At 34.3% G+C, this 138116-nt stretch overlaps 10 protein-coding genes, 2 long non-coding RNA genes and 4 pseudogenes across 16 annotated transcripts; 9 read left to right on the forward strand and 7 right to left on the reverse strand.

Moving 5' to 3' along the window:
• Positions 1 to 6089: 6089 nt before the first annotated feature.
• Positions 6090 to 13564, forward strand: LOC145567710 (uncharacterized). 2 transcript variants are annotated; one of them, XM_081627071.1, is made up of 14 exons: positions 6091 to 6440; positions 6688 to 7576; positions 7673 to 7802; positions 7880 to 8003; positions 8081 to 8179; positions 8266 to 8571; positions 8664 to 8771; positions 10645 to 10716; positions 10799 to 10885; positions 11201 to 11272; positions 11354 to 11440; positions 11948 to 12055; positions 12676 to 12744; positions 13171 to 13564. In XM_081627071.1, the coding sequence occupies exons 1-14, from the start codon at positions 6207 to 6209 to the stop codon at positions 13246 to 13248; spliced, it is 2463 nt and encodes an 820-aa protein (XP_081483197.1). In that variant the 5' UTR covers positions 6091 to 6206; the 3' UTR covers positions 13249 to 13564. The 2 variants fall into 2 exon arrangements, 1 of the variants encoding a protein (XP_081483197.1); XR_014095732.1 differs by lacking the exons at positions 12676 to 12744; positions 13171 to 13564 and having other exon boundaries at positions 6090 to 6440; positions 11350 to 11440.
• Positions 13565 to 17737: 4173 nt separating this feature from the next.
• LOC145567713 (tetraspanin-10-like) lies at positions 17738 to 24169 on the forward strand. The gene is made up of 11 exons (XM_081627074.1): positions 17738 to 17962; positions 18292 to 18404; positions 18505 to 18559; positions 18659 to 18714; positions 19879 to 19926; positions 20120 to 20168; positions 20256 to 20339; positions 22877 to 22944; positions 23301 to 23426; positions 23522 to 23597; positions 23787 to 24169. Exons 1-11 carry the CDS (start codon positions 17900 to 17902, stop codon positions 23850 to 23852), a joined length of 804 nt encoding a protein of 267 aa, XP_081483200.1. The 5' UTR covers positions 17738 to 17899; the 3' UTR covers positions 23853 to 24169.
• Positions 24170 to 25391: 1222 nt separating this feature from the next.
• Positions 25392 to 28529, reverse strand: LOC145566808 (uncharacterized). The gene is made up of 6 exons (XM_081626110.1): positions 28284 to 28529; positions 27693 to 28149; positions 27521 to 27651; positions 26928 to 27476; positions 25703 to 26329; positions 25392 to 25640 (listed from the first exon to the last, which is right to left on the reverse strand). Exons 1-6 carry the CDS (start codon positions 28527 to 28529, stop codon positions 25392 to 25394), a joined length of 2259 nt encoding a protein of 752 aa, XP_081482236.1.
• A 1447-nt stretch (positions 28530 to 29976) lies between these two features.
• On the forward strand, positions 29977 to 32257 carry LOC145567712 (putative S-adenosylmethionine carrier 2, chloroplastic). The gene is made up of 2 exons (XM_081627073.1): positions 29977 to 30202; positions 30630 to 32257. The coding sequence occupies exon 2, from the start codon at positions 30825 to 30827 to the stop codon at positions 31962 to 31964; it is 1140 nt and encodes a 379-aa protein (XP_081483199.1). The 5' UTR covers positions 29977 to 30202; positions 30630 to 30824; the 3' UTR covers positions 31965 to 32257.
• Positions 32258 to 40257: 8000 nt separating this feature from the next.
• LOC145567711 (DEAD-box ATP-dependent RNA helicase 31-like) lies at positions 40258 to 48124 on the forward strand. Its single transcript, XM_081627072.1, has 10 exons — positions 40258 to 41411; positions 41869 to 41975; positions 42261 to 42316; positions 42406 to 42630; positions 42798 to 43004; positions 43124 to 43210; positions 44063 to 44158; positions 44247 to 44462; positions 44997 to 45179; positions 47378 to 48124. The coding sequence occupies exons 1-10, from the start codon at positions 40258 to 40260 to the stop codon at positions 47606 to 47608; spliced, it is 2562 nt and encodes an 853-aa protein (XP_081483198.1). The 3' UTR covers positions 47609 to 48124.
• Positions 48125 to 51349: 3225 nt separating this feature from the next.
• LOC145569115 (stress-response A/B barrel domain-containing protein UP3-like) lies at positions 51350 to 57994 on the reverse strand. 2 transcript variants are annotated; one of them, XM_081628483.1, is made up of 11 exons: positions 57839 to 57994; positions 57640 to 57733; positions 55971 to 56098; positions 55154 to 55293; positions 54950 to 55018; positions 54173 to 54311; positions 53925 to 53987; positions 53809 to 53852; positions 53199 to 53333; positions 52990 to 53045; positions 51350 to 52882 (listed from the first exon to the last, which is right to left on the reverse strand). In XM_081628483.1, the coding sequence occupies exons 1-9, from the start codon at positions 57951 to 57953 to the stop codon at positions 53247 to 53249; spliced, it is 879 nt and encodes a 292-aa protein (XP_081484609.1). In that variant the 5' UTR covers positions 57954 to 57994; the 3' UTR covers positions 51350 to 52882; positions 52990 to 53045; positions 53199 to 53246. The 2 variants fall into 2 exon arrangements, with proteins under 2 accessions (XP_081484609.1, XP_081484610.1); XM_081628484.1 differs by having other exon boundaries at positions 53199 to 53336.
• A 1110-nt stretch (positions 57995 to 59104) lies between these two features.
• On the forward strand, positions 59105 to 67352 carry LOC145569116 (uncharacterized). The gene is made up of 8 exons (XM_081628485.1): positions 59105 to 59350; positions 61232 to 61375; positions 61457 to 61552; positions 62292 to 62426; positions 62995 to 63099; positions 63203 to 63301; positions 63468 to 63614; positions 65524 to 67352. Exons 1-8 carry the CDS (start codon positions 59270 to 59272, stop codon positions 66988 to 66990), a joined length of 2274 nt encoding a protein of 757 aa, XP_081484611.1. The 5' UTR covers positions 59105 to 59269; the 3' UTR covers positions 66991 to 67352.
• A 254-nt stretch (positions 67353 to 67606) lies between these two features.
• Positions 67607 to 68619, reverse strand: LOC145566809 (elicitor-responsive protein 3-like; annotated as a pseudogene).
• Positions 68620 to 72628: 4009 nt separating this feature from the next.
• On the reverse strand, positions 72629 to 73526 carry LOC145569117 (uncharacterized). Its single transcript, XR_014096051.1, has 2 exons — positions 73321 to 73526; positions 72629 to 73213 (listed from the first exon to the last, which is right to left on the reverse strand). It is a non-coding gene; the product is annotated as an uncharacterized LOC145569117 (long non-coding RNA).
• A 4068-nt stretch (positions 73527 to 77594) lies between these two features.
• Positions 77595 to 78257, forward strand: LOC145566811 (secreted RxLR effector protein 161 pseudogene; annotated as a pseudogene).
• Positions 78258 to 89873: 11616 nt separating this feature from the next.
• LOC145567714 (tubulin beta-1 chain-like) lies at positions 89874 to 93447 on the forward strand. The gene is made up of 3 exons (XM_081627075.1): positions 89874 to 90382; positions 91006 to 91275; positions 92461 to 93447. Exons 1-3 carry the CDS (start codon positions 89989 to 89991, stop codon positions 93129 to 93131), a joined length of 1335 nt encoding a protein of 444 aa, XP_081483201.1. The 5' UTR covers positions 89874 to 89988; the 3' UTR covers positions 93132 to 93447.
• A 593-nt stretch (positions 93448 to 94040) lies between these two features.
• LOC145569118 (serine racemase-like) lies at positions 94041 to 97275 on the reverse strand. The gene is made up of 7 exons (XM_081628486.1): positions 97124 to 97275; positions 96104 to 96291; positions 95857 to 95943; positions 95544 to 95774; positions 95339 to 95412; positions 95022 to 95208; positions 94041 to 94506 (listed from the first exon to the last, which is right to left on the reverse strand). The coding sequence occupies exons 2-7, from the start codon at positions 96277 to 96279 to the stop codon at positions 94260 to 94262; spliced, it is 1002 nt and encodes a 333-aa protein (XP_081484612.1). The 5' UTR covers positions 96280 to 96291; positions 97124 to 97275; the 3' UTR covers positions 94041 to 94259.
• Positions 97276 to 101292: 4017 nt separating this feature from the next.
• On the reverse strand, positions 101293 to 102444 carry LOC145566812 (F-box protein At2g26160-like). The gene has a single exon (XM_081626111.1). It carries the CDS (start codon positions 102442 to 102444, stop codon positions 101293 to 101295), a length of 1152 nt encoding a protein of 383 aa, XP_081482237.1.
• Positions 102445 to 110706: 8262 nt separating this feature from the next.
• LOC145569119 (putative copper-transporting ATPase HMA5) lies at positions 110707 to 114645 on the forward strand (annotated as a pseudogene). The gene is made up of 6 exons (XR_014096052.1): positions 110707 to 111022; positions 111434 to 112815; positions 112936 to 113190; positions 113306 to 113428; positions 113590 to 114069; positions 114162 to 114645. The product of XR_014096052.1 is annotated as a putative copper-transporting ATPase HMA5 (transcript).
• Positions 114646 to 120462: 5817 nt separating this feature from the next.
• Positions 120463 to 130748, forward strand: LOC145569120 (putative copper-transporting ATPase HMA5; annotated as a pseudogene). Its single transcript, XR_014096053.1, has 7 exons — positions 120463 to 121039; positions 126551 to 127580; positions 128278 to 128642; positions 128737 to 128991; positions 129107 to 129230; positions 129488 to 129968; positions 130143 to 130748. The product of XR_014096053.1 is annotated as a putative copper-transporting ATPase HMA5 (transcript).
• Positions 126633 to 127857, reverse strand: LOC145569121 (uncharacterized). Its single transcript, XR_014096054.1, has 3 exons — positions 127715 to 127857; positions 127480 to 127584; positions 126633 to 127076 (listed from the first exon to the last, which is right to left on the reverse strand). It is a non-coding gene; the product is annotated as an uncharacterized LOC145569121 (long non-coding RNA).
• Positions 130749 to 138116: the final 7368 nt, after the last annotated feature.

Raw genomic sequence — 138116 nt, forward strand, 5'->3', positions numbered from 1 at the left:
ACGTTAGTTTTGCAACAATAATATTATAATATAATAAAAGCAATAACACATCATAACTTATGGAAACTAGCATGATTCGCTCTTCACTCATGCCCATTATGAATATGCTTCATCACCTGAAAGGCTTCTCTTTACTTGTTTCCACTACTCTCTATTAAAAATGGGTCATCATAGGGCCAAAGTAAAGACAAGGCCAACAAACACACAATCAGCAAAGCTGAGTACATAAGCGTAATTAAACACACTAACATGCTTGTACCTATCAACACACCACTTACCTTGTTGCACCTGTTCTCAAGCACACAACATACAACAAAACTTCTCAATTAAGTAACTAAATAAATTATTTAGTTTTGATTACGCATCCCCCTAACCTGCCCCAATAAAGGGGTACTAACACGGGAGCTAATCGTGCCAGTATAAAAGAACCATTTGTAAGTGGCGGAATTCCTGCGCATAATAAAAAGGAAAATACAGCGTCCTGTACTCCCAGTAGAAGTTATGGTCAAATATAAAGTCGCATAACTCCCCCCATATGTTCATACTCAAGGTATATACGTTCCAAGAGTTTTGGTGCGTAATCTCTTTCACTTTACGTTCTTTACAATTTATTAAACTTGGTGATGACTCTCAAATCATAATAACATCAAACATCATAATTATTTAAACAATTAAACACTCCAATTTAATTCTTGAATAATTAGTGACCACATAATATTTAATGTTGAACCCTTTTTAAATATACCTCGGTGTCAAAGACACCTTAAACGCTTAATGCGCCAAAAATCCTATCACTCGGTGTTAAAAACACCTTAAGTGCACCAAGGCACCAACATACAATTTATTCCTCGTGTACATAGACACTTACATAGCTCCTTTCCAGCATCAATAAAAATTATATGAACCATAATAAAATTCCTTTTTAATATTCCAATTCAAATTAAACATTTAGTTTAATTAAACATGTTTTCTATCATGCCATAAATAAAAGTGTGGTTCATACACAACATGCCAAACTATTATTTTCCAATCATTAATACCAACCAAATCACAATTTCCATTCATAATCTAGCATGATACTACTTGTAATCAATTAATCACATCTAGCATGCTACTACATCATCAAAAATATGCTAAGTACGCGATCCTACCTTGAATACGATCTTAATATCGCCACGACTAATAGAAATCACTCACTTCGAAGTCTCCTACAAAATTAAAATAATAATAGAGCATTAAAATCCACTCTACACAAATTTCTAGCAATATATACTCTTATTAAACCACTCATAATTTAATTTAAACAGGCTGAAATTTTATTTAAAACCTCATACTTTAATCCCAATTAATGGGTAATTAAAATTCCTTAAAGAAACTTGATTTTTAATATACTACCAAAAATTCCAGCAATAAATTTATATAAAAACTTGCTGTAATTAGGCTTTAAAACACTTAAATCAAAGGTTTAAACCACCCTAAATCATAATCCTTCAATAAATAATAATTTATGAATCTAGGGTTTCAAAATTGGGGCTTTTTAATTAGAATTAAAATCTGAAAATTAAATTACATACTACTTATAATCAAACATCATAATATTAATCACAAAACCCATATTTAATAATTAGATCTAAGGTTTAAACAAAAATTAAAAAGAAAGATTAATTTTTTTTTTCCAAATGGAAGGAGGCCGGACAGCAGGCTGGCCACCACTGCCGGCTGCTGTCAGCTGCTTGTAACACCCTAGAAATTCCTTACTTTTTAAAATACCTGTTTTGCCCTGTTTAAAACTTTAATAGGAATATCTAAGACATTACCGCCACCGTGATAACGGCTAAGTCAACTATCAAAGACACACAGCGAAAGACAAATTTCAAAATCATTCAAAACGAGTCAACTTGAAAAGTCAATCAACGTAAGTAAAGTCAAACCAAAGTCAAACGAAGTAAAATAAAATCAACCTACAACTTGGAACCATTATAGGCCCTTATTAAAACCAAACCAAATTCAAAACCTTTTCGTTAGTCACGCATAATAATAATATCATAAATAATTAAAGCAACAAACACATCATATACTTATAGAAACTAACATGATTCGCTCTTCACTCATGCCCATTCATGAAAATGCTTCATCACCTGAAAAGCTTATCTATACCTATTTCCACTACTCTCCATTAAAAATGGGTCATCATAGGGCCAAGATAAAGACAAGGCCAACAAACACACAAAACACACAATCAGCAAAGCTGAGTACATAAGCGTAAATAACACACTAGCATGCAATTCCCTATCAACACACGACTTACCTTGTTGCACCTGTTTTTCAAGCATACAACATTGAATAAAAGTTCTCTCTAGACACTAAATAATTTATTTAGCGTTGATTACGCATCGAACGGGTTTCCCACTAACCTCCCCCAAATAAATTGAGGTTACTGACACGGGAGCTAACCGTGCCAGCATCAAAAACCACACATAGGTGGCGGAATTCCTGCGCATAATAATAATAAAAGGAATGTACAGCGTCCTGTACTCCAGTAGAAGTTATGATCAAATATAAAGTCATATAACTCCCCCCATATGTTCGTACTCAAGGTATATACGTTCCAAGAGTTTTGGTGCGTAATCTCTTACACTTTACGTTATTTACAGATTATTAAACTCGGTGATGACTCTCAAACCATAATCATTCAATCAACAATAATTAATCAAACAATTCAATATACCAATTTAATTCTTGAATAATTAGTGATCATATAAAATTAAATGTTGAACCTTTTTTAATTCTACCTCGGTGTCAAAGACACCTTAAACGCATAAAGCGCCACAAATCCTATCCCTCGGTGTTAAAAATACCTTAAGTGCACTAGGGCATCAACATACAATTTATTCCTTGTGTACATAGTCACTTATATAGCTCTTTCCTCATGCTTAAAGCATCAATAAAATTTATATGAACCATAATAAAATTCCTTTTCAATATTCTAAACTAAATTAAACATTTAGTTTAATTAAACATGCTCTCTAACATGCCATAAATAAATATGTGGTTCATAAATAATATTCCAAACTATTTTCCATCCAGTAATCCATCACAAACAAATCATGCTTCATAATCCAATCACCAATAACATCCAAATCATAATTTCCAATCCAAACCTAGCATGATACTACTTGTAATCAATCAAACACATTTAGCATGCTACTACACCATTATAATTATGCTAAATACGCGAACGTACCTTGAATACGATCTTAATATCGCCACAATTAATAGAAATCACTCACTTCAAAGTCTCCTACAATTTAAAATCATAGAAGAATATTAAAATCCACTCTACACAAATTCCCAGCAATATATACTATTATAAAACCCCTCATAATTTATTTAAAATAAGCTGAAATTATATTTAAAACATCATATTTCAATCCCAATTAATGGGTAATTAAAATTCCTTAAAGAAACTTGATTTTTAATGCTTTACCAAAAATTTTCAGCACTATATTTTAATTAAAACTTGCTGTAATTTAGTCTTAAAACACTTTAATCAAAGCTTTACACCATTATATATCATAATCCTTCAATAATTTGTAAATCAAGAACCTAGGGTTTCAAAAATTGGGGCTTTTTAGTTAAAAACATAATCTGAAAATTAATTAACATAATACTTATAATCAAACATCAAAATCAAATCCCAAAAATCATAATTAACAATTAGATTTAAGCATAGATTAGTTTTTAACAATAAAGATTAATTTTTTTTTTTTACATTCGAAAAGGGGAGGAAGAAGGCAGCGACAACCACCACGCCGGCTGCCAGCGCCGGTGGCTGCTTGCTGCCGGCGGCTAATGCTGCTAGCGGCGGCAGCCACCTGCTGTCGGTGGTCGATAGTGGTGGTGGTGGGAGGAGCAGCCGAAAAAAAGAAAAGGGGAAGGGGAAAAAGGAGAAAGAAAATAAGGAGAAAGGAGAGAGAAATTTACCTTGGGTTTTCTCCACTCTGGGCAAAGTTTGATTTGCCTCATATGTGGGATATTTATACCCCTTCTCTAAGACCCTTCTCCCTAAAATTTCCCTTTTTAATTTTCCTAAACCCATCCCTAATAAAACTTTACTAAAATAAACTTTCCTAAATTAAACCCCAACTCAATTAAAATAATTAATTAAATAAAATTTCCTTTTATAAAATATTTCCAAACTTATTAAAATAAATAACTAAAATACTTTAAATAAGACATTTCAATTCAATTAAATACTTCTCAAAATACTTATTTTAAATAAAATACGTATAAAAATACGAGGTATTACACTGTTGGTGGTAGCCGCCGCTGTCGGCTAGTGCTGCTGGTGGTCGGCGACCCACCAGTGGTGGTGTTGGCCGGCGGGGGTGAATTGAAAACAAGGAGAAGGGGAAAAAGAAAGAAAGAAAGAAAAAGGAGAAAAATAAAGGAGAAGAGTGATAAAGTTTATCTTGGGTTTTCTCCACTATGGGCAAAGTTTAATTTGCCCAAGTGTGGAATATTTATACCCTTTTCTCTAGAAACCCTTCTTACCTAAACTTCCCTTTTTAATCTTTCCTAATCCCTTTCCTAATAAAACTTTACTAAAATAAAACTTTTCTAAATTAAACCCCAACTTTAATAAAATAATTAATTAAATAAACTTTTCTTTTAAAAAATATTTTCAAACTTATTTAAAATAAATAATTAAAATGCCATAAATAAAACATTTCAAATTATTTAAATACTCCACAGAATACTTATTTAAATAAACTATGTATAAAAATACGGGGTATTACATTTGAAGATTTGAATGCTCTGAAATTTGAGGAAATGAAAGCGTTCGAAATTTGAGGAAATGAAGGCGTTTGAAATTTGAGGAAATGACGGCGTTCGAAATTTGAGGAAAATGATGAAAATAAAAAAATTCAGGCATTTTATAAAATGGAGCGCGGGCTTTGGTCGGGTTTATCAGGCCCGCGCCTTTTTGATTATGAGCCCGGTCTTACGTGAGTCCAGTCTTACACAAAACGTTTTGTTTGCATTAAGATAACAATAACCAAACAACTTATCATTTAAAACTACGTGTCATGATAAGTGTCAAATCTAAGATGAGATAATGGAGAAAGTAATTGATAATTCAAGAGAAATCATCCCATAATGATAGGTCTGACTTCCATATATCATCTTACCACAAGGTGTGTGAGCGAATGATTATCATATCAACCATTAGTAAGGAGCAATCACTTGTTGATTATTATGGAATCACCAACACAAACAGAGACATCAGGTCAAGACCATATCATTGCATGAGCCCACAGCTTGTAGGGAATCTTACATCCCGAAATTACTTTAGAGTCATGGTTAGTTGATGGAGCATCAATGAAAGATGAGCAATGTAAATATGAAGATGGGAAGGTAGTAATAGGAATTGTAACTACAAAGGAGCGGACGTACGTCAGAGTTGAAGGATTAGTTGTATTTGCAAAGTCACTGCAAAATCATCCAACTGCGAAAAATGAAATCATCATTCAGATGACTCTCTATTAAAAAGTATGGGCTCTACACCTAGACGAAACAATCACACTCGAATGTTGGAAGATAATTAAGGACATTAGACTTGAATCAAAATGCCGCCTAAAGTATTCTAGCATCAAACAAAAAAGAAGGAAAAAAAAAAGTGCATAAAGTATTCTAAGGTAAGAAAAGTTGATTGTTTCTTTAATGCCCTTAAATCTAAAGCCTAACGCTAGGAAAGGCCTAATTGATGTATTGACCTTATTTATACTTCTTGTCCAAACTCGTAAATTATATTCGAACTTTTTTCGAGTCAGAAAAGCCTGTCCATGGACCATTTAAAAAATCATGACCGGTCAGGCCTAACTCATGTTCGGGCTTTTTTTTTTTTTTTTTTTTTTAATTTCAATAGCCCGTCCGAAATTGGGATGGGTCAACGGGTCGGGCCTGTTTTGATCAAGACCATGCCATGAAACTTTAAGATTGCAGAAAAAGATCTTGTTCTAAGAAGTGCAAATCATAAGGCGCCACGTCTCCAAATTGGCGGATAAACATACTCCCTCCCTTCTCTAGCCGTTCCTTTTATTTCCCTACAACAATTTTCTGGGCTTAATTAACAATTTTTCAAATGTTCTTCTTCTGCAACACCTTCTTCTTCTTCATCAACGTTATCTAAGTTTATCTCAACTATGGAAAAAATTTCTCTCTCTTCAACGCCAACTCCATCGTTTTCTCGCCCCTTTCTCTCTCCTCTTCTACCTTCTACTAAAAGGATATCCTTCACTCTTACTAACCCTAAGAAATTCTCAGTTTCTGCCTCTAAAAATGACCCTATTGATGATAATAAGCTCAATCAGTGGGACTTAATGGAGCTTAAATTTGGAAAAATGTTGGGAGAAGACCCTAAACTTACCTTAGCTAAGGTCAATTCTCAACCTTATCAACACTCCCTTTTCTGCAATTTTTGTATGAACTTCATAATATTGTGTTTTACTTCATATTTTGCTGTAATTTATGTGTTTTATTGCTTATTGAATTTGTTGCATGGACATGATTATGGGTTTTCTGATATGTTTTGATTGAAATATTTAGTTAGAGTAAATTTGTATTTATATGGGTTTTCTGCTGGTTAATTTGCTTGTATTTTTGTTTATGTGGTTGGTGATTTAGATAAAGGGAAGGAAATTAAACCCGGATGCATCTTATGTCGAAATTGAGAAGGATTTTTATAGAAACAAGGGGAAAATAGTGGAAGTGAAAGAGGTTCCATTTGATGTGCCAGAGAAGCTTGGGTCGAAAAAAGTTTCCAATGGGTTGAATTTGGTCAAACCAGTACCAAAGAAAGGGATTGTTGTAGGAGGTGGTGAGGATAATTCTAATTTGCCTGAGATAAAGAGGCCAAGTGAGTTGATTAGAAATAAAACGAGTAGTGAGGATGATTTTAATTTGCCTGAGATAAAGAGGCCAAGTGAGTCGATTAGAAATAAAACGAATAGTGAGGACGATTCTAATTTGCCTGAGATAAAGAGGCCAAGTGAGTCGATTAGAACTAAGATGGGTAGTGTTAGTAAGTCTAATGTTCCAAATGTTATATTACGAAAACCGAGCATGTATAATGAGGAAGATGATGAAATGTATAATTCATCGAGGTTGAAGATTAAGCCGAATTTGACATTGTCGATGAGGACAGAACCAGTGAGGGAGAGTTTTAGTGGGATGACATTGTTAAAGAAGCCTAACATGAGTGAGGCGAATGAGGATGGCGGTATAAATGAAAATGGTTCAAGAGATGGATCAGTGTATGGTGGACTTCTGAACAAATCAGCAAACAAATTTGAGTCTAATGTGGATGATGAAGGTCAAAGCTTGACTAGGTTTGGTGAAGAAATGCTATTGGAGAAACCCCAAGCCATGGTGCCCCAGGAAACTGAAGGGATTGGAAGCAATTCTATGCCTAATGGAATGGATGATATGCTAGAGGATTATAATGAAACGTTTCTAGAATTTGGAGGCGAATTGATTTCAAAGCAAGATGGACCGGGAGAGATCTCCTCGATAGGTACATAATGCATTTCCTTTGATTTTGCATTCTATTCTAGGCTGAAGGTATTTGCCGAAGACTAGCTATTAATGCTTGTAAGTATTTATTTTCAAGGAATTCAGAACCTTGAGCAGACTGATGCTGGAAATTCAGGGAATGGAGACGGGGTGAGTAAATCCTCAGGTGTAACAGAGACTGCCTCTCAGTTCTTTGTTGATTCTGCTCTCCAGGGAAAACCAAAAAGGTATATAATTTTGTTTACTCTCCACATGTTTCTTAACCTTAGCAAGTTTAATATGCTAATAGGGTTTTAAATAATAGATTAGACCAATCTGTAAAAGAAACATCATCCTACCCAATTCAAGAGAGCACGGTTCATGCATATCCTGAAAGGTTCGATGGTAAAGGTGTCCAGGAAGAATTGTCTCAGCCGCAGCCTCTGAAGGTTAGATCTCTTATGTTCCACTGGTTATAATTAACCACTATTAATGGGGGTAGATCTGATCCTCTGTGCTCTTGTAGGCAACGGAAGAGACTGCTTGGACACAATTGGAGCATCATTTTAATCTTGGAGATAAGGTGGATGTGGAATTAATTAATTGCAGTCCAAGAGGATTTGTGGTATGGATTTGACTGAAGCTTACAAATTCGTTCTTCCTTGTTTTCTGTATTTTTTTTTATCTTACATGTATTGGCTCCTCTTTCAGGTATCCTATGGGTCGTTAATAGGATTTTTGCCATATCGAAACCTGGCAGCAAAGTGGAAGTTCTTAGCTTTTGAGTCATGGTTGAGAAGAAATGGTTTAGATCCATCCAAGTACAGGCAACATTTAGGCATTATAGGAAATGATGATGTTTTTAAAAAGAGCAGTTCTCTTGAGTCCTCACCAGTTCTAGAAGCCAGTCATAAAGAAAAAGAAAAACTTGAAATTACTGCTGATATGGAACTGGAAGATCTTTTGAAAATATATGACCAAGAGAAGATCCACTATTTGTCATCATATATTGGTCAGGTTTGATCAAATTACCATGAACTCAGCATTTTTCTGTGCATATGCTTAGATTCATGAAAATCTAGTATTTACTATGTATTGCATCTTTGCAGCATATCAGAGTCAATGTCATGTTGGCTGATAGGAAGTCCAGGAAGCTTATATTTTCTATGAGGCCAAAGGAAAAGGAAGAAACAGTTGAGAAAAAAAGAAGCCTCATGGTAGTGAGCTTTTCCATCTTCCTTGTATATGCATTTGGCTCTTTCATTTTGTTAATGCAACCTTATTTTCTTTACAGCAAATCAAATGTTCATGTGTTTAGAAACTACGTTTTGAAATCAGTGACCTAGATATTAATTCAAATTGTGATTAGGGAAGTTCCATTAGGCTACCACATATATGGGCTTTCCTATGGTAGGTGTGATATACATGCAAGCTAATTTTATATAATAAGAAGATCCATGATTGCATCTATCTTATGTTACTATCTTAGCCTTTTGACTTAGTGCATAACACCCGCCTCCCCCAGCAGTTAAATTGATTTATAGTTTTATCATCTTCACCTGTTGTGGTGTTGCAGATTAGTGCATATTGTGGATCTTAAATAGTTAAATGGGATGAATCTATCAGCTAGAGATACTGTGTGCTGTTATCTTCTGAATAAGGTCATAGAATATCATATTACAGACTGTATTTTGGTACTTGTAGGGCGGGGGTGGGGGAAAGGGTTTTCTGATAAGGTAAGAGGATCATTATGCAAATTAGCTGGGAGCCTAGGATAACCCAGCCATTGTGGAGATGACATATTAACAAGAGTGACTCTAGCCATGAAGTAGTTGACTAGTTATACTTGTAAAGTGAAGTGCAAACTATTCATAATATTCTTTGACAGCTTATGTGTCTTCATGTAGCCCAGAAGACATCATACTTTCAACTTTTCGAGCTATAGGCTGTCTGTATAATGTTAGTAAAGCGACCAGCTCAATTAATGAAGATGGGCTGCATTGAATAATTAGCAACCTTATAAACTCTATTAGGTCTTTCATCTGTGATAGAGGATCCTATGCTTCCCTTAGGGCATGCTTAGATTGAAAATAATGTGTTGATGGTGTAGTAAAACTCAAAGAAAAAAATAAAGGTGAGAAGAGGTTATTTGTAAGGAAGATGAAGTAACAAAAGTGCAACAAGAAAGGAGACAGGGGGAGGTGGGTAAGTGCTATACCCAATATCAGGGTAATAATTTCTATCTTTCTTCCTTTCCCTTCATACTAACATATTCCCTTTAACTTCCACCTCATCCAAAAGAATCACTAATCGCTAATCACCTTCATTATCTTAGTTTGACTTAATGACTTTTATCATCCCCATAATGTATTGCCCTTAATCCAAGTATACCCTTAGTCGGCAGAAAAGATGAACTATGTTTCCAACAGCTAGTATGAAATTTTGTCAGACTGCAGGACAAGAAAGCAACCGTGATTGCTTTCCTGCAAACTCTGAAATTTGATATGCTTGGCTTGTATTACTTGATCAGGTGACCTCCCAGGAGCCTTTGTTGGCCTTGGGAGCAAGTAATGTTTTGACGGCACAGTATAGCAGTCTGTTTAATAATTACACACTATGTAATGTTGGACTGTGTTGAATCTGTTGATTACTCTCTGCTAAGACTTCATGTGGTACATTGCTTTTATTTTTTGGCTGATAATACCTGCTGTTACCCCTTTGTTACTACCTTTATCCTTTTTACAACAATTTCTTCGTATTTTTCTGTGTGCGTCTTTTGGGAAACAATCTCTTCTTGCTTGAAATAAGGTTGCATACATGTTCAGATGTTCTCACCTCCATGGCAAGAAGTACTCTTTTTTTTTTTTTGTAATAAGACAGGGTATTAAATTCACTTAATAGAGGGTAGCAGTCATAAATTTCTATGTACGGGAATTTTTATTGCAAAGTAGAGATGATTTAAGCATATGGTCCTAGAAAAGGATATAAGCTTTGTACATAGATTTTGTAATAAAATGATTCATGATTGATTGTCAACCTTTTTCTTTTAAAACTAAATTTTAATGTATTTACTGTACATTTTGAATGTAGGCAAAGCTTAGTGTGGGAGATGTTGTGAAATGCTGCATAAAGAAGATAACTTATTTTGGTATCTTTGTTGAGGTATGGAATAACTTATTTTGTGTAGATAAATATTCTGAGGAATCATTTAATCAATGTTCTGGTAATGAGATGAGCTTTTTAGGTTGAAGGAGTACCTGCTTTAATACATCAGACAGAAGTAACATGGGATGGCACACTAGACCCTGCATCATACCTTAAGATTGGCCAGGTAAGGAGGCTTGCCTTTTATAATTAAAAATGCATGTTAATGTATATAAGGCACGCCATGTAATCTGGATTTTGAAAACTCATGCTTCAGCCTGTAGAGATTCTAGTATTCTACAAACTCCAGAAACAGCTATTTTAGCAATTTGCATAGCTAGTAGCCAACTTGGGGCTTCCTGTCCAAATGGGCAAATTCCAACTGAGAATAAAATGTTTAATGTAGACAAAATCCCAATTTAAATCAAATTCTCTGCTTGGAATTTTTTTTTTTTTTTTTTTTTTGTGTGTTGAGGTCTGAAGAGGCTGCTTTTGCTTGCAGATTGTGGAGGCTAAAGTATTTCAGTTAGATTTTCAACTCGAGCGCATTTTCTTGTCCCTAAAGGAGATAACAGTAAGCATGCTCTCTTATTGCTATTCTGTTTTAGGCTAATTGCTTGTTGCTCAGATCTTATCTTGTATTTTCTTGAGGCAGCCAGATCCACTAAATGAGGCATTAGAATGCATTGTTGGCAATAATGGCTGCAGTGGGGGATCAAATGCTGCAGAAATTGACTCAGAGGTTTGTGTCTTCATGTTTTACCTTAATTATGCCAATTTGTGCTGCCATATTGCAAATGTCTCCATATCCTTAGCTTCTCGGGAATCCTTAGTCTTACCCACATGTCAAAAAATGCTTTTCATAATTGAGTACTTGTCTTAAAAAGCTGGTTATTGGACTAGTCCTGTAGTATATACTGAAAAGTGTTAATATTGTTTTGTTTGAGCTTGTCTAGTTAAAATTCTATGTAGAGAAGGAAGCCATAAGTCACTAACAGAATTTGTGACTTACTAGTCTTGGCTAAGTTAATTTCATAAATTGCAGGTGCTTAGGGAAATTATTTTGTCATCAACATAAATCCTAAAACCCTTGTAGAATCAAGATGGATATAATATGCATATTTTGTGGCATGATGCTGAAGCTAATTATTGCCTTTTATTGAATTATTGATTCACAGCTTAAGTGTTTATGGGCATTTAGTTTGGTCATGGTCGAATTTAACATTATTTTCTCAAATTTATTAACCAGTGGGCTGAGGTGGATTTACTTTTTAAAGAACTGCAAGCAATTGATGGTGTTCAGAAAGTCTCCAAGGGCCGGTATTTCTTGAGTCCTGGTTTGGCACCCACATTTCAGGTGAGCTCAATGAGGTGTCAATATTTATCTCAATTGTAATAGGTGTCTTTCACATAAATCACATTTCTATGAATTAAATATGTGATCATTTGCCAGTCACTTAAAATGAGATCTTAGGGTGAAGGTCCTTGAGCCATATGTGCAGCTATTTACCATGATAGTGTTAGGGCCTTGAGGACTTAAGTAGTTTACATTAAACAGAGTGCTGCTACATATTTATTTTCTTTGTTTCTTACTGAGTACTTCATTGCATCTTTTTTGTTTGGGGAATTAAATGTCATCAATATATAAATTGCTGTTTGTGGATTCATCATTTGTAGTAAAAAATAGTTTTGTGCACTCTCACAAGAGGTAAACATATCAAATGTCCGTCGAATAGTATGTAATGTCAATATGTCATTTAGAGGAAGATTAGTTTTGTGCACTGTCAGAAAAGGCAAATGCTCCAATTTTTGTGCTCTTAAAATCTTCGAAATCCCTGGGACAATTTATTTATTTATTTATCAAGCCCTTCAAAAAAGGGGACGTTTTATCTAAGTCCACAATTTTGTCTTCTTGAGTAAGCTTTTGCTGTCAATCACTATCGTGGTCTTATATCTCCATCTAACTCTTCTTTTCAGGTTTATATGGCATCTATGTTCGAAAACGAGTACAAGCTACTAGCTCGATCTGGAAACAAAGTGCAGGAGGTAATGTTCAAACTTGTTGCTATGTAGTGTTTCTCTTAACATCAGACTCTCGTAATCTTGTTGCTCCCTGGGTGTGGCAGTTCCATACTTTTAGCTGGGAACAGATAGTTGTTAGTTTCATGTTTGGTCCACTGAAATATGCCTCATGCCTCCTACAGGTGATTTTGGCTCATTGCTAGGCACGTAAACACTTTTTAAGTGTTGCCTGCCTCATTTATCGTTAGTTTCTGAAAATTATGTCAATTTTCGGAAGTTGCTCCAATTTTTTTGTGGCATCTTATATCTTATCTTAGCTTCTTATAATAAAATGATTGTCATTCTAAGATTTTCCATGACTAGTATCAATAATCTGTTTTTTTGATAAATTTGTGTTCTGTTGATTCATTGATTTCAACTATGTTAATTCTCTCTTCCTGAAATTTGTAGTTAATGGTTCAAGCGTCACTGGATAAAGAAGAGATGAAATCGGCGATTCTCAATTGCGCAAATAGAGTTGAGATATGATTTGATCAGCCTCTACCTCCAATTTGTACATTCTCTCCTTCCACAATCGGCAATTCTAATTTCTAAATGCTTTCATCTCTTCTCTTGATTTGGGGCTCCCTAACCTTTTTGTTTATTTGTTAATTGTAATTTTTTAGTTGGGATTGGGATAATTTGGTTCTTAATACTATCTACGAGTACATGCTAATCTGCTTTAGATCTTATATTACCTGTAAGGCTGTACCAACTATACGAACAATACCAATCAACAGAAACTATCATCCATTGAAATTATATTCGGTAATCACGAATGTAAATAAAGAATGTTTTTTATATAGGTTTTTTTGTCACTGCTCCTTTTCTTTTCATTGTTCTCAAGTCTCAACCTTCACTTCTATCTGTTGTTGGATCCAAATAGTCGAAATGTCCCATATAATGATGGTCTCTCGTGCTGCAGTGTTGCCTGCCGATCAGTTAGTGACTTCAGCTAGGAAGCGCCAGCTACTTTGTTTCCTTTTTTAGGTTTTTTTTTTTTTTTTTTTTTCTTTTTCTTTTGTGTGTAACTTCGTCCCCAAAAAAAAAACCACCTTCACTTCTATGGCAAAATAGCTACTCTACATAGACAAGCAAAACCCATGAAGCTTTTGCACGTATGTAATTCTAGTATTCTACAGTTCTACTACGTAGAATATTGTTTGGAAACAAACTTTTTTGGACCATAGTTTTTAGTTACACTTTTAATGTGATTAACTCTATACATTGTCTTATTTCATTAAATGGCGAATCATTTATGATTTTGATCTTATTTTAACCCTAATATCCTAAATTACTAACCTACCCCCCAAATATTTTACGTAGAAATAACCCACATGCCCAAAACCAACCCCTTTGCCCTCCATTATTCCCGCCTTCCCGGCCACCCCTTTTCCATTATTCTCACCCCACACCCGGCCAGCCCCTTAATTTTTCTTTTTTGATTTTTTTTTTCCTAATTATTGAGGAAAAATCTTATCCTCAATTTTTGTATTGCTTGCATCTCAAGTCTCCTAAATTTTGTACTCCATATTATTTTTTATTAAACATATTAATTTTGTTTCCTTAAAAAAAAAAAAAAAAAAAAAATTAATTTTGTGACATATCTCAAGACTCCTCAATTAGACACAAGTTAAAGGAACATCCCTGATCTAAAAATTAAAAGAAACAAATAAAGAAACCCTAATAATTGGTTACTAAAGATTTATCAAAATAAACCTCTTTATTAAATCAAGATTCAAGAAGCATACGCATTAGAGTATTACATACATACATTATGCTCAATATCTATCTGACTTTGTTACTACGCTTATAATAACTACTACTAAAACAAATTACAAAAATCAAATCTTATTACATTGGATTTGCAACTTTGCAACATCAATAATTCAACAATCGATATAAATCAGTACACCAAATTAAACTTCAACTAATAATTCTATGACAAAATAATAAACCTACACAAGGGACAAGTCTCATGATCATACAACCACCTCCACAAGCAACTCCCATGAAACTTATGCATGCACGTAGTTCCCGAAACCGTTTCTCCAACTTCAAATTCCTCTTGACAAACCCCACAAACTTCTCCTCTATCTTCTTCCAAAACCACCGTGTCTTTCATCACGTGGATCCACCGGCAACTCTTTCACCATTATCTTGGCCTCGATGTGCATAAACTCGAGGTATGTCTCATCAAACACCGTGGTGAAATCCCAGCCACTAGCTTCCGCCCTTCTCCTAGCCACCTCGGCTAGGCGGCCTTTGGTCTTGGCTAGGGTGTCCATGAGTTTGTCCCCTTCCTTGGAATCCAAGCCATGGTACTTGGAGTATTCGCCCCAATTGGTTAACTTTCTTAAGATGTCTACCGTTATTCTTACTAGCTCTACGACTTCCGAAGTACATTCATGATTAACTTCCATGTTAGAGAATTGTTGAGAAGATTGAGAGAGGGTAGGATGAACTTCCATATTATGGTGAGAAATTATGGTTGCAATGCAACAATGTGGATAATTGTTACAAATAAAAAAGATCTTATGATATGAATTGAAGTTATGTGAAACTAAAATGTATGTTCATGTATTATATAGCTTTTGGGTCGGTAATACAATCTAAGGCGGTGGCAACTTCTTAAAATTATTGTAGTTTAATCTTATTAAGTAAAGTTATATGATATGAACTAATTCTATCATATAGTTACTAACCAAAAAACAAAAAAATCTATCATATAGTTAGTTATGTTAGCACCAAATAAAAATTATAGTTCTTTGTTATCCAATACTTTCCTAATATACGAAGCGTAAGGTTCTACGTGCGTGTAACTCGAGTACCCTAACACGTACAATCTATCATCTTTGAAATTAATTCCTAAAATAATTCTATGTAACATGATTTTGTATGTTTTCTTTATATGAAAAATCTATCAACTCTATTAGAAATTCCTAAAATAATTCTTTCCAAAAAAAAAAAAAAAAAAAAAAGAAATTCCTAAAATAATCTTTGTCTTTATTTGAGGTTTGTTAGTTGTGAGACATGTGTGATAAGGTAAAACATCTTAATAAGTGACACAAACATCCATTGCGGTTTTATAAGTATAGAGCCGCTATCACCGCTGAACCTTTTTTTTCTTAAAAAAAAAAACAAAAACAAAGCTTATACGAATTTTACGTGGACAATATTGTGGGAATAAATTTTAAATCTACGCAAATAGAGAATTAATTTACAATTAAGCAGTTTTTAGGGAAATCATTCAATTATTTGTATCCCAATGGCTATAAATTGTTGTATTTATGTTAAATCTTCTCTGATATAATTTGCTACGTACTCCCTCCTTCCTTTAATTAGATGTCTAATTCTCTTTATTATGTGAGTAATAAATGTTAGAATTAAGCATTTAATAAAAGGACGGAGGGAATACTATTCTTCATCCTTTGAATATGCTAATAGCGAGAAACTTTTAAAATGAACAACAACAAGTTCCTCCAACTATAACTACTGAAAATGTTTTAAAAATTCAAAATTTTATCATGTAAGGATCCTCTTACATTTTCCATTTTCATATTTACCTTAAAAAAAATAAAATAATGTGCCCCTATGCTAAAAGAATCCATGTTTGTTCATAATTTGTCACTTGTTTTCTCTGAATTTAATAGTATAACAAGTTCTTGCTTCATTTTTTTTTCCTTGTTTGGATTATTTATTTAAATACTTGACTTTTGCCTGGTGTTTGTTTCTTCCTTCTAATCTTTGAAATATATTGTAGAATATCAAAGGGGTCACCGTTCCTATTCGTTCTTGTATCGAGAAACTTTATGGTCTTGTTGACTACACTACTTTTTTTTCAGCTCTAGACTAGATTGGTTAAATTAGTTGATTTTTTATTGCTTGTAAAAAAAAAAAAAAAAAAAAAAAACTGTAATAAAAAAAAAAATTTGATTTTTTATTGTTTTGTCAATTATCGAAATTTGCACCGAAATTTAAGCAAATCTCCTTGCTTTTTTGACCCTGAGTTTTTTTTTTCTTTCCTTTTTTTTACCGCTTTTGTTTGGAACTTAGTTAATAACACTAACCTAAAGTTTTTTTTCCCAGCTCTAGATTGGTTAAATTAGTTGCTTTGATTCTTTATATTGAACTGTACGGTATTTTTTGTTAAAATAATTTTGTTCCACTACTGATGCGTTTTTTGATAGACTTCCCTTTATTGTTTTCACATGAGACTCACTTTCTTTTAGTTGCATAATTTGATTTTTAAGCTCATTTATAATTTGATGTTTTTTAAGATCATTTATTGATTATTATCTTTTATTATCAATTAGTAAAAATCATATAATAAAAATAATAATTCCTCCGTCTTCAAAATTTCGACCCTTTTGGTCTAATTTTAGTCCCAAAATGATCGACCCATTTGCATTAAAATACCCGTTAATTTACAACGATATTTGTGCAAAATTAGATCCCATATAAATTTTGTTTTTTCATTTATTTTTAATACTTTATCTCTCTACTTTTTTACAAATGTCATGTAAGTTTATCTTTCTAATATATTTTTTTTTTTCATTTAAGTTTCTTAATAACCGCACCCAAAAGGGTCGAACTTTGAAGGACGGAGGGAGAAATATTATAAAAATACACATTGAAACAAACAAATAAAAGGCAACGTGGTTACATTTCATCTCACATGAAAGTTATAAAAAATAGATCAAATAAAATACGGAGTACTCCGTACATAAAAAAAAAAATCAATTAAGATTAAGTCAAGACATTAAAAAATTGGACTTACCCCGATTGTCAGTATCTTGTTTCATACTCGTAACAAAAACACATCTAGATTCTACTAGATGTACCTCTATTCCCGCTATCACTATAATGACTAAAATATCCCTAACAATACTTCCAAATTCCTTAACATACCTCCTTTGTTGTTCCTTCTAAGTTCCAACTCTAAGTTACAACTTACAAACTTGAAACTTCTACTTGCAGTACAATGCAAGCGCCATCAAACAACAAGAAAACAAGTTGAAAAAAATTGTTTCTTTTTGGACCCATCTCATATTCTATATTCTAATCTTTTCTATTCAACTTAATTTAATTAACTCAACGGCTTCTTTCCATTTTCTCTCTCTCTTCTGTTTCAGAGAAGATGGGTTCTGAAGGTGCAGGAACTAGCACCTTTGTCATTAAATGGATCAACTTTCTCACCACGGTAACACACTCTACTCTTTATTTTATTTACTCGCCACGGCCTGAATTAGTCGTCACGTTGATAGTGTAATTTAAACTAGTAATGCATCAATTAAGCCCGGACTGAGTTGGGACTAAGGAGTATTTCTATATGAGTTTCCATATGTTGAAATTTTTTGTTTTGGGGTGTTTTTGTTTTAAGGTTGATTATTTCATATGGGTTTCTATTTTTGGGAAATGGGTTTGTTTTGAATCTGGTTGATTTGAAATATCTGCTACTTTTGGGTGTTAATTTAATGCTAATTTGTGAAATGGGGTTTGTTTAAATTGTGATTATTTGATGTGATGCAGCTTATAGCTTTGGGAGTAATTGGATTTGGAATATGGATGAGCAGTCATACTGATGGTTGCAGAAAATCTCTCACTTTTCCTGTTCTAGGCCTTGGTGCTATCATACTTGTAGTGTAAACCCTTGTTAATTTCTTAATTTTCATTTTTTTTAATTAAAAAATGCATATTTGGACATATTTGATGATGAATTTTATATCCCTTTTTGGCTTACAGATCATTAATTGGGTTAGTGGGAGCCTGGAAGAACAACTCAATCTTGTTATGGATTGTATCCTTTGTCTTGAATTCTTAATTATTAAATAGGGTTGATTCCATTGTTTTTTTTTGCTGTTATAAGGTTTCCTTGACCTTTGTTTTTTTTTTTCAGTACTTGATACTGTTATGCTTGATACTCATCGCCATTTTGATCTTCACCGTATTGGCGTAAGTTTTTTTCTTCCAAGTGTAATTCTTTGTTTCTTGTATTAGCTTTGTTAGGCATTACAAGGGTTGATGGTAGCTTTGTGCTAGACTGTTAGCACTATAGTTAAAATGGTGAGAATTTGTTTGTTTTGAGTATATGTAGTCATGTAGCCGACCCCACTTATGGGATTAAGGCTTTGATTGATTGATTGAGTCTTTGTAGTCATTGTAGATGTATTTTTGTTATAATGTCATTCTTGGTGCATCGTAGTTGAAAACTTTTAAATTGATCAGCTCAATTTAGCTGGTTAATGATACTTGGAAGTTTTGAACTCATGCCAGATGTTCATCTTTCTTTGTATATCCTCTTGATGTCAGAAAATTGTAACTTGTTGCAAATTGTAACAAATTGGTGTGCTATGATTGTGTAGATTGTGCTTTCTCAGTCCTTAGTGTTTGGATACTTCCTTTGGACGGGGATAATTAAACTTTGATTTTATCAAAAGAAAATGAGGACGCTTGTTTTATTGGATGTACAGACATGGAAGTGGTGAACCCTTCACTAATTCATCATGATTTATCACTTTAGCTCCTTCCTATAATCCTATGTGTGATAGCAGTCTTTGTACTGACAAAACTACTATCGTTGTTACCTCTTTTTTTTTTTTTTTTTTTTTTTTCTTGTTATAAGACGTCCTTACCAAGCTCTTTAGGTCTTCTTAGAATCTTCACTTGACCCATGGGTAGTTGGTGGCTTGGTAGGTTGGTGAAAAGGTTAATGTGGATGACCCTGGCTGAAGTAAACAACTTGATTCTTCTCTTTTTAGATCTTTATAAATTTTAAAAAAAATTCTAGTGTGATGGGAAGATCCGGAAGGAAAAGGAAAATCTACTGTGATAGTAAAAAATTAAAAATAGGCAATGAGATTATGGATTAGACTTTTGACCTATTAGATAGTTAGGCCAAAACAATATAATAAAAGAGTATTTTAGTGTGGAATTTATGCAGCTGACAGCTTTTACCGAGAAGGTCTTCATTTGGTTTCCAAACTCCTAATGTTGCTAATTGTGTCTTCCCTTTTGATAATGATATCTTTGGTTTCTGGATGATAATGTATATTTTTAGTTTCCTTCTCACGTGCACATTAAATTCCTGAGGTATTTGATTGATCTGTATGTTTTCAGATTTATTGTGACAAATAATGGATCAGGACACAAGGTGGCTGGATTAAGGTAATATCTAGACTCTGGTTCTGCTTTTAAACTTTTAGTTCTGTTGTGGCAACAGTCAAATGTGAAATTTGTGTGGAATTTTGTGGCTACTACATACCTACATGTGCTTAAAACTGTTAATTTGCTTTGATATTTTACTTTTGTTTCAATGATGCTTGTCAATTTAAAATTTTACCTATTCTTATCTCATCAGATATAAGGAGTATCAACTGCACGATTACAGTTCGTGGTTTCTGAAGGAAGTAAGATTCTGCGCTTTTTAAATTGGGCAGAGATACTGATTATAGATGACAACTTTTGTGATACATAGCTAATTAAATTTCTTTCAGCTAAATAATACCCATAACTGGAATAATTTGAAGGCCTGTCTCGTGAAATCTCAGGACTGTGCTAATCTGTCCAAGAAGTACAAGGTATGTTTTCCATATTCCTCTTTTATTTGTATAAGTTTTACTCTTTCCATCACAGAATAAAAATGCACAAGTTTTATGGATATGTGTGAATAACTCATATATACTAGTTTTCGGTTTTTGGATGTCAGATTTTGAATTGGTATGATATAAGTTAAACAATGAACTGAAAATTAGTAGACATGCCACATGATTTAGTGATTTTGTCACACAATTTTTGAAACTTGTGACCGAAATTTGGTAAACTACTATCTACTTGTCTAGTTTCCAAAAACGTGCTTTAAGTATTCAAAAAATTGAATACTCGTTACCATAACAAAGTAACAAACAAACCCTAAGAGGAAGGTGATTTAAGAGAGTACGATGAAAATAGTATTCCCAACCTACCAAATGCTTGAAATGATGTAATAAAAATAAGGAAAAATTGTTAAAAATAATCCCAACTTTTGTTGGTTCGCTCAAAATAATCCCAACTTTGGATTAAAATAATCTGAACTTTGGGGGTCTTTTGTTTTTATCGGTCCTAAGTGACTGGTAACCTGCTAAAGAGGTTTTTTTTTTTTTTTTCCCACAAGGTTTTCAAGTTACACATGGCAGCATGTTATAGATTGAAAAAAAAATTGATTTTTTTTTTAAAAAAAATTCACACCCAACACCCACACGCAAGTACGCAACCCCACCGGCCAGGCGGCCACCATCGTCTTCCAGGAGCCCACTCCCCCACCCCCTAAAGCCCAGCCTAGGTCTCCCCTCCCTTACCCCCGTCGGCGTCCAGCTACCCCTTTCCCTATCCGGCGTCAGCAACAGTAGCAAAATTGCATTTTTATGTTGGTTCGTCAGTATCGTCACTACAGGTCTCGAGAGCACACACCATTTGGGTATTCAAATTGGAGCACAATTCAAAGATTGAAGATGTTGTAGTCCCGAATTGATGTAATTGGTGGTGAATTGATGATTGTTGGAGTCGAATTGCTGATGTTGATGGCGAAGTGGCGGCGAATTGGTGGTGAATTGGTAGCTGAAGTAGGGGGGTTGTGGTTGGTGGTGTGTGGGCTGCCATTGCTTGGGAAAGGTGAAGGAATTGCGTGGTGTTTGTTGTTGCGGGGCTGCTGCAAGGTGGTTTCGTGGTGGTTGTGGTTAATGTGTGTTTGTGGGTTGGTGCTGGTCGCGGCGGAGCTGACGGTGTATAGTGGTGATTGGATTGTGGTGTAGTGCGGCTCGGTGTTTGGTGTGCAGGTATGGAGTTTCAGGGGGTAGGGGACAGCGTCGCCGGCGCCGGCGGGGGTGGGGGGTTTCGGGAGGGGGCCGTTGCTGGTGGTAAAGAGGGTGGTCGTTGGGTGGGGCTAGGTTTGTTTTTTTTAATTTTTTTTTTAAGTTTTTCTTTTTTAAAAAAAATTATTAAGATATTTTTAATTTAATTTTTAAGTTTTTTTCCTCAACCAATTAAATGGTGACATGTGTCACCTTAACCTGTTATAATAGGTTAGGTGACCGATTGGGACCATTTTGAGCGAATGACCCCTAAAGTTTGGATTATTTAAAAATAATCCAAAGTTGGGATTACTTTGAGCAAACGAGTGAAAGTTGGGATTATTTTTATCAATTTTTCCTAAAAATAATAGGGTTGACATACTGAATAATCGAAAATTCTTTGTTAATGCAAAATCTAAAGTCAACAGTAGTTGCTCAATTTATCTCCTCTTTCTCTAAAATCTGTACAATGACTATGAATAGGGCGTGCCATTCCATGTCTAATCATAGGTTATAGACTTGTAAATTTTTCTAGAAGAGTGGAGAACCTAATCCTAATTTCTTATCGGAATAGGGAGCCCCAAAGTGATTTTGATCCCAGGGCTTTGTTACACCTCTAAGACTTCAATTGTCTGAGCTAGTTGACATCTACTAATCCCAAGTACAAAATAATATATACTTGGGTTCTCCTAGGAAGCTTCCTGATCATTTTGGATTTCTGATTTTGAATTTATAATTTTCACTATATAGTAGATCATTGCGGATTGACACATGACTTAGGTTTGTGATAAACCATACAACTTTAGTGAGCTTTATTGCTCTTAATTGAATATGTGTTACATATATATATATATATATATATATAAAGAGACAAACAATGATTGTCCAAAATCCATATACAAGCACGTCTCAGTTTGGCAGGATTATTAGTAGTTTTTATACTGAAGGGAACATATATTATAATGGGGGCATTTATGCCAACCAATTAGTTAAAATTCTGACCACAATATTGATCACTACATCAAGTAAAGCATATACATATTTTCTGTGAACGTATTGTTGAGATGATTATGTTAATCAGTACATCATTTGAAAACTTAACACCCAAAATTATCAAGCTTTAACCCAAATGGGGCCTAATGTAAAATGTAACTTTGTATCAGAGGGAGTTTGGAAAGAAGGGGTTTTTTTCTTGGCACTGACAAATATAAAAATAAATGTGATCTTTTGGAATGGGGTATGCACAATTAACTATTGTGTTTACAATAATCTTTTTGTATCCAGTACAGACTTTGAAGAAGTATAAAGCAGCAAAACTGACCCCAATTGAGGCTGGTTGTTGCAGGCCACCATCTGAGTAAGTTTCTAATAGTCTCGTTTAATTGGTAGTCAAAATTTTAGAAGCAAATATTCAAATAATTTAATTTTTCCCTCTCCATTTTTAGTGGCAACAATTATTGAACATTGTTTCAAATTGAAATTACATGCTTTGTTCTTTATATCTTTGACCTGTATTACTTGGGACTCGCTGGAAGCTGAACTCAGTCGTTGGAACTTTTAATTGGTCATCGTGTGTTTGTTGGGCTATTTCTTGTTGCTTTTGTATATTGTAAAGCATCATTGACCAAGTACTCAATTGCAATAGATGTGAGGGATGTCTGTGACACTGCTGTAGCCTAGCGTTTTAAAAGCCTGTTTTCTATCACCTGTTAGGTGTGACTATCCTGCTGTCAATGCTTCATACTATGATCTGAGCTATCATCCGGCTAGTTCTAACAAAGATTGCAAGTTGTACAAGAACAAGAAGACCATCAAATGCTACAATTGTGATTCCTGCAAGTAAGTGTAACTCACCTTAAGATACTTTTGTATCTTTATCCATAATAACTCGATTTGTTTGTTAATTATAACGCGTTTGCTTCTGCTTTTTTCAGAGCAGGAGTTGCTCAGTACATGAAAACTGAGTGGAGGGTGGTTGCAATATTCAATGTGATCCTTTTCGTTGTTTTGGTAAGATATAGAAGTCAAATACTATCCACTTAATGAATATACTCGTATATGTTTTCTATAGCTCAATATTAGCCTGTGTGCATAAGTTTTTGTTCTCCAAGCATAAACATGCATGCTTCATCATATAGGACTAGAAACCAAATGTCTGCTCTTTTTCTCATTTCTTGCTTCCACATTTTCTTGTATCAGTCAATAGTGTACTTTGTGGGATGCTGTGCAAGGCGAAATGCTGGCTCTAGTTGCTCGAAAACTTGACGAAAAGACAGTGATCAGTTACGGGGATTGAACAAGAACACAATCAAGCTTTATATTTTGAAGATTGGTGAAGAACTTGGATAAGAGAAATCTTTTCATTTGACGTATTATTGTTCTCGCGCAGTATATTACTAATATTGACTCATTCAAAACACTCTAACCATTAAAATTTAGGGGAAAAAATTGGGAGAAATGACTAATTTACTAAGATTAAAGATCAAGATTGATATTAGTATTTCAATGGCTATTAAACTCATGGTCGTAAAATTTTCCAGCCATCACTGTATTATTCTTTCGCCTTTGTTCTTTTGGGCATCCATTATGTGTTTAGTAATTCATTGTTAAATTCATTGTTCAATGTGGTGTTCTCTTTTCCATATGCTACACTATTATTTAGGGAAAGGGTGCAAAAATTTTAGTCAAGATGAATACGTTAGCTATGAAACATTATGATCTCACTATCTTGAATTAAGCCATTATCTATACTGCATTTGGAAAGAAGTTGTACACTTGTACTGTCAAACTATGATTATGATAAGGATAAATTTGTAAAGTTAGTTTATGTTTTTATTTACATGTTGATACTGTAGGCTGTTTCTTGGTCTTCCAAGAAATAGGAGAATGACCAAGAAAAACAAGCCATCCTATCAGAGAACGACGAGTGAGAGGACACGTCGTCCAATCCGAATCACACCAACCCTGCAGGGTTAGATCACTAGTGGCACTCAACAAAATACCCTAACCCGGGGTTCCCTTCAAATATCGAACCACACGCAAGGCCGCTTCCCAGTGCTCGGACCGCGGCAGTTGCATAAACTGTGAAAGAATGTGCACTGAGTATGCCAAATCAGGTCGTGTAACCGAAAGATAAATCAAACGTCCCACTAATCTGCGATAGGACTCAGGGTCCGCAAGCAGCTCTTCATCTGCGAGGCCAAGCTTATGGTTTTGCTGAATAGGAAAACCACTTGGCTTTGCCCCTAACAAATCTGCTTCAGAAATAATATCCAACGTATATTTCCGTTGGCACAAAAACAAACCAAATGAACTACGAGCAACTTCTATGCCCAAAAAATATTTCAAAGAACCAAGGTCCTTCATTTTGAAACAGTCACTGAGATAAGCCTTAAACACAGTCAATGCAGCGAAATCATTCCCATAAATAATAAGATCGTCGACATACACTAAGACATTGATTTGAACCTTGCCTCTAGTATATGTAAAAAGGGAATAATCAGAGTAAGATTGAAGAAATCCATACCCTTTCAAAGCTGTAGTTAGCTTTGCAAACCAACACCGCGGGGCTTGTCTCAACCTGTACAACGACTTTCTCAAGCGACACACCAAGGACGGATCAGAGCTCTCAAACCTGGGAGGCAATTTCATGTATACCTCCTCATCAAGATCACCATGTAAGAAGGCATTGTGAACGTCCATATGATGGAGTTCCCAATTTTTTGCAGCTGCTATTGCAAGAACGGCCCGAACTGTAGTCATCTTAGCAACTGGAGCAAATATTTCACCATAGTTTATGCCTTCCTATTGATGATTACCATAAACCACTAAACGAGACTTGAGGCGCTCAACATCACCATTAGACAAGAATTTTGTCTTGTAGACCCATTGACTACCTAGAGCTTTCTTGCCTGGAGGAAGATGCTCTAAAGTCCATGTCCCGTTGTCTTCTAAAGCTTTTATCACTTCTCTCATGGATTGTTTCCAACCCTCATACTTCATAGCCTCTTTGAATGATTTCGGTTCTTTTTCATGAACAATGGCTGCAAGAAACTTGCGATAATTCACATAAAATTTGTCACAATTTATATAATGTGCTAAAGGATAGGGAGAACCTGAAAGAGTATTGGATGACGGAGTGACTGAGACGGACTATTAGCAAAAACAGAATGAGTGACATAATCTCGAAGCTTCACCGATGGTAGTTTTTCACGAAAACCTTTACCCAAAGGCTCCGGTTGTGGCTGCTCGGCACTGTTGGTCGGCTGGTGTGGCGCAGGAGACCCAGCAACAGGCTGCTCGGCAGTGGTGGCCTGCTGCTGAGTATTTATCGAACCTGCGCTCGCAGGTTTTCCCTCGGGTGAAGCAGAAACTGGGCTAGCTTCATGCCCAGCCGCGGTACCTACTGTGCCTGCAAGTAGCTCCGAGTGTGGGGCTGGTTGCTCCATGCTCGTGGCTGCCTGCACATCTTCATTTTCAACTCCCAAATTCCCAAATTCATCATCATACAACCCATACTCTAAAAACTCCTCATCCACCTCACCATTTATGTCACCATGGGTCCCAATATTTACATCCTCCGGGGTACCAAAAGGAAACACATCCTCAACAAACCTCACGTCTCGTGAGACAAAAATAACTTTCGACTCTAGATCATATAACTGCCATCCCTTTTTGCCGAAAGGGTAACCCACAAAGACACATTTCCTACTTTGACTCGCAAATTTGTCTCCATTAGTTTTCTGGTTATGGGCAAAACAAAGACAACCAAAAGTACGAATTGCATCAAATGAGGGTGGTTTATCAAACAATATTTCGGAGGGTGTTTTGTTTTGTAGCAAAGGAGTGGGAGTACGGTTAATTAAGTGAGCTGCATCAAGGACACACTCCCCCCAAAAATAGATGGGTAATTTGGCTTGAAACCTCAACGCTCTCCCAACTTCAAGAATGTGTTTGTGTTTACGCTCAACCCTCCCATTTTGTTGAGGAGTCCCCACACACGAGGTTTGAAAAACAATGCCAGTGGTTCTAAAATAATCTAACAAACAATTAAATTTAGTACCATTGTCACTCTGCACAATTTTAATGGTTTGGGAAAATTGTCGTTCAACCATTATAACAAATGTCAAAAACATTCTTAAAACCTCAGTTTTGTCAACCAAAAAATAAATCCAAACTGCTCTAGAATAATCATCCACAATAGTAAAAAAATAACGAGCTCCACACGACGAAACATGTCGATATGGACCCCACAAATCACAATGTATTTTCTCAAAACTCCTAGAAGCTCTACTATCGCTTAGAGGAAATTTATTTCTAGGATGTTACACGCATACATACTTTACACCCCTTAACTAAACAATCTTTATTACTGTTAACATGAGGAAGCAACTTAACTACTTTCTCGGAAGGATGACCCATTCGACGATGCCACAAATCCAAGTTTGAGGATGCGTCAACAGCGCCAACATGATGCACCGAATCCGAATTGCTAAAATAATATAGTCCGTCTCTCCTAACTCCCATTCCAATCAGCTCCTTCGCTTGGTCCTGTATAGCACACATATAAGGATTAAATTGGATAAAACAATTAAGTTCATCAGTAAGTTGAGACACTGAAAGCAAATTACAACTCAAATGCGGAACATAAAGAACACCGGTGAGGGTGATTTTATCCGATAAACGAACCGAACCAACTAAGGAAGCCACCACTGTGTCCCCGTTAGGTAAATCAACGGGACACTCAAAATATCGAGTATCAAACAACCAAGAGTCATCTCCGCTAACATGGTGAGTGGCTCCGGTGTCAATAATCCATGAAGTAACATCAAACTTACCATTCAAGCGATTCTCAGGAACATTGGCATTACCAAACAAACCCGTGATTGCCTTCCATTGCTCGGTTGTAAACGCTTAACCATGTGAAGGAGCACCTGAACCCGTGACTGCGTTGGCACGCGCCGAGGCTTGACCACGGCCAGTTGAGAGTGACCCCCCTCGGCCGCCATCACTGGTGGTTGGTGGGTACCCATGAAGTTCAAAAGACTTGCTTTCAATATGTCCCCTTTTTTTTTTTGCAATGATTACAAATTTTGTCAGACCAACATCGAGAAGTCTCATGACCACCCTTCTTGCACTTAGCACACACCAAACCTCTAGTGCTAGATTTGGACCCCTCACGGCCTCGAGTGCTCGTATGAACTGCAAAATCGACGGCTTGCACCGGTTCCTCACGGACTCTATCAAGTCCTCTCACAAGCTCATCTTGTGAAACTTGCTGATAAGCCTTATTTAACGTGGGTAGAGGGTCTTGTGCCAATATATTGGACCTAGTTTGAGCATAATACTCGGAACAAAGGCCTAATAAAAATTGTTGGAGTCTATCATCTTCACGCCTCTTCTCATGTTGCCTACCCACATTACATTCACACTTCCCACACTTGCAATTAATTAATGGTTCAAGTTTAGCAAGTTCATCCCATAAAACCTTTAATTTGCCAAAGTAAATAGCCACTGTCATGTTTTTTGATTGTTCACACCTATTTATTTGGGCCTTTAAATTCTGAATACGAGGACCATTAACAACACAAAATCTTTCATGCAAATCATCCCACAAACTTTTGGCATTATCATAATTAGAAAGCATTGATTTTACCTCCGGATCGATCGTGTTCATGAGCCATGAAACTAGCATACAGTGTACCACAACCCAATCCTCCTTGGTTGCGGTGGTACATAATCTGTGATAGTACCGTCTAAGAAGCCGAATTTCCTCCGAGATGAGAGGGCAACATAAATCGCATGAGACCACGCATCGAAATTGTCAAGCTTTAAACGAATCGGAGTGATAAAATCGCCAGGCCTATCATGCGCCCCTAGATAGAATGGTGAATTTGTTTCGATTTTTGGTGGTGGCGGTGGTGGTGTATCATCACCCGCCATGACAGAAAATTATGAAGAAAAAAAAATCTGGCTCTTATACCATGTAAAATTAATGAAGAAGAAAGCTTGAGTATTATTAATCACCGTTCAACCATATATAATACAAGCTAAAACAAACCTAATCAAGATAGAATTAGGAAAGTATAAAATGATATTATAAACTACCAAAAATATGCTATCAAATATATCCTAATATTTTCTGAAAATATATCCTATTTTCCTCAATACATTATGGCACCTAATTTGAGATGGGGTGTATTACATAGAGGTGATGGCTCTAACTAGGGGGCTGGAATTGGCACAAAACCTTCAAATTGAGCAACTGCAGTGCAGCTAGACAATCTTGCATGTGTAGTGGCTCTTAAGAAGCAAGTGGTACCACGAGGAGAAAACATACATGACATTATTTACTACCGGAAATTGCTTGAAGATCCAAGATGGAGGTTTAAGGTTGCTCATGTATTTCGAGGAGGAAACCGAGCGGCGGATTGGTTGGCCAATCGCAGAGTTTTTCATGACTCTCAATTAGAGTTTATTAATAATGTTCTAGTAGTACTTAGTCGTATTTTAGAGGAGGATACTAGGGGCATGACTTTACCACGTTTAATCCTTCCGTTGGTTTTTTTTTTTCCGCTTGTTCTTTTATATTCGCTTTCTGTTGGTGTGTTTCCTTTCTTTGGTTTTATGCCTCATATGAATTAAAAAAAATATACATATTGTCTTTAATGATTAAATTTTGTCACTAAATTGCTTAGTGATGTTATTGACCTTATTGTTATGATTTTCATCAATAGTTGACCACGTGTAAGACTTTAACTCTTTCAAAATTCAAAAGAGACTCGAACTCAAAACACTACTAGGACATTGGACATATGTACATTTTTTAAGGACCACTATCTAATGTTTCACTTAGGGCCCATACAAAGGATTGTCAGTTTGTCATTACAAGATTTGCAACACTTACTTGAATAATTTTGGCCCGACTCGAATTTACCCGAATAGAATCCCTAACTTGAATTGAATTGATTTTGGCCAAATTAGTAAAACCGAATTGAAACAATCTAATAGATAGAAGAACAATGTTGTAGATGAGATTCGATCCCAGATTTTGGACACAACCCCCTATCACTTTAACCTAATAAGCTAATTGGCATCCACACGATAACTCAATCATGTGTCTTGTAACACTTGTTTGAGTTGTCTCTCTTTTGCTCATTACTTGAGAGTCGAACTAAGTAAACTTGACTTATTAAACTCTAAAATCAATTCAAGCTCGCATGAAGTAGCCTTAATTGAGCTCGTTAACATATTAACAAGTATTATAAATTACTAAAACTGTCTAGACAACATAAGGTACAACTATATAAATTGGGATTATTTGGATTCAAAACCACCTAAACGCGCACTAAACTCGAATTGACCCGACTTGATCCAAATGACCCTATTGCCAAAGTCTGCCACAGGCTGTGGTCCTCTACAGCATACTTACAGATTCAGATCCCGATTTTGAACCTGAGCAAAAACAAGCCAACACTTCTCCTTTCTTCCTAAATTTCTGCATTTATGCTAAAACCCCTAAAACCCCAGTAGCACGCATTTACTCCAATATCCCCGATTCAAAAGTTCTTCCCAAGCATCACCTTTCAGAGATTTGCGGGCATACATTTTGCCAGGTTTAATGATCTTCCACCTTGTTTTTTTACTCATTAATTAAATATCTCTATGCTTGATGTTCTTTGCTATATTGCTAATTTTGTTCTTGTTTCACCCATTTCTGTGATTCATTGTTTTTTCATTTATTTGTTGGTCTTTGATTTTTAAATTTTGCTCCTTTACTAATTTTATATGGGTTTAATGATGTTGCCAATTTCATGCATATTTACTGTTCGATGAAATGCCCAAGAGAATAGACGTTTGGTTGAGTATTTGATGTGATTGTTTGCTTTTGTTGTAGGAAGCTATATGTTTGCATTAAACTCATTGGTGGTTAAATATGAAATTTCTGAGTAGATGATCAAATTTGTATTTACCAATTTTCTATGGGTTTTTAATGCTTCTGTTTTACGATGTCTGAAGCATCTGCTCCTATGTTAATTGCAGGAATGTGGGGTTTGATGATCTGATTCAATATTCTTCTTCAGTAAATCGAGTAATTTTGAGTTGTCTTGAATTTTTTAAGGAAAAGTAAGCTCTGGGGAAGTAAGCTTTAGCAAAATTTTGGCAGTCATATGCTTGCTCTTCATTGTGTTTTTTTGCTCTCTCCGCCCTAGTTGTAGTAATTAATAGGATTATGCGATGGAGGAATTACTAAAGAACCCGGTATTTGCAAGCCATCTTCTTGCCGCTTCAGGTTCTGTGGCAATAGGCACTGCTCTATCTTACCCTCTGGACACTGTCAAAACTCTCATCCAAGTTGGTGCTAGTTCCAGCAAGAAGTTAACTGCCACTCAGGTTTTGGAAAGGGTTAAATCTGTATCGGGATATCCAGGTTTGTACAGTGGTATTGGTTGGCTAACTGTGGGAAGAATTGCAGGTCTGGGTGCTCGATTTGGGGTCCATGAATTTTTGACAGCCTTTTATAAAGATGGTCGGATTGATAACTATGTTTATGTTTCTGAAGCCCTCTTATCGGGAATGATATCTGGGGCCTTAGAGTCTTGCCTGAACTCTCCATTTGAAATGATAAAGCTTCGGAAACAGGTTGCTGCAGCTATTCCTATACCTAGCACAAGTAATGCAGCTACAAAATCTGCTGCAGCTCCCATGATGTCAAGGTTACTACCTGGATATATTCCCAATAGTTTGGCATTGGATCGTACTGTCAACTTGTTATCTGTTTTATCTTCAAAAAATCATAACATGGCCGAGGCCTTGAAAAATTATCCATGGATGATGACTGGCTCTGGTAAGCCACCTGATGTCACTGATGTTAGACGGCTGCAAGACATTGTCAGATTAGAAGGATGGCGTTCCCTCTGGAGAGGCCTTCGAACAGGCATAGCACGTGATTCTATTTTTGGTGGCGTTTTTTTTGGCAGCTGGCAATTTCTACATCTAGCAATGCTTGATTGGAAGGCTGTTGGGATGGATCCTCCTCCGGAAACAAATGATGAAATTGGCCCTTTGTCTCCTTTAGTTGTTAGCCTGTCAGCTGGGTTTTCTGGGTCAATGGCTGCTGCTGCTTCTCATGGTTTTGATACCTCAAGAACCCGTTCTCAGTGCATTGTGCTACCCAGGTATCTGGCTAAGGAGAGGAAATTTCTAAAATGGAGCCGGCCTGGGAATTGGTTTGAGAGATTTTCTGGGATGCATCCGTCAGATCGCAATCTTCTATTCCGGGGTATTTCTGCGAGGATGGCTCGGAGTGGATTGGCATCATTTTTCCTAGTAGGGACTTACTATATGGCTGTTGACTACCTTATTGCTAAGTCATAATACCTTGATTATGGAGCTATGCTTCTAAAAGATAATCTAGAGATCGTTTCTCTGTCACAATATGTGACCTTAAGACATACCAGGAAGAAAAAATTCAGTACATCTTGCAATTTTTTTTACAGCTGGAGAAAAAAAGAAGCTGTTTCTTAGTCACGATTCGCCAGATATTTTGCTAATTTATTTTGGTTGACAAGTTCCTTTAGCTACCTGTATTGCCTAGCTATTGGTGACATAAATTATCCATTTGCTTTGTGCTTTCAAGTAAGCTTAATTCATTTACATTGGTATTTTGATAAACAGATGTTCCAGATAGTTGGAAAGTCATTGAAATTGTTGTATAAACAATAAATTGAATTATAGGTTTCATTACATCATGATTTCATTGTTCATGTTTTAGCTTTGACAACTATCCTGGATTGATATAACGCTCTCTGCTGGGAATTTGCAGCTCCTTCTTTCTGTTGTCATCTGTAGGAAATGGGATTTAGTTTATTGAATAACTATACCATCATAGATACGTGCAAGTGTGCAACATTTTTCTTGGCTTGCATAGGCAAGGTGAGCATAGTATGGAGAGCATTTTGAGCTTACATTGAGATTGTGGATTTACTTTCTTATAGGTCTAAAGAATTGTTATTGAATGTTAATAACATTATTGGAAGTAGGTGGAGAGAGATAATAACAATAAAAAAAGATAAAATGTTATGATATCGAAAGATATATATAACTGATATAATGGAGTGATGCAAGGGGGTTTTTTTATTTTTTATTTTTTATACCATTAGCTTTTACTTAAAAGGAAAGAGAGTAATGTGAAGATTATTTGTTTGTGATGGGGGGAGTATATGCCATTTGTTGTTTTTTAAGACTCTAAGAGTGCTGAATACATCTCTACAATTGCTTTTTTTTTTTTCTTCTCTTGAGAATCTGGCATGAATGAAACACATTTGAGCTACATTGTATCTACCTGTTATCTTTTGTATCCTAATTTACAATATTTCATTGACTAAACAGTAAGATCTCTTCCTTATTGAGGATCTAGGGCTTTTGTATATACCATGGAATATGCCTAGATGCTTTGAATTGTTTCATACATTTGTGCTTTCCCAATTCGATTGCCTTATACTTTATCCCAATTTGCAAACCTTGGCTACAACTTTCACTCTCTCATTCGCTATTGAGAATTGTAGGTTGGATCTCATCGTTAACTGGTATGTGCTTCTTTCCCCTGCTGTACTGCAAATATCATTGGTGATGCTAGTATTGTTACTTGCATTGTTATTTATCTCGTTGTATTGTACTTGATCTGAAATTAATCAAACAGCATGTTTGTCTAATTGCCTCACTACTCTATTAGTGATTCCCTCTTACTCTTGTGTCATTTTTGTTTACGTCATTTGGGTTGTCATATATTCTTCTGTTACTTATGTTGCTGAAGTTTTGGATGTATGATTAATAGTCAAGTTTCTTATTATGTGTTCCTATAGAAAATAAATGTAATTAAAATGACATTCTCTATAGAAAGCTCAGATATGTTTCATATGTAGAATTATCTCCTGCCCCACCAATGTACATATGCTTTTATATTTTGGTGAATTTTTTCAATCTACTTTTATCAAATATCCTCATAGAAGTCTCAGCTACAAAAGTAGCAGAATGCCAGGGTTCTAGAAAGAGTGTCAGGAGAAGCAGCAAAATTGTTTTCTTTCGTTTGTCTTAATTTATTATTTTTGTTTTCTTTCTAACAATTTTTGTTTCCATAATTCAGCTTCAAAGATGATTTTGAAAGCTATATACAAGTACATTCTTTTGATATGTTTCCTTCTGTCAAGTTTTGAGGCTGCTTCTCTTGTAATTGTATGGTAAGAAACAGGTTGCATTATTGGTGTTCAATGTGAAAAACACTTTGTTCCTTTTCTGATTTCAGTTTTAAAGAATTTGTAATTTTCTAATTGCCATATTCCAACCATATGCAATAGGAGAAGCCTTCTGGAGATTGGTGGCTTGAAGTGGGAGCTACGCATCCAGTCGCGCTAGGGTTTTGGCCACAGAGGATCTTTCAAGGCCTGAAAGCGCCAGCAACTTATGCTGCATGTGGAGGAGAAATAAGCTCAATAGCAATTCTGCCACCTCCTGAAATGGGAGCTGGTTCTTATCCTGAATTTGCTCCTGCTTTGCTGGTTAATTCTTATTGCAAAGATTTTGTCGTGGTGGACGAAACCTATACTGTTGTCGATGTTGCTGATTCTGAAACCTATGGAAATAACGGTAACTATGGTGTTTACGATACTCATATGAGGAATAAGCAGCATGTAGTCACATTTGGTGGTCCGTGATTTTTTAGGTACATTTTGAAAAGGAGATTTATAATCTGGGTTTATTTACTTTGGTTAAGATTGATGAAAAGAAAGATATGAATTTGAGCTGATCCATGGCATGTATGAAGATGCAAATCTTATTAGATCAATTACATCTATAATTATTAATAAGTATAAATTCTAACAATTGAAAATTAATAATCTATTCATTGAGACGATTTTAAAGAACCCATAAGAATATATTTTTTTCATGGCAAGAGCATTAGTCAAAGTAGGATAAATGAATAGTGCATAAGGTAGAAATGGAGCATTAGTCAAAGTAGGATAAATGAATAGTGCAAAAGGTAGAAATAGAGCCACTATTTAAAAATGAATAGAGTAGCGGTAATAATAAGAATATTATACTACTATGATAAGATAACGGATGACTTTTAAGTGGCCACAATAAAATTGTGGCCATTATATTAAATTAAATCATAGCCATTCATTTTTATTGACTAATTTAAACCGTTGATAACTTTACTTTGTTTTTAGTTTTTAAAAAAACTTGAACAAAATAAATTAAAATTTTATCAAACATTCTTAACAATTTTCTTCAAAATTTTTTTTTAAAAAAAATATCCCTTTACTTCTCTTCAATCTTTCTTGTTTGTTTTCTTTGTTTTGGAATGGATACATATTGCAAAAAATTCAAGCTACTCTATTGGAATGTCTGATCTATTGCCATAACTTATTGCAAAAATTTCAAGCAAGCAACTTGATCTATTTGAATGTTTGATCTAATAGCATTGTGGTGATTTCGTTATCCCATTGCAAGATTCACAGCATATACTCCGAAAACGTGAAATAAATTTATAAACTTGAAAAAATGAACTTGATAATCACCAATCTAATTAGCTGTAATTATTTGAAATCAATTTACGAACTTCCGACTATTTAACCTGAAATAAAGACATAAAAAGCTAAAGACATAATGGAGTAAACTAAAGGGTGGATTCAAGAAAAAAATACAGTGATCGAAGACAACAATAATGGTTGGATAGAAAATCATCATTATCAGTATACATGGATCACGAATAAAATTGAAGAGAAGTAAAGGGGGGAAAATACTAAGTAAATAAAGAAGAAACAGAAACTGAAACTGAAGAAATTGAACGTGGTTTTTTTTTTTTTTTTTTTTTTTTTTTGTTCTTTTTTTGGTCAATTTTTTTATTTTTAAAATAAAAATAAAAACATAGCATATCAACGGTTTATATTAGTCAATAAAAATGAATGGTTACGATTTGATTTAATACAATAGCATAATTTTATTGTGACTATTTGAAAATTGTCCTAAGATAACTCTAAGAATCATATGGAAAATAAGGCCACAATTAAAACAAAAAACCACTCTAGCAAGTTCCTTCCTTCCGTCGTACTTATAATTTTGCTTTACATTCTTGTATATTTTTACGATAACATCACTAGATATATTAATACTTCGTAGTAACTACATTGTATTTCGTATATATATAGTCATATTAATCTACATTATACTTTATACTTTCTCTGTTTTCTTCTAAATGTGACACATCTTCTTTGCGCATAATATAATTTAAGGAATATTGAGAAATAACTAAGCAATATAATGTGCAAGTTATTCAAAATAATTTATATACATAATATATGAATAGAGGCATTTATTAAAGTGATTTTTTTAACAATAAATTATGAATACAAACACTTAATTATAGAATGAAGGGAGTAAGACCCTGTTCACTTCACCTTAAAAAAATAATATTCAGTAAAATAATTTCAGTTCATTAAAAATAAGTTCTAGCCAGTAAAAATAATTTCAGTTCAGTAAAAATCAGTAAGGCCCTGTTCTCAATAATATTAAGTAAAAATAATTTTAGTTCAGTAAAAATAATTTTAGTCCAGTAAAAATAAGTTCAGTTCAGTAAAATTAATTTCAGTTTTCTTAAAGAAGAATTATAATAAAAAATCAGTAAAAATAATTTCAGTTCAGCAAAAATAATTTCAGTTCAGTAAAATTAATTTAAGTTCTGTAAAAATAATTTAAGTTCAGCAAATATAATTTTGTTTCAGTAAAAATAATTTCAGTTCAGCAAAAATAAGGAGAAGAGAACGGGGCCTAACTCTAAAGAAGAAATATAATAGAGAATCAGTAAAAATAATTTCAGTTCAATAAAATTAATTTCAGTAAAGTAAAATTCAGTAATTGTAAGAAATATAATAGAGAATTAGTAAAAACAATTTCAGTTCAGTAATTAATTTCAGTTTAGTAACAATAATTTTAGTTCAGCAAAAAAAATTTCCGTTCAACAAAAATAAGGTGAAGTGAACAAGGCCTAAATATTATTTTCTTTTATATTTAGGCCTTGTTTAGTTCACCTTATTTTTACTTATTTCAGAAAAAGTAATTTTATATAGAATCATATTAGAAAAAATAAGTTCAGATCAAATCATCTTTTATGTGCAGTTTTTTATCGCTAAATATATTTGAATTTGTAATGAATAAAATTATGAAAATTACATATTAATGAAATACACATTTATTACGAATTTAACAAGACCCCACTTGATATATTTTTTACTTATCGTAAACTTAAGGTCAAAGTTTGGTCCAGATTAGATAAGTTCAAATAATAAAAAAAATAGGGTGAACCAAACAATCTCTTAATTTTCTTAAAAAAAAAAAATAAGTTTGTTTTTGTGGAATAAGGTAGATAAAACAAAATACTCTTCTAGATTGAGTTGGAATCATGTCAAAACCTTTGGAAATTAGAGGTTTAGGAATTAGAAGATTAAAATTGTGGAATTTAGCATTCATGGCTAAGTTGGGGTGAACTATCCTAATAACGAATCCAGAAAAACTATGGGTTAGGATATTAAATGATTTTTTATTTTTATTTATAAAAAAGGGGTTTATTTGATTGTCATGCTAGTGCTTCACATTCACAAATATGGAAAGATTTATTAAAGGGAAGAGAATTATTAGCCTCTGGTTTACGGGTTGGAATTGGTGATGGCAAGTCAAACTCTATGGTATCACCATTGATATTAGGAAATGCACCATTACACTCTATAATGACTTGCTCTATTCCTTCCTGGATGGAACATTGGAAGGTGGCTAATATCATAAGAGGAAAAGCTTGGTTTTTTAATGATGTAGAACACCTTTTACCATCTTCTATTATTAATATGATCAAAACAACACCCTTGTCGAAATTTACTAATATGGAAGATTTCATCATCTAAGATTTAAGCAAGAATGGTATTTTAATGTGAAATTAGCTAATCATTTTCTATTAAGAGGAAAGTGCACTGTCTCTTCGAGTCTCAATTCAAGGAAGGGGTTATGGAAAATACATGCTCCCTTTAAATATAAGATGTTTGTGTGGAATTGTGCACATACAATTTTGCCAGTAGCCGAATACCTATATCCTTATATATGCCTTTGATATCTCCAATTTGTTCAAGGTGTAATTTATTCTCGGAATCACATATCCATATTTTTAGGGATTGCTTCTCATCTTCAATTTTGTGGAATGATATTTTTGCAAAATTTATCAGCCAAAAAATTATGATTTCTATCTTTTTAAAAATGCTACTTGGAAAATATGGATAAATTACAATCTAAGTTTAGATAAAAAGTGGAAGTTGATTTTTGTAACGACCTTGTGGCATTTGTGGACTTGTGGTTACATAAGAACAATACGATTTTTGAAAATAAGCAGATAGGCTCGTCATCCTTATTCACAAAATTAATTACTCTTAGATTATCAATTTACTAACTGTTTTACAGGATGCTTCAAAGAAAGGAAAGGGCGAGGAGCCAGCTTCGTTTAGCTCGGGTTGGGAAGCACCTAAGGAGGGATATTTCAAGATTAACTCGGATGTAGCTTGGATGAATTCAGCAATATCTTCGGGAGGAGGTGTTATCAGGAGGTCAGATGAATCTTGGTATGTGGGATTTTCATGCAAATATGATGCCGTCTCACCTTTTCTTGCTGAGTTATATGCCTTGAACGACATGTACTGTTAACAATTGCGGAGGATTTGAGGATCAAGAAGGTGATTGTGGAGACTGATGCTAAGACCCTTCGAGACATGCTGCTTACTGCTGGACCGAATCCTCATCATGAGTTAGCAGCAGCCATTTGTGATGTTGCAGCTGTTTTATTTAAGTTTTGAGGTTGCAATTGATACTCACATTCCAAGGGAAAAATTCGAGCTGGCTCATAGGTTGGCTGTTTTTGGAAGGGAGATGGCTGTTGGGTATAAAACCCATTACTTAGTCTCAGAATGTGTGCAAGCATTGTATGAAGCGGAGCGTGCTCAAGCTGTTGCAGAATTAAAATTTCAACAAGTCTTAGCCATGGATGTCTTTTGCTTTTGGGTTACTATGTAAAGAACTAAGCATACTCTGTAGGAAGTATATAACGTAGTTTTAGCCTTAATCTTAGGCATCTTTTGCTTATGCATTAATTTTCACTGTATAAATTATGTGGTGCAATATGTATATAACTTTGGCATTAGCCTTTTAATACTACCTCCGCCTTTTTTAGTTGATACCTTTATCTTTTTACGCTTGTCAATGCACTAATTTAACACTTAATATCTCTAAATCTCTACATTGTAAAATTATAAAAAATAAATTTTAATAAAATATACATTGAGACGATTCAAATAAGATCCCACTTGACTATGTTATATCATAGCTATAAATCACAAAAGATAGTTAGTGAATAGTATAAAAGTCAAATGGTGTCAACTAAAAAAAACGGAGATAGTATAATCTATCTTCTCTTTGTGTTAAAAAAAACGGTTTTTTAACTTTATACCCCTGAATTTTGTTTATTTACTATATACCCATGAAAATTTTCAAATTAACCATATATTCCTAAGTTGATACAAAAATTCACCATATACTTCTAATGAAAATAAGACAGTGAAATTTGGTTAATTATATATCGATACCACTTAAAATTTTTTTTCCTCATCTCCAAAACCGCTCATCTCCTTTCTCCAGCCTTTGAAACCACTCCAAATCTCCATAACCATGTCTGTATAATTGATTTTGAGGATGAGAAAAGGAAATTTAAGGTGGTTTAATTTGGAAGGTGGGGAAAAGGAATGTGGGTGGTTTTGAGGGTAGGGGAATATATTTAGGGTGATTTCGATTCATAATTAACCCCAACGATTAACAATATTAACAATCACTAGTTTTATCCACGTGCAAATGCACGGATTTATAATAATAAGACTTAAAAATAATAAAAGTCTGTTAAAATGGAGTAGTTTAAATGAAATGGCTTATATATAACATTTTTTTTTTTATTTTTGAATTTGAATTCATATCATATCTATCCTTAAAATTCTCTTGTTAGAGGCATTATTTAAAATATTTTATAAATTATTGTAAGAGGTTGTTCACTCCAGCTAATTTCAGTTCAGTTCAGCTCCAAATTTCCTTCTCTCATAAAATATTCATTTCAGCTTAGTTCAATTTAGTTCAGCTCCAATAAGTTCAGTTTAGTTAAGTAAATGTGAACATGCCCTAAGTTTTTATTCATTAAATTTTTTATCATGTTATTTTTTTAGGAAAAAAAATTAAAAAAAAAAAAGCTAAATAATATTTAGGCGGGAAAAGTTTTGTTGTGAATGTGGCATGTGTACTTAAGGGATAACTCTAGGGATTACTTTACTATACAGTATAGATTAGTCAACAAAGATATATGGTGTATTTTTGTAAAAACTTGAGAGTATATAATGAATTTCAAAAGATTTAGAGATATATTATGAATAAATAAAAAACCCAAGGACATATGGTGAAAAATCCATAAAAAAAAATTCTATAGTCAAACAATCAAACTCCTCACTGACTTCAGTCAACTCTCTCTCCTTATTTTGTCTCCCGCTAAAACAATAAAACCCTAAACCCTCATTTTTCCAAAAAAAAAAAAAACACCATGATAACCACCGTAATCATCAGAGAATCATCCAGAACCTTCCGAAACCGCCTACCCTTCTCTCTCCTCTGGACCCGACCCATGGGAGGCGGGCCTCGAACCTTCCCAGGCGGGCTCAACAAATGGCAATGGAAGCGCCTCCATGAGAAGAAAGCTTCCCAGAAAGAGAAGCGCCTTATTGACCATGAAAAGCAGCTTTACCAAGCTCGTCTTCGTTCCCAAATCCGGGCCTCCGTTTCGGGCTTGCCGGATAAGCCTGAAGGCCCGTCTCATTCCCCCATGTCACCCCAGGAGCATATCAAGGCCCTTGCTGATCGATTCATGAAACCGGGTGCCGAGGATTTGTGGAATGACGATGATGGCCCGGTACATTCGTCTCCCCGGGCCGGACCGTATAAGCCGAATGATCCGGGTATTGATCTCAGGAAATTTGTTAATGATGGTGATTTTCAGCAAAAGAGGGGTTTTAGTAGTCAGATTAATGATGATGGTATTGGTAGTTTGATGGGTTTTAGGGGTAATTTGCAGCAAATTAGGGGGTTTTTTGAAGGGAATTTGATGGGGTTTGAGGGTAATTTGCAGCAAATGAGGGGTTTTTGTAGTCAGATTAATGATGATGGTATTGGTAGTTTGATGGGTTTTAGGGGTAATTTGCAGCAAATGAGGGGGTTTTGTGAAGGGAATTTGATGGGGTTTTGTGAAGGGAATTTGATGGGGTTTAAGGGTAATTTGCAGCAAATGAGGGGTTACTCTGGAAATGTGAAGGGGAAAGTGAAGAAGAAGTTTTATAAACATATAAAGGGAAGTTCGTCGAGTGAAGATGATGAGGAAGATTATGGGAGGTTGAGTAGTAATGCGAAGTGGCCGAGGTTTGTTTTGGAAGGGAATGATCTGGGGAGTGGGGAGGAGGGAGGAAAGGGTGATGTGAAAAGTGTGAGGGGGTTTATGGGGAATGCAACTTTAGGAAAGTATGATGTGAAGGTGACGAAAAGGCGGATTGTGAAGGAATTGGAGGAGTATGCTGAGCAAGAAGATGAAGAGGGTGATTTGGGTGAGAAAATTTATGAGATTAAGCAGGAGATCATTGAGAGGAAGCGGATGGTAGAAATTCAAGAGGTGACCGATCACGATGAGTTTGTTGCCTCTGGAAAGAGGTGGGATTGTTATTTTGTTGATGATATTATGCAAGGTGTTTGTCAATTGTTATTACTGATATGTTAAGTATTTGTTATTGCCTTTTTATTCGTGTGCTTATGTTGACAATTGCTGCTTATTAGTTAGAGAATTCATAAACTACTGTTAGATGGTGTAATTGCTTGTATTGACTAAATGTAGTATAATTGTAGATGTCTTAAATGGCCATATAGAAGTTGGATATGAGAGTCTGAGATAGTATGGGAGTTTTTAGTTTCTTAAGGATAGCTGAAGAAGGTGGATGGGTGCATTGTTATTTGATTATTCTGCTTGATAATTATATCCTTAGCTGCCTCGCATTGGTTAAATTGATGCTGTTTGTTTTTTTGCTGCTGATACGTTATGACTTTAAGAACTTCAATTGATGTACTATTAAATTTTTAAGCTTTATCTGTTAATTCTAAATTTTTGTTTCAGATTTGAGGACTGTGGCATATCACCCTTGACAATTACGGCATTAACTGCTGCTGGCTATGAAGTGATGACTAGGGTTCAAGAAGATACACTCTCTGCTTATCTTGAGGGTAAGTTGCTGTCAAACTTCTGGTCACGTTCTTGCTTCTGCAATTGCCAATGTGTGTGTTCAATGTAAGATAACCGAGGGACTTGCTGTGCCTGAGCTCTGCCATGTCTTGGATTGATTTCAGCCTAATTTTCCTGCCCTGATCTATTCTTAGACTATTAGAGCCATTAGAGGCATTGGTTTAGTTGTATTGAACGGATTCTAGGAGTGTTGTGGTAGATAGTCTGTTTTCCTTTTATTAAGGTCTTATATTCCATTATTTTGGCTGTCATGTTTTCTCTTGTAGGTAAGGATGCTTTAGTCAAATCTAGAGCTGGGACGGGAAAAACCACCGCTTTTCTGGTATACAATTGTTATCTCTTTCTTTTCGGGTTAAATAGTTCTCTTTTTATATAATGCTTTACTGCAGTGGCCTTGTTAAATAAAAACAGCTTCCTGCAATTGAAACAGTTGTGAAAGCTATGCTCAGTGACAAAGCTAAGCGTGTGCCTCCTATATATGTTCTTATTCTATGCCCCACGAGAGAACTTGCTAGTCAGATTGCTGCTGAAACAAGGGTTTTGCTGAAGAATCATGACGGCTTGGGTGTCCAAATGCTAGTTGGTGGTACACGTTTCAAAGATGACCAGAAACGCCTGGAATTGGATCCTTGCCAGGTGCATAATTTGGTCTTTTTAATTTACTGTTTTTTTTTTTAGCAGAAATTTAACAGGCCAACAAGATTTCTTTAAAGCCATTCTATTGTTCTGTAGTGTGTCAAGCAAGTCTTCTTTGCATATTCATCTGACAATTTTTACTATTTTTCCAAACTAAAACCTTGCAGATTTTGGTTGCAACTCCTGGTAGATTACTTGATCACACTGAGACCAAATCAGGCTTGTCTACAAGATTAATGGGACTTAAAATGCTTGTACTAGACGAAGCTGATCATCTACTAAATCTTGGGTTTCGCAAGGACATGGAGAAAATTGTTGATTGTTTACCTCGTCGACGGCAGTCTCTGTTGTTTTCTGCAACAGTGCCGAAAGAGGTTATTTATTACTCCTGCCTACACCAGTGTTTTGGTTTAAAATAACAATAATAAACCAAGGTGTTCAAAGCTTTATTTGTTTGCATAACTGCTGGTCTTGATAATATCTTTATTTTCAGGTCCGTCGAATTTCTCAGCTTGTTCTTAAACGGGAGCATGCTTTTATCAACACTGTGGATGCAGGTAGTCCAGATTCCAGTTCTAAGGTACTTTGCTGGCACTTTGATATAACTATATTCAATGAACTGCTTGTTTGTGATAGCAGCTGTCTATGCTAAGTCATCGTCCACTCATGTGATGTGCTTATTTATCATTTTGAAGAACTTTAAAGTTTAACTGCTGAAAGAGTAGGAAAGCTTTTCTTGGAGAATTTTTGGTTTGCTATGAGTTCTTTTGCAAAGGCTTTACATAAACCTTATTGTTCAGTATCCTAATTTCATTAGGTTTTGTTCAAAATTGTGTCAGAGTTGAAAGCTTTGCATGTTAGTCACTTTTGCACCTAGGGAAAGGAAATGAAAACCCCTGAATTCTAATTTGTTTGGTCGGGAAGGGGATAAGTTTTCTTCCGCTAATGTTTGGCTGGCCTATGGAATTTAAATCCCCACCTCACTAACTTGTCCTTGATGTTTGCTCTCTTACAACTATACCACAATAACTACATTCCCAATTCATTTCACCACATCATGTCCTTGATCTCTCCTATACCGTGCACGGATAGTACTGGATTAGAAATTGATGTTCCTTTTCCATGAATGCCTGCATACAACCTAGTGGAGGGATTGTTTGACAGCTGAGGTTTAGGTTGTTATGGATATTCTTCTATGTGGAGCAAAATTGCCGCACCATATTTTCATTTGAAGCCGATATGCATGTGATTAAATTAGTTTATTCACTTTATTGCCATCTTCTCAAATTTTGAAGTTAATGCCAATTGATTTGATCATTTGATTGAGTATTAATATGATAAACATCATTGTGCTGTTTTTGAATTTGAGCAATCGCTGTAAGGGAACTAGGGAAGGATTCATCTATTTATTATAGATGATTGCTTTATGTAGGTGAAGCAGACTTATATAATAGCTCCCCATGATGTGCATTTTCATGTAGTATACCAACTTTTGAAGGACCATATTACAGAAATGCCAGACTACAAGGTAAGGAGGAGTTCTGCTTTTCTGAATTTGATCAGTACATATGCCACCTGTTTCTGATGTGTGATGGAGTGCTTGAACTTGCTTCCAGGTTATTGTTTTCTGTACGACTGGAACGGTGACTTCACTTATGTACCTTCTCTTCCGTGAAATGCGTTTAAATGTTAGGGAATTGCATTCAAGAAAGCCTCAACTTTACCGATCTCGTACAGTTGAAGAGTTTAAACAATCTAAACGTCTGATTTTAATTTCATCTGATGTATCTGCTAGAGGAATAAACTATCCTGATGTTACTTTGGTTATTCAGGTATGCCTTAACTTGTGATTTATACTGTGTGTAGCTACTTCTATTCTTTGTAAAGTTTCATGTAAGCTTTGTTATAGATTTAGTCTATTGACCGATGACCAACATATAACAACGTGCACTAAGCAATAGGGATTTTTCTGTGCTTTATAGTGCGCGTCCGCTCCACCTCTTTAAAATGGCCTCACCTTGATTTTCTTCAAATAAAAAACAATCATTGCCAGTTGCCAGACTATATAATAAGCTGTCCTTTGTGCCCTCTTTGAAATTACCTCTTTGGAAATCTCAACCCTAACCCACTTTTTCCAGGTTAGGCTCAATTTAAGCTAGCAAGTTGGGTCAGCTTTGGAACTCTACATGTATCTTGACCTTGTTAGAATCTGGAATCTTTGACCAGTTTAGACTTGTAAAATGCCTTCTCCGAAATATGGCAAATGAAATTAACATGTACTTTTGGACAGATAGGCCTTTGAGTAGATGATTATTTTGTATCTAAAATTAGCAACTATTTATATATGAAGATGTGGATATTTCCAGGTTGGATCTCCCTCTGATAGGGAGCAATATGTACATCGCCTTGGGAGGACTGGTCGTGAAGGAAAAGATGGTGAAGGCATTTTGCTGCTTGCTCCATGGGAAGAACATTTTCTGGAGGACATAAAGGACTTGCCTGTTGAAAGGTCTTCTGCACCACATGTTGACCAATATGCAAGATCAAAGGTTTTATTTCTTTCTTATAGTATTCTGCTGCAATATACGAAGTATAAATATTACTATTAAGCTTTGACCAAGAGGCAAATACATGTGGCAAATAATTCTCTGGTTTATGAATTCTGGTATTCTGCATATTCATGTTGACTCTCTGCTGTTCATGATAAAATTAAGAAAGAGAAGTTATTAAACTCAAGCTGTTGATTAGGATTTTGACTTCCCCAGAATACGCTTGATCTGAGTAACTACACAATATTCTAGTTCACTTCTGTATTGAATATAAAGGTTTGTGGATCACTTCTAAATTTCACAAGCAAATTTTATTCAAATTATCATTCTCAATTTCTCATATATTCCAACTCCACAATTTATTACAAGAACCCCTTATACAAATTGATTAAACTAACAGTATAGACACTTTACAGTAATAAAAGTAATAATAAAATATTAGTTAGTAAAATTTGTCAAAAAATGCCTTACTAGTCAAGTAGTCACTGTTTTTGTGAACTAGTACCTTTTTTTTGGGGGGAGAAGAGGAGGGGGGGGGGGGGGGGGGAGTAATAGCTTGTCGTGGCGTGTTGAGTTTGTGGGAATGGGAATCGGGGGATTAGAAATGGGGATTGGGAATTCTGAAAAAGATTGTCCATTCCTTGTTTGGTGAATTGATATGTAATAGACTAGCTTTAGGAGGGGCACTTTGGGAAGTTTAGTATCATTAGGTTAATAGTCTTAGCTTTAGTATAAATATAAGGAGAGGGGAAAGGAAGAGGTAGGCAGAAATTGATTAAGGAAACCTAGAGAGAGTCATGGCCTAAAGCCATTGTGGAGAGTTGTGAGCTAAACTCGCTTTTGAAGATTGATAGCCTTAAGCTATTAACCTATCTTTGTAACCTTTTCACCATTATCAATCAATCTTAAGCTTTCATCTTTATTAATTTGCTAGTTAAAATCAGAAATTCTAGCTGTTACGTTGATTTTGCTGGGTGACCGAACTCAGTTCATCACTTGATAGGAATAGGTTTAACAATTTACAAGCGCAACCTACCTCCCCTTTTGTCTTGTTGCTATTTTTTTGGTAGGAAAGTCAATATTCCGGCATTTGACTTCCATTTTCCAGCCTCTTATATCCTCTTCACACACTGAGTCATGGTTCTTTTGTTTAAAATTTTTTTTCTTAAACTTCCAAGAATATGAAATGAGAAATAGATAGATCAAAAAAAGGTTAAAAAAAAATTTAACCAAAACAAATGGAATGTGCACTATAAGCTTGACTTTTTCCCTAGAATTCGGTGATGAGGTCTTAATTTTAATATTGTTCATTAAGGTGCTATTTAGCAAAACACAAGATGCTAGCTCATAAAAGGAATGAAAAAATAAGGTAATTTTCAACATATGTTTTCCCAATAATATGTACATAATTCCAAATTACCTATCCCATACTCATGAGCCCACAATATAATTATGCTAATCAGCCCATAGAATATACCATTTCCCATCATCACTTGTTTAACCAGACCCAACCATCAATAATAACTAAGATAAACAAAATATGAATTTGAATTTGTTTGAGGCTCTTTGGCATATGTTGTGTGTGGCTGGTGCTTGCTACTGCCTATATACATATAAAACCTGTATACAAGGAGGGAGGTGGGGCACTAGGTTAAATGAAGGCAATATTGTCATGAAGTGAATAGAAGGTTATCGACTTTATTGTTATATCCAAGCATTGTATGTTTCTGGGCCAAGTATAAAGCAAAAATATGGTTCCTAAAGCCATTCTGAAAGAAATCATTTGTGGAGAAAAAGGAGTGAGTGCCTTGTTATAAAGAAGGGGAATGTAAACAGGAAACTTCCAATGGAAAACTGAAAGTGCGTAAAGAAATAAAGAAAGTCACATATAATACGAGCTTTATTTCCTTGTGGTGCTATCATTTATTTGGTGAGGGCTGTGTGCCTGTGTTCAAAATTCGGTTTTAAATTCAAGAATTGGCTTGAAGTCTTGATCCTGAATGACAGGGAAATAAGAAAAAAGAAAGATTGATAATAAAATTCTCACTCGGGTTGCTTTCACATCGGTTTTACATCATTCTTTTGGAATTGAATTATTACTACAATTCTCACTTGGGTATCTTTCACATTGGTTTTTCATTATTCTTTTGGATATGAAGTATTACACAATTCTCATTTGGGTTTCTTTCACCTTGCAGATGGTGGAATCAATGGCAAAGATTGATACTAGTGTGAAAGAAGCTGCGTACCACGCTTGGCTTGGTTATTATAATTCTCTGAGGGAAATAGGCAGGGATAAGACCTCACTCGTGAGTTGGGCAAACCAATTTTGCGAGTCAATTGGGTTGGAGAAACCTCCTGCACTTTTCAGAAAAACAGTTGTAAAAATGGGTTTGAAAGATATTCCTGGCATTCGTGTAAGGAAATAACACACTTCGATGTTCAGAGTACTTGGATAAACTTGCTTCTGTTTTTCATAGCCGGGAAGTGCTGTTAAAGATTTTCAATACAACTAGAGAACTGAAGAAGCCAAATTCCTCAGCCTGACAGTTGGCCGGGGGAGGCACGTAAGCAAGAAGGAAGCTCGAGCTTAATGCAAATGGCTAAAATCTCCCATGCTGCAATTGAAGTGGAAATGAACCTTATCCTCAAACTAAAGAAAGAAGAAAGCCGCGACGGTTTTGATTGTATGCACTACTCTATGACAGGAATATGAAATATGCCACTTTTAGGCCCTTTTACCAGTTTAGGTCCCTTTAGGAGCTCTGAATGGGGACATTTTTTTGGAAGTTCAGCAGTTAATACAGAGTAGTTAGATTATCTGTACATTCTTCAGTTGATTGCTCCGTTAGAATGTCATATGCTCATACTCATCTGATTTCTTGTAACTGTTGCATTATGTCTATGTCAAATGTGTTGTTCCTGCCCATCTCTGAGATTTCAATATCAAGTTATCAGATTAATTTCGTTTTCCCCCTTCTTTATTAGGATGATCCAAATTCCAATATTACCCTTTTTGGGCATCAAAAACTGTAGTAATAAAATCTTATTGCAATGTATTGTACAATCTATCTTTCTCATTATTTATTTAAGCAAACAACTCTGCCTTTCATTGGCACTAAACCAATAAAATTCTCCTCATTTGGCCCAAATTAGATCAAAGATAGTCCATCTTTGGTTTTGTTCACTAGTAAATTTTCCTGTATGACATTAGTATGGCATGCTTTGTGTAGCATTAAAAAATTGGCATGGTTGCACTACAATCAGTCAATCACTAATTCACTATATATAGTCTATAAATATACAAAGGCTAGCACTTGTTTTATTTACATAAGGATAGCTATTGCATTGACATAATAACTCTCTGTTGTTCAATGTGTTAGTTGATTTTGTTTCTTTTTGCAATTTGTCATCAATTGTGCTAATGGACCCGCGCTAGACTATGGTCTATGGAGACAGAGATTTAATTTAGTCATCCAAATCCTTAAAAATGATACGAAGTACTTGTATTACTTAAATTAGGTATCAAAAAAAATTTTGATTTTAAATATTCAAATATCTGAAATTTTTTCAAAAACAACATTTCAAGCTTTAGGTTTAGCTAGCTCAATGACCAGTTCAAAATTTGCGTCTTTAAAAATAAAAAGTAAAAAAACTAGTTGATTTTTTTATTTTTCCTTCTTTTTTTTTACAAGCTAGTAGAAAATTGTTACTTGCACCCGATGTATCAAGAGTTTAGTTGCACTAAAAGTATGTATTTCTTTTGCTTATATGATGATATTTGTTCATTTAGAAAATATCAAATGAAAAAAAAAAAAAAAAACCCCTTAAAGCGCACCTATTTATATACACTAGGTTGGATATTAGAATTTTTTTTTAATGGTAAATTTTTATATCCATATGTGGATGTTATTTAATTAATTAACGCCTATTCTTGACAATTCTTCACATAATCGCATTAATTGCCAAGTAATAATACATGAAATAATTGTGGTATTAATTAACAAACAAGTTCAAATTAGTAGTAGACTTATCAAATAATCACGCAGTTTAAAAGGACAAAGGTTGATCCGACATACATAATTAAACAAGAGATGCGTGCTTGAATTACAATATTTGACTAGTTTACTTTGGTTGGTTAAATATTTCCTTATTTTATTTTGGCTTCATTCAAATTGCTTAAACTTGCAAGACTTGAACTCTTATGATTTGATAATCATACCTGTATTTAATTGAAAGTCTAATCTTAATTACGATAACTAGAAATTAATTAAGAATACCATTTGACTTTTTTCATTGGTGACGCAAAAGAAAATGTCATGAAAACATGCTTCATATTTTGTTAGCTTATGTTTTAAGATATTGTATTCTAGTCTTGAGCTTGAAATCTGTCATTTTTTTTTTTATATAAACTTATATTTGTATCTTCCATTATAATAGGGAATCATTATTAACCTAATACGAAGTATGTAGTATATTACTCTGTATATTATGAAAATGTTAGTTGATTAAATTATTCTTTTATGTAAGAGTGTAAGACCGTAATAGTTTATCAGAGTGAAAAAAGGGGATAAACCGTGTTCCACATATGTTCCCACCAATGTATTATGCTCTCAAGAAATGGATGGAGTACACAAGGGTGTACGGGAGAAAATAATTCTCTTTGAAAGAAGTAAGTATTGATAAAATTTTTGGTCATATTTTGCTATTGGCAACCATTAAGTAATTTAAATTACTAAATTCGTGTTACAATTATAACTACATATCATCACATATTAATAGCAATCATTATAATTAATGATAAAGATAAAAATTTACATTTATCAAAATTGACAATATTAATTAGATGATAAAAGTGAAATAAAATTATCCTTTTCCTGTTTTGCTAGAAAAATGTTTTTATTGAATAGCTAACCAAATTTAAAAAATACATAATAAATAAAAATTACACTATTTACATCAAAATTGTAATTGTATCCACAGAATATTTCTTCTTCAATAGCTATCATAAGAGCTGGTAAAGAATTTGATCCAACTTAACTAAGACTCTTGTATCTATATACATCAGGCGTCAGCATTGGTAAGGACTAGGGAGCATCCCAAATCCGTCAACTCGGACTCGGGTACACTCACAATTCAGAGTCTAGTAAGCTCTAGATCCGATTTACCTATAATAATAACAATTCTCTCTCCTATCTACATTCACACACATGTGAACTTAAGGAGCCAAAAACAATGAAAATTTGGCATGAATACTCGATAGACATGTTTTGCCAACCGCATGAAGATTGTTCCCAAACTATGAAACTTATAAAATGGTAAGCACCGGCTTTGCCTTGCCTTTATTATCCGTCAAAAACCAAATTTATAAACTATGATGAAAACTTTGAAGAAGATGTGAGCACTAACATGAACATGATGGGAAAACAATAAGAAAAAGAAGTTTATAAAAACTTATTACAAGTGGTATTGTCAACGATTAATACGCCGTCTGTTCAGTCTATTTAGACGGCAAATACATGTGATACGGCATGGTACAACGACATGTTATTACTCTGCCACGTGTCGGCATAACGTGCCACCTAATCGATATTAATTAGGTTGATTAATTAATTAATTAATCTTACTCCTATTAATTATGTCAAGAGTCAACTCTTGGTTCTCAGTTTGACTAATGGGTTGTTCTTGTTTACATTAACACTCTAATGATTTGAAACGACGGCGTTACCCTTCATCTGATGCAAAATGAGAATTGATTTGGTGAGATGGCAATGGGTTGTTTTGTAATTTTAGACCTGTATTAATTGAATTTTGGCTCCTATCTTCTGTAACAGGAAGTCTCATGTCACATACTATATTATAAAGCTTTTATAACCACCTCTTTTTAGCAAACTCTTTAAAAACTCAAACCAACTTCTTTTGCACTTCATCATATCTTTTCCAGGCTAACTCAAACCACAACAACTTTCATGGGACTTCATACAACTACAAGGATTCCAATCCTAGTCTTCATCATCTTTCTCTCGTTCCATCTTTCGAGTTGCCGGCGAATACTGAAGGATCAGAGCAATGAACAACCACAGACGCAGCAGCCAAGCTCTGAAGCTTCATGGCAGTTCCTTACAAATGCTCCCAAGGGATCCAACAGCAACGAACAGGTTTATTGGGATTCATTTCGAACCGTTCCAGGCGGTCCGAACCCCCTCCATAATTGATCAGCTCTAGCTATAACAAGAATTTAGCTGTTTTAGATATACTTTTTTTTTCTTCTCTTATTTCATAGATAGTTCAGTAGCATGGATTTTGTTTTATTCTTTATTTCTGTATACATCCATATATATAGTGTATTGTATTTATTACAAGCTTATACTGTACTACATTAAATAGATTTTGGATTTTTTGTATCCTACAGAAATCTGCTGCAAAGTTGTCCTGTGTATAAAATTTCTCTATAGTTATATTTTAATTTAATTTTTCAAATCAATCATTAATAGATCAAAAAAGTTATGAGAATACATATATAATAAAATATCTGTTGTTTTTTCCCTTATGATTTACCAATCCCTTTTAGAATATAATTTTAATGAGAAATGGGGAGAGGAAGTGGAGGTGCTGATAATGTAATAGTGACAAATATAATACTAAAATATTTATATGTAGGATGATGAAGGTACAAGAGATGGACAACTATAGTGTGTTCTTTACATAAAAAAAATATTGGAGGTAGTGTGCAGAAAGTCAGGTTTTTAAGCACACCAACATGATATATAACTGAATTTTTCAGTTAATGATCAAGGGAGAGGGGCCGCCTTTTAGTATACCAATATTTCCTGCATTCAATAACATAGTTGGCAGAACCGTTGAAGCATTACTATATTACTTTAAAAGCGGCCTGGATCTGGACCGTATGTGGGGAATCCTCAGACCGGTTTTTGTCTACGGTTTTGAGTGGGGGTGGGAGGGGGGGGGGGGTCCTGGGGAATAGGAAACAGGAGATCCCTCTTCCAAGAGCCCGAGGGGAGTAAGACTTGACCTTAAAGTCATAAGTTCAACTACGTCCGTAGTCAGTAGAAGCGTTACTGTCTAACCTCTAGTTGCAGGGTCTAGCATATTAGCAGAAAAATAAAAGGATGACTCAGTGATATAGACATCTTTACGACATAAATGGTTTCATTTCATTTATTGGTATATATAAATATATGTAGGCTCAATTTACAAAATTTTCAAAAGTAAAAGATATAGTATAAAACTATAAATGGATGTAATCAAAATTTGCACATTGAATTAGTCATATAATCAATAAAGATAACTCAAAAAAGGTAAAAAGAGGAAATAAAAGAAAAGTCACTAAGATCTAATTGTCTAAGACTGAGTATTTTGTATGAATGAAATCACTGCATTATACTCCGTAAGCTCACAGTTAAATTCTTTTCCTAGTTTCAAACAATACAGTAAACCAGATTGTGACTGAAAAGATAGCCATTTAATCAAATGGTGTAACAGGACTAGGACCCCAGTTTAAAAAGCCTAATTCCTGTGTAACATACCCACCAAAGACAGCAACTTATTTCATATTCCCTTTTTTCCAATTACGAAACTTCAAAAGAGACTGATTAGAATGTACTTAACTATTATTCACCGGGTATCTTTCCAAATTCGGCAATGAAGTAGGTTAAACATCATCACTCTAATGAAGAAAAAACCTGCAAAAATTCAACACGTAGCTATTCAGAGCCAACCAATCACGAATATGAAGCTCCAGATGATAAGTCAGTAGTCATTTAAGCAAAAGATAAGATTTCCAGCTTACGTAGGCCAGAGACACATCAGAATGAGGAAAATATTTTTTCAGATCTTCGAATCATACTGAAAAGACACAAGTGAAAGTGTCAAAATGTGGGCAATGGAGAACCGCCCGAAGCCATGAACACTAGAGATAAATAAATAAATAAATAAATAAAAGAACTGGTTTCAAGTGAAAATATTGATAACTGATCAGATATATGAAGTTGCCATTACCAGAATTAGTATGCCTTCATCTATAATCAGAATGCACATTCAACTGCCCTACATGAGTTCAGTGCCAACTGGGTCCACAAGAAAATGGAAAGAAAGAGTATTCTGGCTGATTGGCAGCAATTTTGATTCCCACAACTGCTAATTCATAGTTTGCAACAAAAAAAAAAAAAAAATGGTGATAAGTTACTGCACTGTACTATAATAACCTTTCATTGTTGAACTAAGTTTAATGTAGAAGTAGAAGAAAATACTGAAGGTCATAATATCTGCTTAATTCTAGTATCATGCTCAGCTAATTTTCACTTTTTTTACTAGTATTTTTAGAAAATTAATACCATCACATAAATCATCATAGAGTAGGTCCATTTGGCCATGAATAAAATTATAAAAGAATCCTAAGGTTACCAAGAAAGAATTCAAAGAAAGCAGAACATATTCATGAAAAATTGATCTTCTGAAAGTGTCTGGCTTTCACTTCACTAGAATGGAGGAAGCCATCTTACAAACTGACCAACACAAAGAGTTCCACAGAGATCAACTTGGAAGACTACATTCCACCAGTCAGATATTTGCATACTAAACAATATTGATTATTGATAAATAGTCTTACATGTTTATACTCTGAACTCTCCATAAAGATCCTCTGAGCTTCAACTGCAAAATAACATCAAAAGTCAGCTCCAACATTAATAATTCAGAATAACATAACCTGTGGAGAAAACTAACCAGAGCGGAATCGTATCACTATTGCATGAGTGTAATCCTTACTTTCAGAATTAAAATTACTACCTGAGAAAAAAAGCTGAAAGGTAAGCAAGCATATACAATATTACTTCATATGTTTGTGAGTTTGTAAAATAGGGAGTCTATATCTGATATCAAGGAAGCATTTCCTGTTGAAAATCTTTGGTATATTGGATTCCAGAAAAAGATTCCATATTTCCTCAGAGGAATGCATAAGGTTTAAACTATACCTTGAGTAGACTGGACGATCAAGGAGGGAAATTCAAAGGCCAAGTTTGCAAGAGAAGTCAACACATCTTCTGCTGTTCCATCTAAGGCACTCTCATGAAACTTAATCAGAATCACAAACTCCACTCCGGAATTAAACTCCTGTTACCCAGGAAGATATAAGTCAGTTTAGTGACCATCTTGATGCTAAGAGCAAGTCTTAGGAGAGAATGTTACAGACTCAGATTTGCCTAGTCTATTAAAAAAAAATAATAATAAATAAAATAAAATAAAAATAAAAAAACCCAAGGACCAAGGTAATGTCATTGCTACTAATATATCCTATTTTTTTGAAAAAAAGTTAAAGAGGAGTATGATCATTAGTAGTTGTTCATTTTTTATTTCTCTATCCTATTTTATCAACTACTATGAAGTGATTTTTCTCCTTCACGTTTCCTCTTTCATCTTAACGATCTTTCTATTGATACAACCTGCATGAGTCATATGACTATGCACTAGTTTATTGTGATACATCAAAAAGTTATTCCCCTAGAAATTGCAACAAGTCAATCTATAGTAGCATAAAAGATTTTGCCAAACTCAAATAGCCATAAAGACCATCAGTCACATAAGATTGTTGAATCAGAGTTGGCTTTATGTATCCTTCTAAGCCACAATAGTCAATCTAAACAACTTCAATTATCAAAATATAAAGAAGGGAATTAACATCAGAGACCAGTATTTCAAACTAGTGCATTACTTATATAGCCAACTAATTGTAGGCGGCACTAAATTCCAACCTCTCCTTTCCGAAAAATGGCCAGGATATCATCTTCTACTTCAGCTTCAAAATCCACATATAGCAAATCCTGTAATAATGTAAAAATAACTTTTAAGTAGCAGTAAATACCTCAGTGAATCTAACCAGAAGTAAAAGGACAGCTAAAATAAAGTTAAGGTAAGTTGGAATAAATAAGCTTTGAAATTTACATTGCAGCGCATACATGACAGAAAGGTGTAACATGCTCCTTGAGAACACGCAAATACAAAGGATTCTCATAAAATTTTGCAAGGTCTTCCTTCCTCTGGAAACGCATGAATACACCATGGCTATAATTTTCAGAATTCTGATCTGAGGTCCGTCCTACAGGAATCAATAGTATAACTTCCAGAACTCATACAACTAGCATAAACCAACTATGATATGTTTCACGTTTATCTATCAACCATATAAAATGAAATTGATGATTTGTCTAGGTAGAATACTGTTTCTTGGGGAGTAAATAAGATGTAGAGGCAAGTTTTAAGCTTCAAACAAGCTAGAAAACAAAATTCAATCTGCTATAAGCTGGTCTATCAGAATGTACTGATTTCCTCATAGGAATGCTATCATATACTTTGGCAAAGCAGGAACAAGGAAATAGAAGCAACTGGTCACAGTCCCAATTCATCAGTTGGGATTCAAAAAAACCAGAAGGCAAAAAAATTGATGATAAATTTTTAAAAAATGATTGTGTACACTAAAGCAAATACAACAAAGGCTTAGTTTTAAGATATTTGGGGTACAACTGTCATGAATCATCATAAGGAACCGTCCACAAAAATTGGAAGAGAGAAAAAGTGGTAAAATGAAACTGGACAAAAAGCAAGAAAAAACATAGCAAGCAAAAGATGAGGGCAGTACAATAAAGCAGACCCAATTTTTATTATTAAAAAAAAAAAAAAAAAAAAAAAAAAAATCAACCATAAGGATAGTTAATTCTGAAACAAGGCACAAACCTGTAAGCATGTAGTCCCTATAATGTTTAAATGTTTATTTACCTAGAGATATTGCCACTATGCCAGCCATATGATACTGAGATGTATAAAGGTTGTCCAACATATCTTTCTCTTGCTCATCAGATAATTCTTCTTTTGCTCTCAGTAAACATAAATGTTCCACAACTTTCCTGCAATACAAAAATGGAGACACAAAGTCCATAAATTGGAAATAATATCTCTTACAGACCAAGGTTCGCAAACCAAAAGCACACTACTCATTGGTTTAGCCAACACAACTGAAGAAAAGGTTGATTTCTTACAGCTTTTTTCTAGCCCCTAATCTCACTATATTTTTGCCAAATAAAATGACCTATGAATTCGACTAATCTTTTTTGTCAATAACCTCATTTACACTTTCCATATCAGGTTGATCATGATTTTTCTAACATGCTTTTCGATCTGGACTGACTTTCACACAGCAGACTACATAGTCTATATTTAGCCTTCGCTATATGCCTTGATAGATCAACCCATTATTGAATTGAGTGAGTCGCAAGACATGATGACAAAATGGAATAATGGAAGCAATTTCAACATCTCCAATTTAATGAAAATCATAGCATGCAAGACTTTAACTTGAGTTGCCTTTAATCTTTTAAAAATTGAATACACTTGAAAAGATTTAAGGCAAGGTAAATTTGGTTGGACAGGGAGTGATCTTGGAGAAAATGATTTCTGAATTTCCTTACACAATCAATCAATCAATCAATCAATCAATCAAAGCCTTAATCCCAAAAGTGGGGTCGGCTAACATGAACCAAATTTGATTATTCCGTGTAGTCATCAACATAAATCTTTCTCCTCCATCCCTTACGATCCAAAACTTCATCCTCACGTAAATCCATGCACTTCATATCCTTCCTCACTCCTTCCAACCAAGTCATCTTTGGTCTCCCTCTTCCTCGTTTAATCCCTCCATGGTCCCACTCTTCCACTCTTCGCACCGGTGCACCCTCGGGTCTCCGTCTTACATGTCCAAACCAACGCAGACGATTTTCCCTTAATTTATCTACAATGCCCGCCACACCTACTTTCTTGCGAATAACCTCATTTCTGATTCTATCTCTTAAAGTGTTTCCACACATCCACCTTAACATGCGCATTTCCGTAACCTCCATCTTTTTCTGAATTTCCTTACACAGCAGTAGGAAATTCAGTAAAAAATTTCTTATCCGAAGAGTGAAAAATGTTTTCCTAAAATTTAAATAAAAGAAAGCCGCAATTTTTTCCAAGAACTCGCCCTTCTTTCTCTCAGACTCTCAGTCCCTTCACCTCTCATTCCTTTATCTCTTTTCCTCCACTGATTTCCTCTTTTATTCTCCCTCGTTTCCTCTAATCAAATCCAGATCAGGTCATCAAATTCTACCAATGCTACTATGCTTGCTCACTCTTTTACACAAAACGGAATAAATATGAAATTTTAGTCACAATCTAAACAAGGGAGAATCTAATTTACTAAAACTAATTTGTCCTATATATATTTATTTCTAGGAGAATTACTATTTCTTATCAGAAATTATGTACATTGCATCAATAATTCAATACATAGCAATTTAAACTAGAGAATAATCCAGTTTACCATGCAATCACTAAATTAAGATTAATTGAACAACTTTTCTTGAAATTTTAAACTAAGATGACAAGCTAAAAATTAGGGAAACAAACCCACCTTTTTCGTACAACATCATTACTTGAATTCTGTGATGAAGAAGCCAAACAAACACCGCTTTTTCTTCTTCCACCCCAATACTTCATTTCAAGAGCTGAAATTGGAATCAATTTTAACATCAACCCTAATAATTTTACACAAGAATAATTCTCAATTAATAATTGCAGGAATAAAGATGAGGAGAGAGAATGTTACTGACAGTAAGAGTTGAGAGAGAAATATGGAAGGGAGAGACATGGCATTGCAAGAGCGAAGGAGGAGTAACAATGGAGGTTGTGAGCTTGAAGATTAACGAGTGGACTGTAAACTGCCATAGCTTTGGTGCCTTATTAATCCTCCTCATGTTTAGCATTTTGGTCATCTTTTAATATTAAGGAAAAAAAAAAAATCTCTTACATCGTACATTTGGGAGCAGGATGGCCATTAATCGGATCTAGGTCGGGTTTGATTAGGAATTTAGGACCAAATCCGGGTTTATAATGTAGATTTAGGTTTGACCTATACAACTTTGAATTGAAAGGAGAGGATCGTATAAATTGGTGGATTTGTTTTGACGAAATGATTAATAAGATTAATAACTAATAGAGTTGATCATAGGTTGAGTCATGTAGGATGATGCATCATGCTCATCCCAAATGTTCATACTAATCATGTTTTAAAAGTTGTCATACGCTAGACTCATCCACTTAGGTTGATCTTTTAGATATGGTCATATGGAGCCTTGTAGTATGTACGATCCAACTCAAATGTCAAATCGTATTGTACTAGTGAGTTCTCTTAATTGATTTACAATTTTTGTAAGTTACTTAGATATAAATGGACTGAATTGCGGGCTAACTTGTCATGCTCACGCTTGATGTCTAGTCAAATTTTGAAAATGATGTCCATACACAACTCATGACCCATTGTTGTGCCACTAATGTTGTGTTGGGCTTGTAGGAGACTCGTGTCAAATCAAACCATTTTCCACTTTTCCGTGTATTACCAGCATGAAAATTATTTTCAAATTTTGTACGAGCATAAGAAGTCGTCTTAGTCAATTATAGTAAAAGGAGAGGTGCTAACACGACACGGTATATACATCAAATTTAAACCCCATTTATAAAAACGCTATCACGAGCCCAACTTGACACAACACGAAATTTTAAACGCAACCAATAAAGACACGTAGTTTTAAATGGCCCAACTCATGTGTAGCTCTTGACTGTAGAGGAAGTGGAAAGATAGCTGAGAAATGGCAATTCAAAGTTGCCAAATCTATGCATAGATCCACAAAGCAAAGACATACTCGTAACAAGTACACTAAGGTAAACAAAGTTGATGCTCGAAAAAGGGCAGGTAAATCCCAAGTACACGTGGACAATTTTGCTGTCTTTTATTGACCTCCTTCACTTAATCCACTACTCCATACTTTGTAGTTTGTACTCCGTATATCTTATTTATTTTTACACACTCCGAATTTTCCGTTATACTGTAATTTCCCAAATTTCCCCTGTTTTTGTTTTATTTAGTTTTTCTCTCTCCTCCTGCTCAAACAGTCTCACAAACCCAGAAAAAAAAAACACACACACACACACAAAATCACAAATCAATTACAGTAGGAGAGAGAAATCAGCTTGAAGATCTTTCAATGGTGTCGAAGAACAAATCCGACTGGCCTCCTCCTGGTTGGAAGGTCGTTGTCAAGTCCAAAAATGGCCGCAAGGTTAAGGTTTGTTTTTATAATTCTTTTACTTTGTTTTTTCTTTGTTGAATTAGGGTTTTTGATTTCTTATTATTTGGGGTTGTTTTCCCCCTTTTTTGATGCCTTTTGATTGAGTGATTGATAGTTGAAATCAAGTATTTGATGATTTTGAGGAAGTTGTTGAGATTTGATTTACATGCAAGATATCAGAATTTAGCTATGACTGAGTTTGGTAATCAGTTTTATGATTTTTGTATCTTAACTACATGATCTATAGTTTATAGAGCTATGTGAAGAAATTCAATAAAGTATTTGATTGTTTGGGAACTTAGAGTGAATTTGAGCTAGTTCAGCTCCCGGTTTCAATGATATATTTTTGGAGGATAGTGCGGCGGGCGGGTCGTAAGGTTGAATAAGAGTAATCCGGGCTGTAAATGGACATCAGATGTCTTTGTAGAGAGAGATTTGGAGCTTTTTGCTAGCCACTTGCTGGCTAAGCGGCGGTACCATGTTCGCATCGTTTAGAGCTGTTTGGAAGTCTTGAGGGTGGAAGAGGGAATGTTGGAATGGGTCAATAGTAGAAATTATGGAAAATTGATGTTTTTGAACTGTTCATTGGTGCTTGTTAAGAAACATGGAGTCCTTTAATTGTTCAAATGAGCATAGCTAAGTCTCATTCGTGTTTGTTACCATGATGTCAATGATTCAAGTTTAGAGTTTTCTTAGGATCCTGCTATAACTGTTGTTACCTGATAGGTAAGAATTAATGATCTAGTATAATGTTAGTTGGGTATAATTATGTGTCGATCTGAAATGAATAATTAGAGGGTTTCATGTAAATCATACCTACTTCCCTTGTTTGACACATGTAGAAAAGGAAGTGACCCATCTATTGTAGGGCATTCTGGTAATTTAGTTTCTGTATGTTTGTTATCCCCTGCACAAAATTAATACGAAGTATGTAATAGACTACTGGCCAAAAGATCTTATTAACCTGTGCTTTTTTTTGGCAATTGCTGAGAAGTAGTATTATGCATTGGAACTATTTTACTGAGGTAATACAACAACAATAACAACAACCAAGCCGTAGGCCCAAAATGATTTGGGGTTAGCTAACATGAATCATCACAAGGAACGTCCGAAAAGGAAAAAGAGCGTAGCAAAATAAATTGAATAAAAGTTGGGAAAAAAAAGCTTGTAAAATGAGAAACAGAAAGAGTATACAAATAAAATTAACAAGGGGTTTAAAAGAGTGGTAATAGGATAAAAAGGAGAGGGAAAAACATGTGAGTAAGAAGTATATTAGGTTAATTTTAAAACCAAGTTTGTGAAAATTACTAATTTCCTCTTGTTTAGTGATTCAATGTGAAAATCTAGTATTCTCATGTAAATAGTTTGCACAATTGTCTTTTTATGTGGTTTCTAATTGCCAAAACATGTTACAGAGTACCAAAATTTCATATTTGTTTTATACTTGTATCTCTTTGATATATGAGCTATTCAATCTGTTAATAAAAAGCATGATAAACTAGGGCCAGTATAGTTAGAAGTTTTCCAGTGAGCACACCTCCTTTGCTTATCTATTGTTTCTTTTCCTCTGAGTAAAAAGACGCAGGACATTTTTTGAAATATACGTATGTTTGCTCGTATACTTATTATTTGTCATTCAATCTAAGTTCTCAAATTCACTGTAGGCAGTTCTCTTTCCATTAAGGCTGTAAAAGACACAATAACTTTGCATTAATTATATTTATTGTGAAGCATGTAACTGCAATCAAGTATGCAAGAATATTAGTAATTCAAATCAAAGACACAAAAGTTTCTGATTTCATAGTTATATATATTGTGTATCTGTAAATGTTGACCTACTACACTTTGCTAAGGTTAGTCATGTTGTCTGAAATACAGTACTTCATTAATTCAAAGACTCGTCAAAAGTTCTATTCAAAACCGTCTTTGCTTCGATACATTAGAGATGGGTGTGTCAGCAATGAAAAGCCTCAGCATGTTATTGAGCACGCTAATAAGAAATCTGGAGAGTTACAAATGCAGGTGAGTTTCATAATCATCAGTTTCATGTGTGCTTTTGCCTTTGCACTGTGTTTGTTTAATTGATTGATGTCATATGTTTAGCGTGTTGAAGAAAATGATTTCGACTGGTTACCCACCGGTTGGGACTTAGAAAGGAGAATCCGGAAGAGTGGTGTCAGAGCAGGAACCGAGTATAAGGTACTACACTTGTTATGATAGAAGCTGAATCTAAAGTTTGTTTCTTTTGTTAATTAGCAGTGATTTATAGGTTTGTCTTCAGAAAATTTGTGTTCTGGATTCTGGAAACTTAGTGCATGTATAGGAATCCTATGATATGATATCCTATGATATGCCATGATTATTCGTATGTTGGATATGAAAGAATCTAGAATTGTATTCTCATCCTCTTATGATTGCTCTTATGTTGATGCTTCTATGGCTGTGCATGCTGAAACTACCTGCTATGTTGGAAGTGTGTCCTCTCCAGTTTTACAAAACCTTTTTCTTCCTCTCTTTTAAAATTAACAAATCCTCCATATGTATATAAGTACTGTACTTGTTTAAGATTCTAAAGTGATGAAACTATGTGGCTTGTTTTGAACTTTCAACTTTATTACTTGTCACTTTTCTGCATCTTGCCTCTTTGGACTATCAAGTGTGGAAAGTCGATGTAGACACCCTTCATTAGTATCTAACAGGTTCTTGTACCTATATTGATAACTACTTCTTGTAAAGATGTTTCCACACCCGTAATAAAATAAAATACGGACCTTTTACTCTTTGCCTGGCCCTTGCTTGAAGGGGTTGTTTGATGCTGAGTTACTCATTACTGTTATTAGTGATATGTAAATCAAGAAAACTAGAAGAGGACTGAATAGTTTTGGTTAGCTTTTCATCTTTTAAGTCAAGGGAAACTGACCTTCAAAGCTCTTTACAGTGTTATATCGACCCATCAACTGGATCAACATTTTATTCAAAGCCGGAGGTATTGCGATATCTTAAAAGTAAACAATGCATTGCTGGAAAATCTAAACAGGAGGACAGAAAAAGGAGCAGGCACTCTTCCAACAAGGTTTGTCTCATTTGATATTGCGTATTATGACATATTGCAGCTTTATTATTGTGTTACAATCCGAATAACTGTCATTGCATGCATTCCCTGTTTAAAATCAAATTTTAAGGACCTTGAATAAAATTAAGAAATGTATGAAAGTTGCAGGGCAACTTGCTGTATAAATTCTCTCTCCCATGTTTTGGTCTTGCAATGTTTGTATTTGTTGTGGTATACTATATTGTAGCTTTATTATTGTGTAGGACTTTGGGTTCCATGTGAATTCTGCAGTACCATAAATTTGATTAGGAATTTGGATTAAAAATGTGTGTATCTTCCAGGAAACATGCTATATATCTTCTTTTCTCCCCATAAACAACTCTCTAGAGCCTTTTAGGTTTTATGTGGCTCTTTAAAGGATATAGCTGTTTTTTTAAAATGTCGAACTTTTGCTTTGAAATCACGGTTATTATGGAGTAATGTATACATATTTAAATCTTTAAAAAGCGCCTTTTGTACTCTGTGTCCTAAAAAACATGTAACTGTGCTTTGCCTCAGAGTTACTTACATAAATGCATTATCTTTGTAGAGGTTAGTTGATCCAGTAAGTGCTCGCAAATCCAATTTGGAGCCAAAGGTGTCACAGATTTCAAAAACACGTGTTCGGAAGAGTCTTTCTTCAGGAAATTTAAAGGTTTGCCTTGCTTGCATTTATTTTGGGGCATCTGCCTGCAACTGTTATTGTTTGTGAGCATTTTTTTACTATTCCATAGCCGTGTTCTTGGATATTTTTATAGGTTGTAACAGAGAGAACTGTGGATGAAGATTTGCCGTCTGGATGGATAAAGGAAACGAGAATCAAGATGCTTGGAAATAAAGTAGTCAGGAGAGATCCGGTAAATAGATTCCCTTTTGACTTCAAAGGCATTTGCCTGGGGATGTATAAATCAATGTGATGTATACCATCCTTATTCAACTCATTATTCATAACACATGCTATTCAAATTATGTTTCTTGTGGATTGTAAATTTCTTATGAATGTTTGTGTTGAAATTGTTGTAGTTCTTATATGATCCTGCCAGTAGACTGGTCTTCCGCTCCAAGTTAGAAGTTTTACGTTATGTGGAGACTGGAGAGATTAGCAGGCATGCATATCAGAGGAAAACTGGAAGCGTTGTTGGAGAAGATTCTGCAAATGGAAAGACATCTGTAAGTCTCCTCTGATATTGCCGATATTACTGCAACTTCCTTTCTGCTGTTTTAAATAAATGTTTGCTGTCCTTTATACTTTTGCCTCCTCCCCTTAAAGAAAAGGTTCTTGAATTCGTGGCTCATTTGTTATTAAGGAATTAGGAGTATGAGGTTGCCGATGTCCATATGATAGTTGTTTCTTCATGTTGTGTGTCACTTGCATCTGACTTCTTGGATATTTTTGTTTGTCATACTTGATGGCACTGTCAGTAATGTTATGCATTTGTACTGAGATTTGTTGTTTTGAAATCATCACTTGAAGCTCACTGTCCATTACCTGCGCAGATCATGGAGAAAGGTTTAGAATCAGAACATACATACATGTAAATGCTTTCTCTCTAACACACAACCACCTCCACTTGGAAGTCTGTCCTCTTAAAGATGATATTCAGCAATTTTATCTTAGTTATTTTATTTATCTATATATTTATTTATTTAATTATTTTCCATTTCTGCTAATCTGAACATTTTGGAATCTGACTAAACTTTTGAAGTTATTTTTACTGAACTTGTATTAACTCTACCTGTTTGAATTTATTACGAGAGAAACATTTTTTTTTTGAAACAGAGAAACTAGTTTTAACATAAGTGGTAAGGTATTGATTTGGTTCTTACCCATGTTTATTACATTATCAATGAAGTTTCTCTCAGAGCCCTTTGCCCTTGTTTTGATATTGTAAAATTTATAATGCTTCCAACATTTTTCATTCTCACTATATCCATTCCACCTCTCCTCCTGACACATACACCAATATTATTCTGATATAAATTAATGCCCAGTAGTTTCACCAATTAGTGGAGAGCAATAGAACAAGATTTATATGCATTGTGCGTTTTTTAGCTAGTTATGATTGGTCATGCACTTTTTAGATCTATGTATGTTGTGAGTCTTAATAGCAGAGCTTGTCAGAATTATTCTTTTTCTTCCAAATAAAAAAGGGCACTGGAGATAAGTATAAATTCTTCTGCAGTTACAAAACCTAAATGAATGAGTATAGAATAGAGATTACCCAATGCTAGATGATAACAGTTAAAGCATCTGTTTTGGATTTTTTGAAATTATCCCACTTAAATGCAAAAATTGGCACACGTCACACGACTTTTCCAGCAGAAATTAGTTAATACTGAGATGATGAGTAACTGGAGATTCACATATGAAATAGGAGACTGAGATGAGTGACTGGAGATTCATACATGATGGAGTCACATCCCGGGATGAGGATCATGGATGGCCTGAGTTTGCTTGCATTGGTTCATACAGCAGGATAAGATGTTAGCTTGATGTTATGTTCATTACAGAGGCTAGCTTCTTCATAAGCCATTACCCCAAACATCTTTTTTCCCTTGTAAATTTCCAATACGCCCACTTCACAAGACTTGGTGGTAATGAAACTTGTGGGGAAAAATACCCCAGTTTTGTCAGCTTAATAAGCCACTTTTGAGCTCATTAATATCTGATGATAATGTATGTTGAATGTTTCACCTTAACTGGAAACAGACTATAGGTCATTCTGGTTATTTCGTATATATGCTGGCTACTTTTGTGGATACTTCCTGTTTCTACTACTATTTAAATTAAAGGAATGAAGAATAATAAGCAAATGTTGAATTACTCAAATAGGATGTCTCCACCTTTTCTTTCACTTTGACCTTATCATCATTTAGATATGTGACATTCTAAATGTTTTTCTGTGTTGTTTTTAGAAACATGACAAATATTTTAGGCTGTCCAGAAAAGGAAGCTTGACAAATAAATAGGCTGAGTATAATTTTTATCTGAGAGATTTATGTTCTCATCTGTTTTATATGGGTTTTCAAATTTTCATTGTTCTGACATCTGGATTTTTTTTGGGGTTGCTATTATCAGACATCAAGTGAGCTTGAAGAAACGCCAAAGAGGAGGACCAGAAATATGCTCTTTCCCTGTGAATCAAGTAGCAAGCACAGTATCCAAGAACTTCCTGAAGCTTCAGGCGATAAAAAAGTTGAAGGCAGGAAAAGCAGAAGGTTATCCTCCAGAGGCAAACCTGCCACTGCTGGAGCTTCTAGTCTTAAGCAGAGTACCTTGTCACCCAAATCACCCAGCAAATCCCAAGAGTTGGTGGCAAAACCATTAATGGAAAAGCTTTCTGGAACCAAAGAATCTGCAAGTATGACCAAACATGCCTCATCAGAAGTCCAAGATGATGGTTCAGAAGTTTCAACTTTTGAAAAGAGTGTCTCTCCTGCTCCTTCAAGGGACTTATTGCCAGAGGAGAACCAAGTACCTCTTGCTGTTCAAGACTGTAGTAATGGGAAAGCTTCAACCAGCAAAAGGAAAACAAATGCCAGGAAATTGGTGAGTGCACCTTCCCGATCCTCCAAGCGACTTGCTGGTGTTGAAGCTAAAGTAGTATTCCACTCAATACCCATTGAGCATACTCTTCGGGCCACAAGCAGAAAGCCCTCCAGAACTAAACCCATGATGTTGGAATCCGTCCCAGATGGGCTACAGGAGAAGTGCCATGATGTTGATAAGCAAAATATGCTTGTATCTGAAGAAGAAGAGCATCAGACAGTTGTGGCTAATGCAGTTAGTATACTCACAACACACGGAGAATCAACAAACACGATTGATGACTTGCCATCTCAAGAACAAAAGCATCGTACAATGGATGTTAATTCAGAAACTCTGCTCACAACTAAAGAAGAAACATTGATTAAGATTGATGACTTCACATCTGAAGAACAAAATCATTATCCACTTAATGTTGATTCAGAAAGTGTGCTTGCAGCTGTTCATGAAGAAGCATCAAACCAGATTGACAAGAATATATTAGCAAAAGAAACCCTTCTGGTTGATCTCAGTGATCTGCAGCTGGAGGAGGCTCCACCAGGCTTCTCCGAAAGTATGAAAGTCGAAGTGTCTTCAGCTAAGAAAAAGCAATCATTTGAGTATCCACCGGTTTCTTTACATGGGAGCAAGGTTGAGAACACCTCTAGTGAGCGACCAATCGTTGAAGAGAAACTGGCCAGCGTTGAGAAAGAAATTGGACGGCCTCAATCTGAATACTGCTTTCCACCACCCTTGTGGTCAGATCCATGCCTGGAATTTGCATTTAAAACTCTTACAGGCGCAATACCATTTGATGATAATTTGGCTATCCAGGATTATATCCAACATCAACTCCGCACTTCAGAAGACAATGATAACAATCAGTGTCTTCCTGATGTATGTGCACCTAGCGTCTGCAAAAGTGACGAAACAAAAAAAGTACCCCAGTTACCTGAAGACGTCAACATCCCAAATTCCAATGGATTTGGCTCGCCAGAAATCAATCAGGTTAAGAATTAATGATAATCATAGTTTCTCTGTAGGTGTCTGTTGTAATTTTTTTTTGTAATATATAGTTACAGTGCATCTTACCCAAAGGTTTCAACTAGGTTAAGTTCTAACCATTTGTAATATCCCTAACCTTGTATTTGTTTATGATGAATCGGAAGAGCAATGAATGCTGCTGATTCACGGCCTGCAATCATTCTAAAAGGATTCTGTTTCATTTCAGATCGAGAATGCCCCTGTATGTTTTAACTCGGCATTGCTACAAGTCAAGTCTTTGTATGTATATGGTAGTATGGTACTAATCCGATTATGATTTTCTTCACTGCATTACCATGTCTTAGCTCATGTATGTCGTCATTTTAGTATTACTAATATTTTTGTTGACTAAAATTGTATTGCAGCTGCATCTGTAACATAAATGTTTTATCATCTTCTGCTGCTTCAACTGTTGGATTAAGAATAATATTTTATTTTTATCATTTCCAAAATGTTTTATTATATAGCTGCCTTCTACTGGGCTCTTTATTTTGAGAAGACATTCAGAACAACTAGAAGTACAGAATTACATTCTTAAAAAAAAATGCAAATATCTAAGAACAGTGATTGAATGCAGACAATTTTTCTCAGTCTAATGAGAGTCTCTCCATCCACCATAGCTTTCTTCTTGTGCTGTTGCCACCCCGTGATCATGAGCCTGGTTATGGATGAACAGAGGATTAACAATATTATTACACCAATAAACAACTCATTCGACATCTCTGGTTAGAGAAGAACTACAGAAGATTGTTTACTACCTTGTGGGTGAAGAAGAGGCTAAGTTTGATCTGTCCGCGAAATTCTTGACCTTTGACGACATTGTATGATGCTGTTGGAACACTGCCTTCTTCTAAGACTGGTTCTAGTGGTATACTTTCGTTACAAAGTTATTGCAACAACAATATGTAATTATGTAGTTAAATTAGTCCTATAGATCTAGAAAGCCTCTTAACAATGAGTTATTTGGCGTAAAATTAAGCAAACATCAGACATTTTCGTTACTTACGTAGCTTCTCCAACACAATCATCTTCTGTACCACAATCACTGTCCAAAATTTTTAAGGTAAGATCAGAACCACCAGAATAATTCACATCGAATGTAAATGTTTGATTCCATTCTGGTTCAGATCCTTGTCCTGCATGCATGCATACATCAATTATATTATATGAACAATATATAATAAATGAAAGGTGCGGATGCTAGCTAGTTTAGTTGAATTTTGCCTTCGAGTGTTATCCAAAAGTTTAGATCAAATCTCGTCTACAAATTACAATTGATAAAGGTTACTCAATTAATCTACATTCTGATCATTGAATAAATGATGTTTTTCTTTACTCGAAATAAAGATAATTAACCTGTTTATGAAGATCTAGATTACCTGATGCAATTTTGCTATTTTGCTTCCGGCCTCCGTAACTCAGGATCACATAGGGATCCATCTTATCTGCGTATTAGTCCATCGTTAAACACATACATAAATAAAGAATAGATTTTATGCATAATCACGCGGTATATAGAGATCGATAATCACAACTTACTGAGGTAATCAGAATTTTCAAGACCTTTGGCATTTTTAAGAACACTTTAAGTGTTCCTTGAGCCATATTTTTCAGAAGAAATTCAAAGTAAAATAGGCAAAAGAAAAAATATGCATGAGAAAATATTGATTTAATTACTATATAAAATTGGAAATTAACAGTACTACTAATTATAGGAAGTACATTTTCTTTAAAAAAAAAAAAAAAAAGTTATACTCGTAGGAAGTACATGGGTTGGCGCTTGGCAATGCAACTTTTATATAGCGGGAGGGCTATAATAATAATAATAATAATAATAATAATAATAATCTAATATATCTAAATAAAGTAGGTATTTTTGGAGAGCATTCGGCGTGCCACATAAGCAAAGTTATATTTTGACCAATTAAACATTAGATTTTTATTTTATTTTATAATTAAAAAATTCACTTGCTACCTAAATAAAAGCGACGAATGAGATTTAAGAAATTTGCCACGTATTTAAAAACAACGAATAATGATTTAATAGGATTTAAATTTTTTTAAAAACTAAAAATTATCTTTTGAATAAAATCATCTTTAGATATAGGATTTATATATCTAAAATAATCTTGATAGTGCTTATGATAAGAAATAAAAATTATTCCTTAATTATAATTAAATTAAAATTTGTGATGCCTACCACAATAATTTGACGCATCCTATAACACCAATAAAATTTCATATCAATACAAAACCAAATCAAGCAAATTTTGTGTTAATTATGTCAGTTTTAGGTCATCAATGGCTGCATAATTCTTAGTTTAATTTTAAATATTCATGTTTAAATGTATATTTGTTATTATTGCTTACATTGTGTTTATTTGGAATACTTAATGATTATATATTTATGTTTTGTTTATTGAATTTTGTTTTTACATGTAGATCTAATTTAATCAGAGAATTAAATTCGAGCAAAAATGATTGAAAATCAAAGTACGAAGAGGTATTATATCTTTTTAAATCCTTTACATTTATTAATTTTTTTATAAACCTTTTTAGTTTTTATGAATTAATTTTATGATTAAAACAAATTTTTGTGATTTAGGTAGCTTAATTTTCAACTCATCAAATTAACTTAATTTTTATTTTTAATTATAGGGTGACTGTGTTCATGCCTCAATTAAAGCCTTTGTACAATTTCGTCCAAAATTTATTATAAGAAAAGTTTACTCCGTTAGATACTTTTCAATCATTACAAATAAGAAGCAATATATTGTTGTCAGTGACAACAATATAATGATTTAATTTTTCAAAATATTATTGTTCGGGCGATTTGAGACGATGAAAAAAAATCAATGCATAGATTTAATTTTGTACAATTAAATTTTGAGATTAATTTCACAACAATTTTTCACTTCCTGGTAAATATGTTGATTTATTGTATAAGACTATAAAGATTAATTTTATATAAATTTTATTTTTGCTAACATGTTTTATTTATCCATTTTGATTAGATGGAAGAGATATGGTTGTGAACAAAGTTTGTGATTCTATTGAAATAGAAGATAAATAGTATACATGTTTTTATTATTTTTTAATATTTTTATTTTTTTAAAAACAACGAATAATGATTTAGGATTTAAATTATTTAAAAAATAAAAAAAAAATATTTTTTCACATTAAAGATTTTATCCTAATATATAACCGATAAAATATCATATTTACAATTTTTTTTATGAAAGATATCATATTTACAACGTATTCATATTTTTAAATTTAGTTGTCATATAATTAACAACCATGAATAAAATACAAAACAACAATACATAAAGCTGCATTATAAATTACATTAAAAAAAATACTTTTGTAATAGGCAATAACACTTTAATTAAATTATTATGTATTTTTTTTGTATGAAAATATATTTTCCTGAGATTTATATATGAAAAAACCGTGCATCGCACGGGCTTTCATCTAGTAATAATAATAATAATAATAATACTTTTGTCATACTACGTAGTAATAATAATAATAATAATAATAATAATAATAATAATAATAATAATAATAATAATAATAATATGTACTTAAGTACTTTTATCAAAAACCCACAAGGTTTTGGCCTCCAGTTACCGCGGTTGCCAAAAAAAAAATCATCACCTTCCCACTAGCAAGGGAAAGTGGTGGATCACCGGTCAGGGTGGTGGTGGTGGTTGTCGCCGATCAGGGTGCATGGTGGTGGTCATCACTAGTCAGTTGGTGGTGGTTGTTACCGGTTAGGGTGGTGGTGGTTGTTGCCGGTCAGGGTGGTGGTGTTAAGGTGTTAGTGATTGGTGCAGTGGCAAGACGGAAGATAATAGTGAAGTATTAAGGGCATGATTGTCCATTCATGCTAAATGTTGGCAGTTTTGATCATTATTGATGGCGGTATTTAACACCCCTTTTTTTTTTCCCTTGAGAAAAATTAAGATGTTGTACCTTATCACACAAGTCTCACAACTAACATATTATAAATAAAATTATTTTAGGAATTTCTTTTAGAGTTGATAGATTTTTCATATAAAGAAAACATACAAAATTGGATTAGTATATGTTAGATAGAATTATTTTAGGAATAAATTTCAGAGATGATAGATTGTATGTGCTAGGACACTTGGGTTACACCGTTACATGCATGTAGAAGCTTCCGCTTCGTAAATTAGGAAGGTCTTGGATAACAAATAACGGCTATATATATATATATATATATATATATATATATATTGGTAAGTAACTATGTGATAGAATTATTAGTTCATATAACAACTTTACTTAATTAATTAGATTAAACTAGAAGAATAATTTTAAGAAGTTAGTTGCCATTGCCCTAAATTGTATTACCGATCCAAAAGCTATATAATAACATGTACCTACATACATTTTTTTCACATGACTTCATAGCATAAGATCTTTTTAATTTGTAATAATTATCCATATTAGTTTCTTACCATAATATGGAACTTCATCCTACCGATCTCTCAATCTTCTCAACATTTTTCTAGCATGGAAGTTAATCATGAATACACTTCAGAAGTCGTAGAGCTAGCAAGAATAACGGTAGACATCTTAAGAAAATTAACCAATTGGGGCGAATACTCCAAGTACCATGGCTTGGATTCCAAGGAAGGGGACAAACTCATGGACACCCTAGCCAAGACCAAAGGCTGCCTAGCCGAGGTGGCTAGAAGAAGGGCGGAATCTAGTGGCCGTGATTTCAACACGGTGTTTAATGAGACCTACCTCGAGTTTATGCACATCGAGGCCAAGATAATGGTGAAAGAGATGCCGGTGGATCCACGCAAAACCGCGATGAAAGACACGGTGGTTTTGGAAGAAAATAGAGGAGAAGTTTGTGGGGTTTGTCAAGAGGAATTTGAAGTTGGAGAAACGGTTTCGGGAACTACGTGCATGCATAAGTTTCATGGGAGTTGCTTGTGGAAGTGGTTGTTTGATCATGAGACTTGTTCTTTGTGTAGGTTTATTATTTTGCCATAGAATTATTACTTGAAGTTTAATTTGGTGTATTAATTTTGATCGATTGTTGAATTATTGATGTTGATCAGCTGCAATAGTAATTGAAATTTGCAACACTAATGTACTCTATCTGTTCTTAAAATTTGTCCGACTTTCCATAATCGTGGTCTCTGATGTGTTTCTTTGACGATTAATATTTTAACTATGTATAAGTGAATATTTTTTTTAAAAAAAATAATATATCTGAAAAATTATAATTAGGCAAATCTAATTAGATTTCACACATTATAGTTGCATATCTTTAAATTTGCACAAATACCAAGAAGATTACATAGTTACACTAGCAAATCCACAACAAAAAGGTTCAAAATAAAGTTATTATTGAGTTATTATTATCCTAAAAGCAATATTAATTTAACAATGAGCAATAAAAAAAAAAAAGCTGATAAGCATAAATTTGGGTGAAACTAATATATATATATATATATATATATATATATATATATATATATATATATATATATATATATATATATATATATATGAGCAATAATAAAATTGGTGATGAGCAAAATGAATACTCCGTAATGCTCAATATAGCTCTATCAATTAAACTAGTTGTATCATTGTAATTGTATCCAACCCATTACTATCTGGTTGATACTAGTGTGGTTTTAGAAGGTCCTGCCCATCAGACTCATCACACTGATAAGAATGCTTATAGTACTCCGTAACAAGCATCCTTTGAGACAATCATTAGCACTTAGTTTATACAGGTAAAAGAAATCCCAATGACTCGTGCAAAGCACTGAGGCAATATTGCCTGGAAATCATGGAAGCTGTATTAGTTCCGTTCACAAAAATTAATTGTGACTCAGTTTCTAAAGTCTCCTGTATGTTCTCCTAAGCCAGAAGCTGAAAAAAACTTAACATATTCCTAAAGGATTAAACCTGACGAGAGAGTGGCACTTCTGCCCACGGCCCCCACTCCAATGAACATGATCTGAGCTCAGCTGACATAGAGGGATCAATGCGGCTCTCCAGCAAAGTGCACAAGTCGTGCATCAATGGTCGCTTGACAGAATCAGGATTCAGACAAAGACTTGCCTCACAATTCAACTGCTTTGAGGTCCTCATATTCAAAATGCTTCAATTGTTTTTCTACAATATCAAGGTAATCCCTAGCCTGAAACAAGAAACTAACTATCAATGAAAAGTAATTTAAAATTTTCCTTTGTTTTTACTAAATGCAGCTCATAATAACTTCAAAAAACATAAATTCAGGTTTCATACCCAATTTACCAAGCTTCCTGTGTCTTTGGAGAAGGGTGGTCTGCCACTGACTATCTCAATCAGGACTACTCCAACTGCATAAACGTTACCCTTTATGTCTAAATGACGTGCCTCAATTGAACGTGCTAGAACACAGATAGCACCATTACTATCTATGGCAGAAGAATTTTTCACCGATCTTGCTATGATAGTCTTCCAGCTTTCAAAATCAACCAGCTGCAACAAACGTTCCAAGTTTGATTCAATAGTTTTTGGATCAATTATCATAATACCAAGCATATAACCTAATTATCATCCACACGTAATTGATAATCTTATAAAATATCCATCCAAAATGCAAGAGTGCTTAGGAAAGAAACAAAAAATAGAAGATTTTTTAATTTTTTTTTATCCTTGGTCAAACCTTAATTTTAGTTATTTCCTTTTTTAATTCATTTTTTATTTCCCAAAATTTAATTACTATATTTCCAAATATCATTTTATAATTTTTCTTTCAAAAAAAAAAAATCATTTTATAATTTTCTTTCAAAAAAAAAAATCATTTTATAATTTTCGAAATTTATTTATTAAAATCAGTATTTAATTAAATAAAAAAAATTAAATTAAAAAAATCAAAATCAAAAAATTGTTCATTAATGTTCTTCATGGTTCATCATTGTTCATCGACATTCTTCAATGTCCTTCAACTTTGTTCAACAATCGACGAATTTCTCTATAAATTAAGATCTACAGTCGTGCGTCATTGTTCATCGACATTCTTCACATTATTCAATGTCCTTCAACTTTGTTCAACAATCGAATTTGAAAAATCCGGGGTTATAAAGCATATTGGTGTAGGTTTTTAATTCTAGAAAAATAGATTTCACTAGTACAATATCAATCAACGGATGCAAAAACATCGAATTTATGTAACCTTGATTAAAAACATCGAATTCTAGAAAAATAGATTTCACTAGTACAATCTCAAATTTCACTAATACTAGTACAATATCAATTTTCCGCGTGTGCCCAATTTCTATTTTGGTATCAGAGCAAAGTTAATCCAAAGCCTCTATTTTTATCATCCATCTTCAAACCTCATTTTAACACCAACTTCACCTAAACACAAATGGCCTCCCCTTCTTCAAACACAAACTTAAACACAAACACAAACAATTTTAATCCCCAAGTTAATTGGGTGCCTACATTTAAGGGGGAGAAATTTGATCAATGGAGTATGCAAATGAAATCAATCTTCATCACCCAAGATATTTGAGAAATTATTGAGGATGGCTATGAGAAACCCAAAGATGTCAATGAAGAGGCTTCTTGGGATACCTCTAAGAGAGACCAATATAAACAAAACATAAGAGGGATCAATATGTCCTTTTCATAATTTATCGTGGAGTAGATGAAACAATAATACCTACGATCATGGCCGCTACAATGGCGAAGGAGGCGTGGAGTATCCTGGAGACAAAATATAGAGGCTCGGAAAAGGTAATACTTTTTAAACTTCAATCTTTGTGGGGTCAATTTGATAGTCTACAAATGACCGATAATGAATCAAGTCAATCTTATGTTGATCGAGTCTCAAATATTGTTAACCAAATTCGATCTAATGGAGACACAATTGAAGATGTTAAAATAATCCGGAAAATACTACGTACTCTTACCAAAAAATTTGATCACATAGTGGCTGCTATAGAATAGTCTAATAAAGATTTAAAATTGCTTAACATGACTAAGCTAATGGGCTCTCTATTGGCTCATGAAGAAAGAATGCGTAGATTTGATGGCAGCCGGTAGGACAAGCTTTTCAGGATAAATTAAAATTTTCAAATGGAGAAAATAAAAATGGCCATGAAAATAATTTTCAACCAAAAAAGAAAAATTTTAATAACCGTGGTCGGGGAAGAGGAAATTATAAAAACCAAGGGAGCCGAGATAAAAACTCTTTTTGCATATTATGTAATAAAAATGGCCATAATACAAGAGATTGTCGGTACAAATGCAAAAAATGTACACGACACTCTCATTTTAAAAAGATTGTTATTTCCAGCAAAAAGAAGAGGCCAACTTTACAGAAAATAATAACTCTAATGATCAACTACTTTATACCTGTTTAAATGCTCAAGAAGAGCAAAATGACACATGGTACATTGATAGTGGTTGTTCCAACCACATGACCGGAAATAAAATGGCTCCAAATAAAATATTTCCACTTAAAATGCAATTGGAGTCAAACACCGCCCTAAGCACAATAGTGGATGAATCCACCTTGTGGCATTTGAGATTCGGACATTTAAATTTTGACAGTTTAAAACTGTTAAAAAATAGAGAAATGGTGATTGGGCTACCACCAATCACTAATGAAAAGAAAATTTGTGAGGGTTGTATCTATGGAAAAATGCATAGATCATCATTCCCAACCTCATCTTGGAGGGCCAGAGCTCCATTAGAGCTTGTCCATGCTGATTTATGGGGTCTTACCAAGAATCCGTCTCTTGGCGGAAAAAGATACTTTCTGTTGATTGTTGATGATTTTTCACACATGATGTGGGTATATTTCTTGGAGAAAAAAATCAGAAGCACTACCCCATTTCATGCAATTTAAAGCCCTCACAGAAAAACAAAGTGGGCATTCAATAAAGGTTATAAGAACCGATCGTGGGGGAGAATTCACAAGCAATGAATTCAACAAATTCTGTAAAGAACACGACATTAAAAAGGAGCTCACAGTTAGACGCACACCACAACAAAATGGTGTTGCAAATAGGAGAAACATGACAATTGCTGAAATGGCTCGGGGTATGATGCAAGGAAAAAATCTACCTAAACATTTTTGGGCAGAAGCTGTCCACACAGCTATTTACATCCTTAACAGGTCTCCCACGAAAGCAATAAGAAGCATGACACCATACGAAGCTTGGCACAAACGAAAGCCAAGAGTTGAGCACCTCAAAGTTTTCGGGTGCGTTGCATATGCCCACGTTCCGAAGGAGAATCGAGATAAGATAGACGGAAAAGGAGAAAAATGTATGTTCATTGGATACAGTGATGAGTCAAAAGGATATCGTCTCTATTAGCCCAAATCCAAGGAGTTGATCATCTCTAGAGATGTCATATTCAACGAAGGAGCACAATGGCAATGGAACGAGAGAAATCCATAAGTTCAAGATCTAGAAGTTCCTGCAGCAGTCATTCCACCTTCAAGCCCTAATCAAGGTGAAGGCCTAAGAAGCCCAAGATCAACACCAAGCGGCCGAAGATCACTAATAAGCAGCCTAAGGTCACCATCAAGCTCAATTACAACACTAGAATCAAGACTAACACAAGAAGTTCGACGATCACAACGACCTAGGCGTCCTCCAGCCTACTTGGATAAATATCAGTGTAATCATGCTATCATGGCTCTCATTGCCAGCGAGCCACAAGGCTTCCAAGAGGCAGCACAAGAAGAAAAATGGATTGACGCCATGAATGAAGAAATCAAGATGATCGAGAAGAATCGCACATGGGAGCTTGTTGACAAGCCTCAAGCAAAGAAATAATAGGCCTCAAATAGGTCTACTAGATCAAATACAATGAAGATGGCTCCATTCAAAAATACAAGGCTCGCCTAGTTGCAAAAGGCTATTCACAACAACCCGTAGTTGATTTCAGCGAGACATATGCTCCAGTTGTTCGAATGGAGACGATCAGGTCAGTCCTTGCACTCGCAGCTCAACTTAAATTACAAGTTTTTCAATTAGATATCAAATCTACTTTTCTTAATGGCGAGCTAAAAGAAGAAGTATATGTTGAGCAACCGCAAGGATATATAATCGAAGGCAAGGAAGGAAAGGTGTATCGCCTTCGAAAGGCCCTATATGGGATCAAGTAGGCTCCTCGTGCATGGAATAGAAATATTGATGGCTATCTTATTCAAAATGGGTTTATAAAAAGCCCAAGTGTGCCATCACTCTACATCAAGGCCCAAGGGTCACATGATTTCCTCATCTTGTGTCTTTATGTAGATGATCTTATCTACACGGGCACTAACTCAAAAATGATCGAAGATTTCAAGAAAGAAATGATGTCAGAATATGAGATGACCGACCTTGGAGCTATGAAATACTTCCTTGGCATGCAAGTTAAGCAAAGTCCAGGAAGAATTTTTCCCTCACAAGAGAAATATGTTGAAGATATGCTAAATTTTTTTAACATGAGCGATTGCAAGCCAATGGCGACACCAATGGCTACAAATCAAATATGATGGAAAGGAGAAAGTAGATGCATCGCTCTATCGTAACATGGTCGAATCTCTCATCTATCTCACAAACACAAGGCCCGACATAGTACATGCGGTCAGCATTGTCTCTAGGTTCATGAGTGAACCTAGCAAGTCACACCTTGCAGCAGTAAAGAGGATTCTCACGTATATCAAAGGGACAAAGAGCCATGGAATAATGTACGAGTCCGAGAACGATTACAAGCTCACAGGCTACACAGACAGCGACTGGGCTGGAAGCATTGATGATCGAAGAAGTACGAGTGGATACGTGTTCCAGATAGGATCGAAGTCCATCTCCTGGTTATCAAAAAAACAGGCAACGGTGGCACTATCATCATTAGAAGCAGAATACATATCGGCTACAAGCATAGCATGTGAAGTAGTCTGGCTAAGGAGAATTCTTCAAGATCTACGACAAGACACGAAAGATCCAACAACCATCCATTGTGACAATATGTCAGCTATTACCATGACAAGGAATCCAGTTTTCCATAGTCGCACGAAGCATATCGAGATCACTTCATCCGAGAACTGGTCGAGAAACAGGAGATCGAGCTACAATTCTGCAAGATGGGAGAGCAGCTCGCAGATATATTCACCAAGGCACTACCAACAGATAAATTCCTCCATTTTTGAAGACAACTCGGTGTTCAAGATTTTTCTGATTAAGGGGGAGTGTTAAAAATAATAAGCTAATCGAGAAAATTCTTAAAATATCTAGTTAATAAATTTAAGCTATTTTGTAATGTTCTAGAATAGGTTGAAAAAATATCTAGGAGAAATATCTAGCCTAGTAGAAAGTCCTAGATAATAATTGTCACCTAGAAAGATCTAGAGTAAAGTAGAAAGATGTAGTAGTATGTTCCACCGACATACACACTACTATATATAGGAGTAGGAGTTGCCATGCAAAAGGATGTAATTCAAGCCATGCAATAAACACATTTCATCATCACCATTGACTCCATTTCCCATAATACAAATTCACCAATTACCATTCCACTACAAACCCACTACGTACCTACTCCTCCAATTTCCTACAAATCCAACACAATAAGATTCTTCAATAACCCGATTTCTTTAGGTATTATCCCAATCAAATGATTACCATAAAGAGTTATGAAAATGAAATTAATTCATCAATTCAAACAGAAACCCAAATTCATCTAAAGCAAATTCAATAGAAAAATTATCAAACAAAAACATACAGTTCTTGCAAGAAATTCAGTAAACCCAATTCAGGGGCAATAAATCCCTTCAAAGATGACCCAAAAATATTCCTGAAAAACGATCATACATTATATTATACAATTATAATTGAAATTCCATATAATCACAAACCATAAGATTATAGCAATCTCAAGAATACAGTAATATCAGGAAACACAACAAATGCAACAGTAATCTCAAGAAATTAACTTACACAACATTCCAAGAATCAGTGATTACGACTACGAAGACGCCGATGCCTTTGATTGTTGTTGGGATGATGAATTTCATTGTGATTTTGCAAATCTTCCAAATGTTTAAACCTATTTCCACAATCGCAAGTAAACTTAAGATTCTTGTGTCTATCCTCGTTGTGCTTGAGCAGGCTATTTGCTGAAAAATTTCAGTTGTCGCACAAGTAACACGTTGGCATTTTTGTACCATCTATGAAGGAGAGAAAGTTTGGGGAAAGTAGGGAAAGAGAAGGATAATTGGAGGTGAAAAAAATGAAAAGAGAATCGTGAAAGAGAAAAGAAGTGTCAGGGAAGTAGAGAAAGAGAGGAGAAGGAGTTTTGTATTGAATTGGCGGTGTTTTTAACGAGAAAAACTATTATGAATATATGTAATACTACCTCCGTTTTTTATTATTTGACACGTTTTGACTTTAGCACTATTCACACACCTCCCTTTGACCATGTTTTGTGATTTACATATGAAGAAAAATATAGTCAGGTGGTATCTTGTTAGATTCGTCACAATATATATTTTCAAAATATCAACTTTTTATAATTTTTGTTTATCAGTAATTAAATATATTAATGATTGAATTTGTGCATTGGCAAACGTGACTAAAGAAACGTGTCAACTAAAAGGAAACGGAAGAAGTAGAAAATTAGAAATAAGGTGGTTTCAAAAAAAAGAAAAAAAAATTAGAAATAAGGTAACACCGGGTCAAAAAAAAAAAAAAAAAAAAAAAAAAAAAAAAAAAGGTAACACGTCTTAATGTTACCATGAAATGTTACCTATTTAAAAGTGTTACTTTGTAATGTTACTTATGTTTAAAGTGTTACATTAAGTGTTACATTCTAAAAAAATGTTACTAAAGTGCTACTTCCTTATGAGGTCGCCCCAGTTAATATGTCATATTGACAAAGATTATTAATATGATGGCAATTTTGCAATTATTCACACATTTGGCAATTATTTTTAATGTTTTTATGTTTTTGAGTTGTCATGGCACATAACTAAATGTTAGACCACAGTTAACGGTAAGTATGCATCCCGTTTTGTCTTGAATCTGGGAATCACAAACTCTTTCTCACCCTCGTTGAATCTGGGAATCTAGAGAACACGATCAAGCAGCTCTCTTCTCGAGATACGCAATTCATGTTTGGAGTCCTCAAACCAGATTGTAACACCCCCAAATCTCCCTCTACGGAAATAATACGTATAATTATACCATAGAGGTAGACTTAGGCGTATTACCATCGCGTGATTACGCAAGGCTACTCAAACTTACTAAATAAACCAGTACTTTGCAGCGGAAACTTCAAAACTCTTCTTTATTAATAATAGACTAAAAATAGTAACCATTGTCATGGGTACTCAAAAAGAAACACAAGACCAACACTTCCTAATCTAGGTGAAACCATTTCCGGGACTCCATATGCTCAATTATTGACTCCACCTGAAATTAGTCAACACTGCTTACCATTAAGGTAAACAGGGCGAACCAAAACAAAATAAAAAATACGGATTAGCAAAATATGCTAAGTACGATAAGTGCAAGATAATTAAACTCAATTTATTAGCAAACATGCTTTTGAAATCAATTCCATCCTTTCCAATAATTTAACCAATAATTCCAACTCAAAATTCCAAAACCAATTTCAATAATCAATATCAATAGTCAATTTAATAAACCAATTCCTCTTTAAAACCAATTCCTTTATACCAATTCCTTTTAATCCAATTCCTCACCCAAGTGTGCACATCCCCCAAACTAGTCTCCTTATATTACAAGGCTATCCTTGAGGAAAGACCCGGTCATACAAAGTCCAAGGCCTTATCAATAAACCAAATCTGCATAGTGGGATTACCAACATGCTTGTAAAGCATTAATAATGATAATTCAGTAAATCCTCTTTAAATCCAATAATTCCAACCTTTAATAATAATAATTCAAACTCCCTTTTTATTTAAATCCACATGCTTTCAAAATCAAACCCTTTTAAACATGAATAATAATTTTAATTATTTAAAACATGATATAAAATCAGTACTCCAATTTATTTAAACATACTTTTATTTCATAAATCATAATTCAATTTAATTCAATCATCATAAAATCATTCAAACATGCTTATTCAAACCGATCACTTTCAAGGTATCTAGCCACCTAACATACCTTGATCCTTGCTTAGCAAAATCACACAAAAAGAACCTCAAGAATCTTGATCGAATACACCCTAAAAATAAGTATAACCTTAACCAATATAAGGTTAACAAATAATCACAATAATTAAATTAAAAACCCTCCAGCTATATGTACATGAACCTTTTAAATTAATTTTCATAAACATCATTAAAAATCTGATTTTATATAATTAAAACTACTCATAATAATTTTTATAAATCCCCCATAATAATAATAATAATAATAATAACAATAATAATAATAATAATAATAATAATAATAATAATAATAATTGAATAAGAGAAGAGAAGAAGAAAAGATAAGGAACCAAAGAATAGAGAAGAATTGGATTTGCATTGGAAAGAATAGGCAGAACTTGAAATATAACTCCGAATTGGGTGATTCTTGAGCCTAACCTCAAGGATTTTTTTGAGAGGAACAATCTTCTGTGAAACGTCAATACCCCAAAAATTGACCAGAAGTGCCCGAAAATTGACTTTAAAGATAAATGGGATGATTTGTGTAAAAAGAGGAGAAGAAAAGAAGAGAATTGGTGTGAAGAATGTGAGAGGTATGGAGGGGTATTTATAGGCTAGCTCATGCAAGAATTATAGCAAGAGAATGTGGGAAGAATTATGATAAGTAGGGTTTAAGGGATTACTTGGAGAAGTAAGTAAAAGAATTAAGGAAAGTTTGGATATTAAAGTGATTGTGTATAATTGAATATGGAATGTATGTATGTCATGAAAAATAATAAGGAAATTGGAATTATTTGGGGAATAATTAAGAAGAATGAATGACAAGAAAATATGATGATTAGATATTAAAAAGATAGAGAATTAGAAGTAAGGAAAATAAGAGATTTTGGGAGATAATTAAAAATACAATTTTACCAAATAAATTCCCCCAAAATAATTCAAAAGGGCCGAAAATATTGAGCTTACCATAGCTCAAATTTTCGGATTCCTCTAGATATATTTAGGAAGATTTTGCTCCGTTTTTAAGGAATAAATAATTGTATAAATAATATAGAATAAATATTAAATAATTAATTAATAAAATAACAATTATTCACCAATAAATGACCAAGAAAAATCAGATTTTCCATACATAGAAAATCCGAAATCCCTAGCTAATTATTGGGAATTTCGACCATCATAAATAATTAATAAAATATTATTTTTCTTTAATTAAAATATCCGAAATATGTAAATAATCCGGTTTTTAGAATAAGATAAATGGATAATAAATCTTATCCAAAATAATGATTAGTTTTTAAAATACTTTTGGCGCCAAAATTCAAATATTATTTTGGCTCCAAATAATTAATTCACTAAAATACCCTTTTATAAAATAATTCCTAATTAATTAATTAGAAAATACGGGGTATTACACAGATGATTTGAGCTTACTCGGTGCAATTTATCCATTCACTTATCAACAGGAATCATGAGCACAAACAAATGACTAAACTATCAACATACTATTTCCACTACTACATTTTCGATCAAATGCAAGAGCTAAATTAGGGCTAATGCAACGGCTACCAACATAGTCGTTGTGTTAGCATAGTCTAATGCAACAGATGCGTCATACTATTTTAATAGCAGGTCTAATGCAACGGCAACGAACAAGCCGTCACATCAGGGGGTGGTGTCACAATCACTTTGGGTCGACCTAGGCAAGGTTGTCAACCACCCCGCATAGACGCGCAAGGCCTTTGGGAATTCACTTGCCCATGCGAGCAAGTACATCTCGATTTGGGAAGAACAAGCCAGGTGAGGCTAGAGTAGCTCACTACCATGTCTAAGGCTTGTGAGGTTATCAGGGATGACCCCTAAGTGCTTAGACCATGGCGCTAGCAAGGACTTGGTCAGCTAGGCCTTAGGCCTAGAACTAGTACGCGCGCGCGCACACTAAAAGATCCTCGGAGTGTTTGGATGAGCAAAACTCCATAACAACCTTTGATATTTATTGAGGGGACTTATTAGGACCCTAATAGATCATACATGGCCATAGGGCCAAGGTTAGGTTCAAGGATCGGGCTTGAGAGCCCATTATTGTGTTACCGTCAGTTGGGTGTTCACTAGTATTTCAAGGTCAGAACAATATAAAGCTCTATAGGGGGCGAGTGCTCACTCAAGGGGTTAGTGGCTGACCTAAGGGTGGCTTTATGGTTAGGGGTCTTGGACATAAGATAGCCTATGGGGACTATATCACACTTGGATGGCTATGGTGGACATTCGATAGGACAAACCGACTCAGTAGTCCCAACTAGGACGAACGCGGGGTGACTAACGAAAGCCGATGGCTTAGTACAGTGCATGCTAGCTAGGTGGTGCGTGGTTTGATTACGGGATGCTCTTAAGATCGTGATTAGGTGTCTCTACGGTGGTAATCGTAGTGGCTCCGACATGGAGGAACGAGTGCAGCCAGCTCAACGATGACTATAGTGCCTTCGAGGGAACCATGGACTTGCGTGGCCATACGCTGTATGCTAAGGAAAGACCTTGGCTTGTAGATTGTCTATCCAAAGCCTTCCTTGATGGACTATATATAGTAGGGACTCCTTAACGGTTATGCTTAATCATCGTGGTTGCATGCGGTTGCCTTGAATCTAGGGATTAGCTAAGTAGTGGGGCTAGTGGGCGATTGAGGTAGCCACCCACGTTGCACCACTCTCCCTAAATTGTCGGGACGATTATGCTGAGGTGACACGTGGCTAAGTATATATGGTTCCTAAAATATAGGACCATGATGTTAGTGGGTTGACTAACGGTTATCTTGACTGTGTCTTTGACTAAGGTCAAACGGGAACGCGGTTAAACCACCACGAGGACGGATCTTATAAAATAGGAGCAGCAGAGTAGTGGGGTGTGGCCAAGTACGTGGGTAGTTATTCTGAGAGAATAATGCCACGTCATGTGAAAGTTACACCACTCACTTAGTGGCCCTAGAAAATAGGGTCACTAAGGGAGTGGGTGGTTACACTAATCAGGCGGTTGAACGCCATATATGCACACTGATGCATGCCTCCTAAAATATAGGAGCATGGCATAGTGGGGCTTGGTGGTTACCAAGCGGTTGAGAGAATAATATGGGACGTAACTCCCTTAACACGTGGACAAGTCCAGATTCATCCAAGTAACTAAGCAAGTGGTGGGCAGTTACTAGATCATGGGTGTAGTGGGCGTAGTGGGTAGTTATCCTATCTGATTGGGTTGTAGTCAGTGCCTATAAATAGGCTAAGGCATTCATTTGTCGGGCATCGAATTTGGGAGCTCTAGTGAGAGAAACTCCTTGTAATTTGTAAGCCACGAAAATAATAAAGTGTTTACGTTGTTGGTGCTTTGTCTCTTAATTGTGTGCGTCTGTTCTATGTTGCTTGAGTGTTAGGTTGATCTAGACTCGGTCTAGATGCCATCACGAGAACCTCTTAAATTCCTAACTTAGAAGGAAAAAAAAAAAAAAAAAAAACTAGTCCACAAAATATCCCGTGACAGGTGATCTATTTCAACGGCCATTGACAAAAATGAAAATTTCGCAAAGGCGCGTTAAATCCATTAGAGCAAGTTTAGCCCCAAGTTTTAAGACTTAGGGTGACATCATCATCTTGAGTCTTAAGACTTATGTTTAAGACTTTTCCCATTTTTCTTCTTAAATTTAAAGCAAGTCTCAAGTTGAGGCTTGAAACCTCAAGATTTGAGATTGAGACCCTCCTCAATTTTATTTTTATTATTCTTTTTTTTTTCCTTACACTTTTCTACATATAATATGTCATATATTTGAGTCTTAGGACTAAAGTGATAAATTTGAGCAAGTTTTAATGAGTCTTAACAAGGATTTGATGAGAACATTTTCAATGGGGACCACAAAAAATGATGTCACATCCAGATCTTAAGATTTGAGGCTAAACTTGTTCTTAACTTCCCTCCTATTTTTTTTCCCAAAATTAAAAACCCTTTACATTTTCCCAAACATTATACAGGCGCCGTTTACCACTCATTTTCATTCGGATTCATAGTTCATACCCAATCATCCATATCATTCATCCTCCCTCATTTCATTTCTCCCATAACAAGCGACCCTCCTCCGCCTCCACCTCCACCATCGCTGGCAGCATTGACACCAACCTCTTCTTCTCTTAGTTGTCATGAAGCTTGTTAAAGGTTTCTCTCTTTCACCCCTTCTTTAGTTTGATAACTCAGGTTTTTAAATTGTTAGGGTTTTTGAAATAAAATTGAATTATTTGAACTGAATTATGTGATTGTTTTGTAGAATATTAGGGGTATAGCGAAAACTCTAATTGAGGGAAGATGTTATGTTTTGTTTTCGGTATTTTGCGCACGATTAAAGGTGATTTTGTTGAATTGAGGTAGAAATGGGGCTGTAGGTTTACATTAGCCGAGTTATTTAAATGTTCAACATTATTAGAGAAGATGATTTCCGTTTAATCATGGTTGAAAAGACTTTAATGCAAGATTACTAATAGTATGATTTGTGGCCAATCTATAGTTGATTGTCTATCTCCACTAATTTAAAGGTGATCTCGAACTGAAGTATTTGTTTACTTGGTTTACAGTAAGTAGTTTATGTAGTTTACTTGAGGATGGTGCAATTATGCTTTCCACTTTCTAAACATTATGGTGGTTGTCTGGTTGAGAAGTTAGCCTGATGATCTGTAAAATTCAGGGGTGAGTTGGAAAGAGTAGGTTATTTTAGAAAACAAGAAATATTTTACAAACTAGGAGCATAAGAGACTATTTTCACAAGCTTTTGATTAACTTTCAACTCTGATAAATTTAATTTTATGGGAGGTAGATCTTTGAACTCTGATCTATAGGTTGCCCATCCTATATTCCCTGAGGGAGTATGAGTACCATACCTTTTTTTCATTATAAATCCTGATTCTTTTTTGTGTTCAAGTCTGATTACATTTATTTATAGATTAGAAGTGACAAATGTCATCCTGGACTAATTGTTAAAATACTTCTTCTCATGTACTAGTTTTCTTCTATTGTTCATATTTAAGGTCACTATATTCAACATTATGTCAATTGTGTGTGTTTGGACCGTAGGTCTACAATAATATTATTGTGAACTAGATAGGTCTACCCATTAGTATTTGCATATAAAAAAAATTATAAAAACTTTGTTTAATCATTAATACAGTAGCTCTATTTGACTAGTCATCCATGCAATAGTTCAGTACTTAAACTTAACGCCTACTCGCTTACCCAGTATATTTAAGTTTGATTATTATACCCTTTTCAATTTTCAATTAATACTTCTTCCGCTTTTTTTTTTTTTTTTAAGATATATCACTTTTAAAATTGAAATTCGTACACAATTTTTGGAATGAAGAGAGAGAAATAAAAATAAAGAAAGCCTATGTAATATGAGAAAGATGGAGAAAATTTATTAATTATAAGAAAAAATAATACACCTAAAAAAAAATATTAAAACTTCCATATATATACTCCGTATATAAACTTGTGCATTTAATAAAAATGGAAGTACTCCGCAATATTTATATGCAAAATCTACGTCAACAAAATTAGGAAAGTTTCTAATTATATTATTTATATACACGGTACTTCAACCTCCTCTTCCTCATCTTATTAATACTAAAAATTAGATTAAATAAAAAAACCCCTCCGTCTTCAATACTTCGGTGAGTTCTGTCTGCTGCACTCTATTCCTAAGGTTTGTTCTCTCTTTCAATTTACTTTTTTTTTTAAAAAAAAAAAAAATTTATTCCGATTTCTTAATTTTCTTTAATTGGTTTTTTTTTTTTTTTTTTTTTTTTTTTTGGAAACATCTTTTATTGGTTACAACATAATGATTTAATTGGTTTAATTGGTTGGATATATACAAGTTTGTTCATCTTTTTTACATAATGAGACGAACTGTGACGTTGATATTAGTTTAACTCGTTGGATTTAAGTTTTATTTTTTAAATTCTGAATCAGACGCGTGAATTGGTATCCATTTATATCTATCTATGGTATACCCTTAGTCCCTTTTTGTTTGTTACTTTTGTCACTTTGGATGCCCCTAAATGTTTGTCACATTTTATATTTTCATAATTATTAAGATAAATAGAAAGACTTTATACCCTTATTTTTAAGGTAGTATCGGGTTGAAGCTTGATATTTCATACCATGTGTTTGGTTCAATTCTGGGATGTGGTTAAGCTATTAAGGTAGTATCGGGTTGAAACTAAATACTTATTACCATGTGTTTGGTTCAATTCTGGAATGAAATCTCTCACCATTCCGTCCTTTTTAGGAGGTATTTGGTTTACAAATTGGTATGAGTTTGAAATTAGTAAAGGATTGAGTTTTTTATTTTTATTTGATACCTAAAGGTGTAGTACGAGCCATATCCACCCCCCCTTGGGTTTCTAAAGTTCATACCTTGTGGATTTGAGGTATTAGGTATGCTCATGAGTATGTAATTTACTGCAAACAACACAAGGTTACATGCTCATGAGGATGTAATACTCGGGAAAAAAAGTCCTGATAATAGAGAAAACAATTACCATAATATTTTCAGCAGCTCCAATTCTTTATAATAACATGTAACTGATTGTTTAGGCGGCAATCAAAACTATACGGAGTAATCACTTTAGCTTAATAAAGATTGATTAACAAATGACTACCCTATCCTGCCCAATAAACAGCAATCCAGCAAGCAAAGAATTAACAAGTGGCAAATCCTCCATTTCATGAAACTAACAAGGCCATAAATATGCCAAAAGGCTCTTACACTAGTATACTAATTTATCTGAGAAAATACCAAAGGTCCTAGCATTGTCAAGACTTATTCATTAGATGACAACCAATTAGCAAGATACAAACTTTTTCAATCCGTTTGATAGGCGGAATCTTAAACACAGTACAAACATGAATTATAAGATACCCAATTGAAATTCAGCTCAATCAGTCAATAACAACACAAAACAAGCCAAATTGAACAAAACCCACAAATTTAACAATCAAATTGATCAAAAACAAAAGAGATAAAGATAGAAACAGACCTTTTTTGAGAGATTCAGGGGAGGGTTCCAAGGTATCAACGGTAAAAGGGAGAAAAGAGAGACGATGACGAGAATTTCATTGATAACTTCGGAAGCAGACACAAAGAAAGGAGTCTCTCTCCTCCATGGATGATTCCGGCGGTGGTGCGGCTGATTCCAGCGGTGACTCCGTTGCTTAGAGTTGAGGCACGACCGCACGAGAGAAGGAGAGGAGAGACGGATGTGACTACTAACGTGTCGGGCGGATCTGTACAAAATCTGGTTTTGAAAAAGAAAAATAGTTTAAAATCTTTTAAGTTTTAACACACTTTTTTTTTTTTTTTTTTTTTTTTTTTTTTTTTTTTTTTTTTTTTTTTTACACAAAAGGAAGCATATATTACTTAGGCATTAGCCTTAAAAGTACAAATTAGTAATCAAAGCAGTGTGCAAAGCAAAATGCACTCTTTGAATGCCACAAGTGTTAAAGTTTTTAAAAACTACAGCATATAAGGTGTTCATAAGTTTAACTAAGATAATACAGACAAGCTGAAAATGACTAGAGGTTAGGCCTACCTTGTAAATAATTGAGATCATCTTCATAGGCAGCTACAACATTGGTAGGAACAATATAATGTGGTGTATGACCCACAACCATATTCATTGCATATTTGGCTAAGTAGTGTGCAAAAGAATTCAGCTCCCTTGGAATACTGTTAAACAGGATGCCCATATTCTTGTTGTTAAGAGCCCTGACCACATCAATGATAACTGCAACTAATTCACTATGCATGTAATCCCCTTCTCTGTTCAACAACCCTTTTATGGCCTGTGCATTTGTTTTCACTTCCAGATATTGTAGAGGCGTGGCTTGAGCAAAGTTAAGTCCTTCCCTTAAAGCATACAGTTCTGCTCCTAAGGCATTTGGAGCATTATACTTGCTGGAGTAGCCAAAAACTCTCCCTTATCATTTCTGAAGACTCCACCACCTCCTAAGTTTTAACACACTAATCGTAGTAACTAAAGGGCACGGTTCAAACCTCATGAAATGTATTTTTTTTTTCTTATTTTTGCATTTATGATGTATGAGTTGTGAATATTAAAGAGTACTAGAGTAGTACAACATTTAATAGGGAGCTTACGCATGCGTTACGTGTGGATATTTAGTTATTATAATCAAATTGCATGAGCTTGCTCTAATATTTGAAGCTTGTTAGGAAACACTTATCTAATATCCGTAATTCACAACTCATACACCATTAAGTGCAAAAATATTCAAAAACTTGAGAGAAAATGCAAAAATATTTCTCTTAAAAGATCCATCATTGATATAGACTTAATAGAGAAATGTTTAGTTGTTATAATCAAATAATTTAAAAACTTGTGAGTACCAAAGGAAATTTTCCGTTATTCAAAGACAATTGGTTAAAATTGGGATTTTAAAACCAATTTTTCCAATAAGTACAATAATTAGTGAAGTATGCTTCTTCACGTGATCGCACTCTCCACTATCACGTGACCATTTATCTTTGTAGTAACGCAACCGCCGTCCGCCGTCAATCCCGTCATACATAACAAACTTACCATACAATCATACACGCTACCACACTCAAACCCACCCCAAAAATCCAAAACAATTTAAAAACTCAAAAATAAAAATTCCCTCTTTCTATAAAACCCCTTCATTTCCCCCAAAAATAAAACCCCCCTAACACTTTCTCCCACATTTCCATCGCATTTTTCCCACCAAAAAACGTCGGAAAATCCAAAATGAGAGAAATCCTCCACATTCAAGCGGGTCAATGCGGGAACCAAATCGGAGCCAAATTCTGGGAAGTTGTTTGCGCCGAACACGGAATCGACCCGACAGGGCGGTTCCACGGTGAGTCTGACATCCAGTTCGAACGAATTAATGTCTACTACAACGAAGCGAGTTGTGGTCGGTTTGTTCCTCGGGCTGTTTTGGTGGATCTTGAACCGGGTACTATGGATAGTGTACGGTCCGGACCGTACGGTCAGATTTTCCGGCCGGATAATTTTGTGTTCGGTCAATCTGGGGCTGGGAATAACTGGGCTAAAGGTCATTATACTGAAGGTGCTGAACTTGTTGACTCTGTTCTTGATGTTGTTCGTAAGGAAGCTGAGAATTCTGATTGTCTTCAAGGTACTACTTGTTCAAAGCTTTTTCTCTTTTTTTTTTTTTTTTTTTTTTTTTAATATTTTTAATATGGTTTAATCCTTATTTAGTTATATTCAATTGGATTATGTAGAATTGTGATTAATTTCAAAGAACTTCTCAAAGTCTTTTAAAATTTGTTATTCCTTAGTAAATAATTGAAGCAGGGGAAATTGTGAAAATATTTGATCAAGTCATTACTATTTTTTGTTTTTGGTGATCGAAAAAAATAACCCAGAAAAAAAATGAGTTTTTTATTTTTATTTTTATTTTTATTTTTACTTTTACTCAATTTTGGTGTTAATCTGGTGATTTTGTTTCTGGTTCTGTTGAATATTGTTGAGTGAAATGAATTATTGTGTGATGTTGTGTGTGACATTTTAGTTTGAGAAAATTTTCACAATAGTTTAGTCGGATACTTGGACACATACCCGTGTGTTGGAGATGGGTAATGGGTTATCAAGTTTGGTTAACGTTTCAGTCAAGAGTGAGAAATTGCTGATTCAAATGAATTTATTGATGTTAGCAAGTATTGTTCAGATTCTGCAGTGGACATGGAATTTAAATGGGTTGGTATTGATTTAGATTATTGTTCTGTTTGTCAAATGCAGGGTTTCAAGTATGTCATTCATTAGGAGGAGGTACTGGATCAGGTATGGGTACCCTCTTGATATCCAAGATCAGAGAAGAGTATCCGGACCGAATGATGCTAACCTTTTCGGTCTTCCCATCTCCTAAGGTGTCCGATACTGTGGTTGAACCCTACAATGCCACACTATCCGTTCATCAGCTTGTTGAGAATGCTGATGAGTGTATGGTGCTTGATAATGAGGCTCTATACGATATATGCTTCCGCACTTTGAAGCTGACGACTCCTAGCTGTAAGCCACATTGCCCTTTCTCCTAATCTGTTGCAGTGTTGCTTGTAATATTTTAAATAATTGTTGAATTCTTGACTTCTTGTGACTTGTAATTGACTGAAGTTAGTTAGTTATCTTCTATTTCCCAGGACTTACTAACTTGGATGCTAAATCCTGTCAAGCTGTCACTAATAATTAATGGCTTGCAACTACTTTGAAGTTGTGTCTTAAAATATTAGGTTGATGGATTTGTAGCTTTAGATAGTTGATGTCCACTGCACATGATGTGTTGTGTGTATCGTTGTCATAAATCTCATAATGTGTATCCGATTAAATGGAGTAAGGTTAAAGAAAGAGGGTTTTTCAGCCTTTTCACTTGGAAAAGAGATGGGACAAATTAAGATAATATCATTTTCGTTTAGTCTGACTATATGGTGGTTGTGGATAGGATCCAAACATCATTGTCACTCGATGTTTGTATGTTTTACAGTTGTTATATCACATGGGCTTTGGTGGGCACTCCAATTGTAGTAGAAAATAATATCAATAGCTTGTTGGTAGGACTGGTAGCATCATATCAGTTGGTTTACGCATCAAGTTATCTGCTTGGGCCCTGGGGCTGCAAATTTTGTATTGTTGCTTTTATTTATGTTGATGACATTAGGACTTTAACATTGATTACTCTATTGATCCTCTGAGGCATACCGACTATATGGACATTCATGTGACTTACAGGCCTTTGTTGTAGTTTTTTTTAATGGGAAAGTTACATTAGTTTAATTAAGCTTATATAATATGATTATCTGTTTTGTCTCACTTGTGAGCTTTAACTGTTCATATTTTATTTTCCGTAGTAGTTGTAAACTTGTGATAAAGAGTTGTAAAACACGTGAGAGGCGAAATGCTATCATGTTGCAACTAATTAGCATAATCCTCATTAGTTTAAGGCCATCATTTTCTCATTTACCAAAGGAGGCTGTTAATCCTCTGAGAAGGAGAGAAGCATTTACCAATGTTGTACTTTCTCATTTTCAAAGTTATTAGGGTAATGATTATCCATAGTATCTTTATCTTAAAACTGAATGTCTAATCATATGCTAGGATTGTTGCAGACTTTTTTGTTTCCTTTTTAAAACAAGTTAGAATGTTTTGTAAGCATCTTACTTTTTTTGGTCTACTGACTTGTAAAATGCCTTAATCATTCAGTTGGTGACCTGAACCATCTTATCTCTGCTACAATGAGTGGAGTTACTTGCTGCCTTCGCTTCCCTGGACAGCTAAACTCTGATCTTAGGAAGCTTGCTGTCAACCTCATTCCTTTTCCCCGTCTACACTTCTTCATGGTTGGGTTTGCACCCCTTACATCTCGTGGATCCCAGCAGTACCGTGCTCTCACTGTCCCTGAACTTACCCAACAAATGTGGGATTCCAAAAACATGATGTGTGCTGCTGACCCTCGGCATGGCAGATATCTCACTGCTTCAGCCATGTTCCGTGGAAAGATGAGCACAAAGGAGGTGGATGAGCAGATGATCCATGTGCAGAACAAGAATTCATCCTACTTCGTGGAGTGGATTCCAAACAATGTAAAGTCCACTGTCTGTGACATCCCTCCCACGGGCTTGAAGATGGCCTCAACATTTATCGGGAACTCAACTTCCATTCAGGAGATGTTCCGTCGTGTGAGTGAGCAGTTCACTGCTATGTTCCGCAGGAAGGCCTTCTTGCATTGGTACACTGGTGAAGGGATGGATGAGATGGAGTTTACTGAAGCAGAGAGTAACATGAACGACTTAGTCTCTGAGTACCAGCAATACCAGGATGCAACTGCCGATGATGATGAATACAAAGAGGAGGAGGAGGAATACCAGGACTAGGCCAAAGATTCGAGCTTGCGCTATCTTGCTGTTTTGAGACAGCTTGTCTACTTGTGATACACATACAATTCGTTGCAAGAACCTTAAAGTATTATAATTAGCTTTTACCTTTTGTCTTAGATCAGATGTAATCTGTGTACTGTTTTGTGGGATTTGTGGCTACAGAATTTGGTTTAATTTTGGTGAACTTATAGTGTCATGGTCGATGACATTTTGATATTGGGTGGTATCATGAAGCAATGTTCTTGAGAATCTTGTGCAGAGCTCTCACCTGCCTGCTGCACCTTGTTCGTAACTCGTAAGAGTTGGTTTTTTATCTCTTGCATTGAGTTTAGACTGATGTGGATTGTTTTTTGTTAAGTGATTATTGTGCTCCTCTTGCTGGCTCTGGAAACATTTTTCAAAGTTGATTTCGGTATTATTGCTGTAAAGTTTATGGCTTACTTTACAAATAAAAGAATAGATGCGACTAACCAAAACTTTGAAGGATAAGTTGTTAAAAAGCCTCAGCACGGTTAATTGGGTAAAGTGTACTGTAATTGAATTAACCCTAGTCTGTGTCTCTGTCTTACAACTGAGGATTAATGTGCAAAGTTGTGAGAAATTTGTCACGAGTAGGGCTTCACGCTTAACTATAAGAACTAGTACATTTGATGTACGAGGTTGTTTTACCACGATTAGTCGATAGAGGGCCTATGAATCCTCAACTGAAGAGTTTTCATGGGCATGCCTACTACACTGAACATGTTCAGATACGAAATAATATTACTCCGTACTTAGCATCTTTTATTGTGACAACAATTTTTTTAATTTATGGTTTTTACCTATATACAACCCTATTTTAGGAATGAATTGTATTGAAAGATCACCAGTATACTGAGCATTTACGGAAGTAGAAAACTTTTTAGGAAGGATGTGTCTCGATTTATTTCACAAACATGTTACACTTTCCCATATGAAAGTGCTCAAATGCTCATATGACTAATTTCAGTCTTCATGCCAAACATTAAACGTCAATTATATATTTCCTATGCTGCTACGCAGTATCCTTGCAGAAAGATTGAACAATTGGTTAACTAGAACATGTACAAAATGCAGACATGTCTCCAGGATTATATCCATCCCCTATCATTTGCTCAGCGCCTCCCAGAGCACATCCAAATCAACATTACCTCCAGAAACTATAATAGCTACATGCTTGCAATCTGCCCACAAGGGATTTTGCTGAAAGCTATCAGACAGAATTGCAGCAAGACCTATGGCTCCGCTGGGTTCTACTGCTACCTTGAGAATTTCATAGCAAAGTTTCATAGCTTCTACGATTTCCTTATCTTCTACTGTTATAACAGCATCCACCAAATCTCGAACAATGGGCCTATTTACAGCAAAGATAACCCATAAGAGTGCAACAAAGGGAAAGAAGCAGAAACATAATGTAGAGGTGGGGTTGAAGGGAGGGAATGAAAAATGATCCTGCATACATAAACAATTTGATGATTTACCGTAACAACAAAGATCTCATTATTATTGTCTCACTATTTTTTTAGCAACGACATTAAGAAGCACTCAATGAGAAACTGCTGCTTCCATGAGATATTTAAGAAAAATTATTTCCAACGATAAGTGAATAATCTAGCATACATAATTGATCCTAAGAGGTAGATTAAGACATGAAATTTATAATTTCATGTCAAAAGTGTAGGAAAGAAGATGTTAGACTGTAAGTGGCTACATTTGTAATTATATCATTATATGGCATGAACATGTGCTAGTCTTGAAGTAAAAAAAGACATTCAATACTTCCAAACATTAACACGAAGAATACTAATTTTTTTTAAAAATGCTAGATTTCAAAGTTTGCATGAAATAAGCTTGTTTAGTTGCCTTTACCAGGTTAGATCCCCAAGGAAAGCTCTAAGTCCATCAGCAATTGTATTGGTCTGAGGCAATGTAACTATTCTGCCTTTTTCTTTTGAAAGAGCTGCATCATTGGCTCCGACAGGTTCTGCAGCCAGAACTCGAATGGATGGATTGATTGATTTGGCAGCAAGTGCCACACCTGATATTAGACCCCCACCTACAAACAACCAATTTGAATTCTGTTGGCCAATGCTAGAGAATTAAGATTACTTTCAACCAGAAGCATGAAAATAATCATCAGAAAAAAAATAAAAAAAAGGTGAACTTTCAAAGTTCCAAGATCTCACCACTTATTGGAACAATTAAGGTGTCTATTTCAGGGAATTGCTCCAAAAGTTCAAGTGATATCGTCCCTTGCCCACTGCAACAAACCTAGTTACAATTGCCATTGCGGATTCATAGGTTGCTAAGCAATAAAGCAACCCCAATAATATATCACAGAAATATGGAAGGATGAATTACCAAAACCAAACACTTTAAATAAGATTGTACCTTATAATGCGGCTGTCATTATATGGATGTATAAGAACAGCACCAGTGTCTTGCTGTACTTTATCAGCAGTAACTTGCCTTGACTCGAAAGTAGGCTCACACCAGATTACCTCACCTCCATAACGGACTACATTCTTAACTTTGCATTTTGGAGCATTACTAGGAACAACTATATAAGCAGGGATTCCCCGCATTTGCGCAGCCAAGGACAATGCAGCAGCATGGTTGCCACTAAAAATTAGTGTCAGGTGATATAAACACAACAAATCAACAGATACTAACACAAATGCATCAATAAGAGCAAAGGACTTACCTGCTATGAGTTACCACTCCTTTAGCAGCCTGTTCCTTATCAAGTGAAAGTACAGCGTTTGAAGCACCTCTGAATTTAAAAGCCCCTCTAGGGTAATATACCAACAAGTAGAGATGGAAGCGTTAGAATCATTCTGCCGGTTTAATATAAGACTCAAATCTCTACATTCAAAATTGAAGACTGTGTAGGTTAGAATCTGAAATTTCAAACTATAACACACTCAAGTAAATTAATAAAAGCTCCTCACCCCTTCTGAAAGCATTCACATTTGAAGAGCAGCCTCCTACCAGCCATCACATTCAAAGTATCAGAGGAAAAGACAGGAGTATTGTGAATGACAGACTTAATACGCTCATGGGCTTCCATGATGGAAGAAAGATCAGCAGCGTATTGATCAGTTCCATTGCCTTTCCCTGTGTCCATTGTATTTATACACTGTATGCATATCCAATACAAACACATGAATTTTATGTGCCAGGAACAGAATCAAAAGTTCAAAACTATACCATATTCCATACTGGTAAATGCAGATAATGTGTATTTGCACAGACAATATGTAATTTCCACAAGACAGGCACTTCATCAATCTGCTCCAACACTTCCTATGGCTAATGTACGACGAGCTCAACAAGCCAATCTATCCAAAATTCCAATTCCACCCACTTAATCTTCCTCAAGACTCCTATTTCATCGGTTAGCTATTTCGATGTAAGACTTAGTCTTAATCATCTTTTTGGGTTTAATCCAAATCAACTCTACAAACATCACCACCATAGTAAAAATATAATGTCTCCTTCCATTAATAACCTCAAATGGAGCTATACATACATACATACATACATCAGTGTATAGAAACTTATGCAAGTATAATTCAACTCAAAGGTATGGCTTGACATGGGTTTTTACCAGAAATTGCAATTAACCAATCTAATTGCTTCTTAATTACTTAATTACATCTATGAATATCAATTTTTACCAATTGTCTCCCTAAACAAGTAAACAACATCATCAACAATAAAACTAAAGCCTTATTTCAAAGTACTCTTTTACCTAAAAACATCATCATACTACATGACATGAATCACATGATAAACTATATACAGCATTTTCATATAGATATCATTCTTTAACAATTTAATTCAGACTTAATTATTTTTAAAAATTAAAATTTGTAACTTTGCAAATTTCTTAACTGAACAGATTAAAGTCAAATTATCAATTAGCATCAATTGAAAGGGTAAAAAGAAAATGGGATGAGGTGACTTACACGGGGATTGATTAACGGCTGCTTAAACGCCGTTGATGGTGGCACTGGTTTTGCAGTTGTTTAGTGAGAGAAAATAAATGCCATGGATTTTAATGAGCAAAAGACAACATGGTACTTGAATAGATTGTGATTTGTGAGTGTTTAATTTTATTTTTTTTTTTTAAATTGTGATTTGTGAGTGTTTAATTTTATTTTTTTTTTAAATATTTTTTTTTAGCTTCGTTTAATGAACTTTTTTGTCATAAACTCATAATTATTGTATTTGAAATTTTTCATGCTACGAAGAGAGGTGGTAAAGGACATCAATAATGTTGCGCTAAAAATCGATATGAGCAAGGCGTATGATGGAGTGGAATGGGTGTTTCTGGAACAGGTGATGATCAGATTGGGGTTCTCGAGTATGTGGATTCATCGAGTAATGTGTTGTCTTAAGAGCGTATCTTTTGCTTTTAAGATCAACGGGCAAATATCGGGGTCTGTGACTCCATCTAGAGGATTACGTTAGGGTGATCCTATTTCTCCGTACTCATTTTCATTATGTGCGGATCGGATGCTTTTTCAACTCTAATCTCAAAAGCGGCCAATGGTAACTTAATTCATGGTGCCAGAATTTGAAGGAATGCTCCTAGGGTGTCTCATTTATTGTTTGCAGATGACAGTATACTTTTTGCTAAAGCAAGTGTGCAAGAATGCTCGATTATAGCTGATATAATCAACAAATAATATGAGAGAGCTTCGGGTCAGAATGTTAATCTAAGCAAAACTGAAGTTATTTTTAGCAAAAAGTAGACCAGAATCGAAGGCAATCAGAAATCATTCAGATTTTGGGTGTTAGGGAGGTTGAACGACATGAAAAGTACCTAGGGTTGCCCATTATCATTGGGAGATCTAAAAAGCTATTTTTGCTGAATGAGAATATGGAAGAAACTGCAGGGTTGGAAGGAAAAGTTACTTTCAAGGCCGGAAAAAGAGGTGCTTATAAAAGCGGTGGCTCAAGCAATTCCTACTTATATGATGAGTATCTTTAAACTTCCCGATGGTTTTATCGATGAAATTCAGTCCATGCTTGCGAGATTTTGGTGGGGCTCTACGGGGACTACAAAAAAGATGCATTGGCAACGATGAGAGAATTTATGCCGACCCAAAGCTTTTGGGGGTTTGGGGTTTAGAGACTTGAAATGCTTTTATTAAGCATTGTTGGCAAAGCAATTGTGGAGACTACACCATAATCCTAGAACCCTTATTCACTCAATTCTGAACGTGAAGTATTTTAAGAATTGTGAGTTTCTCAAGGCTACATGTGGCTATGACCCAAGCTATGCCAGACACTGGTTTTGCAGTTGTTTAATGAGAGAAAATAAATGCCATGGATTTTATTGAGCAAAAGACAACATGGTACTTGAAATCTTGAATAGATTGTGATTTGTGACTTCGGGAGTGTTTGATTTGTTTTTTTTTTTTAAAAGAAAAAAAAATTATTGTTTATTTTTTTAAGCTTCATTTAATGAACTCTTTGTCATAATTGTTCATTTCGTTTTCTCTCTCCTACTTGTACTTCATTTCCTCGCTCAAAATTTTCCCTTAAATCAAAATTTTCATACTATTTTGTACTATTTTTCTTACTTGCTCTATCTTTTAATACTTGCAAGTTGCAAGCTTGCATAACACATTAAAAAAAAAATGATAAATGGATTGATTAAGTTATACAAAATAAAACTTAACCATAACAATTTAATATGGAGTACGTGATAAAGTATTTCACTTAAATTGTTCGTTCACACTTAATCAATCCCAGGCCTCTCATCAAAAAATTACCAAAGCTCTATTCTTATATGTGAAAGTTGAAATAACTTTAATTGGAATCACAAATTCAAATTTATTATGCATAACTCATAAGTATTATATTCATTTTGAATAAAGTGCATATTCATGTGAACCACCTTGTGTATGAAATTTTCGTGCCTTATTGGACCATTTGTTGAGGAGTTAAAAAAAAAAAAAAAAAAAAAATTCATTAAAGGCCTATGATGGTCTAATGGTCTATAGGCCTTGTAAAGCCCAAATTTAACTTAGGAAGTTAAGAACTTAAGTTACATGAGTCACTTTTTCATTAAGGTCAAGCATGAATAAAACAAACACTACTAATATACTACGTAAAAAACTCTTAAATGCACTTTTCTCTATACTAGGGCAGTTGACGCGCGCGATGCGCGCGAAGTGATTTGCCCTTTCTTGATGTCTATATTGGGTTGTGTTTAAACTTTTCGCAACATTGGGATTTTAGGGAAAATAGTTTGATAAATTAATGAAATGTGTATTTAAAGTTTTCGTTTTTTAATTTCCTGCACAACCTTTCTTCAAGAAACATCTATGCAATTATTCAACAGTGTAATATTGCAAAAACATCTACAAACTTAATTAGAAATGGATTAAATACAATTCAAAAATCATAGAGCACATATTATATACTAAAAGAAGTAATTTAACATTACATATGCAATAGTAGAACAATTTTTCGGATCATTACTATTTGAAAGTCTATACTCTTACCCAACCTAGTAATTACTCTACATAAATTATACTTCCTCCGTTTCTTTTTACTTGCAACACAGCCTTGTGGCACGTGTTTTGAGGTCGGTTTAATGTAATGTAAACGGATAAATTATTCATTATAATTTTTACAAATGATACTTAACCCTATTCTAATTTTCGTGTAAAAATTATATTGATAAAATCGCTCGTTTACCCTCACGAATCATCTCCTAAAACTGCGTGCCTAAAAGGTGTGTTGCAAGTAAAAGAAAACGGAGGAAGTATGAGATTAACTATATGAAACTAAAAAAGAGAAACAATTACACCCTACAACTCGCATAAACATTAACATTCAGGCAACAATTAGATAAAATAATCCCTTGGTAGTTGGTAATAAATCATCTATTCGTACATACAATTTTTTTTTTCATTTTAAATAAAAATAATATCATATGAAGTGTAAAGCATTAATTTTTTTTAATTAGTAAAAAAAAAGCATTACATATATTTTATTAAAAAAAACCGAATTAATTGATGATATATGTTTAATGAAAAAAAAACATTAAATGTATTAATGATAGTAAACATATTATTGAGGGTAAAAAAGTAAATACACATTTTGCACACAATTTTGTACACAATAGTGAGGGTATAATTGGTAGCACACTATTCCTAAGAGTTACTTTCTACTTTTTATAAGGTAGGGATACACCCGTATATAAAAAGTATTGGCTAAATAACCCAACATGTATCCTCAATATCATGGTCGTGACCTGTGGGTTAGTAGTTTGCAAGAGTTAAGGGCCTATGGCCCAAGTGGATAACAACATTGCACATATTGAAGGACTTGGCCCATTACAAATTGAGAGTATTACTATGTGAACTGTGAGAGCTACCAATAAAATTGAACATCCATTGACTCATATTTCATAGCCAAAACTATGCTTATGGGTGATGAAAATCCGGGAGCTTACACAACAAATTCACCGAATTATTTATAGAGTTCTAGTGAAATCATAGAATTTTAAGTTGATACTATTTACTATGTATGTAAATTGTTTAAAATTTTGTCTAAGGCAATATATTTAAGAATATAAAAGTATGGTCTTAAAAAAATAATTACCACTTAAACATGCGTTTATTTTCAACACGAAGTACAATAATTCATTAAAAAGGCGGGGATGGGGTCAATTAATTATGATTCTCGCCATACTTAGTCAACATATATATCAATACGTTTCTTAACCACGAAAGAATCAGTTTGACACTAGTAATGTAAATTACTCAAATATTTGCATACTTGTTCTAATGCATTTTCAAGTACAATGACAAAGACTATTTCAATATATACCAAATTCATTAAAAAAAAAAAGGTTTCAAACTACCTCAATTATTTGTGAAAATATAGTGCAAAGAATCATAAGATTCATACCTATTATTAAACAAAAATGAAAAAAGTGAGTTATACAATAGCAATCCACCTAGCTACGAGATTAATTTACATACACCAAAGATGGGTTTTCCAAAAATGATAAGCACTATAACATGAATCTTCCTATGGTCTATACCAAAGCATGCAATGTACCAAAACAAAAATGTTTTTAGAGAATACTACGTACATTTTGCGTGACATTTCTCTACCAAGGCAAAGGAGCAACCCAAACCGCGGAGGGATCCGAAGTCTTCAACCAATCGGGTTGCATCCGACAAAGCGATTTGATACCCGAATAATCCATATCATAAACACCCATATCAATTCCGGGTCGAATAAACCCGAAATCCTTCACATTCCTTTGTCTATCATCCGTGAAATATATCTTGTTCCCTTCAATCCCACTAACCTCCAATAAAGACAAACAAATAGAAGTATTCATACCCAAGAACAATGCATACTCCCCAAGTCCATAGACCTCGACCCATTTACCAATACCCGAATCCATTTTACACACCCGAAACTCCCGGGTTGAAATCGGAGGATCCACATTAGGGGCATTATTGTAAATATCCTCATCATCACTGGCATTTTCGTAATAAAATGCTTCATTAAACTGAAATTTCCTAAGTACCCTACAAAGCTCCCCTTTAATTTCAACCAAGTAATACTTCTGCCTTACAATTTTCGACACATCGGACGGCTGAGATGTAATCTCCTTAATCAAGCAACGGTCAAGATTGCAAGTGAATATCTTACCATAATCATTAACCACATAAAATCTCCCCTTAAAGAACAAACCATCAGAAAACCCACATTCATCCTCACAACACAAAAAATGCAACTTAGTCCAAGAAGCATCACCAACCCTACAAAACGCAGCACCTTGTACTTCATAAAGTATCAAAACGACACACTTCGAGTCTAACGAAGGAGAAGAAGAAAGAAGCGCCTTTTCAACATTTTCCGAAATTCTTGGAAGCCAACGACGCCGTTTGATGAAAGGATTAAGAAGATAAATAGAATTAGACGAGCTGTGATTGTCTATAGTGAGGACTAGCCAACCATCATATGAGCCGCGACACCGGTGAGAACAGGGAACGTTGATGTTGTGATAATGCTGATCGGACGGTGGAAAATTGATGAATTTCCGGTGATGGGTTTTACGTGGAACGGTGATAATGAGGCCAGGGATTGGGTGTGATAAGGTGTAGCGGTTGTACTTTGCGATTGATCTCCAAGACGAACATACACCGCTGATTAGAATGTGATCAGATGGTTTTTTGATTCGTTTGATGATCAAAGATAGGACATCTTTGTTCATTTCTGACCAATCGTCAGTGCGAGACTTAACCATTTTTATGATTGGAGAAATGGAAGAAAGAAGGAGAAAAAAAACAGGGGAGGTTGAAACAGGGGAAAACAGAGGTATTTAAGGGGTTAGGGTTTAAAGTGTTACTTGGGGATCAAGGATTTTAAGTGGGGATTAAGGTTAAATTAAGGTTTTTACTTGGGGATTACGGTGTTTGTGTTTTAAGTGGGGAATAACGGTAAGTCGGTTATGTTCGCCGCTTGGGTTATTTTGGGGGGCTTTGGGGCTTTAAATTATGGGTTTTCAAGATTCAAACTAGTCAAAATTTATTTAAGATCGTAACCATTAACCAAGAGTGACTGAGCCTCGTTCACTTCGCCTTATTTTTACTGATCTGAAATTATTTTTTTAGAACTAAAATTATTTTTATTGATTTTCAGTTATATTTTTCTTTTAGGTTACTGATTTTTGCTGAACTGAAATTATTTTGACGGAATATTATTTTTTTAAAGCTGAAGTGAACAGGGTTTGAATGTAACCTTTTTTTTTTCAAACTCTTTTTATGTGGGTTTATAGACAACAAATGTATAAGAATTAAGAAAGGATGTAACGCAGAGTAGTGAGAGTGAGGGATAATTTAACGGGTTAGAGCTTCCCTTCTGGTCCCAAGAAATCTTGAGAGGAATCTCATCACTTGCCCTTATGACTCTCTAAAAAAAAAGTAATAGAGTTTAGGGCATGCTTAGAATGAGGGTAATATATTAAGAGGATAATAAAAGTCAAAATTAAAAAACATAAGTTATTAAAGGTATTGTTATAGGAGGTATGGTCTTTACAAACAAAAAAAAGGTAGTTGTTCCATGATGAGGAAAAGAAAGAGATGGAGGAATTATTACCCTCATAATGAGGGTAATAGTTATACACCTTCCCCCTAGTGTAACTATTACCCTCAAAATGAGCCTTTTTCTTCACCTCATACACCATCACTACATAATTTGTCTTACAAGCACACCAGCCATCACTATCTCATCACTCCCTATTTACTTTCATTTTGCTTAGTTTGACTTTTATTACCTTAATAATACATTTTCCTCAATCCAAGCATGCCCTTAATGCGAATTAGAGATCACGAAAAAGTCCAACTTGACCTATTCTGATCCAATAGAGCCCTAAAATCTTAGCTTAATAAAAATCACAAAAGAACATCTTACAGCTACCGCCTCTAATGCAACCCACTACCATAGAGCCCTAAAATCTTCAAATCACAGTTTGATTGCTGATTTTATTGATTTAGTTTTAGGTATGAAACTTTGATTAGACAAAATGACAAATCAACAAAATCAAGTTAATTAATTTGGCTAAATAGTTGTAGGAGAAAACATTTAATTGAGGAGATTAACAACCAAAATGAACTGTTCTCTCTAGTTCATCTTGCTGTAGTTGTGGTGTGTACGTGTTGCTTCTTATGCTATTACACTTGCAGTACGTAATAAAATAAAAGATATGGAAATTTTGCAAAAAACCACCTTTTAATCTTGTTTTTTTGCATATAACCACTTTTTTAAAAAATGTTGCAAAATACCACCAATTTTAAAAATTTTGTTTCAAATTACCACCAATTCAATGTAAAACAATTGATAAATTTGCCTTAAAAAGTGGTAATTTGCAACAAAATTTTTAAAATTGGTGGTCTTTTACAACATTTTTTTTAAAAGGTGGTTATATGCAAAAAAAAAACAAGATTTAAAAGGTGGTTTTTTTGCAAAATTTCCTAAAAGATATTAAAGCAATGATCAAGGAAAGAGATCAATAAAAGTAATAAGGGAAGAAAAATCCATATTCAAAATCATTCCTAATTGGTTCATTAATCAATGAAGAATCATGTCATACATGGATCCAAATCGCTTGATAAACTGAATCTTATCATGTCATATAAGAAAACAAATCAGTTGATAAGCTAAATCTTAAAAAAGGGCTCTAAATTGAATGTTGTTACCAGGAATAATATTGGCTTAAGTCTAGATACTTGAGCCTATTTGATTTTGGAGTTTGTCAAATGTCTTTTTTTTTTGATCTTATTTTTAAAAGAGCCACAAAGATAGTAAAAATTATAGATAAGGGAAGAAAATTTAAACCTACAACCTAATGCACACACGCCCTTAATATTAATCAACTTGTCAAGACCTTAGCCATTCTAAGACTAAAATCTTAAGAAGATGACAATCAACTAAGCCAAAGCTTCCTAATCAGTGGAGATATACCAGTTAGCCCAATCAACACAGTCAAAACAATAAAGCTCCTTCATAATTACTCATATATGTTATTATGTAAGTATAAATGCATACTAAACCAACCATCTTCCATTGTTATAACATTCGATACAAATGCTCTTACTTTGTGAATTATTCAACAATTAAATGTTCTTATTACGAGTTTTATGTAACTCAATCTATTACCCCCATTCTCAGTCCGGCGTCCCAATTTGATTGGTGAGTTTGTCTTTCTCTCTACTTTTTTCGATATCATGTTTATCCTTTTGCCATATATTTTATGTTTATGTCATTGTCTCATTGATATCCAACGTACTTTGCTTTATTATTATTATTTTTCATGCTTATTTGAACATCAAACTGCTCAAAACAAAAGATTATCCAATGTAGAATATGTCAAAATCATATATATTTCAAATAATATTTACGGAGTATGTATTTGTCTTAAAAAAATAAATACTTCGCAATTATATGTATTGTGCAATGAGAAACATAAATTATGTTAGAGATAAAATTATAAAAACTTTTGTATATTCATGGTTGTTATTTATGATTTCACCACTAGTGTGAATTGTTAGATTGTGTAAATAATCGTGTATAGATTTTAGTATGTAGTTTACTTATGTACCCTTAACCCTAGTGTACACTTGTATTATATATTGATGTCGTCAAGGCGTTGTGTGAAGGCTTGTTCAGCGGGTGAAGGTTCGGTCTTCTTGGCCGAAGGATCCACCGGTGGTGGAATGATGTGGTCAATAACCAAGTTCGCAAGACAGTGAAGTTGGAAAAGAGTCGACCCATTCAATATATAATAGCAGTGGCGATCTCTATCCCTTCTTCACAGATCGTCAACTCATTTCGTCCTCTACTCCATCAGCTTTTGCGGTTTTCTCTCCTAGTGTGTGGCATTCCCATTTAGGTCATCTGGGAAATACAATTCTTAGTTCTTTAAGTAGTAGCAATCTCATAAATTGTAATAAGGCTCACAAACATGTTTGTCATTCTTGTCCTTTGGGAAAATTAATAAAAATACCTTTTTATAATTCTATGTCACATACTACTATGCCATTTGATATTATTCATAGTGATTTATGGACTTCTCCAATTCTTAGCTCTCTTGGTCACAAATATTATGTTCTTTTCCTTGATAATTACACGAATTTTCTATGGACTTTCCCGATCTCCTCTAAAAACCAGGTCTATGATTTATTTATTCGTGTCCGAACATATATTAAGACTCAATTTGAGAAAGAAGTAAAAGCTTTTCAATGTGATAATGGTCGTGAGTTCGACAATGATCCTTTTAAAATTTTTTGTCACAAATATGGTATGACCTTCCGTTTTTCTTGTCCATACACTTCCTCTCAAAATGGCAAAGACGAAAGGAAAATCAAAAGGATCAATAATATTGTTCGAACAATTCTTTGTCATGCCTCTATGCCTCCCTCTTTTTGGCATCATGCTTTAGCAATGGCCACTTATCTTCACAATATTCTCCCTACGAAGCTTCTTGATTACAAATCTCCAACTCAAATCTTATATCAAAAACATCCCTCTTATGACCATCTTCGGGTTTTCGGATGCTTGTGTTACCCTCTCTCTCCTCCTTCTAAGGTTAACAAACTCCAAGCTCGTTCCACTCCGTGTGTCTTCCTTGGGTATCTTAGTAATCATCGGGGTTACAAATGTTTTGATATTTCGAGTCGGAAAATAATCATTGCTAAGCACGTATGGTTTGATGAATCCGTGTTCCCTTTCTCTAAGATTCATACCCCTAGTCCTCACACTTATGATTTTCTTGATGATAGTCCAAGTCCTCTTCTCAATCCTGTCTTGCAGCAGCTCTCTTTGGGCTCTCCTCACCCTCAAACCGCAGCCAACCAGCCTACTCCGCAACATGGCTGCGACATTCTCCCTTAAACCGCAACCCCATTGCGGAGTGGCCTGCAATCCCAGCCTCGCCCTCTTTATTCTCTGCCCAGCAGCACGCATCAGCTAGTGCATGATGCCTCACCTTGTGCTCAGCAGCGAGGACACGTTCCTCCAACTGCTATCCCCGCAGGGTCACCAGCGGGCACTGCTTGCAAGGCGTCCAACTACCTGATGCTGCTGTCTAGCCCGTTGGAATCCCAGCGCACGCTGGTGCGGGCATGGACGAGCCTCATCTCTCCTCTCCTCCTTCCTCCCCGCAACAACACTACTCTCCTCCAACCTCCCTGCAACACACAACTCACTCTCCCCCTCCCATCGTAGTTCCCACACCGACACCCTTTCCATCTTATTCCATGGCTACTCGTAGCAAGCATGGCATTGTCAAGCTGAATCCCAAATACCAAAATCAAGCCCATCATACCTCTACCTCCATTTCTCCTATTCCAAAGAACCCGGTTCATGCTTTACGTGACCATAATTGGAAGCTTGCAATGCAGGAAGAGTATGATGCTCTCATTGGTAATAATACTTGGGAATTGGTTCCGAGGCCGAATAATGTAAACATTATTCGTTTGTTATGGATTTTTCGGCACAAGACAAAGTCTGATGGTTCTTTTGAACGACACAAGGCTCGTCTTGTTGGTGATGGTAAAACTCAGAGGGAAGGTATTGATTGTGATAAAAATTTTAGTCCGGTTGTAAAACCGGCTACTATTCGGGTGGTACTCAGTGTTGCTTTATCCAAGTCTTGGCCGATTCATCAGTTAGATGTCAAGAATGTTTTCTTACATGGTAATTTGAATGAAACTGTTTACATGTATCAACCATTGGAGTTTAAGGATCCCAATCGTCCCGATCATGTCTTCTTATTACGGAAGTCACTATATGGTCTGAAACAGGAACCTCGGGCCTGGTATCAACGGTTTGCAGATTTTGTGACTACTATTGGGTTTGCAAACAACAAATCTGATAACTCTTTGTTCGTTTATCGCCATGGTAATGAAACTGCTTATATTCTTCTCTATGTTGATGACATTGTCCTTACGGCTTCTTCAGAGTCTCTTCGACGTCATGTTATTTCACAGCTCAGCTCTGAATTTGCAATGAAAGATTTGGGTAAATTGAGCTATTTTTTGGGCATTGATGTTACTAGAGATAAAAATGGCCTATTTTTGTCTCAAAAGAAATATGCACAGGAAATATTGGAGAAAGCAGGAATGGCAAATTGCAAGCCTTCGTCTACTCCTGTTGACACCAAAGGAAAATTGAGCACTGAGGAGGGTGCTCTTTATGATGATCCTACTTCTTATCGGCGCCTATGTGGTGCCTTGCAGTACTTAAATTTTCACTCGGCCAAATATCTCTTACGCAGTTCAGCAGGTCTACCTATTTATGCACTCACCTCGTGTTCAGCATATGGATGCATTGAAGCGCATTCTTCGATATATCCAAGGTACGGTAGAATTTGGTTTGCATTTATATAAATCATCTGTTTCTTCGATTCTGTCCTACACGGATGCCGATTGGGGCGGGTGTTCGGACACTCATCGTTCTACATCAGGGTACTGTGTATTCCTTGGTGATAATCTGATCTCTTGGTCCTCGAAGCGACAACCTACTTTGTCAAAGTCTAGTGTTGAAGCAGAATACAGAGGGTTTGCCAATGTCGTTTCCGAATCCTGCTGGGTTTGAAATTTGTTGCTTGAGCTTCGACTTCTTATTTTGAAAGCAACTTTGGTTTACTGCGACAATGTTAGTGTGATTTATCTATCCAGTAATCCGGTTCAACATCAGCGCACTAAACATATTGAGATGGACATCCACTTCGTTCGTGAGAAAGTACAACAGGGCGAAGTTCGTGTTCTACATGTACCTTCCCGATACCAGATTGCTGATGTTTTCACAAAAGGTCTGTCTAAGTATCTATTTGATGATTTTCGGGACAGTCTCAGCGTTCGCAGTCCCCCCGTTTCGACTGCGGGGGTGTGTTAGATTATGTAAATAATCGTGTATATATTTTAGTATGTAGTTTACTTATGTACCCTTAACCCTAGTGTACACTTGTATTATATATCGATGTTCAATCAATGAGAAAGCTACGGCAAATATTTACATATTCTATTCTATTCTATTATGAATATATAAGGCTGAGAGAGCAAATGTATGGATCTGGATCGTCATTCGTCAAAACTATATTTGAGTTTTGCTTGACTACTAATAGAGAATCAAACTTGGTTTCATATACTTCGTATCATTCTTTAATTCGTTTAACTACGGAGTAGAGGCAACTTAGACAAGTTGATTGCTGGATCGTGGTACCAATTATAATTATTCATATAGAATAAAGATTTCACAATGATGCCATAAACATAAAGGCCTACTACAACACATCTTATATATTCATATTGCTTTTGACTTTTGGATTGAATTACTTAAAATTATTTAGCGCTTGTTTGACATTATTTTTGGTTTTCAGTTTTCTAGTTTTTTAGAAAACTAAAAATCAAAAACAAGAAACAAAAAAAAGGTGTTTTCACTTTTCTGTTGTCAGTTTTTAAAATTATCATGATTTTAATAATTCTAAATAATTTTTGATTCATTATGTGACATATATAATATACTTTCAAAAAACAAAAAACCAAAAAATAGAAAACCACAGCGATGCCAAACGAACCCTTAATTTTAAGGTATTACTTGTTCAATTGTTGCATTTGCATAGATTATGTGGGCCTATGATATCACTAATACAAAGTATAATTAGATTGTTTGATACATGTCTTCAAAAAAAAAAAAAAAAAAAAAAAAAAAAAAAAAAAAAAGATTGTTTGATACATAATATATATATATATATATTATTTCTAAAATTTTCTTGTAATTTTTTTATTTTTTTATTTTTTTATTTTTTTTTTATTTTTTTTTTTTTACAAAATTTCTGTAGTAGGAGACATTACCTCCATTTTTACCGATGATTTTTGTTTTATGGGTGTCATTCCTTGTCAATGCATATCTTTAGTATAATTATTAATGAAAAAAAATTATTTAATACCTACTTTGTAAGTATTAATTAATACAAATCAACTAGAGCGTGTATGATTACACTTTCTCCGTTCACTTATAGTTACAACACTTAAAGTTTTTGCATTGACAATTTTAAAAGTTCAAATGCAGCAATTAAAAGTGAACAAAGGAAGTATATGTTTTAAAAACATTTCATTAAAAATGAATTGAAGAAGTATGCTGATAATTGAAAAACTTTATCACAATTTATAATATAAAAGCATTTAAATCAAATTATTAATAAATGTCTTGGATTTCTTGCAATAGTTACGTAATAAATAAAAAATATATGAGAAATTCTCTTCCTCTAATAATTTTTTTTCCATGATATATGGCAAGCGTTTCATATGCACCAAAATATTGTTTGACTTTCTAAGTGTTTGTCATGGTGGAGCCCATTATTAAAAAAAAAAAAAAATGTAAAAGATACAACATATTTTTGATAGATAAGGAGCATGATCATATTGGATTAGAGCTTCTTAAAGATTATGCAGACCTATTGGAAATTTGGAAGTAAGGTGAACAATAAGGAAAATTGATAGGCCTTTAGTAGGGGTTGAACTCATGAGCCATGATTGTAACTTTGTAAGATGTAAAATTTCCCATTAGACAATTTTTTTTTTTTAAGGAGAACTCTAATAGGCCGGAATCTCATTGTTTAACTCAAATTTATTAGATGCAATATGTGACATATTTCTTACATTATAAATTTATAATTGTACATTTTATATCATACTTCGACATAATTATGCAATATTGTTCAATTCATGCCGATGTAGCAACACATATGAAGTCTTTGTATCATTGAATGTATAACATAAGTTGACTTTTTAACAAACTTTTGACTTTTTCTCGATACATCCACTTTTTTCCCGGCAACAAATATTTTTAAAAATCTCAATTGGTCACAATCTTTAAAACCAACCAACAACTTTTCTTAGCGTGTACACTAAAGTTAACAACTTTTACATGATGTTAGTTTAACACCAGCATTTCATTGTGAAACAGAGTAAAGCACAACAACATAAACAAAGAGGAGAAAAAAAAAACAGACATTTTCATCAATGGTGGCAGCCAAAATCTTGACGCTAGCGTGCTTTCGGAATGAGTGGAGCAGGGCAGATTTATCGGCGAGGCCTCACTACCCGTCGATGCCGAAATACCCGAAAGGCGTTTCGATGAAAGAGAAGGAGAAGATTGAAGGGTCTGAATCCAAAGCTCTGTTTTCTGTTATTGGTATGACTTGTTCTGCTTGTGCTGGTTCTGTTGAGAAGGCGATCAAACGACTTCCCGGTATTCGAGAAGCTGTTGTTGATGTTTTGAATAATAGGGCTCAAGTTATCTTTTATCCTTCTTTTGTCAATGTGAGTGATCAATTTATGTGTTATCTTTTAGCGATGAATTAAACTTGGGTAGAACTTATTAGAACTTATTTGAACAAAATTCATTTGGGGAACACAACTCTCTTTAAAAATTTGATTTTGATCAGGGTTTTTCTTTGTAGGTTACTAATGAAAATGGGAATGGGTTGTTCATATTAGATTCAATTAAGTTCATAAATGGGTGATGAATTGTTTGATTTGATAACAGATAATATCGGGTTACATTCGAATCTAAATGCTATATTTATTTGATGGTAAAACTAAAATTTCAATGTTTTTGTTCTTGAAATATACAATTAATTGATTCTTGTGTTCTTGTTTATTTGTTGCCTTAATTTAGTTGGTTACAAATTCTTTTCATTAGTTTTTCAAAAGTTTAGTACAATTTTATAGGAGGAACAAATTCGTGAAACAATTGAGGATGTTGGTTTTGAGGCTGCTTTGATCCAAGATGATGTTAGTGAAGGAAGCACTCAAGTATGCCGGGTACGTATAAAGGGAATGACTTGTACTACTTGTTCAAATTCAGTTGAAGCTAGTCTTCTTGGAGTTCAAGGTGTTAAAAAGGCTCAAATTGCATTAGCTACTGAGGAGGCTGAAATTGAATATGATCCGAAGCTGATAAGTTACATTGAGATACTGAAAGCTGTAGATGATAGCGGGTTTGAAGCTGAACTTATCAGCACTGGAGAAGACATTAGCAGGATGCAGCTCAAGGTTGATGGCATAAGCTTAAACGATTCATTAAAAGCTCACTTGAGGCACATCCTGGAGTGCAAACTGTGGAAATTGACCAGACTCTTCAGAAGATCTCTCTTTCTTACAAGCCAGATATGACAGGACCTAGGAACTTTATTGAAGTGATCGAGTCAGTTGGATTGGGGCATTTCAAGGCTATGATATATCCTGAAGAAGGTGGAAGAGATTCTCATAAACACGAGCAAGTTAAGGAGTATTATCGAGCATTCCTCTGGAGTCTTATCTTCACGATACCAGTGTTTCTGACCTCTATGGTCTTCATGTATATACCGGGTGTTAAACATGTGTTTGATACTAAAATAGTGAAGATGCTTACTGTTGGAGAAGTACTAAGGTGGGTTCTAGCCACTCCTGTTCAATTCATTATTGGTTGGAGATTTTACTATGGGTCGTACAAAGCGTTAAGGCATCGTTCTGCTAACATGGATGTGTTGATTGCCTTGGGAACAAATGCAGCATACTTTTATTCAGTCTATATTGTGCTTCGAGCTGCAACATCTAAAACCTTTGAGGGAACGGATTTCTTTGAGACAAGTTCTATGCTCATTTGCTTTGTTCTTCTAGGAAAGTATTTAGAGGTTTTGGCTAAGGGGAAAACTTCTGCTGCCATTGCCAAGCTCATGGACTTGGCCCCTGAGACAGCGACACTACTGACCCTCGACACAGATGGGAATGTCATAAATGAAAAGGAAATCGATAGCAGATTGATACAAAAGAATGATGTGCTGAAGGTTCTCCCTGGGGCAAAAGTAGCCTGTGATGGTTTTGTAATTTGGGGTCAAAGCTATGTAAATGAAAGTATGATAACAGGAGAATCTCGGCCAGTGCCCAAGAGGAAGGGGGATACAGTCATAGGAGGGACAGTGAATCAAAATGGAGTGTTACATATCAAGGCTACGCGAGTTGGGTCAGAAAGTGCACTTTCTCAAATTGTCCGTCTTGTTGAATCAGCACAGATGGCCAAAGCACCTGTGCAGAAGCTTGCTGATCGTATATCCAAATTTTTCGTTCCTTTGGTAAGTAATCATTTTGATTCGATACCACCAAAAATGTGATTGTTCTTGTATATAGAATTCTCTGAATTCTGAAGTATGCTTAAATATTAGTAATGTAAAGCTGGCTATTTCAACTTACAGGTCATTTTTCTCTCAATTTCAACTTCGCTAACATGGTTCTTAGCTGGAAAATTCAATACCTATCCAAAATCATGGATACCCTCATCTATGGATAGCTTTCAGCTTGCATTACAGTTTGGCATTTCTGTGATGGTTATTGCTTGTCCTTGTGCTCTCGGATTAGCAACACCTACAGCGGTTATGGTTGGTACTGGAATCGGTGCATCTCAAGGTGTTCTCATAAAAGGTGGTCAAGCTCTGGAATCTGCTCACAAGGTATATATCATGTATGCTGCAGTCTTTGCTCGAATACCACTTTGCATTTTACATTGACAAGATATAATAAGCCAAATAAGGTAATATGGATTATGGAATCCTATTTATTTTGTAGGTAAATTGCATTGTGTTTGATAAGACCGGGACTCTCACAGAAGGCAAACCTCTAGTTGTGAGCACAAGGCTCTTGACTCAAATGATACTTCGGGAGTTCTATGAACTGGTGGCTGCTGCTGAGGTAATTTATTCTTTACAAGTCACAACCTTATTTATGTTTTGGTAAATTGATGAAGGAGATCTGCAATATATAAAGTAACTAGTTTTCTAACCAACTAAATTGCATCCAAAGAGTACATCACTTAACCTAGTTAGGGCTAATGGTTCTGTAATTATTGCCAGATCAATAGTGAGCACCCATTAGCAAAGGCAGTAGTTGAGTATGCCAAGAAGTTTGGAGAAGATGAGGAAAATCAAATCTGGCCAGAAGCAAGGGAATTTGCTGCAATCACCGGTCATGGTGTAAAGGCCATAGTCCGAAACCAAGAGATTCTTGTTGGTAACAAGAGCTTGATGTTGGACCAAGGAATTTCCATCCCCATTGAGGCAGAGGAATTACTTGCTGAAGCAGAGGATTTGGCTCAAACTGGTATTTTAGTATCAATTGGAGGTACTATGGCAGGGATTACAGCCATTTCTGATCCACTGAAACCGAGTGCACGTGATGTCATATCTATTCTTAAGTCTATGAATATCAAAAGCATTGTGGTCACTGGTGACAACAAGGGCACTGCAAACTCCATTGCCAAACAAGTTGGAATAGAGACTGTTATTGCTGAAGCAAAACCTGAACAGAAATCAGAGAAAGTAAAGGAATTACAGGTAACAATATATCGTTATATACTTAGTATTCCAATGTTACAATTACTTATACATAATTACACAAGTGTCTCATTTACTAAGAACAAATGCAGGCAGAAGGTTATATAGTGGCTATGGTCGGAGATGGAATCAATGATTCACCGGCATTAGTAGCTGCTGATGTAGGAATGGCTATCGGTGCAGGGACAGATATAGCAATCGAGGCAGCTGATATTGTTCTGATGAAGAGCAATTTAGAGGACGTCATAACAGCCATTGACCTTTCGAGGAAAACTTTCTCCAGGATACGGTTGAACTATGTATGGGCATTGGGTTACAATGTGCTTGGGATCCCTATTGCTGCCGGGGCCTTGTACCCTTCACTCAGGTTCCGGTTACCACCATGGATTGCTGGAGCTGCTATGGCCGCGTCATCAGTCAGTGTTGTTTGTTGGTCTCTCTTGTTGAAGAACTACAAAAGACCAAAGAAGTTGGACACTCTTGAAGTCAGGGAAATAAGGGTTGAATGATATGATAAACATATATAGTGTTGTGAATCTGTCAACAATGTGTACATATTATAAATTGGGCAGCTGAGTTATGATTTGTGTTCATGCAAAAATGTATATATGTTTTGTGATGGAAATTTTTGTGCTACACTAATTTGGTTGCTGATGAGACTTTTGTGGTACATTAATTATTTGATGCTTTCTCTGTTAATTAATAATCTCACTGGCATAATCTCATAAGTATAAGTATTAAGTACAAGATATAGAAGATTGGGCGTAATACTTATTTTACAAGCTGTCACACAATATATATGCAAAATTCTCCACAATACACTACTTTTGAACATTTCACCAACATGAAGATCCACTTTAGTCTTTAATTGATTGGAGTTATATAATTATAAAAACATTTTAAAACCTTATGCTGAATGATTTTCTAATACTAGCATCTTATATTAATCTGTATAATCAGTATAAAAACTCATATATATTATAAAGTTGAATGATTTTACTTAAAGTATAGTCTAATGATTTTACATTAAGTATTTATATTAGTTACTGTCTTACATAGTAAATCAGGGCCAGTTCACTTTAGCTTAATTTCAGTTCAGTTCAGCCCTTAATTTCCTTCTCTCATAAAATATTCCTTTCTGCTCAGTTCAGTTTAGTTCAGCTTAGCTCAGTTCAACTCCAATCAGTTCAGTTCAGTTCAACTCAGTTCAGTAAATGTGAACATGCCCTTAATCCTACAAAAAAAAAAAAAAAAAAAAAAATATAAATAAATAAATAAATAAATTGGCATCAACATTAAATAGGAGAATTATTTCACTCACGTATGGTTATCTATGTTCATAAAATTATATTAACTAGCCTTTGGTTTGTGCAATGCATGGAATTGTAGAAAGTTAAATCGGGTTACAAACTTACAATTTATTCTCAATTACTCGTAGTATATTTTCTTATGAGAAAAAGTAAAGAATTAGGGAGAGGAAAGTTGAACATCGATCAAAACAACGAGATATATTCATTAAAACTATTGAATATGGAGAATATGATTAAAACATCTTTCAATACATAGATTAAATCAACAATAAAGCTATACAGTTAAAAAAAAAATAAAGAAGGAGATGACACTTGTTGCATGACGCTCATGGTTTGAGTTTTATATAAGTTTATGGTTTTAATTTTATATATGGAAACTTTTGTATACACCCGGTTTTCAGTAATTTACTGTACATCTGGTACACTTTTGTCAGATTTAGTGTCACTTTTGTCAAATTTAGTGTCACTTTTGTCAAATTTATCAATGAAGCATAAATAACTCATATATACCAGGGTAACTTTTATGCGTTGTAGTGTAACTTTTGCATATTTTATTGTCACTTTATAACGGATGTTCAGTAATTTATTAAACATCCGTTTTATTTAAAAGTTTGTGTTTTATATAAGCTTATGGCTTTACTAAATTGAAATTAATTTTATTTAATATAAACTTTTGTAAACTAAAAAAAATAGGAATTTATAAAAGAGTATTTTTCATGTAAAATAAAATTTTGAAGGAAACTTCACCTATTAATCCGAGCAATTATAGTCCAACAAGTAAATAATAAATTAGTGGAGCAACTGAAAACTCCCTTTTTTTTAATTACTTTTTTTGACGAGAACAAATTCTGTCTATTTAGACTTCTTAGTGGAGTAGTGGAGAAATTACACAAGTTTTAGTAAAAGTTGCTTTCTGACTATGAAATACATGAGTAATAAAAAGTATTCCGAATAGTTTTTTTTTTTTTTTTTTTTTTTTTTTTTTTTTTTTTTTTTCTCGTTTGGTATGGGAAATTTTGGGAGAATGAAACCACAGTATCTGTATCAGTTTCTATAATTTCTATACGTTTCATTTTTACTTTACATTTGTCAATGTAAAACTAATTATATACTCTGTACATAAATAATAAATAAATATTATGAAAATACATTTGTAATTATGATTGATCTAATTACAAGTCCCTATAAAAATAGTTAATTTCTTACATATAAGTAATAGACCTGATGTCAAATATCTCATTGTAGATACCTTAAAGAAATGGAGGCATATTATTAGTTGTTTGAAAAAGTAATTATAAGAATAAAAAATAAACACTTTCTCATTGAGTAATAAAATTAAGTCAAGCACAAATCTTGAATGCTAGAGGCAAAATTTGATCAATTTTTTTTTCAAATTTCAAAATTATACAATTTGTTTTTAACTTCAACCAAAAATGGTTTGAGTTGAAAGTAAGTGCAACTAATACATATAACATATTACTTCATCCTGATAGGCTAGCTAATTAACAATAGATTTGAATCACCTCTATGACTTATTTTCAGCATAACTTCATCAAAGGCGGAAACAATGAAAAAGTTGTTTAGAAGATATTTGTAATTGGTGTAGAGAAAGTATTCTCTAGGGGTGGAGGCATGAAGCATGCTGCATGCATGATGCATCTAGAGCTGTCAAAAGCTGACCCGACCCGAAATACCGACCCTAACCCGACCCTAACCCTAACCCGTCTGAACCCGAAAAAAATGGTGACCCGAACCCGACCTAACCTGACCTGAAACCAACCCTAGACCCGAGTTGACCCGAGTATTTGAGACCCGAACCCGACCATGAACCGACCTAGAGAGGACCTGACCCGAATGTGACCCGTAAATTATTGACCTGAACCGAACCCGACTCGAACCCGAGAATGACCCAAACCCGATTTAACCCGTCAAAACCCGAATTCAACCCGACTTGTTACTAACCCGACCCGAGTTCAACCCGACTCGATTTTAAACCCGACCCGAAATAAACCCGACTTGTTATTGACCCGACCTAAATTCAACCCGACTTGTTATTGTCCCGACCCGAATTTAAACTCGACCTATTAATAACCCGAATTTTAGGATTTAGGAATTTTTAGGATAAAAAGAGTACTCCGTATTGACTATTGAGTTTCAGGCTTTTTTCAATTTATTAACATGGATTCCAATTATAAAACAAAAGTGGCCTTTCTCATCTTACTTGACTTATCTCTTACATAATCCTCGTCAAAGAAAAACTGAACTGGATAGCAGCAAAAAAAAAAAAAAAAAAATTAAACAAAAAAAATAAAAAATACATGGGACCCAGACAATAGCAAGTCTTTCTCATCTTACTTGACTTATCTTTTTTTTTTTATTATTATTTTTTTAAGGGAATTCAAATTTTTGACTTGAACCACACCCGAGACCGACTTGGAAATGACCCGACGTGATTATAACCTGCAAATTATTGACTTGCCAATTTGAACTCGAGAATGACCAGATAAGTTTAAATGACCCAACTTGATTGTAACCCGCAAATTATTAACTAAACCCGACTTGAACCCAAGAATGACCCGACTTGGAAATGACCCGATTATAACCCGCAAGTTTTTGACTTGAACCGAACCCAACCCGAACCCAAGAATGACCCGACTTGATTATGACCCGCAAATTATTGACTTGAACCGACCCCGACTCAAACCCGATAATGACCCAACCTGATTATAACCCGAAAATAATTGACTTGAACCGAACCCGACTCGAACCCGAACATGACCCTAACTCAATTAAACCCGTAAAAACCCGAATTTAACCCGACTTGTTTTTCACCCGACCCGAATGTAACCCGACCTTTTATTGACCTGACCTAAACCCGACCCGAACCCGAAAAGATGTATGACCCGACGTGACCCGACTCAAGCATGACCCGACGTGACCCGACTCAAGCATGACCCGAGATGACCCACATAGGTCTTGACATTAACCCGACCCGAGATGACCCGACCCACACAAACCCGACCCATTTACCCGAATTGACAGCTCTAGATGCATCTAATAACCCTATTTCATTCTCAATCCTTTCAATACTTGACTTTTGACCTAATTTTACTACTAAAATACTTCTCTAGTTTTTTTATAGTACGTTGGCATCACATGTTTATTTATTACATTTGTCAGAGCATAAAACCAACGACTAATATCTTTGATTATCAATAAATAAAAGTTATAAAGAATTGATATACTAAAAATACACAGATACGAAGAAAAAAAAAATCTCACCTAGCTATAAACTACAAAAGGTAGTTAAATTTGAGATTGAGCATAACAGTCAAACCATGTCAACTACTTATAAAAGAGTGAAAAAAGTATAACTAATTTGTGATCTCAGTTTAGATTTTTATTACATCAACTTGTTACGATTTATTAAAAAAAAAATAATAATAAATAAATGACGATATTAATTAAGAGTTAACCATCAATATATATATATATATATATAATAAAAAAAAATAAAAAAAACAAATTAAATCAAACAATATTTTTTTAATGATAATGAGTCAAACCATTAATGAAAGTCATACAAGATCAAATCAAATTAGAAAAAAATCAGAATAAATGAAAGCAGAATTTTTAAAATTCATATTAAAACATGCACTTTCAATTATTGAAATATAAAGTCTTACAAAACATGTGAAGAAGAAACAAAGTTGACAACCGAATATCTTGCTTTTTTTCTTCTTTTTTTTTTTTCCAAAGAGAAACATTTTAAAATGGAAAATCCAGGAAAAATAATTCTGTGTCTTCTGAATCACTTAACTTTACCCAATAACCTCCCACTTTTGCTTAATTCAAAATGTATTTTATTAATTACCATCAACGTTTATTCATATAAATTGGACCGCCACCCACCCCATTATCATTTTATTTAGTATTTGTTACAATTTCAAATTTGTTTCAAATAAGTAAGAAAGTGGCTTATTATGATCATTCTATATCATTCTCTTTTATTCTGTCACAATTAGTCAAAAGATAAGTTTTCTTTAATCATCAATTTAGGTAAAGGTATGTTTCGCTGTAAGCATATTAGATCCACCAATTTTAGTTTTTTTTTTTTAGAAGTGACAAACTTTACACTAATAACAGCTAAAGTGAATTACGTGATGATATGAGTCATCTCAAAAATTTGACACACTAATTTAACCAATCACTAAAATTTTCTATAATTTTAATGCAAGTAATTTTAATGCAAGTATGTGCAACAACATAATACTTCTTTGAATGTTTTACCACTCTTACTAGTTGTGATCAACAAATAAATTTTGCATAATATTGTTGTTTATTACAGTATTAGTTGTATGATATGATGATATATGTCACTATGAGGTTGAATGTAAGTTATACTTGCTACTCATGAAATGATAAAGTGTCGATATATACATTATTGTGGAAGAAGTCATGAGGAATGAATTCATGATATTGATAGGGAATTAGCTAGGGATCCATTTATTCATTCCCTTTAAGTTAGTACCTTAAGCAAAATCATGAAAGTGATAAATAAAAATGTGGGATTCCTGGATCGTCATGCTACCTGGTAACGAAATTGTCTCGAAACTGAATTATTCGAAAATTAGAAAGCTTTCATAGCTAAATATATATATATTACTCGTATGATAGTTAGGCCCTATTCTTTTGTGTTACTGGCAAAGTAGAACAGGGGTCAACAAAGTAGAGCAGAGCAGAGCTTCCAACACACAGCAGAGCCGAGTTTCCAACACATTGCAGAGCAGAGCAGCTCAAAAGAACAGAGTAGTAGCATATTACGTTGCTAACTTTTATCAACCTTGTCATAAAAGAATTATCCCACTACGACAAGCATTAATCAAAACTTGCATGGTGCGCACACTACCCATATATAACCCTTTTTTTTTTTTTTTTTTTTTTTTGGGAAACCACCCATATATAAGTAATATAACGTAGTTACATTTAATTACATGGTGGAGAGATTTATCATAATTATCCATTTCTTATTCTTAAAATAAAGATTTAAAGTACCTCATCCAAACTATAAAAGGAAATGTGTGTCCACTTTTAATACATCGAAATCAAATACCTAATTCAGCATTATATTACTTATTTTTACTTCCAATTTACTCTAAACTAATTAATACGCACTCATCAATCCAGGCTAGATTTTCAAAAGTTATACCACTTTTTACATTTTACTTTATACATACATAATAAGAATCATTTGCTTACCATTTACATCATTTTTCATGTATTCTTCCAGCAAAGCAACATCAAATTAAAAACCCAAGAACAATAACATTGCAAAAAGGTCGATGCCTATGACAAGCATGAAATTCTCAACGTTAGTGTGCATATGCAATGACAGTAGGAGTGATCTTTTATCCCCGAAAGCTCGGTACCCTTCAATGCCCAAGTATCCGAAAGGAGTTTCGACGTCAATGAGAGGAAATATGGAAGAAGGGTGTAAGAGTAGTGAATGGAAAGCTTTGTTTAGAGTAATGGGAATGACATGCTCAGCTTGTGCTGCTTCAGTTGAGAAGGCTATTAAGCGACTTCCGGGGATTAAAGAGGCTATTGTTGATGTTTTGAATAATAAAGCTCAAGTCATTTTTTATCCCAACTTTGTTAATGTAAGTTCTTTCTTCCTTATGTTTCGCTATTCTCTCTGTTTCAAAATAAAAGTGTTCTTTTAATGGCCGATTAATCGCATTGTTTTCTTACCATCATGTAAACTAAGACAATATATTATATAGAACTTTGTTAGATTTTTTCTAATTCGTTGTTTCACGTACTATATATAAAAATCGGATTTTATCTACAGTATGATTTTTGTATATGTGCAAAAACAAATGTTATGTTTCTTGTGAAAACTAAGACCATATGAAGTTAGTTTTTTTTTTTTTTTTTTTCTCTCTCTCTCTCTTTCTTTTTTTACAGGAATATGAAGTTAGTTAGTTTAATAGTTTTGTTTTTAATTCTTGACACTGTAAATGTGGTTGTTTAATCCCATTGCTTGATTTTTTAAAAAATATAATATGAAAATTAGCTTTCCTTGAATGATCTGTAAAGGGGGAAAGACCATTCTACAGTTCTCTAATTTAAAAAAAAAAATTACTTCATTAGTGGGAAAAAAGGATTAAGGGCCTGTTCACTTTAGCTTAATTTCAGTTCAATTTAACTCCAATCAGTTCAATTCAGTTCAGCTCCTAATTTCCTTTTGTCATAAGATATTCATTTAACCTCTATTCAGTTCAGTTCAGTTCAATTCAACTCAGTTCAGTAAATGTGAATAAACCCTAAGATGAAGAGAAAACAAGCTTTATATAATGGGTGGTCAACTTTAATTTGTTTAATTAAAAATTTCTTAATAATAAGATATATAGGTCTGATCTTAAAATATGCTTTACATGCAATAATTTTTCTCTTAATGTATTGCTAATAATAACTGCTATAATTAAGTTTATTTATAATAGGAGAAATTTATAGCTTAAAGAAGGTGATAGCTAGCCAACCTTATTAAGCAAGAATGTAAAAGTTGTTATGAACTTATGAAGTACTTAGCTCTCCTCTTTAATTTCTATATTCAATACATGCATTATGCCATACCAAACTAAAATAAAATATACGTAGTGTATTACCAATGTGTGGTTCCTGTAGGCGGATGCACGATCCGCATGGTGCATTCCTTCAAAAAAAAAAAAAAGCGGAAAAAACATGGAATTTTTACCAAATTAGCTAATTTAACAAAACTATTTACCAAAACAGCTAATTATAAGTTTAAATTCCGAAACTAGCTAAGTTGATGACTTGGAAGGAAATTATTAATTTTCTTTGTTTTCCTTTGAACCTTTTAGGTTCAGTTTTTTGGGTTTTGTTTAATATGTTGTTTCTTTTCTTTTTTTTTTTTTAATAATTTTTTTTTTCTGGGTTGGAACAAATTATCTTTTGCATTTACAACAAAATATATTATTTGTTATCTTATTATTGAGCATAGGAAATTAGGAACCTCATAGCCACTGTATACAAGATGAGATGAGCCATATTCAAATTAGAGGAGCAAGATTGACTTACCAGATCAAGCAATCAAGAAGCTGATTGTTCTTCAAACATATTCATTGTTTGCCATCATATATCACACACACACATATATATATGCAAGTTTGTTTTTTATTATACACATTAAACTCAACCGTATTCAAAATTAGCCGACATTGGGAGATAGCATACAATGATACAATGAGCAAACATAAAAATAAAATAAAATAAATAAAAAATGAACAATATCATAAAATCCTTTATCGTCGTATAAATTTGTGGTTGTGTAAATAGAGCAATACTATTTGAATTTCCAATTTTTTGTAATACGATCTATACAAAAATTTAGGATTTTTTTTTTTTTTTTTGTGATCTTGAAGTTAGGGTTTCTTATGAGCGATCGTTTACATATATCCTTATATGGCTTCTAAATTTTCCAATTAAAAAAATCCAAAAAAAAAATGGAAAAAAAAAAAAAAAAAAACCAAATCAGTTCAAAGAAAAAAAGAAAGTAAATAATTTCTTTCTAAGTTAATAGTTTAGCTAGTTTTGGAATTAAAATTTTAAAATAGCCGTTTTGGTAAATACTTTTATTGAATTAGCCATTTTGGTAAAAGATCCAAAGAACATTGTGTGGAGATATAAAGAACATTTAATTAAAGTGAAAAGAACATATTATAGAATTGTAAAGAACATTGTATAGAAATGTAAAAAATATTAAGTTAAAGTGAAAAGAACATGTTATAGAATTGTAAAGAACATAACATGTTGTTAAATAATGTTCTTTATCTTCAAGTTCTTTGATTGTCAGTATAATGTACTTTTATTTGTGACATAATGTTAATTGTTTATTTTGAAATATTCTTTGAATTTTGTCTTTAGATCATGGTGGTTGAATAAAAATAATGTTCATTACATTATATTATCATTAGAGGTGATAAAAAAATTCGGGTCGGACCAAGCCTTAACATAATATCTCGTACTCAAACCCAGAAAATTTAGCGGGCTTTTCGGGTCGGGTTTGGATTTTTAACTAAAAATGCATTTTTAGATTTGCCGAAACTCGCCCTATTTTCGGGTTGGATCGGGCCGGGCCGAAGTTGATCACTTCTAATTATCATGTTCTTTATTAATATTTCGGATGTTCTTTAGATATATATATAAAGAACATAAAGTTGGTTTTTTTTTTTTTTTTACACAAAATAGCTATATGTTCTTTACAAAACAACTATATGTTCATTACAATACAAGTATATGTAATGTTTTTTATAAAATAGCTATATTTTCTTTACAAAACAACTGTATGTTCTTTACTAAACAACTAAATATTCATTCCGCCTTTTTTAAAAGAAACGGATACACGGAGCATCGTGCATCCACTTCCATGGAAAAAATTTCAGTGTATTACATTATGTTCGCTCCCTAGTCATATTTATTACGGGAAACTAAATTAAAATCTAAATAAAATTTAGGGTAAAATTCCCTTTCATTGCAACAAAAAAGATAAAGACATTGATAACTACTGACTAGTGAGTGACAAATACTAGTATATTGAATTAAAAAAAGTTTGTTAGTTGAAGGTACTCCATCTATGATCTATTCAATATATTACGAAATTAGGGCATCAAACTATGTTACCAACTTACCACTTCATTCCAAGAATCACACACAATCTATCTACCATATATACCATTCCCACTAGCAAGCACTATGAATCCACCACTGGACCCATCTTGGGCACCATCACTAGACCCATCAGGACCCGCAGCCTTAGCCACTAGTCCCCCACTAGCATTGTTTTTGATCTTTTGGGAGTACTCAAAAGGTGCAAATGGCACGTTATTCCAAGCAACACCCCTTATACTCCATCCGTCCTTTTATTTTTGCCCCATTGCTATTTTTTGGGTTAAAATTTGAAAACTTTGACCATGAATTACCGTTAATTTATAAAAGTTAATATAGTCATGAGTGATTTTGTTAGATTAGTCTCATTGTATATTTTATTAATATCACATTTTTATAATTTTTACGTGTGTGAAAATACTCCCTTCGTTTTTTTTTTATTTGCATCACTTGGGTTTGCACAAATTTTAAGGAGAGTAATATAATATTGTAAGTGGATAAATAAATTATTATAATAAAAGTAAGATGGGGACCATGAAAGAGAAGGTATGTGAGAGATGATATATATTTTTAATATATAAGTGGGGACCATGGAAGAGAGAGAAATAATAAAATAATTTGAATGGGGTTTAAAGTAAGAGAGAAAAATGATAAAATATAATATAAAGTTACCGGCCAAATATAAAACTGATGCATTTAAAAAAAAAAAAAAACACCCTTAAATAGAAAGTGATGCAAATAAAAAAACGAAGGGAGTAAAGATATAAACGTTTTAAGGGCCTATTCACTTCAGCTTAATTTCAATTCAGTTCAGTTTAGTTCAGTTCAGTTCAATTCAGCTCCTAATTTCCTTCTCTCATAAAATATTCATTTCACCTCTATTCAGTTCAGTTCGGTTTTATTTATTGTCTCAACATATACTTTAATTTTCAATTTTCATAGTATTTAATTGTTATATTCTTTTTTTTTTATTAATACGCAACTAAAGATTTTTATTGTTAAAATTGTATTGGCAAACATGTACTGTTAATAGGAAGAACACATCTAGAAATAGAATAGCCGTTAAGGGGATCTTTTACGAAAATGACTAATTCTACAAAAGTATTTATCAAAACGGCTAATTATAAATTTTAATTCCAAAACTAGCTAAGTTATTGATTTGGAAGAAAAACTATTTATTTCTTATTTTCTTTGAACCGGTTTGGTTCACTTTTTTAGGTTATTTTTTATTTTAATTTGTCTGTTTGGGTTCATTTTTAATTTTTTTTTTTTTTTTGGTTTTTTATTTGTTGGAAAATTTGAAGGCCAGTAATTGATAATCATGCCTTTTCACGACTACTTGGCAGCTTGCCATGAACCAAGTTCACAGATATAGCATATCTTGTGACATAATCAATAAATTTATCTTTTGTCACCATAATCTTGACCCTTGTGTAATTGATAATCAAGGCTAATATCTAGAGAACTAAATTCGTAATTATTATTTATTATCATATTCAAAGTGAACAGGATCAATAAAATCTGAATGTGAGGGCTCTTCATATTCAATTTCAAAGTTAGATTCAAGAACTTCAAAATTATTATTCTCATCAACATTTTTTATTATTTCATTTGAGCATTGGAACCTCATTAGCCACTATATCCGAGATAAGTTAAGATGATCCATATTCACATTAGAGGAGCAAGAATGGCTTACAAGATCAAGCAATTGAGAATAGTTCTTTGAACATATTCATTGTCTACCATTATATATCACATATAGTATATGTATGCTTGATCTTTTATGCACATTAAATTCAACAATATTCAAAATTAGCCGACATTAGCAAAAGCATACAAGTAGCAGACATGAAAAAACAAACAATATCTTCATTTTTAAATCCCTTATCATCGTATAATTTGTGGTTATTGTTTTGATAGAACAATACTACTCAAAAATCCTTTTTGTGATACATTCTAGACAAAAATTTAGGTTATGTTGTTTTTTTGTTTTTTTTTTTAAAAAACCCAAAAAAGTAGCCGGTTCAAAGGAAAATAAGAAATAGACAATATCCTTTATAAAGTCAACAATAATATAGCTAGTTTTGGAATTAAATTTTATAATTAGCCGTTTTGGTAAATACTTTTATAAAATTAGCCATTTTGGTAAAAGATCCCGTTAAGGCATTAACAATGAAGTATAACCTATGAAAAGCCTCCATATGTAATCTATGACTTTAAGCTGCTTGATTTTTAAAATTTGTGTATGATTAAAGAAAAGGCTAAAAAATCTAAGTAGTTTACTTAGAAATTTGGATGCATAATTTTATATTGAGAGAACACAGTACCTGTAATGCCAATTGCATTATTCGTTTATGTATTTATAAGTTTTAATGACTACTTATCAAACTTATGTATGCTTTAAGAAATTTTTAGCAATAATTTTTCAGTTTCTTTCATCTTTGCTGACCTATAATTTAAAAATTGTCATCAACGCTTTATAGGAAGAACGAATCCTTGAAGCCATTGTGGATGCTGGCTTCGAGGCTGAACTACTGATTGCTGATGATATTAACGATGGAAGCAATCAAGTATGCCGGTTAAGGATTAGAGGAATGACATGCACTTCTTGTGCAAATGCCATCGAAACTAGCCTCCTAGGAGTTCACGGTGTTAAAAAGGCACAAGTTGCATTAGCTACTGAAGAAGCAGAAATTCACTATGATCCGAAGCTTGTTAGTTACAATGAGCTACTAGAAGCTGTAGAATATAGCGGGTTTGAGGCTGTACTTATCACTACAGGAGAAGATAGATGCAAGGTGCATCTAAAGGTTGATGGGATAAAAACAGAACAATCTTGGAGAATTATTGAGAATTCACTTCAAGCACTCCCCGGTGTTCAAAATATAGACATTGATCTAAAACTTCAGAAAATTTCTGTTTCTTACAAGTCTGATAATACAGGACCAAGAAACTTTATTGAAGTGATCGAGTCAGCTAGCTCAGGGCATCTCAAGGCGATGATATATCCTGAAGAACATGGAAAAAATTCACATAAACAGGAAGAAATTAAGCAGTATTACAGATCATTGATGTGGAGTTTAATCTTTATGATCCCAGTGTTTCTGACATCTATGGTATTCATGTATATTCCGGGTGTTGGAGAAGTATTTGACACCAAAGTTTTGAAGATGCTAACTGTTGGTGAGGTAATAAGGTGGGTATTAGCAACCCCTATACAGTTCATTATAAGCCGGAGATTTTATATTGGTTCTTACAATGCATTGAGGCATGGTTCTGCTAATATGGATGTTTTGATTGCGTTGGGAACAAATGCAGCGTACTTCTACTCAGTCTACACTGTGGTTAGAGCTGCTACATCAGAAAAGTTTGAGGGAACAGATTTTTTTGAGACAAGTTCTATGCTTATTACCTTTGTACTTCTAGGGAAGTACCTAGAGATATTGGCGAAGGGAGAGACATCTGCAGCAATTGCCAAGCTAATGGACTTGGCCCCTGAGAGGGCGACATTGTTAACCTGTTAGAGCAAATGGTTGATAATTGAAGTAATTAGCAAAGAACAATAAGGAAATTTGATAGTAAAAGAGACAAGAAATTGGAAGGTGGGAAAATCCTTCAAGCAATTACTTGAAGACTATAAAACCCACCCAAGAACAAGGAGAATGTTTGTATTGATTTCAATTAGTGTTTACAAGAGTAATCTCTTACTAATTTCCACTCTAAAGCACAAGGGTTTCAAGAACAAGAACCCTAGCTCTAATTGTGTTTCACTCAATTTGGGGATAATAAACAAAATAACCCTTAATGGGTATTTATACCCCCGACAGATTTGGACAGGGTATCAGGTAGGCACGGACGTGCAAGCCCAGATAACTCATTCCAGTAGCTACTGCTCGTCTGGAACTGCAGCAGCACGGACGTGCCATATTTGGCACGGACGTGCATCCCCTGTTCGCGTCAGCACAGACAGCTCGTAGTAAAACAGCTATAACTTCCTCGTTTCTTATCGGAATTAAGCTTATGACCTATCATTGGAAAGCTCTTGAAACAAGCTTTCACCTCCAACTTGAATCACCTCAAATCTCTAAGTAGTTTGAGAGATATGCCCAGTTGAAGTTGACCCATCCAATGCTTCCTTGCTTAACACAAGTAATTCTTCCCCTTAGCTTATATGCCAAGCCTCGATTGATTCTCGAGTCACATTCCAACATAACCCTTGATGCAGATGGAAAGATCCTGAAAGAAAAAGAAGTTGACAGCAGATTGATACAAAAGAATGATGTGCTTAAAGTCATTCCTGGGGAAAAGATAGCCTGTGACGGTTTTGTAGTTTGGGGGCAAAGCTATGTCAATGAAAGCATGATAACAGGAGAATCGCGGCCAGTACCAAAGAGGAAGGGTGATCTGGTAATAGGAGGGACAGTGAATCAAAATGGGGCACTACATATAAAGGCAACACGCGTTGGATCAGAAAGTGCACTTTCTCAAATTGTACGACTGGTTGAATCAGCACAGATGAACAAAGCACCTGTGCAGAAGCTCGCTGATCATATTTCTAGATATTTTGTGCCATTGGTTAGTAAATAACTAAGCATATAAATTCTTTGAAAGCTCGAACTATATTAAGATACTCCAACATTGTTAATTACTTGCTGCTTTGATCCCCCAGGTTATCCTGTTCGCAATTTCAACTTGGCTTGGATGGTTTTTAGCTGGAAAATTCCACAGTTACCCCGAATCATGGATACCACCATCAATGGACAGTTTTGAGCTTGCGCTACAATTTGGCATATCTGTCATGGTCATAGCCTGCCCGTGTGCTCTGGGTTTAGCGACACCAACTGCAGTTATGGTTGGTACTGGGATTGGTGCTTCTCAAGGTGTACTGATCAAAGGAGGCCAAGCTCTTGAAACTGCTCACAAGGTATGTTGTACTTTTTTTGTCTTGGATTCAATAAGCTTAAAATGGATGGACTATAGTTTAAGGAGACACCCTGGCAGCTATTAATACACTCCAACATTCTAATAAACTTTTGTAGGTTAATTGTATTGTGTTTGATAAAGACTGGGACTCTTACAGAGGGCAAGCCAGAAGTTGTCAGCACGCGACTTCTGAGACAAATGGTGCTGCAGGACTTCTATAAACTGGTTGCTGCTGTAGAGGTAGTTCATTTTTCTGCAAACTTGCTGATTCTCAAAATTTCAAAGATACCTATTTTCCTGTTGACAAACCCCAACGTTCTGCTCTATACTTCTGATAGTCCTTTGATGTTAGACTTATTTCAGAACAGATGCAGAGTGTTTTAGTCATTGTTTCTAGAATTGGCCGAGTTATAAAGATCAATGTTCTAGCTCAATACTTCTAATACTCAAATCACGCTTCCTTTTTCTTGACATAATAATTAGGGAATGATTTCCAGGTCAATAGTGAGCACCCATTAGCAAAAGCCATCGTTGAGTATGCCAAGAAGTTTAGTGAAGACAAAGAACACCAAACTTGGGCAGAAGCAAGGGAATTTCATGGCCATTAGTGGTCATGGTGTCAAGGCCATAGTCAACGATAAGGAGATTCTTATTGGAAATAAGAGCTTGATGTTAAACCAAGGAATCAACATTCCAGCAGAGGCAGAGAAATTGCTTTCAGAAGCCGAAGGTAAGGCAGAAACAGGCATACTGGTATCAATTGATCATGAAGTTGCAGGAGTAATAGCAATTTCTGATCCTCTGAAGCCGAGTGCACCTGAAGTCATATCTATTCTCAAGTCCATGAACGTTGAGAGCATTATGGTAACTGGCGACAACAAGGGGACAGCCAACTCCATTGCCGGACAAGTTGGAATTGAGACCGTGATTGCTGAAGCTAAACCCGAGCAAAAAGCAGAGAAAATAAAGGAATTACAGGTCAGATTTTGATTACTCTTCTTTACCCTGGCCTTTAAGAGAAACTAACAAGCATAATTTAGAAGCATTACCTTGAGTAATTAATCCTTGATATTTGTGATATAATACTTGTTAAATTGAACTTATGGACATATGTAGCTCCTCACCTCACTGATGAAGTGATAATAAACACAGGCAGAAGGTTATGTAGTGGCAATGGTTGGAGACGGTATTAATGATTCACCAGCATTAGTAGCTGCTGATGTCGGAATGGCAATTGGTGCTGGAACAGACATAGCCATAGAAGCAGCAGATATTGTTCTGATGAGGAGCAGCTTAGAGGATGTCATAACTGCCATCGACCTCTCAAGGAAAACTTTCTCTAGGATAAGATGGAATTATATATGGGCTTTGGGTTACAATATACTTGGTATCCCAATTGCTGCAGGAGCTTTGTTCCCCTCATTAAGATTCCGTTTACCACCATGGATTGCTGGAGCTGCTATGGCTGCTTCATCGGTCAGTGTTGTTTGTTGGTCGCTCTTGCTCAAGAATTACAAAAAACCAAAGATATTGGACACCCTTCAAGTTAAGGAAATAAGAGTTGAGTGAAAACGCCTACTTAGCTAGCTAGTACATGATAAGATGAGCAATCGTGTTAGCTACAATAGTTTTGTACATATGTACTGGTAAGCTATCAATAAGCTCAAGGTCTGCTTATACTTAGCTAAATCATGAAATTGTAAATAGGTTCATAAAGTGGCAAGAAAGTGCTCCAATTACTTCCCTTCCATGTTGTACACGAAAACGTTTGTTAAAAGACCAACTCAACCAAACTCTTAAACTATGGTTGAGGCCCAAGAATATATTTTATACTCTATCAACGTTGGTTTACATCGAAATTGATAGAAAAAACATATTCCTGGGCCTCAACCATACACCTATCAGCTTAAGCAAACATTTTAGTTTATATATATAAACTAGTTTAGACAGCGACATTTAAACTTGGTTGTACATAGGGCACAAAACTAGTATATATATATATATATATATATATATATATATATATATATATATATATATATATATATATATATATATATATATATATATATATATATATATATATATATATATATATATATATTTTGACATTCAATTAACTAATATGAAAAATATAATATTTGTATAATATAATTAAAAAAAAAATACAATCTTCTACTATAAGTTTCTGTGTGGCAAACATAATATTTGTTTTAAGGATACACTTGAGATAGACAAAAGTTAATGACTAAAAACAAGATACTACAATATATGATCACCAATAAGTATATAGATATAGATTTTTTCATCAAAACTCACATCCTCTCCCTTTTTTTATATTCTTCTTTCTATGGTTATTTAGGAATTTATTTCACTTTACTTTTTTATTCCTATAATAAATTTTAATCTTTATTATCTTTATATATTCAACTAATATAGATTTTCTTATATGGTTAAAACATTAGAATGTCAATTAAGCATGATATTCCATGTTTCATTATGTCAAATACTTTGTTTTTATCAATGCTAAAGTTAGACAATTTATATATTATATTCTATTAATTAAATATAACATTATTCGATAATAAATAATAAGGAGTAATAACCGTGCATGGCACGGGACTTAACCTAGTATGAACTAGATTCAGGGACCCGTACTTATAAGTCCAAAAAATCTCATATCCGTACGGATTGCAATCCCCTAAAAAGAAAGACGGAACCCTGAACCTGTCACAAAGTAATTTGACAAATTGTCGACACTCAATCGACGACTCTCCACTGCCGTTGACAATTATGCAATGGTACAAAAGGTGGGGGATATTCGAATTCTAAGTACTGCCAACTTTTCAACCATCAAAATAAAAAGAGGGGGAACAGGACCTTGTTCTACTCTGATGATGCTTGAAAAGTTGATCTTATGCACATAATCAAGTATACTGGCATCCTCTAAAACCTCTGCATCTGTGGCAACAGATTTTCTTACCACAATGACCAGTCCAATAAAGCCAGAGTTACCGGACTCAGCCGTAAGACCCAACGAAGTGCGAGGGCAAGAGAATAAACAATTCAATCCATCCACTCTTTTGGTCAGTTTAGTCATGTATAGATAAAGATTGTTTTGCGCATGCTTATTGTTAAATTCATAATAGACCTCCCTGGTCGATCTAAGGAGCATGAGGTCTTTACGAGACTGAGCTTGCAAGGTAGCAACCAAAATTTGAACTAGAGCAGCGAAGCTGTAGGCAACTTGATCAGAAATGGTAGAAATGGAGGATTTGATATGAGCAAATCTTCTGGTTTGTAACGGAAACGCAACTCCATGTTCCTTTGTCATGTTGGGCAATTGAATACACTTAAAGTTGTTTAGCAAACATTCGTGAACAGAGGCGAATCTGGCATCTTTTATATGTGGGTTCAAATTATAAAAATTAACTTGATTCAAATAAAATAAATTTAATTATATGAATCTTCAAAAGAAACATTTACATGCATTTTTCTAATGTTTTACAAAACAAATATAATTCAGTGAGAAACAAAAATGTAGATAAATGTTTTCTATGTTTATATAATTAATGCGGTAAATGTAGTATATTTATATGAAATTATATATATTTAATTAAAGCTTGTGTAATCCATCGGTATTATTGTTGAAATAAAATTAGTTATTAAACTATGAAATATTAAAATAACATTTAAATTGTTTATGCATTAACAAATTACGTGAAATATTATACAATAACAAATTATGTGTAACTGTATAAATATTATATATATCTTACATAGTTAACTCATATAATTTTAGTTAAAGACAAGTGGGGTTAATTGACCCGTTGCTTTGAACTTAGATCCGCCCATGTTTGTGAAACAATTTTTTAAGATTGGATACCATTGGAGTACGGTCAGCCTCAAACACTTCATCGGCATACATATCGCCCAATTCTAGGTCATTTAACCTTAAATTTACCAAGTGATTATCTAAATCTTCCATGATGACTTACAAATCTCAGAGGAAACTAAAGCACGCATAATAAACAATCACAGATCCAAGTAAATGATCAGGAATTTTGATTGCAGAGCAGAACAAGGAAGATTAGCGAATTGAAGCAATGATTATGATATTGTTTAAGTAGAGGTTCATAAATTCTTACTGAAAGATCGAAAGACCGAAGAAATCCTAAGAGAAATCCAGATTACCAGAAGACAGAAAGCCTGAAATTCAGAAGAATTGAAGCAATAAACCAAAAATTGCGAAGTTGGAGACGATATTTACGAAATCGAAGACTAGATCCGCTATTAACGAGAAAAAGAAGATCTCTGATTGAATTTTGTGTATTCTGCTCTCTTTTATTAAAAAATACAATAATGAGTTTATAGGTATATGTATATACAATATGTTTTTTTTCTTCTTCTTTTAAATATTATTATTATTATATGGATAAACTATATTAAGCAAAGGAAATTACAACCTAACTCCACCTCAATTCTGCCAGTTTTTCTCATAGCTTGGGCTAGTCGGTGGGCTTTATTTGTAGTCTAGGAACCTTATATTAAGACTACAAACATAAAGAAAATAAATTCGACAAAGCTTAATGATATGCTCCAGAATTCTACGTACAGAGATGGGGGCCAAACGTGGGTTGTGAAGGCCCATGATGGTCAAACCAATATAGTCCTCAACAGCACGTAGCAGTGCTTGTACTTCAGCTGGAAGGGGGCAGATGGCCTGAATGGGAGCCGAGACTTGATCTGTTGCTGAAACCTACCCAAGCTATTGCAGCCACCCAACACATCGGTTTATCTAACTTCTTCCAAGCGCCATCAAAACAGACATCCATAATAGACCATCCAACACAAGTTTTTAATTAGAAATAAGAAATATTAGGTTTTGGAAGGTTTTGTATTTTTTGAGGTTTTTTAGGAATATTAGTGTGTTTTGGATTTTTGATTGATGATATTTGAAAAGGAAAAGGAAGATTTTGTTTGATGATTGTGAAAAGTTGTTTTTGGGAAAGAATTAGGTGATGATGATTTAGGAAAATTTTGGAAAGGTGTGGAAAAGAGGAAGATTGTTTCAAATTATGAGAGAATTTTATGAGGTTGCTTTTTTGGAAAATTCTTGCTGCTGCAAATGGGGGCGTTCAGCCCCTTTATATAGGGCTACAGGGTTGCGTGCCATGCAGCCCAGAGCCTCTCAAGAGGCGAGACGTGTCCCTCCTGAGGCGATTTAGGGGCTGGAAATAGCGTGGCTTTGACACGCGTTCTTGTGATGGCGGTTATTGCTTGGGCTCCAAGTTTCGGAAAAGGAGATTTTCCTTTGTTCTGTTTCTTGATTTTCCTTTTCGGACAGTTTCGAAGCTCGACTTTCGTTTTTTGACCATAACTTTGTGCACGTTTGTCAAAATCAGGCGTGCTACCTGTCAAACTGAATCGTTTTCTGAGCTCTATGCAACCGTACAGGTTTGGTGGATTTTTGATTTTTGACTTTGACCAGAGGTTTCGAAACAAGGTTTTTGAGCTGGGTTTTTTTACCGTTTTGAAGCTGTGTTTTGACCATTTCTGAGACTTGTGGGATATCCTGAGCCTCCCAAGCTAATTTTTGAAGGTTTTGACCAGGGTTTGACCAAGTTCGGAAGGTTTTTGAGGAATTCTGAGACTTTTGAACAATTTTGAAGGTTTTCGAAGGGAGTTTGAGGATTTTTATCAAAGATTTTGAGAAATTAGCTGATTTATCACGATTCCGTCTGATCACCAGGCTTTGACTTCGTCATGAATTCACCTGTCAGGGAGACACCAAAATTAGTTGTCTACACATGTCTTATGCAACTTTAACTTGACAACACTTTGGCCAAAGATTTATCCAACTTAAATCATATTGCATAAACCATTGCGACCTCATGTTATATAAAATCATGCACACAAAAGTGTCGCATATGCATGTGTCATGATTCCATTATAAACATGATTATCAATTGATATATTTGAAGTATATCACAATAACTAGTGATAAAATGCATGGACATATCCATAACTTCACATATCAATATGTAGATACCTCAACTATTTAAGACAATGTTAATACTTGAAAATAACATGCAAGTCTAATTTGCAAGGTAACAAAGGAATTACACCGTTTACAAGAAGAAACATCATATTCATGAATAATGAACCTCCATGAATAACACCACTTTAATAAAGGAAAACCTCTTCCATAAAAGCGCTTTCTTGAAAAAATATACCTCCAAGAAAAACATCTTTTTATAATTCATTGAATTCCTTAACCTATAATCGACTTACATCAAAGCATATCCTTTAGTACAAAAGAATTCAACTTTTCATCTTCAATTAACATTCATCCATTAAATAGATAGAGCCAAAGATAATAAACTTTATCTTCCATTAAGAAAAATTGGTCCAAGATAATTTAAAATCATCTTTCATTATACTAATACTAAGTATAAACAAATGTTTTCAACATAGTTAAAAACATTTCATAAATCAATATCAAGCATAAGAATTCTCTCCATATATAAATTTTACCATATATCTATATGTTATCAAAATTTGATATATATTCACTTATACTATTTATTTATCAATCATGTATAAACTTAGACAAAATTGTGAAATAAACACAATAAATCCCTTGTCTTACATATACATAATCTATTTCAATACGTTACCAGGAGTAATCATACATGAATTAAAATTTTACATTACAAAAACAGTAATAAAACTATTAACCATTCATGTATGAAGTTAATACTTAATCCAAAAGGAATTAAGACATAAATAACCATAATCTAATACATATAACTAAAAGAGGCTTTTTCCGGGAGTATATAGAGCGCCACATAGGATTTAGCATGTGAATAAACTTTACTAATTATATTATATAAGGTTTCCCTTTGATCATATTTGTGATGTGCTAAAGGAAGGAATTATTTTCCAAAATAAAAGAATAAAATAAGAAGGAAAATTAAAAAGAGGGAAATAAAACAAAATGTTGTCTAAATTGGTCTAAGACTATGAGAAGATTTTGGAAAGGGAAAAAAAAAAGGGGTTAATTAATACAATGTCATCTTTCTATACGGAGTATAGTGTATGCCTAATTTCCATAATTTAATAATAATAAAATTATTTTATCTTATTTATTTTTTTTTTAAAAAAAAAAAGATTAACTTAAGAGGTGTGTGTAGAGGAGGAGTACGTAAATGCAAAAGAAAAGATTGAATAAAGAAAGAATAATATAAAAGAATAATAAGGAAGGAATACGTTAATAACAATATGAAAAATCTCTCTTTTTTTAGGAAATAATTTTTATGAGACTTATGTATGTATAAATAGGTCTATGTGTATCGAATTACATCATACAAACACAATTTTGAACATTGTCTTTCCTTTTTTTTAAATGACTTTTAATGTGTTATTATTGTATCATAATCTAATTTATATGATATTATTTTTTCAGATCTTTTTCATTAATATGTGAATTGAATCCTAGCAAGAAGGATTGGAAGATAAAAGTTCTAGTTTCGAGACTTTTTGATGATACAGTTTTTTCAAAATACAGCTATCAGAGTCACTAAAGAGCTAGCATGAAAAATTCCAACACATAGATTTGATTTTGTGAGCTTTCACAATTTATGTCAATTTACCAGTAATGTGGTATTGTGTGGTATGTATATATTTATTTAAAGAAAAAGAAAAAAAACTTTTTTTTTAACCAAAAGTTATCTTTTATAATTTTATATATATATATATATATATATATATATATATATATATATATATATATATATATTGTTTTTTTAAAAAAAATATATTGTAATTAACCAATTCTTTTGTGTTGATACAAGATGTCGTTGGTATGGTTGTGAATAAGGTTGGTGATATTATTGTACAAAAAGTATTTCTCTTTAATTTTTAAGTCATTTTGGTATAGAACAACTAATAAAATACGAAAGGAGTATTATAAAAACCATGAGTTTTATAAATTTAGGAATCAAATTACACTATATTAAAACATAAATTTTTAAATCAACCAATATATGACTTTTGTAATAAACTTTCAAGTTAATAATAAGTTCATTTACAGAGCGCACGGGCTTCTAATCTAGTTACTTTTACGTGGGAGTTATGAAATATAACCACCCAAAAGATTAAACATATTAACTTCGCTCTTGATTAACACCAATTATTACTAACAACCTTTTTTCACTTAACATGGTAATAGATATTAAAGCATTAAGCAAGCTAAGTAACCGTTTATTACCACGTGACTAGGCAAATTATTGCAATAATTCGATATAAAATAACGGACATGAATCAAAAGAATTCAGAAATTAAATAGCATAAACCGTCATTCAACCCATGTAGGCCAAATTAAAATACTCTAATCAAACTACTCGGACAAAGTGAAAACAAGTAGGAATAGAAACTGTGATTGCTGAAGCCAAGCCTGAGCAAAAGGTAGAAAAGGTGAAGGAATTGCAGGTAAATTTGGCCCCGGCCCCATTGTGCTAGAGGAGCTAATATTCAATTTTATTTTATTTTTTTGTTAATTTCTTTACATTTTGGCCTTGATTTGCAATTTCCATAAACGAAAAAATATTAAAGTTAAAATTTTCCTTTTAAGCTCTTATTGGTCATGATCATACCACCTGTCACACCATGGTCTACTCACTAAGACCTCGTTCTCTTCATCTAAATTTTGCTGAACTGAAATCATTTTTATTGAACTTTAATTAATTTTACTGAACTTAAATTATTTTTGCTAAACTGAAATTATTTTTATTGATTTTCTATTATAATTCTTCTTTAAGAAAACTGAATTTTACTGAACTGAACTTATTTTTACTGAACTGAAATTATTTTTCCTGAACTAAAATCAATTTTATTCAACTGAACTTATTTTTACTGAACTGAAATTATTTTTACTGAACTGAAATTATTTTTACTTAATATTATTTTTTTTAAGGTGAAGAGAACAGGGCCTAAAACTTACAATCATAAGTATTTCACCACCTCATTGACAACATATGTTGCAGGCCAAAGGTTACGTAGTAGCCATGGTTGGAGATGGTATTATTGATTCGCCTGCATTAGTGGCAGCCGACGTCGAAGTGG

This window comes from Chenopodium album, chromosome 11 (assembly GCF_948465745.1).
Source record: "Chenopodium album chromosome 11, dcCheAlbu1.1, whole genome shotgun sequence".
Lineage (NCBI taxonomy): Eukaryota > Viridiplantae > Streptophyta > Magnoliopsida > Caryophyllales > Amaranthaceae > Chenopodium > Chenopodium album.

Coding starts and splice junctions, on each gene's coding strand:
- LOC145567710 (XM_081627071.1), top strand. CDS start 6,207: ATGGAAAAAATTTCTCTCTCTTCAACGCCAACTCCATCGTTTTCTCGC. Junction 7,803..7,879: donor CTCCAGGGAAAACCAAAAAG/GTATATAATTTT, acceptor TTTAAATAATAG/ATTAGACCAATCTGTAAAAG. Junction 11,441..11,947: donor CTGCAGAAATTGACTCAGAG/GTTTGTGTCTTC, acceptor TTTATTAACCAG/TGGGCTGAGGTGGATTTACT.
- LOC145567714 (XM_081627075.1), top strand. CDS start 89,989: ATGAGAGAAATCCTCCACATTCAAGCGGGTCAATGCGGGAACCAAATC. Junction 90,383..91,005: donor GAATTCTGATTGTCTTCAAG/GTACTACTTGTT, acceptor TGTCAAATGCAG/GGTTTCAAGTATGTCATTCA. Junction 91,276..92,460: donor GAAGCTGACGACTCCTAGCT/GTAAGCCACATT, acceptor TTAATCATTCAG/TTGGTGACCTGAACCATCTT.
- LOC145569118 (XM_081628486.1), bottom strand. CDS start 96,279: ATGGACACAGGGAAAGGCAATGGAACTGATCAATACGCTGCTGATCTT. Junction 95,413..95,543: donor AATGACAGCCGCATTATAAG/GTACAATCTTAT, acceptor GGTTTGTTGCAG/TGGGCAAGGGACGATATCAC. Junction 95,209..95,338: donor CTTAATTGTTCCAATAAGTG/GTGAGATCTTGG, acceptor GGTTGTTTGTAG/GTGGGGGTCTAATATCAGGT.
- LOC145566812 (XM_081626111.1), bottom strand. CDS start 102,444: ATGGTTAAGTCTCGCACTGACGATTGGTCAGAAATGAACAAAGATGTC.
- LOC145567713 (XM_081627074.1), top strand. CDS start 17,900: ATGGGTTCTGAAGGTGCAGGAACTAGCACCTTTGTCATTAAATGGATC. Junction 20,340..22,876: donor ATCTGTCCAAGAAGTACAAG/GTATGTTTTCCA, acceptor TATCCAGTACAG/ACTTTGAAGAAGTATAAAGC. Junction 23,598..23,786: donor TGATCCTTTTCGTTGTTTTG/GTAAGATATAGA, acceptor TTCTTGTATCAG/TCAATAGTGTACTTTGTGGG.
- LOC145566808 (XM_081626110.1), bottom strand. CDS start 28,529: ATGGCGGGTGATGATACACCACCACCGCCACCACCAAAAATCGAAACA. Junction 28,150..28,283: donor GGATTGGGTTGTGGTACACT/GTATGCTAGTTT, acceptor CCTCGTATTCAG/AATTTAAAGGCCCAAATAAA. Junction 27,652..27,692: donor TGGTCATGAGACTTCTCGAT/GTTGGTCTGACA, acceptor AAAAAAAAAAAG/GGGACATATTGAAAGCAAGT.
- LOC145569115 (XM_081628484.1), bottom strand. CDS start 57,953: ATGGCAGTTTACAGTCCACTCGTTAATCTTCAAGCTCACAACCTCCAT. Junction 56,099..57,639: donor AATGATGTTGTACGAAAAAG/GTGGGTTTGTTT, acceptor TTTGTATTGCAG/GAAAGTTGTGGAACATTTAT. Junction 55,294..55,970: donor CATAGTGGCAATATCTCTAG/GTAAATAAACAT, acceptor TGATTCCTGTAG/GACGGACCTCAGATCAGAAT.
- LOC145569116 (XM_081628485.1), top strand. CDS start 59,270: ATGGTGTCGAAGAACAAATCCGACTGGCCTCCTCCTGGTTGGAAGGTC. Junction 61,376..61,456: donor CTGGAGAGTTACAAATGCAG/GTGAGTTTCATA, acceptor TCATATGTTTAG/CGTGTTGAAGAAAATGATTT. Junction 63,615..65,523: donor CTGCAAATGGAAAGACATCT/GTAAGTCTCCTC, acceptor TGCTATTATCAG/ACATCAAGTGAGCTTGAAGA.
- LOC145567712 (XM_081627073.1), top strand. CDS start 30,825: ATGGAGGAATTACTAAAGAACCCGGTATTTGCAAGCCATCTTCTTGCC.
- LOC145567711 (XM_081627072.1), top strand. CDS start 40,258: ATGATAACCACCGTAATCATCAGAGAATCATCCAGAACCTTCCGAAAC. Junction 43,005..43,123: donor CTGCAACAGTGCCGAAAGAG/GTTATTTATTAC, acceptor CTTTATTTTCAG/GTCCGTCGAATTTCTCAGCT. Junction 44,159..44,246: donor CAGAAATGCCAGACTACAAG/GTAAGGAGGAGT, acceptor ACTTGCTTCCAG/GTTATTGTTTTCTGTACGAC.